Below are 140,623 nucleotides of genomic sequence, written 5' to 3' on the forward strand. Positions count from 1 at the left end.
TGTTGTTTCTAAATGATGCATGAATGAGAGGGTGAATGTTGTAATGTCCCTATATGACGTGTGAATGAGAGGGTGAATGGTTGCACGTCTCCATATAATGTGTGAATGAATGAGCGAACGGTTGTATTGTTGTTTCTAAATGATGCATGAATGGGAGGGTGAATGTTGGTATGTCTCTATATGATGTGAATAAAATGGTGAATAACGTCTGTATATGACCTGTAAATGAGAGGGTGAACAGTTGTATGCATGAATGAGAGGGTGAATGTTTTAACGTAATAATGATGGGATACACAGTGTTGACGATGAATGAATGAATGAATGAATGAATGTGAGACTAAAGGTCAAACAAACAAAATGACCAGGATCAATTATTCAAATAAGGTATTTAGACATTTGCAAAAGAACATCCCAACATCCTCTAGCATCAGAGGACAGTGCATAGCGTTAGCATTAGCATTCCTCTTTGATTCAAATCAAAGTGCAGTGATGAATCTTAAAAAATAAAAAAGGAAAAATAGACGAGAGATCAATCTGAAACTTGTGATTAATTGAAAAGCGTCCAGCGGTTGTTTCCCCGATTCCCCCGCGGCCGCCAGGTGACTCCGCCGGCGCCGCCGCTCCCGTGAACGGCGATCAAACGGCTCCGCAAGTATCGACGGGATCGGAGCGTGTTCTCCGGCCTCGACCCCGGAGCCCCGATGAGTCACGGGGCCGATGACTCACCCCGGCCCCTCCGGCCTCCTCGTCCCGGTGAAGGTTTTCCCCGTGAGTCAGCGCTCCACATTGAACGTTTTTCCACCAGACTTTTCAGATTTTGGTTCGCGCGCCGATGATATTCTGACAAGTTGGTTTTGCCTCCTTCTCCTGACTCATCGTCTTCCTCCCGGGCGCTTCGAACCCGGTAATCCCGATTTAAATACTTCCCTGTCTGTGTGTTTACGGTGGAGTTTTGGCTGCAGTCGAAGAGGGCGAGGTCGCAGGAGCGCCGGCGTCGGCTGCAAAAATAAGATTGACGAGTCACTCGGCGGCGGCGGCGGCGGGTGAAAGACGGACGAGGAATTTACAAGAAGTGAAATAACCTGTTTAGTTATTCAGTTCATATTTAGTTATGTTTACTTATGCATTTATTCTGTAGTTGCTTTTATTTCCTTATAAACCTACCTTGATTTACTTTGAATTACCTTTATATGTTCATTTATTATTTAGCTGCAATATTTACTTATTCATTTATCATTCATTATTTACTTACTAGTATTTTTATGTATTCATTTGCCATTATTTCTGTAGCCTTTTTTCACTTGTTTATTTAACAGTATTTAATTATTGACCAGTATTTACTTATTTACCTCTATTTACTTCTCATTCATTTATTATTTAGTTAACAATAACTAAATGTATAATTTATAAACGTTTATTCATTTGCCATTTATGTATTTGCCACTATTTGTGTATTTATTTTCCTATTTATTCATATATTTATTTCACTGTCATTGATTTTACATTTAATTATTCACAAACATTTATATATTTTACCAGTAGTGTGCAGTATTTATTTTTCATTGATTTACCAGTATTTATATATTTACCAAGCTCTATTTATTTACCTTTATTTATGTAGTTATTTTGATTTGCCATTATTTTTTAGTTACTTATGTCTTCATTTTTCATTTATTTATTGATTTACCAGAATTATTTACTTCTAAAACTCCAGTGTTGTTCTGTCGAACAGGAAGTGGCCAATGAAAGAGCTGTTATTTTTACTTCTCAGCCTGTAATCCGTGTGTGTGTGTGTGTGTGTGTGTGTGTGTGTGGTGTGGGGGCATGTTTGTTTGAGGATTAAAATTATGTTCCCGCTAATCTGACTTGGATCGTACCATTGTGGTTCTTTGTGGGGGGGGCTAATTATTTATTTCACATTAAAAACATTTAAAAATGTAATCAAAATAATGAAAGTGTGAATGGCCGACCCCTGTGATTGACAGCTAATCCGTCCAGGTTAAACCCCGCCTCCCAGCCGGCTCCGCCCCTTCATTAGCCGTTGCGCGCTAACATGTGGGAAACGTTAAAAACTAAAAGGGTTTCAGAAATATTTAGACCGCCATTTTTGTAGTTTTTGGTGCAAACACGCTGTCGGGGTGAAGAGGCTTGCAGAGCTGCAGGTAAATATGACGGACATGTAAACGCCAGCTACTGGCTGGACCCTGACGGACATTTACGGCCCCCTCGTCTGATTGGTCGGCAGAAGGAAGAGGAGGAGCTTCCAGATGATGTCATCAATCCACGTGGACGGACGCCACGGCTGTTCAAGCCCTAAAGCGCCGCCTTCCTGTGCTGGGGGTGAGTTACCTTTCCTCGCAGGGCCGCACGCGTTTTCACAAGCCGCCATTTTTCCAGAGCGCGGCGGCGGCGGCGCCCCCTCCCTACTTAAGCCCCGCCCCCTCCTTAAGCCCCGCCCCTCGCCACGAACCCATCGTAGACGTTCCACATGCTGCTTTTATTAAAGCTAATTAGACTTCCTGGGGTAAGAACGGGGTGTTTGTCAGGGTGGGGAGGCTCAGGCCAAGCACCCAACACACACACACACACACACACACACACACACACACACACACACACACACAGTCATCACCCCATTCATCCCCCCGCACCTTCCCCCTCTTTTTCCGCCGCTCAGCCCCAGTCAGCCGCCTCTCTTGAAAAGGCCTCAAGGAGGAGAGGTCAGCGGGTGCAGGAATGCCACGGCGCACTGCGTGTCCGTACGTGCACGTGTGTGTGTGTGTGTGTGTGTCCGTGTGTCCGTGCAGGCCCTCTATAGTCTGTAATTGAATTCTCCTCGTGTTGGGTGCGTCGGGGGTGAGCGCGAGATGTCGACGGTAGAAGCTTTTCACACACTGAGTGGGGGATGAAAGTGTGTGTGCGTGTGTGTGTGTGTGTGTGTGTGTGTGTGTGTGTGTGTGTGTGTGTGTGTGGGTACAGGGGGGTGCTCTGCTGCACTGAAGCCCCCCCCCCCCCCTTGAAACCCCAGTGTTTCCAGAAAAACACCTCCTGGAGGCTCCTGCGTCTCTGAGTATGAATACCTTCTGGGGGATTAACGATGGGATTGTCAAAATGTGCCTCCGAAAACAGGGCCCTGACAGACACACACACACACACACACACACACACACACACACACACGATTCTCGACCTGCCGTTGAGCTCCTCTTCATCTCAACTCAGCGGACTGATCTTCAATCCAAGTCAGGCTTCAGACGAATCCCTGAAGGAAGTAGGCTTGGGATGTTTGGGGAGCCCCCCCCCCCCCCAGGAGGTAGATGGACTCACGACACACACACACACACACACACACACACACACACACACACACACACACACACACACACACACACACACATACACACACATACATCTCATTTGCAGAACTGAAGATACGCCATTGAAAAAAAGGAAAGCCTGTTCAAACGCTGTCCGGTTTGCTTTGAATGATCTGTTCTACAACGTGACTCACTCACTTCTTCTTCTCCTTTGAGCTTCTCCCTTCAGGGTCGTCACAGCGAATCCACCTTCTCCATCTCACCCTGTTCTCTGGATCCTCCTCTCTCACACCAACTACCTTCATATCCTCTCTCACGAAGTCCATCCATCTTCTCTTGGTTCTTCCTCTAGACCTCCAATTCCAGCATCCGTCTACCAATAGATTCACTCTCCCTCCTCCATCCATGACCCAACATCTCTGACCTTCTCTCCAAAACATCTAACATGTGCTGTTCCTCTGATGGACTCATTCCTGATCCTCTCCATCCTGGTCACTCCCAAAGAGAACCTCAACATCTTCATCTCTGCAACCTCTAGTTCTGCCTGCTGTCTTTTGGTCATTGGAACAGTTTCTAGTCCAAACATCATCGCTGGTCTCACCACTGTCTTGTCCACCTTTCCTTTTATTCTGGCTGATGTTCTTCTATCCCTTCGTACCCCTGACACTTTTCTCCACCCATTTCAACCTGCTTGGACTCGTCTCTTCACCTCTTTTCCACACTCTCCTACGCTCTGGACTGTTGACCCCAAGTACCTGAGATCCTCCAGCTTCTTGATCTCCACTCCCTGTAGCCTCATTGTTCCACCCGAGTTCCTCTCATTCACACACATATATTCTGTCTTGCTGCGACTAACTTTCATTCCTCTCCTTTCCAGAGCATACCTCCACCTCTCTAGATGTTCCTCTACCTGTTGTCTGCTCTCACTACAGATCACAATGTCATCTGCAAACATCATGGTCCATGGGGATTCCTGTCTAACCTCATCTGTCAGCCTGTCCATCACCATTGGGAACAAGAAGGGGTTCAGAGCTGATCCCTGATGGAGTCCCACCTCCACCTTGAACTTCTCTGTTACCACTACAGCACACCGTACCAGTGTCTCACAGCGAGCATACAAGTCCTGTATGCTCACTGAATGAACCCTGGTCTTCCTCTAGACGTCTAATTCCAGCATCCGTCTACCAATAGATTGACTCTCCCTCCTCTGCACATGACCCACCATCTCTGACCTTCTCACCAAAACATCTACCTCAGGGGTCGGGAACCTTTTTGACTGGGAGAGCCATAAAAGCCAAATATTTCTTGATATGTTTCATCGAGAGCCATATAGTATTTTTAACCCACAAAAAAATGAAATACGTCTTACTTTTAATGCGACCTCTGTGCCGCTTTATATTTGACCGTTTCATCGATGCAATTTTATCATAGCATGTTAAACGTACCGCGGATCCAAATGCAAATTCCTCTGTCTGCACGGTAATTATCGTCTTTTTTTTTCTTTGTCGCCATCTTTTCCGTTACGAGGGTTGATGCGGATAAAGTAGTTGGATATTTGATCAAATTAATTTCTTCACCTTTACAACGACCCAGACGCGCTCGGAAGCCAACGGTTCCCGACCCGACCGACAGGCGACCCGTGAAATTTATCTTCAAAACTAATTTCTGTTTACTTTAAGTATCCAGATAGTCATCGAAGTACCGGCTCAGTGAAGCCGAAAAGGAGTAATTTGTGTATTAGAAAGTGAAAGTGAAGTACTTGAAGTATTCTCAGCCGCGCCGTGAACACATGAATAACTCCAACACGCAGCAATGAAAGTGTTAACACACCTGTGGAGTGTGTGTATGTGTGTGTGTGTGTGTGTGTGTGTGCGCATCTTCTCACTTCCTCTTCTGTCCTGCTTTCATTTTCTCTTTTCCTCGTTTCCAACGGCAACAGGCAGACTCTGGGTTCCTCTCAAAGCTGCCAGTTCTTTAAACTTATTGGAGTTATTTTACTTTATCTTTGTTCCTTTGATATTTACTTTAATTTTTTTCACAGATGTACTATTATTATGACTTCTTATATTATTATTATTACTATTATTATTATTATGATTACCATTATTGTTGTTGTTGGTATTATTTCTATTATTATCATTATCATTATTATCGTTATTATTATTATTGTTTTGTTTTGGAGATTATACATCATATTATATGTATCATATATCATAAATATCTATATCATATTGAGACATAAAACATTTTTTGCAAGCATCTTTTGCAACAACCATTCAAGGTTTTTACCGCTTGACAAAAATAAATATTTTCAAAAAGTCCCCAAAACACACACACACACACACACACACACACTGTAAATCTTTTGACACTTGTTTTTTTCCACTTCATACAGTTTCTAAAAATGTGTTTTTTTTCCACCCCTTTTATGACTTTTATGTTGTGGATTTTTCTCCTCAAGTTCATTCTTTCTTTCAATGTTATTTTCTTGTCTGCACATTTTTACTGGTTAAAAACCCAAGCAGTATTTTTGCAACGTAATAAATGGAGGTTATTGACGCAGTGAGAGAGGATACAGAAAAGGGTTAGATGGAGAAGGTTCATTCGCTGTGGAGAAAAGCCCAAAGGAACAAAGTACTACATTATAAATGTGATTTTTTTTAATCATTATTATAAATATGTAATTAACTATTTTATAATTATTTTTATTAATTATTTATTGGATATATATGTATTTAAATAAAGGTGTTTGGGGTATCGATCACACATCTATCATTATTATTGTTATTATTATTATTTAACATTATTATTATTATTATTACCGGAATTTCCGCGACTTTTTCCACATGTTTGAACTCTGCGGCTTAATCGACAATTTATGGATTTTATTGGGGTGAAGGAGCTTCAGACCTCATCACTTCCAATCATGAAATTATCGTGAAATTCTGAGACCATTCAATTCTGACACCGAAGACGACGCTAGAAAATGGATGGATGGACTTTTTCTTGTGTTATTTATTATTCGTCTTTTTCATCAGAAAAAAGACATTTCCATCACGTATTTGTAGATGTTACTTCTATGTATTTAACTGCTATGTATGTATTTTAAAAGTTTAAGAATGCTTCTGTGTAAATATCTCATGTTACAACGTGGACTCCTGCAGTTTATAGACGAGTGCAGCCTAATTATGTACGTATAGATTTATTAAGTTATTTCAAGCCGGTGCGGCTTATATTCAGGTGCGCTCAATAATAAGGAAAATACAGTATTATTATTTTTACTGGTAGTGTTCTATTTGATCTTCTTTTTATCATTATTATTAGTAGTGGTAGTAGTAGTAGATGTAGTAGTAGTATTTTTATTGTTATATTTGTTTTAAGAAGTTGGGACACAAGTATTAGTGTTGTTGTTTTTATTACGTGTAGTAGAAGTAGTGGTGGTTATGGTAATTGATGGAATAGTCGTGTTGGAATTATTGTGTTGTGTTTTCTGTTATACTATAGTACATAGCATAGTACTCTTAGAGTAGTGTTCACTGTGTTGTTTTAGTTGTCAGTAGTAGTAGAAGTAGTTGTATTTTTGTTATTATTATTATTATCAGTAGAGGTTGTAGAAGTAGAAGCATTGCTGTTGTTACTTGTATAACTCTTAGAGTCGTAATGATAATAATAATTCAGATAAGATGATTTATTCCTCACAAGGAGAAATTCGGGTGTCACGGCCGCACCGGGCAAAGGACAAGTATCAAGACATTTCAAAATAACAATAAAAACCAATATTGACATTAAAAGGACTGAGACAACAACAATCAAGGGATAAATTATTATTATTATCAATCGTAGTAGTGGGAGAAGTAGTTGTTTTCTTGTCATTATTATCCGAGGTATCATTATTATTATTATTTTGATTATCATGGTGATCAGTTACTGGGAGTTTTCAGTCAGTGAATAGTTCGATCAAACTAAAATAAACCAAACCATTAGTTAAGACAATTCATATTTCATTAAATTTCTTATTCTTCCTCCTTTCTACTATAATCTATTACTGTTATGTTTTTTACTTGAAACTCAACAACAGTTTCCTTTGGGATTAATAAAGTTGTTCTCATTAACATTTAACGATCAACTAACAGAAAGCGTCCCCTCCGCACAGTGGGCGTGGCCTCAGAGCTCCTCCCTCCCCCAAACGGGGCGTGGCCTCAACCGGTGGGCGTGACCTCCGAGCTCCTCCCGGGTGGGCGTGGCCTCAACCGTTGGGCGTGGTCTCGTAGCCCCTCCCCTGAGTTGGGGCGTGGCCTCCACCCCGCCACAGCGCAGCGAAGCGCGCCTGCGCACATTCCACGGTGCGGGCGCGCGCACGCCGCGATGTTGTGAATGAGGGGACGGAGTGACGTCATCGGGCGAATGTCAACAATGTAGCGGCGGAGGGGGGGGGGGGGGAGACACGCACGACGCGCGCACACGCGTGCAGCAAGATCGAGAGAGAGAGAGAGAGAGAGAGAGAGAGTACACACACACTCCGATCTCACACACACACACACACACATACACACACACACACACACATACACACACACACACACACACAAACACGCCGCGGCGGCGACAGCGGATCGTACGAATCTCGGCCGTGCTGTTTCCGCGGCAACCGGGCCGGAGCGGACCGGAGACACCGGAGGGAGGGAAGCGACGGCCGCCGGCGGGGAACCATGTGAGAGAGAACCGGACAAAAGGGCCGGGATCGTCGCGGGAAACGACGGGAAAAGGTAAGCGCAAAAAAAAAACTCCCGCCGTGCGTGTGGACTCCCCACGTCCACGGGTGCAAAGTTGCACGGCGTGTCGCGGGTCGTGGGAGAGAAAGGAGAAGGTGGAGGCGCGCAAACTTAGAAGAGAGTGAGAAAAGAGGTGGAGAAGCTGCAGATACGAAAGGGTGTGAACTCGCAACTCTGGTACCACATCCTGTTTTGTGCTCGACCCACGGAGTCCGAAACACGCCGCGCACTCCACGGTATGCGCGTGTTTGCGTGCACCGAGTGGGTGGAAGGGTGGAGGGGGGGGTCAAGCAAAAAATAATGAAAATGTGTTTTTTTTTTTTGTTTTTTTTTTAATGTCACTTGCACCCGTCCACGCATATCCGCCATTATTATTATTATTTCTATTATTATTATTATTATTATTATTATTATTATTATCAGTAGTAGTAATTGTTTTTGACACTTCCGGTCTGTGTAACACGAGGTTTGACGGGATTAGACGTTTCACGGTCATCGCCACCCCACTCCCACACACACACACCCGTGATAAACGTTAAAAAGCAAAAAAAAAATCGTGTGTGTATGTGTGTGTGTGTGTGTGTGTGTGTGTTGTCATGTGACTGGCTACACCCCCCCCCCCCCCAGTGTGACGATGCAGCGTGGTGAATCCACACACATACACACACACGAAAAGATGTGACGTGTGATATTGTAGTTCTGGTGTGTTTTCAGTGTGTGTGTGTGTGTGTGTGTGTGTGTAACCCCCCCCTCCCCTTTTTACTATCCAAACACGCCGAAGTCACGTGATTCCACGCCAAGTAGTTAACCCGCCATGATTGTTGTTTATCAGCGACGTAAAAGTGCGTGTGCGCTATTGTTTGTTTGACGGCCACGTGTGTGTGTGTGCGTGTGTGTGCGCGCGTGCATGAATGTGTGTGTGTGTGTGTGGAGGTGATACAGCAATTTGACATCCGCAGCCTCTTTGTTTGCTGATGCGGTGCGAGGGGGAGGGGGGGGGGGTAATGCGGGAGGTGTGCGTGCGAGTGCGTGCGTATGTGCGTGTGGTGGTGGGGGGGGGGGGGGCAACCCGCATCCTCCGCATGGTCCTGCGCACAATATCACGCACGTAGCCTTTTGTTCTGTACAGTAGGCTAAACCCCCGCGGTGACTCAGTCCGGATTAGACGCCTCCTCATCCAATCCGCTCCTCCATCCCATAATCTGAGCGATCAATGAGCTGCGGCTTCCATCCGGGTCCTTTGTCCTCCCGCTGCTTCCCGCGTGTCACGCCGGCCGCCGCACACTGATTGGCTTCTTGTGTAACCTCGGCTTTCTTTCTTCTCCACAAAGGAGACGTCGTCCGATGATCTCCGGTCGGTCGGTCGGTCGTTAATCCCGATCACACTTGTCAAGTTTCACCCGGATTTGGGATTCAAACCCACCCGTCGGCGTGGAGACGGACCTCCACGCTCGGACCGACCGTGGATCCTTGAAAACCCTGCTAGAAGGTCTGCAGAAGGTCTGCAGAAGGTCTGCAGCCCCCAAAGGGCAGCGTCGCAACCCAACCAACAACCTAGCGGATGGAGGGACGACGTGATTTATAAACTGATTCATCGCAGCTTCTTTGGATGGATTGATAGATTGATAGATTGATAGGCCGGGTGATTGATAGATCGGATCCATCTGTGGATGGATGGATGGATGGATGGAAAACAGATACATAGCAAGATAGTTGGGTGGCCTGATAGATAGATAGATAGATGGATAGATGGATAGATAGATAGATAGATAGATAGATAGATAGATAGATAGATAGATAGATAGATAGATAGATAGATAGATGGTTGTGTGCCCTTATGGATAGATGGATGGATGGATAACTGGAAAACAGATGGAAAGATAGTTGGGTGGCCTGATGGATCGACAGATGGAAAAATAGATTGATATATGGATGGATTATGATGGATTGGTGGATGGATGGAAAAACAAATGGGTAGATGATGGATAGGACATGTCCTCCATTCATGTAGTTCTTTTACACCTTGTGGTGTCAATTATCTTCACACACACACACACACTTGCCATGCAAGGCACTAACCAGGACACAGGGAGCAACAAGGAGCTCAGGGGGTCAGTGCTTTGCCCAAGGACACTTGGGCACGTAAGCCGGAGTAGCCACAATGCAAAGTCAATACGTCGTGCGGAGTTCCATCAGAATGCCCTTACTTGCTACATCGCTGAGACAAAGACGCTAGCAAAGTCTGTTCCCAGTGTCGCTGTTCCTTTCAGACGTGCTCCGTGGTGACGTGAACGTAGACTAGGAGTATCTAGAACCTCTGTGAAACCTCTAGAACCTCTCAAGGAAATCCCTGGTTCGAATGTCCCCCCCAAAAAAATGGAGCCACTGGAGTTCCGGTTTCACTGTCGGTTGATGGTTCACCAAAGTGTGCGCGAGGTTCGATCATGCTTTTCACTGAACGTCGAGTTTGTTTCTCTAATCGTGCCGGACGAGTGAAGCCCCACCCCCCAAAAAAACCCCAAAAGCTTCTCCAAAGATGTAGTACCCAGTTCCCTTCCCTCAAGTTTCTCTTTCTGACCCATCATTTGAGCGTGAGCATGGGCAGTTTTGCTCAGAAGCTCTACTACTATTTGCAGTTACAAGGAATCTGCTAAAAATTGCTGAGTCAGTCGCCATTATTAACATTGCAGAGTGTGCACATATGCAGACGACGTCATCATTTTCTGTGGTAATATCTTTTTTCGGCGATGTGTTCCCATCCAGTTCTGCTTCTGGGAAAGAACCTGCGAGAAGTTTGCGAGTAGTAAAAGAATCGCTCTGGTCTCCCTTGCGGTCTCCAGAGCGGAGGGGGGGGTTTATCGCTTTGAGAGGTAATATTTGCAAAAATAAAATAAAATAGTGCACAGATTATAACCAAGTGTTTGACCAGAAAGTGTTGGACTTTGTCACAGGAGAGCTTTCAGCTTTTGCAGCTTGTTTTTTTTTTTTAATCTGCTTGTCGCGTAGAATTCAGGAGGCAACTTCATTTTCAACTTTGCTAGCACTTAGCTAGCATTTAGCATGCTCTTGAAGGGCTGCTAGCCCGGGGACGCGGACGCCTATCCGAACCCGCAACCCCGGCTTTTTCTTGACAGACGGCCTCCCGGTGTTTCAACGGCGGGAAGAAAAGCGAAAAAGAGAAAGGGGGGGGGGCGGGGAGAAGACAAAAAAAAAAAAAAAAAGGAAAAGAAAACATGTTCCCATAGCGCGGCCCACGTCAGCACAAAGGCATGCCGGCCTGGGCCGCTGCCAGCATGAGGTGTAGATGGAACAGCGCTGCTGCTGCTGCCAGGAATCTAAGATCCTGAACTTTACACCGAGCACCACCTCCCCTCCTCCCGCGCTTAGCTGGCAATGTTGTAATCCCCCCCTCCTTCCCGCCGCCGCCGCCGCCGCCGCCGCGTTCCCCCGGTTGTGTCATGGCCGCCCGCCGCCCCTCTTCCTCACCCGTCCTCGGCTGCGACGTGCACCGGCGTGGTCGCCCTCCCGTGTGAAATCAGCCTGCATTAGCCCGGCGGAGCCTGCGGTCGCCGAGTCAATGCTCGCCTGTGTGCGTTATTTCGCAGCTCACACACACACACACACACACACTTGCCCGCGAGAAGCTCGCCGGCTCCCAAACAAAACCCCCAGGCAGGAAAAAAAAAAAAAAAGTCTGGATATTCTTGTCTGGCGTTGAGAAACAGTAAATCACCCCCCCTATCCTGTTTTGCCTGCCGCCACCTCAAGGAAAGGAGCTTCACCCCTGTGAACTCTCATCTAATACTCTTTATCCGCCGCCGCCGCCGCCGACCAGCAGTTTAGCGCCGCGCAAAACATACTGAGCTAATGAAATCATGTACATCTGGTCCTAATCGCTTCGGAGTTAAATCGCGTTCCTGAGCGGCATCCAGTGAACGAAGGGGAAAAATGGAAGCTGGTGTTGGTTTTGCGTTGTGACCTTGGAGGCGCTGACGACCACGCCGGGGAAAAAGGGCAAGTCCCCGGAAGGCGCTAGGTGCGGCTAGCCTACCGATTAGCTTCTACGACGTGACAGTTCGATTTTTTTTTTTTTTTTTTTTTTTTTTTTGTTTGAACGACTCCACTTTGCCGTCAGCCGATCGGGGAAAGGTCCGCAACGTTGACGAACGTAGTACGCCTTCCCTTTCTTTTCTTTCGTGCAATGGTATGCTGCGTTAGCAGCAGAGATGCTAACACGGCTGTGCCGATACCGCCCCCGAAGACCCTTCGCTTTTTTAAACAGGGAGATTTTAAAAAAGTCATCGGTGTTGTTTTTGCGCCGAAGTGTCATGAACTTGGAGGTGTCGCCATGACGACCCCGCCGGGAATAGGGGGCCGGTCCCCGGGAGTCGCTTGGGACAGCTAGCCTCCCGATTAGCTCCTACGGTGTGACAGTTTGATCTTTTTTTTTTTTTTTTTTTTTTTTGAAACGACTCACTTTGTCGTAAGACGATCGTGAAAAGGCGACGCAGACAAACCTAACACACCGTCCCTTCGTGATTTTTTTTTTTCTTTTATGCGCGCTAGCAGCGTGTTAGCGGCAGAGATGCTAATGACCGGCTGTGCCGTCACCCCAAAAAAAAACCCTCTGCTTTTCTAAACAGGGAGATTTTAAAGAAGTCATTGGTGTTGTTTTTGCGCTGAAGTGTTGTGAACTTGAAGGCGCGGTGTCGCCATGACGACCACACTGGGAAAAAGGGACCAGTCCCAGGAAGATGCTAGGGACAGCTAGCCTCCCGATTAGCTTTGATCTTTTTTTTTTTTTGAAACAACTCACTTTGTCGTAAGACGATCGTGAAAAGGCGACGCAGACGAACGTAACACTCCGTCCCTTCGTGATTTTTCTTTTTCTTTTATGTGTGTTAGCAGCGTGTTAGCGGCAGAGATGCTAATGAACGGCTGTGCCGTCACTCCCCCCGAAAAAACCTTCTGCTTTTCTAAACAGGGAGATTTTAAAGAGGTCATTGGTGTTGGTTTTGTGCCGAGTCGTCATGAACTTGGAGGTGTGGTCGTCATGGCGACGCCACACCGGGAAAAGGGGACCAGTCCCAGGAAGACGCTAGGGACGGCTAGCTTCCCGATTAGCAACACTTTTTTAAACGACTCCACTTTGTCATTGGAGACAAAAGCTTGAAGCATACGAACATAACACACCGTCCTTTCCTGATTTTAATTTTCCTTTCAAAAAAACCACTCTGCTTTTGTTTAGATGCACTATTTCAAATTTGTCATCGGTGTTAAAAATTCATTTGTACGCATATTTTCTCCACATATATATATATATTTAGGAGGTTTCACAAGGCATCCGCCTCACTTCCACAACAGAAGGAGAACCGTGAAACCTTCCTTCCTCTTCAAAGATCCCGACCGTGGAGCCGAGGCTTCGGTCGGTTGACGTTCCGGCCGGGGCGGGCGGGCGGGCGGGCGGGCGGAGGCGGAACGGAGGCGATGGCGTGGATGTTCTCGAACGGCGGCCTCCTAACCAGGATGCTTGACTTAAAGAGCGGCGTAAACGTTTTCCTCCCGCGTAGGACGGCGAACACGGGGGCCGATCAAACGGAGCCGGCTGCCGTCATCGGGGCCCGGCGGCGCTTTGCTAAGCAGGATGAGAACCAATTTGCACCCCCTCTTCCTCCTCCTCCCCCTCCACTCTTTCCCTCCGGTGAGATGAAAAGCCAGCGTTTCTGCAATTCATCTAAGCGGCTGCTGCAGGAGCTGCAAACATCTCACGCCCCCCCACCGCCGCCGCCGCCGCCGCTGTTTCACTAGAAACCCGTCAGAAGTGTTTCACCCCGAGTATTGAAATCTCATTTTTGATCTTTATTAGCATTATTATTATTATTATTCTCGAAAGAACCGTTCGCCAAGATGGTTTTCTTAACAAAACCTAATTGGCCATTTTTCCTCAGTCTTTCTGCCGAACTATTCTCATCATTCTCATTATTTAAGGATTTTTCTTGTTTTTTAATTGCCATTCCACCCCCGGATGGATAGAAATTAGTTTCCGGTTGACAGACGTTAGCAGCAAAGCAGGCTAAAAATAACAGATGTATTCCCAGGCACTGTTTATACATAATATAAGTGATGAGGCATGATGTACTGCCAAGTAATCAATGTAGTACAGTAGTTTGGCGTGTGCATTATTGTTATTATTTTTATTTTTATTATAATGTTATTTTTATTTATAATTTCATTTTATTATCCTATTTATTTTAAATTTCATTTTATTTATACTTTCATTATTGATTTTTTATTTATATGATTAATTTTATTATTTTTATTATAATGTTATTTTTATTTATATTCTTATTTTATTATCCTTTTAATTTTATCTATACTTTTATTTTCAATTTATTTTTCTAATTTCTATTATTAATTTTATTTTTTTCATTTTTAATTACATTTTTATTTTATTATCCTTTTTATTTTTTATTCCTTACTTTTGTTATGAATTAATTTTTCTTATTTCTATGACTAATTGTATTATTTTTATTTTTTTATGCTGTTGGTCCAGTCAAATTGTCCAAAATATTTTTTTATTTAATGTTAATATTACTTTATTATTAGGATGGAGCGTGATGTTTAGCAAACGAGAGCAGGTTGAGGAACATCTGGGAAGGTGGAGTCATTAAGCAGGAAGACGGAGGATCGGTGAGGCTGCGGAGGGTCGGAGATGAAGAAGGTGGAGGATTTTAAACGCGGAGATGATGGTTTGGTGTGGAGACACTGAGGAGAAGATGTGGAGGTTCCTGTTGGAGAGGATCAGGAGGGACGGTAGATGTTCTGGAGATAAAGTCACCCTGAGACGGTTTGGACGTGGATAGAAGATGGTTTGAAAAGATGCTGAAGGTGAAGGAGAGAAGGTTCATGGATGGTTAGATGGAGGCAGCTGATTGGCTGTGGAGGGAGCAGCGCGGGAGTAGAAGTGCTTGTCAATCAAACCAAAAGCAGGAAGTGAAAAACAGCGAGACAGGAAGTGTTGCTACGTCACGTTTCCAACGCGTCGCTCAGAAGTCGCACGTCCACCAGTGCGCCGCCGCTTGCTTTGACCTTTGACCCTCTGTCCTGAATGACAAGCAGGCCACGACGAGGCCAGTCACCCACGGCGACGGCAGGTGCAAACAACAACAAACTCTCACACACACACACACACACACACACACCAGTTAGTAGCATTCAAGGTTATTGAGGCTCAAAGCTCATGCACCCAGGTGTGTGTGTGTGTGTGTGTGTGTGTGTGTGTGTGTGTGTGATCAATGTCCAACTACCAATTTAATGGTTTGCCGCTTCTTTTTTTTTCTCTTCTTTCTGACCAAATAGTAACATAAAAAGAAAAAGCAGGATAAAAAAATAGGGATGTATCTTCCTGCAGGAGGTTAGCGTAGCGTAGCATTGCAGAGAAACCACCTGGATTTTTCATTCCCTGCTAAAACTGAAAGCTGAATTTTTCATTTCTAGCTCTTTGAGCGCAGAGCGGGGGGTCTTAGAGGATGGGGGGGGGGTCTCCGCCTCGCCGCCCGCCGCTACCAAAATGGCGGCGCGGCGGCTAAAACCCAGCATGACAGCGCTGCATCGGCGCAGGAAGTGGCCACGTTACTGCAATTCCACACCCAGCACCCCCTCCCACACACACACACACACACACACACCGCCAAAACACCTGTGTTGATCTCGCAGGACGGCCCCCGGCTCCTCGACTCCTTACAGCTGCACTTTTAACCAAACGGCGCCCATCTTTTACATTCATCCGCGTCGACGTCGTGGAGTTTAAAAAAAAAAAAAAAAAAGCGGGGGCTTCCACCCAGCTGATTGGCCGGTTACCAACATCGGGGTCACGTGACCCTCCCCAGGTGATCGGAGCGCCGGATCCTCGCTCGCCGGCGTGGGAGAGGAAGATTTCAGAAGCAGAATCGATCTGGTTTCCATATTAGCGGTCGCCGCCGCCGCCGCGGCAGCACTGAAACGCGATCATCAACCCCCCTCCCCTCCTCTTCATCAGCATTCAAGCGCCCCGGACGTGCACGTCATCTCCTACCTCCGCCGTCCTGTCGAGGAAGAAGAGGAGGAGGAGGAGGAGGAAGGAGAGTTTTACACCAGAAGCCTCAAGACACTATTTATAGGCTTCTGAGAAACTGTATTCCAACCTCAACCCCGTCATTAGCATCACTATAAGTAATGCTACCGCTCGCAGAGTAGTAGTAGTAGTAGGAGCAGTAGTTGTAATAGTGGTAAAAATAATAATAACAATAATTAAAGTATTCTTCATCTTTCTTACACAGAGTGGAGAAAAAGTTGCAAATGATCAACTGAGCGTCAGAAAGAGGAGCAGCTGAAATATGAATATATTCCAAATAAATGTGTTAAAAAAAGGAAATGAATGGTTGTTGTACTATTTACAACTACTAGCAGTAGTACTTCTTATTTCTTCTTATGCAAATTTCAGGGATTAAGGAACGGGGAAGTGAGTTGTTTCCGACAGAAGGAGAAGAACTCTCCTCCAAAACAATCGATGCTTTTGAAGCCAAGTTGCCCAAAAGTGAGGCCATTTTTGTTTGGGGCAGATTTACTGCTGGCATGCTGTTTTCAAGTTTTGTGCGTGTGTGTGTGTGTGTGTGTGCGTGCGTGTACATAAAAAAAATTATCACTTTTTTTTCTGTGGTACAGAAAAAAAAAGTGATAATTTCTGAAAGTGAACATTTGCATTTTTAATTGCAACAGCTTTTTTTTATTAAAACTAATTTATAAATGCAAAGAAATATTTATATATATATGCATGTTATTTCCTGCAAATATTATTGATTTTGTATATCTATATCTTATATATCTAAAAAATATCCTTCATATTTTGTGTATTGATGTATTTCTCACCAATATTAGCAGTTATCAAGCATTTTCTGTAACTTAGTTTAATTTAAATTTAATGTCAATGTGTATAAATATATATAAATCATGTGAGTTTGCAGACATATTTATTTATGAATGTTAATTTATAACACATGCTACTTTCATTATATATTATCATATAAATATGAATACATATATATATATATTAATCTACATTTACTATGCAGACGTACTTCTTCAAAATATTAGCTTTGATAAAAAAAAAAATCTGTGACATTTGCAATTGAAATAAAAAAAAAGTCAATTCACTATAAAAAAAAATTTAACACCTCACCCACGCACACACACACACACACACTTCTACATATGTATATGTATATATATATATATGACGCTGACATTCACCGTGAACAAAAGGGCGTCAAATATGAGGATGTGACCTCTGATTTCACAGGAAGTGGCACACAACAGCATTCTTCTGCCGCTGCGGGTGTGTGTGTGTGTTTGTGCGTGTGTGTGTGTGCAGTATTGGGGGCGGTTCTCGAAACTAGTGCCTTTTCTTCATTAGCGGTTATATTTAGAAAGGCGTCCTGTCAGGCTGCGTCCCCCGACCCGACGCACAGATTGACTTTCACTCTGGCTCCGCCCACAAAGGGGCCCCGTTCCGCTCCGGGGCCGCTCAAGTCAAGCGGAAACGGGTGTTTTATTTTTATTTTATTTTTTTAAAGTTCCGCGTCCCCTTAAACACCAACCAACGCTGAAAACGTGCCCAAGTCGCACGTTTTGTAGTTGGTTTTTTTTTTCCCCTTAAATGAATCCAATATGGCCGTCACAGGGCGGTCCAGACCGCAGCAGCCGCCTCCCGTTTACACAAAAAAGTATTGAAATAACCTTTTTTAAACATTATTAGTATTCTCGGGTGAAGCCATTGCTGTTACGGTTTTCTCACCTATTTTTCTCACCAATTTATCACTATTCCATTCGCGAATGCATCAAAATAAGTCTCTGGTTGGCAGCCGCTAGCAGCAAAGCAAGCTAAAAATAAAATACAAATAAGTATAAAATGCATGCAAAATTGTGTGTGTGCAGTAAGATGTTTATTATTATTAATTTTATTATTTATTTTAGATTTATTATTAATTTTATTATTTATTTGATCATATTATGGTTTCATTTAATCTTATTCTCATTATTAATTTTATTGTCTTATTCCTTTTTTTAATTTATTTTTTATAAAATAAATTTTAATTCCTTAGCATCTGGACAAATTGTTCAAAAAAAAATCAAGTTTTCTTGAGAGGTTGTAATATAATAATATTTATTTGTATTTATATTTCCGCGCTGCTCAGTCAAACTGGAGTGTGATGTTTCGTAAACGACATCGAAATCAGCTGTGTGTGTGTGTGTGTGTGTGTGTGTATGTGTATGTGTGTGTTTGTTTGTGTGTATGTGTGTGTGTGTAAGCCATGGTTCTTCAAAATCTCTTAAACAGGTGATAATGGCCCCGTCAACATGGTTCACACACTGCGGGGCCGCGGCGCCGCTCTCCACCAATTAGGGGCTTTTAACGGGCGCCTGCAGGCCCTCTGGCTCCGCCCCCTTTTGGACCGTACCATTTTTGAATCTACGCATGACTCAGCAGCTGCAGGAGTTAATGGGCCTGACAGTCAATAAGAGTTTTGCGTGTTCTCCTGGAGCGAACACACACACACACACACACACACACACACACACACACACACACACACAGGGAAGCGACAGGCAGTCGGGCGGGTCGAACCCCGGAGGGACGCCGCCTTGTTTTCACAGCAAACAGCTTTAATTTGATATGGTGCATATCAGTAGATGTGTGTGTTTGTGTGTGTGTTTGTGTGTGTGTGTGTGTGTGTGTGTGTGTGTGGCTCTTGGGACCACACAGACAGTGCTGTATTTACTAACAAATAAATACCCTGCCATACTTCAGAGAGTCGGACGTGATGTTGCACAGGAGCCGCCGTTGCCGCGGCGAACGCCACGGCAACCGCAGCGCCTCGGGCCAAACTTTCAGCAGCCATTTTTTTTTTCCTGCTGGATTCTGGGAAATAACAATTGTTTTGAAATATATATCTCGAGTGACGCTCGGGAGCAAGACGGGAAGATCACACACACACACACACACACACACACACACACACGTATATATATTATATGCACGTCAGTGAAAGGAGAAAACAAAGCTGACAGCTTCATCCGAGGTGTGTGCGCATGTTGTGTGTGTGTGTGTGTGTGTGTGTGTGTGTGTGTGTGTGTGTGTGTGTGTGTGTGTGTGTGTGTGTGTGTTTGTGTCAAGCAGGTTTTTCTTGCACTGAGATGCTATTTTTACCGAGACAGGTGTGTTTTTGTGTTAGTGTGTTAGTGTGTTAGTGTGTGTGTGTGTGTGTGTGTGTGTGTGTGTGAGAGAGCGATAACATCACTATTGAATTCAATTATCATTGGAAAAAACATTTTATCCTCAGAATTGTGAATTGTTTCTTTTAAAGTAAAGGAAGCCTGAGGTGACGTCAGCTGACGTCCCGGCGACGTCATCGGGAAACGATGTCATTGGTAGATTTTGTCGCCATGGAAACGGTTAAAGGGAGACTTTCCATACATGCAGAGGAGTCACAAAGTGTTCTCCTGATGATGCGATCTGTTATGTACATCATGAATAGAGACGCAGGGTTGAGGGGGTGGGAGCCAATCACAGGTGGCGTCCGGGCAGGAGGCGGGGCTTAATGTGGACGGGTCACCTGTCAATCACAGGGGACGTGCACAGAGACGTGCAACCGTTCATTCACACCCGCGGATGATTTTGAGTCTTCAATGAAGCTGCTGATGGAGATAAGATGGAGATAAGATAATAAAGATATCTTGATGATAATAATAATAAAGATAAGATAAGAAGTTCTTTATTGATCCCCATCAGGGAAATTCTCACAGAAGCGTAACAGTGGCAAAATCCATAAATATGAGTATTAATTTAGATACAGGACAATTAAAAGATAGCAAATGACATCCACAAATAGTGTGAATAACAAGAATGGACAATAAGGCAATAACAGTGACACAAATAAACAGGATGTGAGTGGAGTGACAACAAGAAGGATTAGATTTAAAAAAAAGGGACATCAGCAAAAATAGATAAAAATTGAAAAGTTACACCAACAAGGATTAAATTCTTTAAAAGAGGCAACAACAAGGATAAAAAAATTTAAGAAAGTGACACGAGCAAAGATATTTTTTTTAAAAAGTGACACCAACAAGGATTTAAAAAAATATAAAAAGCAACAAAAAACAAAAATAACATTTAAAAAAGCTACACCAATAAGGATAAAAAAAAAATAAAAAAGTGACACCAACAAGGATATTTTTTTGGAAAAAAGGGACATCAGCAAGAATAGAAAAAAATTTGAAAAGTGACACCAACAAGAGTAAAAAACTTTCAAAAGTGACATCAACAAGGTTAAAAATGTAAAAAAACAGTGACACCAACGAGGATACAAATTTTTAAAATGACAAAAAACAAAAAGAAAATGAAAAAAGTGACACCATCAAGGATAAGAAATTAAAAAAACTGACACAAACAAAGATAAAATAAAAAAGGTGACACTAAGACTGATTTTATTTTTTTTTAAAAAGGGACATCAGCAAGAATAGAAAAAAATTGAAAAGTGACAACAGCAAGGATGTTTTTTTTTTAAATTACACCAAGGATTAAAAAAAAAATTAAAAAGTGCCAAAAAACAAAAATAAAAAAAGTGACACCAACAAGGATAAAAAAAAAATTCAAAAAGTCACACAAACAAAGATAAAATAAAAAAAAGTGACACAAACAAGGATAATTTTTTTGAAAAAAGAGACACCAACAAGGAAGAAAATATTTAAAAAGTGGCGCAAAGATAAAATAAAAAAAAATCACGACACCAACGGGATGCAATAAAAAAAAATGACACCAATAAGGATAAAATAACAAATTAAAAAAAAAAAAATCAGAACCTGAGGTGTGAATGAGTGAGGTTGTGTTCGCACTGATGCACTTTTTGTTTGGTAATTCTTGTGAGGAAGACAAAGAACGTAGCGGAACATGGACGGTCTGGTTCGTGATGTGGCGTTTTCCTCCGGCCGGCGCCGCCGTGTCACTTCCTGCCGTCGTCTGTTTCGCGTCTCTATTCTCACTTACGTCATGAAATCGTGATTAGCGAAGATTATAAGCGACGGGCCGTCGGCGTCCGTCTGACGGTGAGAAAAAAATAAATGTAATAAAAAAAAAAAAAAGTTGTAATAAACTGCTTATTACACAGTAATTACACATGTAATAAATTAGTTTTACCGGATTAAAAATGACAATTTTAAAAGCAAATAAAACTAAAAGAAAACACCCCTCGCTCCATTTCCTGGCAATAAATTACAACCTTCAGATTTAAAAGTCCGCCGTTAAGTCAGGGGGGCTGCCGATGAAGGGGTTACCGCAATCTAAAAGTGTGTGTGTGTGTGTGTTGATGTAGAAGAATGACTAGAGGAGGGTCTGTTTTTACACACACACACACACACACACACCTGCCAATCATCTCTCGAGCCGGCACCCCTCCTCTGAGTGACATCCAGCGTGACGGCGGGTAATCATTGATCGCCGATCGCAGTTCTGCGGGTGATGAAGCAAACGGCGGTAAGTAGCCCGAACGTCACGCGTTACGTTTTTATTTTTATTTTTTTAGTCCGGTTGCCGTGGTAGCGGGCGGCGCCGGCGGTCGCCTGTCGTTTAGATTTCTAACCCTCGCGGTTCTTTTACCTTCAATCCATCACTTTCCCGCCGATCCTCAGTCGGCGTCCTCGTGTTTAAAGGTAAACGGAGCCGTAATGGCCTCCTGCCCGCCGCCATGTTGGTCCCGGCGAGGGGTCACGAGGGGTCGCGACCACCCCCCCCCCCCCCCCCCCCCTCGCCGCTGGAACCCCTCGCTCGCCTTTTCCATTTGTAACTAACAGTTGCAAAGGAAATCAAGCTTCCTTCTCTGACTTCCTTTGCAGATGTTCAGAGCCGCCGCTTTAGCGTTAGCGGTTCGTCGTCATGGAGATTTAACGTCAAATGGAAACGACAAACGCGCTCCTGCTTTTTCTTTCTTTGTTTTACAAACTCCCGGGGATAAGATGCCTGTTGTGGTTTTTTAAATTTAAAAACAAAGAAATAATCATCGTTTTTTTTTTTTTTTTTCTTTGTTTTTGAGATGCAGGAGGAGGGGGCGGGGCTTGGACGGGCCAGTTAGCCTGTTAGCCTAGCTTGTTAGCTTAGCCCCTCAGACCACGGACCTCGTGGAAGGTTGTGTTTGAATTTTTGTTTTATGATTTAAAAGTGTTTTTACTATTTATTCTATTTTATTTTCTTATTCATTTTTTTTATAAATTGGAGAAATTTTGTTTTTCGGATTTCGAAACGAGACGAGCTTTCGCTGCGATTTCAGTCAAAGCGGGATTTTCGATGCCGATTTTGGTAAAAGTCGAATTTTGTTTCCGATTTTGGTTTAAGTTCAATTTTTAGGGAGAAGATTTTGGTCAAAGTCTTCTTTTTGATTTTTCGAAAACGGACATATTTTGTTTGTGTTTTCGGTTTAAGTCCAACTTTTCTCAGTAAATTTGGTTTTGGTTGAACTTTTGTCTCAGATCACGGTAAAAGTCAAACTCAAGCTTTTATCATTGATGATTTTCAAAAATCGAACCTTTGTTTCCAGATGTTGATAAAAGTTGAACTTTTTTCTGGGTTTTGATAAAAGTCCGACTTTTCTTCGAGATTTTGATAAAGTCGAACTTTTCTTGCGGCTTTGGGTAAAAGCTTCCGACGTTGGTAAAAAGTAAAAGTCGTGCTGGTGTTTGGGAACATTTGTTTTAGCTTTGAAAACGAGTCCAGCTTTTGCAAATTTAAAAGCGAAACTTTTGCTCAGAATTTTAGCTTTTGATTCGGAGTGAAACTTGAACTTTTGATTCATAAAGAGACGGACTTTTGTCTTTTTATTTACGGTAAAAGTAAAACTTTCATTCGTGTTTTTGGTAACAGTAGAACTTTTGTTTTGGACTTTTTGGAAAAAAAAAGGAAAGTTTTTGTCAAACTCTTGTGATTTCGATAAAAGTTAAGCTTTTATGATTGATGTTTTTTTTTTTTTTTTTTGCAATGTCTCACGACTTTTTTCCTGGAAGTTGATAAAAGTCGAACTTTTGCTGTGAATTTGATGAAAGTTGAAGTCTCGTTCAAAATCAACCAGATTTTGGTTGGAGGTGAATTTTTGTGGGCGATTTTGGTCAAATTTGAGCAATTGTTTTTTGGAGAGACAAACTTTTGTTTGTATTTTCGTTAAAAGCCAAACTTTTATTCGTGATTTTGTTCTTTGTTGAACTTTTGTTTTTGAACGCTGTAGAAGATAAATGTTTGTTTCAGATCACGGGATTCGAATAATTTGTGAATTTGATATAAAAAGAAGCCGAGCTTTTGTTATTGATGATTTTCAAAAATCTAAGTTTTTTTCCAGACCTTTTTTTCTGGAAGTTGATAAAAGTCGAACTTTCGCTTTGAATTTGATGAAAGTTGAATTCTTGTTCTGGGTTTTGGTAAAAGTCCAACTTTATTTCTGGGTTTTGGTCGAAGTCAAATAATTTGTGATTTTTTTCTTCTTTTTTTTTTTTTTTTTTTTTTTTTTTGCAAAATGGGAACGTTTGATGAGAATGTTGGTAAAAGTCGAACTTCTGTTTAAATTTTTTCACAAAAATCAAACAAAAAATCAAATCTCATCTGGACCCTAAAAAAGTATCAGAAGGAAACAAAAAAAAAAAATGCAGGATTTTGCAAAAAAAAAAAAAAAAAAAAAAAACAGGGCCTTCTCTGTCAACAGAGAAGGCTCCAGAAAGGGCAGCGCCACCTCGTGTCGACTCCCGAACCCTTTTTTTTTTTTTTTTTTTTTTTCTCGGAAGAAAGAAGTCGTGCGAACCGGCGACCTCCTCACCCGGGCTACCAGTTGCCGGGGTTTGAACGAGGCCTCTCCGAAACCATCCGCCGCCGCCTCCCATGATGCACCTCCCGCCCGGCGCAGGCCGGCGGAGGCGGTGAAAGGGGCCATTGTTCCCGCCGCTCTCAGGCATGTTGCGTGCACGTCGGACGCACGGTGGGAGAAAGCAAACCCATTATACCCCGGAATGTCTTTGAGTCCGTCCACGCCGGGGCCGACGTGGGCCGCCGACGAACGGCCTTGTTTACAACCGGCGGACAAAGACATCAGAGAAGTTCTGCGAGATCTTCTTCTGGACCGTCAGCGGAAAGATGAAGCCCCGCCCCCAAAAATATAATCGTTTTCGGGTTCACTTCCTGCAGCCTCTTTCGCAAACATACGTATTGTCACAGCTTCTGTACTCTGTGTGTGTGTGTGTGTGTGTGTGTCCTGGCCAGCCGGGCCGACAAAACCGGGTCAAACCCGGGTCAGGGGAAGCGCAGCGGGATCTGGCGGACACTCCGGTCCGGCGTTTTGGTCCCGGAGTGCTGAGTCATGGTGCGTGCACGTTGAGGTTTGTGCACGTGTGCCAGTCTGGGCATTCCGGGTTCCGGAGGAAAGTTCTAGACCCGAGGAAACAACCGAAACGTCGGGAAAAAGTCGTGGATTCATTTGGTCAAAGTCGAATTTTGTGTTGCGGATTTGGGTTCAAGTCGGACTTTTGATGAAAGTCGGGCTTTTGTTCAAGATTTGGGTTGAAGTCGAATTATTGTTGTGTGTTTTGGTAAAAATCAGACTTTTTTTTCAGGTTGTGGTGCAAGAAGTAAGATTTAAGTGTAATTTTGTGTTTGTGACTTTTGGTAAAAGTCGGATTTTATAATCTGGATTTCAGTTAAAGTTGAACTTTTGTGAAAAGTCTGGCTTTGATTCTGAGTTTGGTAAAAGCAAGACTTGTTTTTCAGATTCTGGTGTAACAACTACTTTTCTGCTGGAATTCAGCAAAAGTACGATTTGTGTTTGTAACTTTGATAAAAAGTCCTAGATTTGGGTAAAAGTCAGACTCTTGTTTTTCAGATTGGACTAAACGCTCCGGGTTTCAATAAAAGACAACATTCTTGTTTACATTTTTGGTAAAAGTCTTATTTCTTTTGGTCAAAAGCCAAATTTGTTCTGGAGTTCGGTTAAAGTCGAACCTTTATCTAATTCCGTTGAAATCAACGTTTGTTCTGGATTTGGCTGAAAGTCGGACTTTTGCTTTTCAGATTTCGGTCAAGGTTCAACTTTTGTTCTGGATTTCAGTAAAAGTCGAGCTTTTGTTTTGGATTTTGGTAAAAGTCTGTGAAACTACCAAAAGTGAAACTTTTGGTAAAAGTTTGACTTTTTTTTTCTGAGTTTGGTAAAAGTCGAATTTGTCCTGGACTTCTGTGAAAGTGAAACTTTTGGTAGAAGTCCAACTTTGTGTTCCGGCTTCTGGTACCACTCTAGATTTTGCTCTGCATTTCGGTCAAAGTCAAACTTTTTTACTTCAGATTTTGGTTGAAGTCGAGCTTTTTTGCACAAATTGACGTCATGGCGAACAAGGACCCACGCTAAAAAGCGCAAAATTAATGATCTGTATGCGTGTCCATTGTGCTTGGTGTGTATCCAGATCGGTATGCTCGACCCTTGACGGTATCTCCGGGTTTTGGGCTTTCTGTCCCGGAGTCCCAGTGGCCACAAAAATAAGTTCCCGTCCTTTTTTTTTCATTTTTTCCGGAATGGGTTCGTCGGGTCGGGTCAGTGAAACCCTTCCCAGTCCGTCGGCGCCGCGTCTATTTTTAGCGGCGAGCCGTATCTTGTGTCTCCGTTTGCCATTTCGCTCGTTGGCCTAGCGAAGAGGAGGAAGGGGGGAGTTTCAGGATGCTCTCGGGTGGCACCGGGGCGAGGGAGATCCGCTCCCGTGACAGTTGATCTTCCGCCGCTCGCTCGGCGATACCCCGCTAGCCCGTCGCTAACCTGTTGCAGAAGGGGGGGGAGGGGTTCGAAAACCCCGCTCCTCCTCTTCATCGGGCGGAGCGGCCCCACGCTGCTACCAGGCGCTTTCACTGCATCTGTACTTGTGGTCTCTGATGGGATCCAGATGGCGGCGTGGAACACCCGTGCAGATCTCATGAGTTCCCCATATGGCGGGGAGCGTGGGGGGGGGGGGTATTTAAAGGGGCCTCGTACTCATTCGCCGGACTTGCGCGTTATCATTTGCTCGGAAGGCTACGTGTCACCGGCGGCCGGGGTCGGCCCGGCGCCGTGGGCCAGGAGCCAGATAACGCCACATCCATCATCGGCGGGACGCTGCGCTCGGGTTCGAACGCCACACGTGACGGATGGCTTTTCCTCGGCGCTTCAGAAGTAGCGTCAAACTCAAATCCCTCAGGAGGTACCATCATCTCCTCTTCTCAGAGGGGGGCGGAACATGTATGCTTTTGGTATGGTCTAGCGTTTTAAGCTAGTTTTAAATTGAATCATGCATTTATTAGAGTTAACATGGGTCCACAGATGGGTATAAATCATATCAGATACTGCCTGAGTAGATGTTGTACAAGCTAGCGCGCTAGCACAAATGCTAGCAGATAGTAGATTCCTGTTAAAGATATGTTCAGTTTCCCAGCTGGGGGAAAAAAATAAAGCTAAATGCTAACATCATCTGAAAAGCGTGGTGGGGATAAAACTGCACCCATTACGGTTTCCTTTTGCTGAGATGAGCTAATTGTACCGGACAATCCGGTTGGCTTGGCTAGAAAACGGTAGCACGGTAGCGACGCCTGTCGTTGTATTTACGCCCAGGGGCCGTCGGGGTGCGAACGCCGGCTCCAAACACCGGCGAAGAAGAAAAATGAGAGGAATCTCCAGATTGCTTTTTTTTTTTTTTTTTTCGTCCAAAGCGGACGAGCTGCCAGGAGCAGACGCTCGGAAAAAAACTTCATCTTCTCGTCCGCCGCTCTTTGTTTGCCTCTCCGGCCGGCGGGAATGCGTGAGGGGTTGGGAGCTTGTGGGGGGGGGGGGTTTACAGAAGGGCCGAAAAGTCGGAATTCCTTCCTCGCTCCGCTTTTTTCCCGCCGTTTCCTCGCCTTCCCTCTTTTATTTATAGCCGGCAATACGAGCCCGGTTTAAGGCGGCGCTCCGACCCCGACCCCCCTTCCCCTTCCCCCTGAAGGCCCGGGGTTTTGTCGAGTCATGTGAGATCATGTACACAGAAACACAGGGGGGGGGAGGGGCCGCGGGGGTAAATGAGGCGGACGGAGTTGAGGTCAGGGGCAATAGAGGGTGGAGGGGGGGGGGGGGGGGCCTGCTGGAAGGCAGTAGAGCCGCCCCGCTACTAGTCTTGTATAAGGTAATGTCTAGCGAGGACGGCGGGGTGGGACGTGTGCACAGATTTATTTTAAAACACCGCCGGTGGTTCCGGGAGGGCGGGAGGGGGGGCGGGCTGGGGGTCAGCCTGGTCCCGCGACCCGCCGGCGTGTTTGGTGGACAAACCTTCTCCAGGAAGGTTAAAAAACAAAACAACAACAACAGCAACTTCGGCAACGACTCCCCCTCCGAGCCGCTGAGACGAGGCAAGTTTTCTGCGTGACTTTGACCTTTTGAACGTGCATGATCAGACTGGCGTGCGTTTGCATCACCCGGGTGGTGTTTGCACTTGCCCCCCCACCAACCCCCCTTCCACCCCTTGCAACCCCCCCCCCCCCCCCCCCCCCCTCCAGTGGCTGCTCCTCCAGGCAGATGCATGGTTTTGATGCCGCGTCGCTGCAGAGACGTCTGGCTTTAACATGTCAGTCTGGTATTTAGCGGCGCGGCGGCGCAAGTCGCCCCTGATTGACAACCAGGGTCGACGCCGCGCAGTTTACAGTGTCCAAACACCTCCAACACCCATCTCACGCCTGCACAGTGTGTGTGTGTGTGTGTGTGTGTGTACAGCCAGGTTAAGCGTTGTGTTTGTGTTTGCGCTCTTGTTGATCAGGCGCCAAACAAAACTGGGGTCGCGCTGCGGTAGGAGGAGGCGCTTCCTGCGCCGCGCCTCTTTGCGTAACGCGCCTCTTTGAAGAGATTTTTCGAAGGCTGTGATTGGTCGGTGAAGTTGTTGCGGCGAGCCGTCGGATGCCGCGCACGCTCGCACCAAAGAGGGTGTCCGTGCATTAGCCGGTTGCTTCTAGCTAGCAAGGAAAGCACTTGCTAATGTAGCCGTCGATCTCTGCGCGAACTGCGATGCTAATGCTAACCGCTAAAAACAACTCGATGCGAACCTCAGCTCCCGCCTTGAACCTCCGCGCGCTCGTAGCGTAGCTTGTGACCCCTCCGGTTAGCTAACCGCTACGCCACGTAGCAGGGAATCCTCCGCTGTGTGTGGTGATGATGGACAACCACCGCATTTGTGCAGATCCTTTTTCACCGATATTCCAAAGAAATCAATCAGATAATTGATTAGCAACCCCCCCCCGACACACACACACACACACACACACACACACACACAGTTTTCCCTCTCCCCGGGGTGTTGTGCGATCATCGTTTCTCAGGATGCCGCTTTCTTCTGAGGCGGCGGTGCATGAACATTCCTGCGTTGTTGTCATGGCCGTCGCCTGAAAGGATGCTTCTGGAAGAAAGTGTAGGAAGTGTTTTTGTGTTTTGTGGAGTGTTTCGGAGGAGGCGGGGTTTGGTTCTCGCCAAAAACCATGGGAAAAATCTGCCGACGCGAGCGGACAAAGGCGGGGGATTTATGTTCACCTGCCTTCTGACACCGAGCGCCTGGAAAGTCACTGGAAGTCGGGCTGTTTTTTAGTTTTTTTTTTCTTTCCCGGCCGCGGATTTGAGCTGCCCGTCTCCATGGAAACCATTATGCGGGGCAACCCGGCGGCGAATCCCCCCCCCCCCCCCCTCCGGAATATATTAGGAGCTGCCGTCGACAGCTCTCCCCTCGCCATTGTCCCGGATAGACTTTGCTTCTCTTTTTGCGAAATGCGTTAAAATTAGATGAATAAAAAACAGTTTTATGGGATTTTCAGGAAAGCGCTTAAATTTAAGGGGTTTTGCAGATTTCTAGGGCGGTGATTGATTTTTAGGGGGTGCGCTCAATTGATTTTTCCATGATTTTTGAAGGCTCTATTAACACCGAGCATTTAATTACCTATTTATATTCTCTAAATATCTCTCTACGCAGATGACTCATTCATTCCCAGTTTCAATATTTCAGTTTCTTCTTCATTTTCTTTAAATACAAAATATTCTGGAAAATATTCGGAAATATTCTGAAGGGGATTTTTCTTTTCAATATAACTTTTACTTATTACTGAGTAATTTTTAAGCTTAAAATTGTACATTTTTATACATTTTATTATCATGATAGAGTTGATTATTCTTAAAAAATCAAGTTACATTGAAAGATTTCATGATTTCACATTTTATACCCCAAAAATAATCAGACTGGTGTAAAAATGCATCGATAAATTTATTCATTAGGATTCAGAATGTATCTTACGTGAAGAAAAATTAAGAAACAAAAAAAAAAGCCTTTAAATTTTAAAATGCTTGGAAATTGAATACAAAAAAAATAAGAAAAAGTGAAATGAAATCATAAGCAATGAAATAAGATACATTTTAAATGTAATGGCAGAATATTGTTAAGATAATCATACAAAAACAAGCTTCCTGAGTGCCCCCCCTACACACACACACACACACACACACACACACACACACACACACACACACACACACACACACACACACACCACCACCAATCTGGCGGAGGTGATTAGCAAAAAGCCGATGCAGATGGCGCCACGGCCGGATTCCGCTTCAGGGTTGTAGTAATGTAGTAATGTGCAGCCGGCGGCCATGTTTTTCCCGCCTTGTGTGTGTGTGTGGGGTGCACATATTTGACGTGAGCGAGTGTGTGAGGGATCTGCCGGGGTGACTCATCCGCCGCGGCAAACTGTTTGACCGGGACTCAGGATGTTTTTGTTAGACGCCAGGGAAGGGCGGGGGAGGTCTCGGACCTTCCCCTCTTCATCTGCAGAAAAACATGCTAAAGAGTGAATGAGCCCCACACACACACACACACACACACACACTCCGAGCTGAGCGCTGGCAGCGGGGGCTGGAAACGTTGACACACGGAGGGGTGGAGGGGGTGAGCAGACCCCAGAAACCCCAGGAATCCCCCCGAGAAGATGCTGGAAGGGGGTGGAGATGGCGGAGCAAGAGGGGGCGGAGCCTCGGAATGCGCTGGAAGGAGTCATTTATTTACTAGCTGAACTCGGTGAACCCTCCCTGACTCAGCCACCACCCCCCCCCCCACACACACACACACACACACACACACGCTCCTCCATGTTTTGTTCTTCAACCTATACCGCCCCCAACACCGCCACCTCTGTGGAGACAGACTCTCACTGTCATGGCCGCCGTCGTCCCCCGTGGATCTGATCCGACCCCCCGCCCCCTCCTCCGGCCGACCCCCGTGACCTCCGCCCTCCTCCTCTTCCCCCCCCACCCTTCCTCCGCTCACAGCTGCAGACGCTGGCTAGCTTTTCCGTCCCGCTGGTAAACACACTCGGCGCCCCCTGCAGGCCGGAGGCCGGGAAACAAACGTCCGGCCCGAACCGTTAGCATCGGGAGACGACGTTTTGTTTTTTTTATGTTAGCGCCGCGTTGGTCATTAGCTCTTTCGTCTGCATGTACCTTCCTGTGCATCGTGTATTTGCAGTCCCTATGTCCTCTATTGTAAGTCGCTTTGGATAAAAGCGTCTGCCAAATGCAATGTAATGTAATGTAATGTGATAAAAACAAACTTTCGCTCGTGTCCAGTTGACGCACAAAAATTAGCTAATTTATACCCGACTCACTCATTCACGCTTTATAAAAAGACAAACGTTCACCCTCTCATTTGCAGGAGACGATGTTCCTCTAGGAAACTCATCTGTGTGTTTTATTATGTGTGTGTGTGTGTGTGTGTGTGTGTGCACGACACCTCCTCCCAAAATATGTCTCTCCTTGTTAGCAGCCTGAAAGAGGGAAAAAAAAGTGCAAGCAAACCATTGGCTGGAATCCCCATGACATTAATTTATTCCCCTTTTTTTCTAATTGCAACACACACACACACACACACACACACACACAGAGGCGGGGGGTTGTTTTTGACTCAGCTTCCTCATTCCTGCAGAGTTAGAACACGAGAAGTCGCCCCTCGCAAATGCAGAAAGCTGCAAGAAGCCGTCTTCGATCCCAACTTTCTCCTCGGCCGTGCTGCGTTCAGGGTCGGCTGGGAAATTTCTGCTTCGGGCGTCTGAACGTGTGTTCCTTTTATTTCCTCCCGTTGTCATGGAGACAAACACACACACACGCACACTCTTTCACTTGACATGTAGACATGCAAACATTCACCCTGTCACCCTTCCTATTGCCTGAAACTTGGAATTTGACCTTTGACCTCTGCGCTGCCCTCTAGTTGTTGCATTGCTCGCTAACCACCAAGCTAGCCGCGCACGGGATGTCAGCGGGTGACGTTTGACCACGACCAAAACGAGCGCCTGTTCACGTAGCGAACGTTAGCGTCGGAAACCCGAACCGCCGGCCTGCACTTCCCCCGGCGGCCACTAGGGGGTCAGTTTTTCCGCCCGCCGCCGTTCTGTCTCCTCCTGTCGAGGAAAAGCGGTTTAAGGGAAAAAAAAAATCCCCGATCTGGCGCCACAATGACTTTTTGGAAAGAATAAGAAAAAGTTTTAAAGGATGATCCCGGTGTTAAGACTCGGCGCCCCCTAAGATGCTTAGCAGCGGCGGCATGTAGCGCCGCCACCGTCTTAGCCGCTCGCTAATCCTTTGTGATGCGGTTATTTGCGCGAACAAACGCCACGCGTAGTCATAAACGCGCTCATAGCGTTACGATAAGAGCCATTATGGTTCTTAATCCAGTACGTTTAAATAAAAATATCTTAATTCTCATCGCATTTGTTGATTATAATATCTGTTGTGTCGATATATAGCAATAGACGTCCAGTTTGTGTTCAGTCCGTCGCCTGTCTGTCGCTAACTTTAGCTCGTGAACGCCATCACAGTTGGTTTTTATCATCGCGGTGCGGAACAAGCAGACGGGTGTAATTTCAGGATAACGAAGTAAATGTAATCCTTTTTTTTTTTTTTTTTTTTTTTTTTTAATTTCTTATTTTTATTCATTATTTATAATATGGTGATATTTTTGCCGTCATTATTTGTTGTCGGAAACGATGCCACTTGTAGCATCTTATATATAAATAGAAGTAACCGTAACATAGATTTATTTATCACAAATTAATTTGTGTCTATTAAGTCATTTGGATTTTTTATTCATTCAGTCATGACTATTTTAAACCTTATTTGCTTCTACTTTTTCTTAGGGATTGACTTGTTTTTTTTAATTAATTCACCCATCAGATTATTCATTCATCATTTGCAATTACTGATTTCTTTGTGATTTTATTTTTAAAATATATTTAACTGCTTTTTAGAATTTATTCATAGATTCATTTACATATGTATTTGTTTTTATTTGTTAACTTTTTTTTTTTTTTTTTATTCATTCCTTTTTTTAAGCTGATTGCAGTCATAACTATTTAACTCCTTATTCCCTTCCCCTTTTTCATATGGATTGACTTATCTTTTAATCAATTCACCCATTAACTATTTCATTAATCATTTTTAATTATTGATTTACAGGTAATTTTATTTTTGAAACATATCAGACTAATTTTGTTAGAATTTATTCATGCATTCATTTACATATGAACTTATTTATATTTTTCAATATTTATTTATGTTTTTATTTCTGTTTTGAAAATGCACTCATTTTTTCAAATTATTTGTACATTTCATACACGATTTTTTAGATTTTTTTTTTTTTAAGATATAAATATTGGACTATTTTGTATATTATTTTTGTATATATTTTATGTAGAGACCCGCCGCCGGCTGAGTGAAGTCGGCCGAGGTGAAGTATGAGGCAGCAGTTTATCCGTGCAGATAGCGTCTCCAGGAAGCGTCCCTACGTGCGGCGGCGGTGGCGTTGTGGGGGGGGGGGGGGAACGTTAAAACGCAGAGTTCCTGTCAGACATCTGTTTCCATCTCTCAGCTCGGGCTCGTCCTCGGCGGTTTAACTGCCCTTCCCCTTTCGAAGACGGAGGAGGCGAAATGATAAATAAATAAAATTGCGATGACGCACCTGCAGCCACCCGTCAGCAGAAAAACATAGTAGATCCTCCAGATAGGATCAGGAAAGACAAGTTCTGGGGTCGTAAATAATTCACCAGGTGTATATTTAAGCAGACGGGGCGCCGTTACTTCCAATCCTCAGTAGACGAACGCTCAACTGTAAAATACCAGTTTGGGTTTTTGGTTATTTAAAAAAAAAAAAAAACTTTCCGTCTGCAGACGAAGGGATGGAATTAACCGCTATAACTGCCGCGCGGAGCGGAAACAACCAGGATGGGGGCGGAAACAGCGGCGTTGGTTAGCTTAAAGGTGTTACGCTAGCTCCTCCGACTTCGAGGGTGTTTACTCGCTATCGTGCTAACGGGGTTAGCTTGACGGCGCGCTAGCCGGCTCTGCTAGCGAACTTGTAGTACAATCGTCGAAAGGCCATCAAGTCGGTGAAAAATTGAGGATTTTTGGATTTTGCGAGGAGTGAGACCTCGTCTCGTCCGCGGGGATTGTTTTCCGCCGAGTGTTTGTTTTTCCATCATTCACCGAACCGCTCCGCGGGCTTCCCTACACACACACACACACACACACACACACACACACACACGAGGTGTATTTTTAGCCCTCGGTGAGATACTGTGACCCGCCAGGGCCGATTACCTTCCTACTACACCCTGCGTGGCGCGACATCCGAGCCCGCCGGTGACGCACCTGCGCTCTCACCTGGACGGCGAGCGAGGAAAAAGCGGCGCTTCGGTTTCCACGGCGACGCTCGGGGGCGGAGCTGAGGCTCACGGGTGCGAGGTGTAGGGGTCAGGTGAGGTTTCAAAACAACGCGTGGCGCGGAAATGTCGTTTCCCGCGCGTCTTTTTCCAGAAAGTGCTTTTTCACGGAGTGAGCGGAGAGGATCTTTGGAGGTGGTTCTCGGTGGAGATGGTTCTCCTTCCACTTCCTGGTTCTCCTGGGTTCTCAACATGTTCTCCTGCATGGTTTCCCTCTAGGTTCTCCATCTTCCTCCATCAGTCATCAGTTTTGTTGAAGCGGTCAGTGACGCTGTGATTGACAGGTGACTGTGATTGACAGGCAACCCTGTGATTGACAGGTGACTCTGTGATTGACAGGTGGTCAGGTGCAGGTTAAGCCCCGCCTCCTCCTGACACTTTGCTGATTCGCCAAGTGGAAGAATTGGAAAAAGGTGAATTTCGATTGTGAAAAGTCTGTTTGGTTCATGAATGTGGTAAAGCTTCCCTTTGAAACAATGAGCTGTGGTCCTCTCTTCTGCTTCATCTTCTTCTCCTTCTTCTTCTTCTTCTCCTCCTTCTTCTTCTTCATCTCCCTCTCCTTCTTCTTCTGCTTCTTCTTCATTTTCTTCATCTTCTCCTCTTTCTCCTCCATCATCTTCTCCATCTTCATCTCCTTCATCTTCTCCTTCTTCTTCTTCTCCTCTGTCAGAGTTTTGGAGGCCCATGTTGATCTCCACCTCCAGCTCCCCTGATCCCACTCTCTGAGAAACATGTCAGCAACTTGTCTGGTTGCCTCCGTTTGTCTCGTGTCCGTTTGGGACGGACGGATTCTTCTAGAGGAGAAGGAAGGAAGGAAGGAAGGAAGGAAGGAAGGAAGGAAGGAAGGAAGGAAGGAAGGAAGGAAGATAGGATGAGGAAGGAAGGAAGGAAGGATGAGGAAGGAAGGAAGCGAGATAGGATGAGTATGGAAGGAAGGAAGCAAGATAGGATGAGGAAGGAAGGAAGGAAGCAAGATAGGATGAGGAAGGAAGGAAGGAAGGAAGGAAGGAAGGAAGATAGGATGAGGAAGGAAGGAAGGAAGGAAGGATGAGGAAGGAAGATAGGATGAGGAAGGAAGGAAGATAGGATGAGGAAGGAAGGAAGGAAGGAAGATAGGATGAGGAAGGAAGGAAGGAAGGAAGATAGGAAGGAAGGAAGGAAGGAAGGAAGGATGGAGGGGGTTTGTTGTTGCTCTGGCGCCTCAGGCTGAGATCAGACTAATCAATGTGGCGCTGAGTTGTATGACATCAATATCGAGCACAAAGCCCTGCGATCCTCTTCCCTCTTCCCTCCACGCCGCCGCCGCCGCCGCCGCTCCCAGGAGGTTGAAAGGCTCTCATTGACGCCTCGCCGCCGCCGCCGTGGATGGCTCACCTGGTCGATGGCAGTTAAACCCAACACCCGCACTCTTTCCTTCCACAAAGGCTTGTGATATAAATCAAGATGGAGTCGAGGGGGCGGGGCTTCTGCGGCGAGGAGAGGTCACTCCAATGGCGAGCGGCGGTTTGATTGACGGCTTCGGAGAACGAGAGAAGGAACAGCAATCCTTTGTTTGTCTGTCTCACTCCATCACTCTGATTCATCTCATGACCCTGGATGACCCTCTCATATCACACACACACACACACACACACACACGCACACGCATATATATATATATGCGTGTGTGTATGTATATATATATGTATATATATGTGTGTATGTATATATATGTATGTGTATATTGTATACACTTTACATGTGTATATATGTATATGTACGTATATACATATGTATTATATATTATATATATATACATATATATGTATATTTTATATATGTACACATTATATATATACTATATATAATATATATAGTGTATATTTACCATATATCATATATATAATGCATATGTATATACATACATATATGCGTATATATATAGATCTATATATATGTATACATACATACATATATATACATATATATGTGCGTACATATATATATATATATATATATATATATATGCACGTATATATATGTGTGTATATATATATATATATATATATATATATATATAAGCCGGACTGAGATGATTGGGTCAGAGGAGGGAAAGTGAATATATTGGTAGACGGATGCTGGAATTGGAGCTGCCAGGCAAGAGGTGTTGAGGAAGACCAAAGGGAAGGTTTATGGACGTAGTGAGAGATGACATGAAGGTAGTTGGTGTGAGAGAGGAGGATATGGAGATCAGGGTTTGATGGAGAAGGTGGATTTGCTGTGGAGACCCCTGAAGGGAAAAGCCTGAAGGAAAAGAAGAATTTGTCACAGGGGTGCAGGACATGTATGACCGGGACAAAGTGATGACTGAGATGGTTTGGGCATGAACACTCCTCAGTTCATTTCCAAACCATGGTGAAGATCTGGGTAGAAGGTGGAGCTGCCAGGCAGGAGGTCTAGAGGAAGACCAAAGAGAAGATTTATGGATGTCATGGCAGTGGATATGAAGGTAGTTGGCGTGAGAGAGGAGGTGACTAGAGTTAGATGGAGAAGGTTGAGATAACACAGTCAAGTCAGATTTTATTTAGCGTTGTCCCATCTTTCCATGTCCAACCCTGGCAAAGGAACCTTGCAAGAACCCTCATGGAGAACCCCAAGTGCAGGACCGACCTCACAGAATCCAACAGGAACCTGAACATGCAACTTCCTGTATAAATGACCAACCAGAAACATGAGCCGCACGCTAATATTCATCCATTCGTCAATGATAAATAAGCAGGACCGTGTAATTACATGTTTATGATACGGCGCCGCCACCGCCGCACGTGTTTCGTGTGTCGGCTCACCTGAGGAAACCCCGCAGGTGTTCACCCGCCTTTGGTTGTTCCAAGACACACAATAATATCTCCGAACTGGCGGAACATTTTCTGAGTCATTGCCGTCTTCCTCCGTATCGTGACTCAGAGGAAGAGGTTGGAAGGAAAAAGAAGAAGATGAAGTTTCAGATGTGTGTGTGTGTGTGTGTGTGTGTGTGTGTGAAGTAGACGCGGCGGGTGGAAGGACGGATTTGACAAACAATCAGATGTAGACTAATGATAATGGAAAGGCTAATTAATAGCATAGCAACAGCTAGCTTGCAGGTAAACTTGCTCAGCTGGAAAAAATGTAGTTTTATTTTATTTTTTTTAAATTGAATTGTTTTGGTGCTACTGGTGGCTTAAAACAACTGTGTGTGTGTGTGTGTGTGTGTGTGTGTGTGTGTGTGTGTGTGTGTGTGTGTGTAAGGACAAGCGAAATGCAACGCTAGATTCGCTCTGTGATCCGATTACCAGCCCCATTTATTGAATTTCTATTGGAAGCTTGGTTGCCGTGGAAACGTGCCAGATTATAATCCTCCAAGTACTACTATAGAGGGTGAACGATTAAAGTAGTACTTTAAGTAAAGTAGTACTAGTACTAAAGTAGTACTAGTATCCTATGTCGTGGTATGAAATATCCCCACAAATACAGCTAGTTAGCGGCTAGTTAGCTGCATTAGCAGTAATACAAAGTATTACAGTACTGAACGTACTCCAAGTACTAAATGAAGTTGTAGGCATAACCAGTGATGAGTATCTAATGTAGTACTTCTTCAACTTTTGTTTTCCTGCTGTGTAAAAATACTAGCGCACAGTATGCTGTTTGTGTGCTAACAGCTAACAGCTAATAAGACAAGTGCATGTGTTTTTAGCATTTTTATATTAGCATCTCAGGGCTAATATAAAGATGCCATGAGAGGACATCAACCCAAGTGTGGCTGCAAAGTTTATCATCCTAAAAGAAGCTGAAATGGGAAGTTAGTCACTAAAATATATGTATTTTTCTTGTATATTCAAATATTTATTTTAAATAAACTCCCTTTAGAAACGCCCACCCCCCCAATACCGTGTGCACTATTGTGTCTGAGCCCCTGGCTGTTCTGTTTACGTGGGAATGAGGAAGTGAAATTGAGCCAAAAATGCCTCACCGCCCACCCACCCGCCCACACACACACACACACACACACACACACACACACACACACCTACAGCCTGCATCCCTAGCTGTGTGTTAGTCGCGTTGTTTTGCTGGGTGTTAGCTGCTCTCCCCTAGCGTTTGTTGTTGTTGTGATGAGCAGCCAATCAGCTGCTGAGCCTTATGGATAGCGAATGAGAATGGATGTATGTGTCTGTATCTGGCCCTGTGATTGGTCCAGGGTTGCCCAATGAGAGCCGGGATGGTCTCCTGGATTTAGGAAAAACGTTTCGCAAAAAGTGCCATATTTGATGAGCCATTCACATTAAATGCAAATTAATTATTTCATGACATTTTTTTATTGTAATGTCTTAACATAGAACAAAAATCTACATTTTTTTTACCCAAATCACTCAAATTTGAATACCACATAAAATGAGGAAATGCTTGTTTGGGTAAAAAAGTAAACATCTTTAGGTTCATTTGAAACATTACATATTATTCACTATTAAATGATGAACTTCTAAACACGTGAACAGGAAATAACAGTGATATTATTTGGAAGAACAAAGTTTTGCAACGTTGTTGTTGTTGTTACAAAAGGAGAAATTCTGTTTTTCATGATTCCAATGTTAGACTCAGATCAAAAATACGAAACAGACCAAAATAAATCTTATTATTGATTTTCTGACAGAGGCTGCGGGCCGGTGTAAATTTGAAGAAAAGACACTTTTGACAATGGACGTTCCCGATGTAAAGGATGAATGAGTGAATGTATAGAATCGAGCTGATAACCGTCACGATGCTGATTTTTTTCAGTTCGGTTCCGGCATGATGAGTCGGTTCACGCGACTAAAAGCTAAAAAAGCAGCCTGGATGAAAATACTCTTTGATATCTAATACCATTGCAGCCACGTTACCCCTATAATAATAATAATAATAATAATAATACATAAGATTTGTACAGCGCTTTTCATGGTCCTCAAAGACGCTTTAAGTATTCCTTCAGCCCGACGGGTGTACTTATACTTATTGTATTTTGCACGCAAAAGGCGCAGCGCGTTATAAGGCGTGTGATAAAACATACAAGGTCAGTTAGCACAACAAAAATTCATACGGCAGATTTTTGAGAAAATTTTAAGTGCCCCTTATCTTGCGAAAATGCGGTATACACGTGTGCGTCGGCCTGAATTCGCCGGTCGAACTGGATGACTTTGCCAGAGCTATCGAGCGTCGATGGACGCCTGTACATTAGGACATATTGAGCCGCGAGCCGGCCCATGTATAGGGAAGTGGAACGGACCACTAGAAGGGGGGCTGGGACACACACACACACACACACACACACACACACACCTACATCTGACACGTGGTGAAACCGCAGCCATTCATCAACGGCTGGAAAATAAATCACCCGCCGCCACATCGCATCCGCGCTCGCGCCTCCCGCTGTCGTCCATTCGTCCGCAGTTAACGTCATGGGCTTTTACCCCCTCGCCGCCCCCGCGCTCTGCTGGAGGTGTGTTAAACTCGCCGCTGATTTACTGCGCGGCCAAACAAACGCCGCCGGCGGCAGGAAGTGATGGCGTTATTTACATCCGGATGCTAGCGAGGCTGATAAACGCGCAGCCGCGCCGGAAAGCTAACCCTATCGCCCTTCGCTAGCCCGCTACCCGCTAACGGGGATTATCGGACGGCTGAGTCGTTTTGCTAAATAAGATAATGCCGCGTGTTTTTCAGGAAGCGCATGGTTGGTTAGCGCTTCCGCCTCGCCGACAGAAGGTCCCCGGTTCCTCCCAACGTCCAAACACATGGAGGAGCGCCGATATTGTCCAGACGCGTGAATGAGAGGCCGTCCCCGTGATTGACGGGTGACCGCTTCATGCTAAACGCTAGATTAATCGCACAGTAGCTCGGTGTTAAACAAACAGAAAAACAAACGGCGCGTTGGGAGGATTTCGCCCTTTTTCCCGCTACTTTCAAAAAATGGTTAGCTTCCTGCTATCGCTCTGTGTTTATATATCCAGACGGTTTACTTACACATGTACATGCGCATGATTCGGTGATTTTCATCCCCCGATTTTGTCAATTTTGTCAATTACGCACTCCACCACGGCAGACTTTCCCGTCCCGTCATCACACCGTCGGGGTCGGACGTCCGCAGCTTCCCCCCCCAGGCCGCTAGGAATCCATCGAAGGATTAGCCGGCTAAAAATAGCGCCTTACGACGCGGGGCCTCGGAGCGCCGTCTGAACCATAAACAAACAAATAGCAGCTCCCTCCTCGCTCCCTCCGCTCCCCGGCCGGCCCGTCTGCCGGCCGCCAGCCTTGTAATTTGCGGCGTGTCGAGAGGTCGACGTCGGTCAGGAAACGGCGGCAGGATAAAGGAGGGCCATTTGGGCCCGTTTGGAGCTTAGAGGAGGGGGGAGGAGGGCGGCGGCGAGCGGCGGCTGTGCGGCCGCGCCTTCCAAGAAACGGAAAAGCCGGCCTCCTCCCGCAGACTATCGTCTAACGTGTCATTTCGACCAACGCCGTCTCTCGGACGCAAATAGCAGCGGCTTGCGTCGGCGTTTTCTCCTCGCCAGTGGTTCCCCGGGTCTGAGCCTGGGAGGATGGCGGGCGGCGAGCGCCACGCCAGGCACGGCGTGGACCTCGGAGGGGGCGGGGTTTACTTCAGATGGCTTCCTCCTGGCAGCCAGAAGGTCCATGGAGTCTCCATGTTCTTCGCTCAGGGAGCGAATGTTTGTTTTTCTAGACGTGACGCGTCAACGGTTGTATGTTGCGAGACCACGTGTCAAACGCACGGCTCGCGGGCCGAATGTGGCACGCCATGGCGTTTTCTGTGGCCCAAGACATCTTCGAATAAATAAATCAATCTTACCGATCACGTGACCCGCCAAGTGATCCCGCCGTTATATATTATATATACATATATCTATCTTACATATCTTACATATTTGTGTATTTATGCAAGTCTGTTTGCCGCTATTAGTTTTTGTTGTTTTTGAGCCGCTCACAAGTGTTGGTTGTACTTGTTTTGTTGTTCTACCCCTTTTCGTTGTGAAGGTTTTGAGCAAAATTAATGTCATAACTAGTTTCAGATGATATTTTTCTTTATTTTGCTTGGATAGTTTGATCATTGATTGATGGAGTCAAGGGTTTCTTCACCCGGCGATTTAAAAGATTCATGTTTTTTTTTTTTTTTTTTACATCTATGCAAATGGATGTGTAACATTTTGGATTTGAACAAGTGTTTAATTCAGAGTTATATAATATACAGTTTATTTTACTTCTGAAGGCAACCATTGGTGAAAATGAGTTTGACACCCCTGATTGGTGGACAGGTCCAGGGTCGCCTCGCGCCCAATCACAGCGGCCCGACCGATAGATAATGAATAAATGTTAATCCATGTTTATTCCAGTGTATTCAGCGAGGGGGTTTAGCGTCACGAGAGGTGTTTTCCTTCCTGTCGGATCCTTTCGAGATGAACTGGTGATCTTCTCCGGAGCCCGTGAGGTGCCTTCAGGCTCCAGGGTTCCTGAGGTCCGACATGCAGAACCAGCTGTGAGGGAGCCGGGAAAGTCAAAGCGAAAGTGAATTTATTTTTGAACGAAGCGAAGTGATACCATATTAAAATGTCGTGCTTTTTTTTTTTTTTTGACATTGAACGCCTCCTTAACCTCCGTCTGCCCGCGATGGCTGCAGGGAAACTTTCCCTAATCTGACCCACTTGCACTTATAATAAATCATTTGCATTTTTATTCTTTCCCTTCAGATGGTTTAATGAATCATCGAGAGAGATCAAAAAAGAAAAACCCGAGTTGCCGTTTTACTGTGGGTTCAAATGCACTGCGTTAGCGTGTTAGCGTGTTAGCATCTTAGCATCTTAGCAGGTTGACTTCCCCCGAGCAGGTGAGCGCTTCCAGGAGAGGGTGAATTGTTGTTTGTTTTTCTATGACGAGTGAATGATTTGATGCTCTCATATGACATTTGAATGAATTTTAATTTTAAAATATTTATGACGTGAATGAAAAAGTGAATGACGGTCAAACTCGACATGAAGTGAGAGGGTGAATGTTATAAGAATTTATATACATTTAAATGAGTGTAAACAGTTATATCCTTTCCTTATAACCTTTTACCTTTTCTTATACCCTTATATGACATTTGAATGCAAATGACAGAGTGAATTTTAATTTTAAAATGTTTATGACGTGAGTGAATGATGGTAAATCTCAACATGAAGTGAAATGATAAATGATATATTTTTTCCTTTTGATATTTAAATAATAGTGTAAATAGTTATGTCCTTTCCTCATGTAATGAGTGAATTTTCTTTGACCCTTATAACATTTGAATCTGTGTGTGAATGTTGTATAAATTTATAGGATGTGTGTGTGAGAGGGTGAATGGCCTTATACCTGTATATGACACTTGAATGTGAATGAATTAGTTAATTTTGTAGGATATTTTTTCACGTGTGAATGAAAGGGTGAATGTTATGTGTCCTTAAAATGATGTGAAAGGGAGGGTGGGGTTTGTTTACATGTCTATTATTTGTGTGTGTGTGTGTGTGTGTGTGTGTGTGTGTGTGCGCTCCTCATCCTCAGCTGTGTCTGCTCTTCCCTCGGCCTTCGATCAGTCGTTTCCGGCCCTGATGGAAAAATCAATCAGGCTGTCTTGCTGCGAAGTTGCGCTGCGGTTGCGGCCATGCGTGTGTGTGTGTGTGTGTGTGTGTGTGTGTGTGTGTGTGTGTGTGTATACATCTCACACCCGCTGTTCTTTCACCTTGAACCGCCCGCCGCTCAGCGTTTTTTTTAATCAAGTGGTAATCAATAGTCTCGGAGATAAATATTGATTCCTGGAGAGGCCTGGGAGGAGGAGCTCCAGTAGTTACCGGGTTCTCCATGTTCTTCTGATTCGTCAATAATGTTTGGATGTCTCTTTCTGTGACTGTGTGATTGATTGATCGGCAGCTGATCGCTCCGTGTTGATCTCGCCCGTGATTGGCTGGCGGGAACTTGCGAAAAATACAAATGAAAAAAAAAAGTCACCGATTCACGCCGTGTCAACAAAAACCAAACCGAGCGTCGGGTTTTCCCTCTGCAACCGAACCGTCTTATTTAATTTTTTTTTTTGGGGGGGGGGGGGGGTCCCAAGAACTATTTTTCAGAAATCAACTCAGGTGTCACAAAAATTTAAAGAAAAACACAACCACAAAATTTCCAATTTTTCACCAACCGCCTGTTATTACAACCCCCGGGGGTGTTATTACTGTGTTATTACTACGTGTAATTACACTTTTTTTAGGTAAAAGCTGGATATGGCCTTAAAAGGCCGTCACGGCTGTTGTTTCGATACTTTGATATGCAGACAAGGATCCCCCCCCCCCCTTCCCCCAAAACCTCGGGGCGCCAACTCATTAGAAGCACTTTCTCTTCCAGGGTTGACTCACTGAAAGTTTCTAAAAGACACCAAACCGCACCAGCCGCCATCACGTCTGCGAGGGAAAAAAAAAGAAAAGTAAAAAAAATCCTAACCTTTGGTGCCGCGTCATGGTGCCGCATTTCGTTTCGGCGGCGCCGAGCTTACGCCCACATGGCGCCCAGGCTGACCTTTCAGGATAACGCCGTTTTTAATCCTCAATAGATCAGAAAACAAACAAATGTCAACAGATGATAATGGAAAGGCTAATTCATAGCTTAGCAACAGCGAGCTTGCAGGTAAACTTGCTCTGTTGGACATTTTTTATAAAATACTGTCCAACACCTGCTGATAGTTGACCTTGTGATTGACAGCTGACCTTATGATTGACAGCTGACCTTGTGATTGACAGCTGACCCTTGATTGACAGCTGACCCTGTGATTGACAGCTGACCCTGTGATTGACAGCTGACGCGGGAAACAGATACTCATCGCTTTAAAAACTCTCACTATGAAAAGATATGATGTCCTGACATGTGTTGGTGCTGCCGGTGGCTTAAAATGACTATGTGTGTGTGTTCGTGTGTGTGTGTGTGTGTGTGCGTGTGTGTGTGTGTGTGTGTGTGTGTTTGACCTCGCATCACTTCCCAGATTAGCTCTGCCAGTGGATTCATGTAACCCGCCGCCGCCGTTCTCTGAATGGGTAACATGAACGACCCCTACACACACACTCACACACACACACGCACACACACACACACACACACACACACACACACACATACACACACCAAACTGACAGCGCCGGCTGTTCAGCACCATCTCGATGTCGAAAAAAGTAGCTTGATTTGATTGACAGGCAGGGGGGCGGGGCTTCAGGTCCATGTTCTCCACAGGGTTCCTCAGGGTTCTCCAGGTTCCGCCGACAGGTTGAACACATGCAGGAGGTCAACATTGTATGACCTTATATGGGATGTGAATGTTGTACTACCTTATATGGTATGTGAATGAAAGGGTGAATGGTTGTATGACCTTATATGGTACGTGAATGAAAGGGTGAATGGTTGTATGACCTTATATGGCACGTGAATGAAAGGGTGAATGGTTGTATGAACTTATATGGTATGTGAATGGTTGTATGACCTTATATGGCACGTGAATGAAAGGGTGAATGGTTGTATGACCTTATATGGCACGTGAATGAAAGGGTGAATGGTTGTATGACCTTATATGGCACGTGAATGAAAGGGTGAATGATTGTATGATTTATATGGTACGTGAATGAAAGGGTGAATGGTTGTATGACCTTATATGGTGGGTGAAGGAGGTTGTTAATGGTCGCACGTGTGAATAAGTGACTGAATGATGGAACTCTGTCGCAATGAATAATAAGCAACGCAGTGGAATTTGGTCGACCTTTAAGGGTTGACTCCAGTTTAAGGCACTTTTTCGTCTCAGCGGAAGTGGAGTGTGTGTTGGATGGAGTGTTTCACCCTCTCACCCGCTAACCCCCGTCCGCTAACCCCCGTCCGCTAACCCCCGGCTCTGCAGCTTCTGATCTGGAAACGTATAGCTCCCTGTAGCGCCCGCTGCGTGTTCTTCAAGCTCGGCGCCAGCGCCGTGTGGAAAATTGCCTCGGTTTGCCGTATCAACAAACTCGCACCCTGCGGCCCACACACACACACACACACACACACACACACACACACACACATACACGCACACACGAGCACGCCTTTTGAAGGCTCTGACGTGGGCGCTACCTCTGTGTCAACTCTTTTTCCTGTGGCGAGACTTTCCACTTACGTTGTTTTTTTTTTTCTTCTTCTTCTTCTCCTCCTTCTTTCCGTCACCGTTCTCCCGTCAAATTCCGATCCCACCCTTCCACTCGGAGGGTTTCCCGCCGATTCTTAGCGTTTCACACCCCACCTCCCTCAGCCCTATTAATAATGCAAAGCGTAATCCGGTCGTTCACGTGTGCGGCTCCACATCCTGTCAATCACGGAGGCTAATTAGCACAAGAGTCGCTACGGGTTTCCTAATCCGACCCGTCAGAACCCCAGCGCCCCCCCCCACAACACCCCCGCCCTCTTCTTTCGGGGGTTTCGACTTCCATTATGACTCCCTTTCCTTCATATTAATCCGTATTTGCGGCGGCGTAGCGGTTAGCGCTTCCACCCTCGCAGCAAGGAGGTCCCCGGTTCGATTACGACGACGGGGGGGGGGGGCCTTATGTGTGGAGTCTCCAAGCTTCCCACATCTGCGTGGGGTTCCCCAGGTTCCTCACACACTCCAAAAACAGTCAGGAGGTTCCTCAAACACCCCAAAATGTCGGTAGATGTGAATGAACGGTTGCATGTCTCTATATGGAGCTCTGTGATTGGTCCGGGTGAACTCCGCCTTTCGCCCAATCGCGTTACGGATTAGCTCCATCCCCTGCAACCCTGATGTGAGATAAGCGGTTGAGATTATGATTGAATGAATGCATGTGTGTGTGCAAACTGATTGGCCCTTCCGGTCACATGACCGACAATCAACGCAGTGGTGTATCTATATCCCGCAGGGGGCGGAGCTACGTCTGCAGGCCGACCAATAGGGGAAAACGGTTGGGCTCATCGTTCCTCACGCAGTCCGAAAACAGTCAAAAACGTCGCAGCCGAGGAAACTTTGTGTGTAGAAAAGATGAATCGGTCGGCCGCCGCGAGCGAATCACGCGAGCGAATCACTCGGCGGGGCGGTCCAAACCGAACAGACAAATCGGCGTTAATGTCACCCGGAGAGTTTGGCGGCGGGGGCGGCGGGGGCGGCGAGGCGGCGAGGCGAGGAGGGGGATCCAGACATGTGAAACAGCTCGGTCTATAGATAACCTCTGTGTTTCTGTCACATGTGCGGCCCGTTACCATATAAGACGGCAATATGACTCACCGCCGCTCTGACCTACTCTGTGGGAAGTCATGATTCATGCAGGCTGCATCTGAGTAGCCACGGCCCAAAAATACTCCGGCATGCCAGCGCACACACACACACACACACACAAACAAACACACACGCATACCTCACTTGCTCAGTCATACTCACACCCCCCCTCCCCCCCCTACACACACACACACACACACACACACACACATACGGGTAGGCTCCAGCGCGGCGGCTGACAGTGAGAGACGTTTGCGAGTCGTCAGGATGGACGGGATGACCGGATCTTTCTGAGGTAACGCCGCGTCACATGACCGCGTTGGAGTTTAAATGGTGTGTCGGAGTGTGCGTGTGTGTGTGTGTGTGTGTGTGCAGTCACCCCTCAGTTGTGCACGTGCGCCTGTTTGCGGGACTCGGTTCGGTTACTTCCTGGATCTCTGGATCAGAGGAGGCTCCGGGGTCATTTCTGATTGGCTGGGAGGCGGAGCCAACATAACATTTCAGTCGGACCTTTGTTTTTTTTCTGGAGTCCTAATTCGATTGGCCGCGCCGCCATCTTTGACGCCGGTGCAGATAACGATATGGGCCGACGAGGCCGGTCGAGTGGCGACGCAGACGCCGCCGTGTCGGGCGCTACCATTCGTCACCGCGGGGGTGGTGAACGGTCCCCCCGCCTTTGCATGTTCTGGAATTGGAAGCACATGACCCGGACATGTGTGATCAAACATGGCCGACAAACAGAACGCCATTATGTCTCCGCATTCCTGAGCGTGTAATCGGGGGGGGGAGGGGTCAACGCCATCGATACCGGCGACCCCGACGACCTCCTGCCGCCGGCGAGGAACTGCAACGTTTGCGCTCATGAACAGACGCCCGCTAGCTAGCTACGAGCTAGTGCATTGGCGCGGGATCTGAGAGAAAGTTAGCATTTAGCCTGCGCTAATTTAGATTTTTGCTAGATAGCTCCAACTTGTTCAGGGGGGCGGAGTCTGATGAAAGCGAGCAATTAGCCTGCGCTAATTTAGATTTTCGCTAGCTAGCTACGAGCTAGTGCAGGGGCGCGGGGTCTGAGAGAAAGCTAGCAATTAGCCTGCGCTAATTTAGATTTTTGCTAGCTAGCTACGACTAGCTCAGGGGCGCAGGGTCTGATAAAAGCTAGCAAGTAGCCTGAGCAAATTTAGATTGTCAATTGATCCGTTTTAATCACTCCACAAATACACACGCACACACACACACACACACACGTGGGCTAATGATCTATTAGCCGCTTTCTGATGATCTCAGCAGTTCTTCCAGGCTGCTGCTTCCCGACCACCCGCTGTGATTTGCTGCGCGAGCAGGTTCGTCCGGGTCGACGCTCCCGAACGGCGCTTCAGCATCCAGTAAAACAAAAAAAAAACAAAAAGAAAAAAAATTAGTGGACTTCAAACATGGCCGCCCACCTGCTGGGGAACCTTCGTTTTTCTGCCGCCAGTAGACAAATTACTTTTAAACCGACGTCCGTTTGCATGTAAACGGTCGACATAGTTGTTGATGATTTGTCAACGAAAAGAGAAAATCAAGGATTGATTTCAAAAGCAGAAAGAAATTAGGAGGTTAAGAAAAAAACAATTTAAAGGTTGAGAAATCTGATCAATTTAATGGAAAAAGGATGCAATGTGAGGAGGATGCTAAAAAAATGCTAACAGTAGCAAACACGACAAATAAATGAATTTAATTAGAAAGAAATCAGCAAGATATGCGTTTGAAATGCAGACAGAAATCGAGAGCATTTTTTTGAATTTGTGAATTATAACAAAAATACAGAATAAATCAATAAATGGAAAGATGATAAAATTAACCTTATTTTTCATGTCAAAAGAAAAAAAAGACACAAATTATGTGAAATTTATAATTAATTTTACAATCGAAATTAGAGCAAAACTAGGAGAAAAAAAAATTGTGCATCATAAAATAAAACCAAGAATTAATACAATTACAATCGCGGTGAGACCCAGTCCTGTCATCGCCATGGTAACATGGACCTGGACCCAGACGTAGAACTGTCAATCAAATCCCTCATTTGGTGAATTCCTGCCAATATCCTTATCATATTTTTCTAATTTTAGTTTTTCTTCCATTCACTACTTTACGATCAAATTTTTTGAAAATCATATTTTTTTCAGATTTTTTCTTGGAATATTTGCCAATTTTCTGAGATACAAAAATTTTGGAGATATTTTTTTTTTATTTAAAAAAAAAGATATCCAGGCCATCGGAACTCACTTCTATCAATTGGTGGAAAATTAGCTGCGCTAACAGAGAACGAGGGATTTCACTTCTTTATGTGTGAATGAATGAGTGAATCACTTTTACGTCTCTATCAGACTTGTGAATGAGAGGGCGAATGGTTGCATGTCTCAATATCTGGCCCTGTGATTGGTCCAGGGTCACCCTGCCTCTCGTCCAATGGCAGCAGAGACTCCAGCATCCCCATAGCGCAGGATTAGCATTATGGATAATGAATGAATGAATAGGAATTACTCATTCAGATTATAAAATGACAAATATAAAATGTTGTTTGTTTTTCGTCCGGCGGCTTGGCAACGTGACGCCGCGACCACAGGTTGGCGTGACGCGCTGCAGTGCGCGTTCGAGCAGGAAGTACCTGCGGCGTCACGCTCCTACGCTCGCCACACAGCTAGCGGCGGCAGTGGCGGGGTTTGCTCTCGATAGCGCCGCGGCGCTAACCCCGTTAGCATCTCCCGGCCCGGGCCTCGTGGCAGGAAGAGAGAGAGAGAGGAAGGAAGAAAGAAAGAAAGAAAGAAAACCTTCTGCCTCCATCAGCAGTTCTAATCAGGTTTCCGCCACAACCTGCTACTTTGCGGCGCGTAGCGGTGTTTGTGTGTTAGCGCCGCTAACCGTCCGATGCTAGGCGGAGGGAGGGAGGGAGGTAGAGAACGCAAGGGTCGCCCCGGACCGCATCTGGAAACGTTATTCCTGGAAAACGGGGGTCGAGATGATGGGCGAAAATATGCGCGCTAACAGCATATGTGTGTGTGTGTGTGTGTGTGTTCTGGAGTTCTGCAGATGTTCCAGTGTTTGACAGCCAGCCGCTCTGACAGGTACCGAGCATTTGTGCTGAGATGTCAACAAGCTGCAACCTGATTGGACGTCAGATTTTCCGCACAAAAAAAAAAAACCCGCTGATTGATTTGCAGTTTACTTGGGGGGGTTGGAAATAGGTCATGAGCGCGTAACACACACACACACACACATACACACATATACACACACACCCCGCTCAAAGATATGATTAGTGTTTAAGCGCTGACTGCTCCTTTACCGCTAAACCCCTGAAGGGGCTGATGAGTCCAGCGACGCCGGATCGTCCAATCAGAAGTGGCGTGAGGGCGGGCGGACGGGTTTGGCCACGCCCCCTCATGAAAGATGGTTTACGATCTACTTGTGATGCAGATACATAGACGGAAAATACTCGCCCACCGCAAGCCTATCAAATAAAAGACGTTTGCATTAAATCTCTCCTGTCTGAGTGTGTGTGTGTGTGTGTGTGTGTGTGTGTGCGTGCGTGCGTGCGTGCGTGGTTAGCAGTGTGCTACTATTGAAACCCCGCTCACTTTATCGCGAAAAGCCAATCAGATTGCAACGTTTTTGGATTATGTCCCATTTTTGTCACTAAAAGTCTTTGTGTGTGTGTGTGTGTGTGTGTGTGTGTGGTTAGCAGTCTACTAGCGCAGCTTCCCTCTGCATGTATAAAAATACATATATAGATAGATAGATAGATAGATATCCTTGTCTTCCTTAAGCCCCGCCTCCTTTTTTCAACAAGCCAATCAAATACAAGTTTCTGAAGCGGAATCCCTGTTGTCACCAAAAGTGTGTGTCCGTGTGTGTGTACGCGTGTGTGTAGATGTGTGTATCCGTGTGTGTGGTTAGCGGTCTACTAGTGCTGCTTCCCTCTGCAGATTTTCATCTCGCTGCTCCTCAAGCCCCGCCCACTTTTTGATCAGCCAATCAAATGCAAGGTTTTTAAGTTAGAGCTCCCGTCAGCAAGTCTTTGGTGCATGAGAGCGTGCATTTTTGCGTGCGTGTGTGTGTGTGTGTGTGTGTGTGTGTGTGTGTGTGTGTGTGTGTGTGTATCAGCGTGTGTGGTTAGCGGTCTCCAAGTGCTACTATTCAAGCCCCGCCTCCTTTTTCCCAACGAGCCAATCAAGTGCGAGGTTCTCACATCAAATCCCTGTTATCGAGTGTTTTGTGTGGTTGTCTGCATCTGTGTGTGTGTGTGTGTGTGTGTGTGTGTGTGTGTGTGTGTGTGTTTGTGTGTGTGTGTGTCTTGCTCCACTTCAAGCTCCATCCATTTTTTTTAAAAACCGAACAAATGCAAGATTTTTATGTAAAAGTTGTTCAGTTTAGTCGTGTGTGTGTGTGTGTGTGTGTATGTGTGTTGGCGTGTGTGTGTGTGGGTGGGGGTGTGTGTGTGTGTGCCAAAACACGTCACGCCTTTCAGTTCCGTTTCATGTTTCCTGATTTTAGATTTAAATCTTTTTTTTCTTGTTTACAATCTATTTTTCTTACATTCTGCGATTGGAAAAAAATTAATTGATCATCCAGAAATCCATAATCAGTACCTCGATCGGTTCGGGTCCGACCATATTTCTAATCATTTTGAAATTTGATTTCACGGGCCGCAAATTAACCGCCAACTCGTCATGCGACCATCCAGGGAATCCTCAGAAAAATTAATGTTTATTGATTTATTGATCTTCAGGGAATAAACGGCTGATCGGGACGTTCAACTTTCGCTCATGTTTTTGGAAAATCCTGTCTCCTTCGAGGCTCGACACAAAAAAAAAAGCATCTCCAAGTGAGACGATTGAACTCAGAGTTGTGAGAAAGTAATAATAACATAGTAAAAACACAGTAATAGCGTAGTAATAACATAGTAATAACAATAACGCTATATTTATTTTACACTCGGAGGAGAAAGATGGCCACCGTGACTGATTTATGACCTCTTCTAGGAGGCAGGTTAAATTAATGAATGAATCTTTAGATTTAAAAATGAAAGGAGCTCCTTGTGAAAACGTCCAGGAGCTTCATCACGAGATCCCTGAGGCGTCCAGACCTCCGACTGTCCGTTTTTAAACATCTCAGTTCATTTTCTTTTAAATTTAATAGATTTAAAAATCATCACCCTGCACCTTGTCACCCCCTCCTCCGCCCTCGTGACCGTTCATTTCATTTCCTACCAATTTTCTGATTAGCGCTCAGTCGCGGGTCGGGGGGGCGAGTGTGTCGTGGACTGAAGGGGTAAAAAGAGTTCACAAAGTTTGGTTTAAATGAATAAATGACCGCCTTTATGATAAAACAACTGTATGTTTCTTTAGTCGATGTCTCACGTTACCGTGCATCAAGCAAGACGGCCGTGTAAAAAGCCAGCAAATTTATTTCTTAAAAATGAACGTCTGTATGATGAATGAATGATAAAATAATGTGTCAAATTTATTTTTTAAAAATGAACGTCTGTATGATGATTGAATTATAAAATGTTATGTCAAATTTATTTTTTTGAAAATGAATGTCTGTATGATGAATGAATGATAAAATATTATGTCAAATTAATTTTTTCAAAAATTAACGTCTGTACGATGAATGAATTATAAAATATTATGTCAAGTTTATTTTTTGAAAAATGAACGTCTGTATGATGAATGAATGATAAAATAATATGTCAAATTGATTTTTTAAAAATGAACGTCTGTATGGTGATTGAATTATAAGATATTTTGTCAAAGTTATTTTTTAGAAATTAACGTCTGTATGATGAATGAATGATAAAATATGTCAAATTTATTTAAAAAAAATGAACGTCTGTATGATAAATGAATGATAAAATATTATGCCACATTTATTTTTTAAAAATTAATTTAAAAGTTCATAAAGTTATGTTTTGAAAATGATTGAATGAATGTGTTGCTGCAGTCCAGGAATCTTCCATGTCTGCTGAGCGGAGGGGGGGGGTTATGTAAAAAGTTATGTTTGAAAAACAAACAAACAAATAAATGAATGAATACTTGTGTGACAAAACATATCACTGAAGTCCAGCTTTCACTTCCGCATACACGTGCACGGGCGTGGGCGGGGTCACAACCCCCGCGACCTCTGACCCCGCTCCCCCCCCCGCATATCCCCACATTTGGTCCGACCCGGGAGTTTAAACCGCGAGCAGCTTCCCGCCGACTTTTCCTCTGTTTTTTTTTTTTAAACGTCCACACGTGCATGCGTGTATCAAACCCCTGTTCCTGCATGTGTGTGTGTGTGTGTGTGTGTGTGTGAGGGCTTAGTAAGCGCAGCCGTCACTCAGGCCTGCATATGTGGAATCATGACGCTGATGTCAGCCCGGCGGTACGCGCTGGACGGCAACCTAAACCCCTCCGCTGTGCTTGTGTCTCCAGGGCGTGAGCGGTATGTCCGTGGATGAGAAGCCCGAAGCCCCCATGTACGTTTATGAGTCCACGGTCCATTGTACCAACATCCTCCTCTGCCTCAACGACCAGCGGAAGCAGGACATCCTGTGCGATGTGACCGTCCTGGTGGAAGGCAAGGAGTTCCGCGGGCACCGCGCCGTGCTCGCCGCCTGCAGCGAGTACTTCCTGCAGGCGCTGGTGGGCCCGGCGGAGAATGGCCTGGTGGTCAGCCTGCCTGAGGAGGTACGTCCGCCGCTAATGCCGGGGGTTATTTAGCTTGAAGAATAAAGAAAAGCATACCGGGCTATTCCCTTGCTAACGCTAACTCACGTTTCGCGGTTATGTCGGCGTCTCCCGAGTGTTTTTACGTGAAACGTTTCTTGCACGAACGGGTTTGTTTACATTCGCCACGTACTGCCCTGTGCTACATTAGCTTTCTTTGGTTTGCGTTGTTTTGTTTATTTGAACTCTTTGCCCTTCGTTTTGGCTCTCAGGCATGAGTCTTTTTATTTTCTCACTTGAACTTGTTTTTATGACCTTGATTATGATTTCACCTCTGTGTTAGCATTGGCGAATGGCAGCATGTGACTCGAGCTTAGCATCTCACCTGATGGGCCAGTGGATTAGCATGTTAGCAGGACAGAACCCATTCAAGCGGCAGCTGTTTCCATGGCGATGGGTCCTTTCCCCCCCTTGCTAAGGTGCTCCTCAAAGATGCTAGCTTGTGGGCTAAGCGTTTTTACGTGAAACGTTTCTTGCACGTCGTCACGCGGCGCCGCACGAGGAAAGGCTTTGTTTTCATTCGCCACGTACTGCCCTGTGCTACATTAGCTTTCTTTGGTTTGCGTTGTTTCATTTATTTGAACTCTTTGCCCTTGGTTTTGTCTCCCAGGCATGAGTCTTTTTATTCATTTCTCATTTGAACTTGTTTTTTACGACCTTGATTATGATTTCACCTCTGTGTTCACATTGGCGAGTGGCAGCATGTGACTCGAGCTTAGCATCTCACCTGATGGGCCAGTGGATTAGCACGTTAGCATAACAGAACCCATTCAAGTGTCAGCTGTTTCCATGGCGATGGGTCCTTTCCCCCCCCCTTGCTCAGATGCTCCCCAAAGATGCTAGCTTGTGGGCTAAGCGTCTGGAGCTTGACAGGTGTCTCCCTTTCCCTGTCACTTCCTGAATTTCAAGTCAAGCAGTTGAGGGGGTGAAGGGGGCGGGGCTTATGGCATCCTGGGCAGGTGATTGGGCCCTCCATCAGAAGTGACATTAATCGAGGTTACACGCTTATTGCTCGCTATGCTAATCAAGCTACTCGAATCGTGCTAATCGCGTCCATTATGCTAACGCTCTGCTTTTGTATCGCCTCAACTTGGCAAGCTAAGAGACAGCTGCGGTTGCCATGGCGATCCAACCATCTTTCTCGTGGATGCGGTTGCCGTGACGCCGCCTCACGTTCGTCGCGATCAGGGATGTCAGGCCTTTAATTTGACGCATCGCGCGCGCGGTGTCGCCTTTACCGAGCGTCGTTTGCCTAATTAGCGCCCGTCAGCCGCGGCGCAGCTAGCGCTTTTCCCCACGCCGGATCTACGCCCAACGTGACCCCGATAAAAGCGCCCCCTTCTGACGCAGAAAACGGGGCGCGCAGCGACACGGCTGTCACTGAAGAAGAAGAAGAAGAAGAAGAAGATGAAGAAGAGGAAGGAAGTCGGATTGTCGTCTCATGTAGAAAGAGCATCGCGGCTTTATTTTTTCCCTTTTTCCTTCCTTTTCCTTCTTAACTCAAAGCCCTGTGGCGTCGAGCTGCTCCCCCCCTTCCATCACTCCTCCTGCACATGAATCATTCATGAGTTATTTTTTTTCATCCCCTCTCTCAGGTGTGAGATGGAGGTGTGGAAAAGTAACATCTTCTTGACAGCTAGAAGTGGGGGGAGAAGACGTTGAGAGAGAAGAGTCTTACAAAGCTCATCGTTCCTCTCGTCTACTCGGACCGTTCCTGTGTCCGTCTTTGCTGAGGAGGAACTTTCGCTTTTTCTTTTTGTTTCTTCTTGGCGTTCCTCTCGCCCGACTTGCTGAGGAAGTCGCTGCTCCTCGTGCACCTCTGGGGTTCCTCCCTGCACCTCCTTCAGGAGAAGATCTCTGCCTGCACCTCCTTCCAGCAGACCGACTCCCAGAATTGTTGCTTTTGTGACGCTAGCAGCCCACGATACGCCGACTCAACAACTCATAATATTATCTACATATATATACATACAGTGGACCCTCGCTACTTTGCTTTTTTTCCGCAATTTATCGTTTTTTTTGCAGTGTTTGAACTTTTTTTTTTCCATATTCTAGCCTAACCGTACTTGGTATGCTATTGGCTGATGTTCCGTTCCTCATGTTGATTGGTTCATGGAGAAAAGTAGCTGATCTCCTTGTCGGTTGTCCCCAGCATACATGTCCTGGTCCACTTCACTGCCGTTCACGTAAGCGTGAATACTGTCCACTTTGTGCTGTTTAGTTTGTGAAAGTGTCTCTATTTTTTTTGCGATACCACCACGCTTTACAATGCCTGCTAAACGCCAAGCAAAAGTGTTTAGTGTTCTGTATGGGCGTGGGAAGCGTTAATACAGTCGATGGTGGGTTGCAGGAGGTTCATAAAGGTTTGTTGAGCGTTAATATATCTGTAAATACCATCAAAATGATCACATCTCCACTTCTTCTTCTTCGTCCTTGGGCTTTCCCCTCAGGGGTCACCACAGCGAATCAACCCACTCCATCTAACCCTATTCTTGGTATCCTCCTCTCTCACGCCGGCTACTCTTCTCTCACTACCTCCATAAATCCTCTCTTTGGTCTTCGTCTGGACCTCCTGCCTTGCAGCTCCACCTTCAGCAACCTTCAACCCAGATCTTCACCACGGTTTGGACATGAACAGAGGAGTGTCCATGTCCAAACCATCTCAGCCATTACTTTGTCTCTGTCATACATGTCCTGCACCCCATGACAAATTCTTCTTTTCCTTAGGACTTTTCCCTACCAGTACATTCACTCTTTCTCCTCCGTCCATGACCAAATCATCTCTGACCTTCTCTCCAAAACATCTACCATGTGCCGTCCCTCTGATGGACTCATTCCTGGTCCCCTCCATCCTGGTCGCTCCCAAAGAGAACCTCAACATCTTCATCTCTGCGACCTCTAGTTCTGCCTCCTGTCTTTTGGTAATTTTTTCTAGACCATACAGCATCACTGGTCTCACCACTGTCTTGTACACCTTTCCTTTTATTCTGGCTGATAGTCCTCCATCTTCTAACCTCTTGATCACCACTCCCTGTAGCCTCACCGTTCCACCCGGGTTCCTCTCATTCACACACATATATTCAGTCTTCCTGAGATTAACCTTCATTCCCCTCCTTTCCAGAGCATACCTCCACCTCTCTAGATGTTCCTCCACCTGATCCCTGCTCTCACTACAGATCACAATGCCATCTGCAAACATCCGTCTCTACTTTGGGGTCTTGGAACATAACTCCCGCGAAAAGTGAAGGTCCACTGTATATTTTTTATGTATTTTCACTATGACTATAAGCAATATATTTTATTGTTTTACACGCCATGAGTTTGTTTTATCTAAATTTAATATAGCTCTTCTTCTTATTTAGCCTTTTGCTAATAGTGTGTGCTACAATCGTGTAGCGCAGGATTTTCCCTTCGCATTTCCGCGGTCAGTGAACGACGGCATGCTGCCTTGCGTCCCGAAGCATTCGCCCCTTTTACGGGGACGGCGGCGAGGGGTTTGGGGGAAGAGGGGGTTCAGCTAACTGCTGCCAACTCTGTACTGCGTCACATCGTAGTGGCAGCTTTAAGCTAACGTGCCGTGTCTGGCTTCAGTGTGACAAAGGCCACATTGGAAAGGCATGGAACAGGGGGTTGGAAGAAGAGGAGGAGGAGGTGGGGGTTGAGATGAAGACCACCTCCCCCGCCTCTCAAGGCCCTCGCCGCCCCCGGAGTAGCCGCGGCAGGCGCGGGTGACATCATCTATATCTAATGTGATTGTATGCTCATAAGGGGGGGAGGGCAAGAAGAAGCAGAAGAAGAAGGAGGAGGAGGCAGCTTCATCAAGGGCCTTTGTGAGCATCACATCATGGGGAGGAGTGGAGTCGGGACAATCCCGCTCTATCCTGGCGGCGCTGGCCTCCCGTCCGGCCCCTCAAGGAGGAAGGATCCGCGGCAAAGCGGGGTCACGTTGAGCGCCGCCACTCGTGTTTCTCCGCGTCATGTTTCCCCGGGAGTCGCCGAACAAAAGGGGGGATTCATAAGAACAGCCGCGGCGCAAGGAGGAACCGCAGGGAGGAGGAGTTGCGTTGGAGGAAGCAGGGAAGGATGGTGGTGGTGGGGTTCTTCTGGAGAGAGGCAGGCGTCATCTAGAGAAAAGTTGGCCCAGGGAGTTGATGGTTGGAGGATGTTGGTGCCGATACCCATCGTCCTTTGCAGGCGGTGGGTCGCAGGAAGGTACCGGGGCCATCCCCAAACCCCCCTCTTCCTCAAGTTCACATTTGCATTCCAATGAATGAATCTGCTGCTCGTTTGCATTTCCTTCTCTTCCTCCAGGGGTTGCCGCTTCAATTTAACTCTTTTCTTTGCATCCTTTTCTCGCACACCGACTCACTTCCCGTCCCTTTCTCGCTCCACCCGTACATCAACACTTTGTTCGGACTCTTATTCTGAAGATACGGGCCGTAATGGCGAACAGTTGCCTTATTGATGAGGCTTAGAAGAAGTGGAAAATTGAGTTTGTCCTCACGGTGGTCACGTCCCCCCCGCGGCGGGAAGAGGGGTATTAAATTTTCTGCCCGTTAAATCCAGAGATTTCCGTGAAGAGAGTACCTCCAAATGAGTCCGGAAAAGGATACGCAATCCCGTCAACTTACATTCAAACGTCATCACGGCACAAGCCTTGTTCCAGTATGGAGTCGTACTCCTCACCAAAGTCCACATCCCCAATGCCCCCAATGATAGATGACTCCGATTCTGGCTCCGCTGATGGTCGGTATTGACTCCACCTCAGTCGGCACGTCAAGAGGTCGACTCCGCTTACTTCAGCGGGGTTTTGAGGAGGTCCTTGTGGAGGCCCTTGAAGCACCAAAGTGCAGCTTCAGGCCCTGATGATAGCTCAGGAAAGAGGACTTCTTTGGGAAGTCACGCATCCAGGACAGGTGAAATAGTGGCTTCAAGACTTTTTTTTTTTTTTGTCGTAGCCTCAACCGATGAATGGCAAATTGTGGTGAAATAGCAGAATTTCACAAGCATACCGCAAAGAAGCCAGAATGGAACTCATCGCGCATTGAATCATTGCCGACCCGAACTATGATGATCAGCTCGACTCCATATCCAACTTCGGGTGTTGCTATGACAATGTTTACTTTTCGGAAATGTGCCTGGATTCTTTTCCTCTTCCACGCTCATTTGAAGCTACTCCCTTGTACTCGCCTCTGTTTTCCATATATATGTCATTTCTGCTGCAGTCTTTACTCTCGAAAGGACACGATGGAGTTTGTTTGCCTTTGACGGCTCCCTCTATGTATCGCTATTCCTGTCGGGGCCAAACCCACAGCTCTGACATAGTTGAGGTACATCTGAACTCATTTTTGAACGTATTCATTTTCTCCCCGCAGTTTCGCCTGCGCTTCGGCATCTGTGACACGTAGCATACCTGACCGTCGAGTCTGTTCGGATGATCTCGGGGGTCGACGAGACGCCGATCCAGATCAAACCGCTGATGGGGGCTAATCTGTGGGGCCCTTCATCGGGACTCCCATCACACGTGCAGCCTGGCGGACAGATGGCAGGGGAACAGGAGCCAGGAATAGAGCCCTTCAAGATGAGGGGGGCAGGGCGCTAGAAGGCGAAGCTGCAGAGAGGGGAGCGCTGGCGCTAATTCCAACCCCCCTCCTCCCTCCAGCAGGGGGTCTCTGTTTACCAGCACCAGGATACGTCTCAACCCATAATCTGAAGTAGGGAGATGCTGGTGTCTTTGTCTAAGAGGAGCATCATTAGCCTTTAGCTTCCTCACTGGGGCGCAAAAGGGCTGCGTCCGACAGGCGCGGAAGAACCGAACTTGAGCTTAATTCTGCCCGTCACGTATAAATCTCATTCGAATTGAAACCCTCTTACGATGGTCTGGTCGGAGCGAAGCCACCCAAACAGTATCTCAGACGCGGCAGAGGGTTGGGTCATGTCCTCCACGGCGTCTGGCCCACGCCGTAAGCCGTCCCAGCGAGCGGATTAGGACGTACACTATCAGATTTAATCCACTGTCGAGGGAGGGTGCCGGGGGTCTGCTTACCCAGGGATGTCAGGGCTGCCTCTGCTGTCGCTGAGAAAGACGCTTTCCTTATGTTTCCGAATGGGTTCGGTGCGCTGTGGAGCGGCGCCACTTTTCCCTGCGCTAACACTTTCCGCAACCCGCCGCTGACCTTTGAATCGGCGCTAATCGGCCAATTTACCGGGCCGTCGTACTTTCGCTTGACACCAGAGCTCAAATGTGGAGTAGCAGGCCAACGCTGACTTGTGATGCTGATTTGACCATATTAGCTGTTTCATGCTAGCATGCGCAGAGGATGTAGGGGCAACGCAAACAACTCCTCAATCCAGGTTCAAATTTTTCACGCTCTGAAATCACTCTGATAATATCTCCCATAATATTTGCTACTGCGCAACCCATGCTAAGGGGTTACGATTTTGCAAGGATGCTAATGTCATTGACCAGATGTCAAGCTAACATCGGGCGCTTCCGTCGCAACGTGTTACCATTATTGACCTGTGAGTCCCAATAGCTACCCAACACGCGAGGGCTAGCTAGATGTAACTCACTGACTGGCATGATAGCTAACGCTAGCCATAGACAAATGATCTTGTCGGAATCATGCTGGAGGCAGAACATCAATGATACCCGAGGTCCTCCTCCGACGCAGTGTTAAACACACACCAATTGAAAGACCGTGACCAATTGTGTGTGTGTGTGTGTGTTTGTGTGTTTTGCTGCACATTTGAAAACTATGAAATCACTTGGAGACACGCGGTCACGTCCCTGCGGCGCATTAGCGGACGGGATTGTGTGAAGTTTCCACGCCGACACCAGTCGGGATAAAAGGCCCCTGCACAGAAGCTGGTTAGCGGTTTAGCCCGCCGGATGCTAACCGCCACTCTTACGGTTTATTTTTCACGGGTGGCGGGGGACGTTCCGCTCCATTTAGCGTAAAAGGAAAAGTTGTGACAAGCTATTTAATGGAGTCGCCGAGTGAGACGGTAATTAGCCGTCAACGCTAGCGATTTGATGCTAACACCCCCTGGCTGGAGTATCACGTTACTGCAAGATGCAGGTAAAGCGAAGGGAAACTTGCCTTGCTCCTGCAGGTGAGGTGGTTCTTTGGCCCTTGGAAGGGGTGCTAAGGCTACAACCCACCTGCTACATCAGGACCCGGGATGTGCATTAGCATTAGCGGCCTCATTAGCATGCGCCGCCGCACCAGAATCCACAGAAGAGCGCTTGAATAAAGTAGGTGAAAAGATGGATGGACTCGTTGTGGTCCGGCCATCGATGGTTTTGGATCGCTTTATCAAGCGATGACAACACTGAGAGCCACATTGCGGCCAATGACGGCAGAGGGGAGGGGTCACATGACCGCAAGGGGTTGGGGGCGGGGCTTAACCAGGATCTGCCCTGCTGATGAATCCATCCGATCTCCAGTGTTTCGAACGGCAGAAATGAATGCCGAGAACGTCGTGGCAGGTATCATGATGAGGATAAACTGCAAAACTGCAACAACCCCCCTCCGTGGCTATATATTACCACACACACACACACACACACACACACACACACACACACCTTCATTAGGTGTGGGGCGAGTAAAGACACACTCCCGCCGGCGGCAGCTGCTGAGACCAGCTGAAAATAGATCCCTGGTTCGCTCAGCACTTTTCCTCCTGCAGCCCCGCTGTGTGTGTGTGTGTGTGTGTGTGTGTGTGTGTGTGTGTGTGTGTGTGTGTGTGTGTGTGTGTGTGTGTGTGTGTGTGTGTGTGTGAGAAGGGCGTTACCTGAGGGTGAGTTTGCTCGCGTCGGGATCAGATCAGATCAGACCCTCAGCTCCCTTGAGAGAACCTGGACAGTTCACCTGTCAATCACAGGGGACACCTGTCAATCACAGGATCACCTGTCAATCACAGGATCACCTGTCAATCACAGGATCACCTGTCAATCAAAATGCCACATAGTGTTGACTCCAGTAGAGTCTCCAGTGGACCCACTGACCATTTCCTGTATCACCATTTTTCTTTTCATAATCGCAGCAGAATTAGATTAAACTAGTTAATAAAGATCTTGATCAGGTCCTGCACCTCCTGGTTTCCAGGTGTGGAGATCCTGAAGAAGCTCCTCAGAGAACCATCGCCACTCATTATTGACAAAAATAAAACCCCCTAATAGCTCCTCCGGTTGATGCTTGCAAGGTGACTCTTGGAGGACGTCTCCAACCTAGGTGGTGGAGAAGGTGGAGGCTCCTCATTGACCTTCCTGGTTGGAACTGCAGGTGCTGGCAGGCTGCAGGGGGGCTGGAGGCGGGCGGTGGACGTGGATGTAGATGTAGGAATCAAAATCGATGACGGCGTCTCGGGAGCGTTTAATGGTGATGCCAGCGATAAAACGACGGCGGGCGGCGATGCAGAGCGGCGCCCCAGTTCATCATCGCACCGTTTACGGCCCAGAAGGCGGTGTTCACATTGGGTGGGTTCATTACAGAGGCCACACGTGTGTGTGTGTGTGAGTGTGTGTGTGTGTGCGTGTGTGAGTGTGTGCGCGCAAGCTAATGTTCTGGAGCTGCAAAGGCGTATGTGCTGCGCTCATCAGTCGAGAGGATAGCCTTCCCCCTCCCCCCAATCTGTCACACTGGAGCACGTACTCCCACCCACCCATTTAATACCCTCACACACACTCACACACACACACACCATCCCCCCTCACGGATATGGAGTCAGCAGCTTCTTGCTAACAATGACTGATGCTCATGGAGGGCTCGGATGGTTGGGCACTGCAGAGATGGAGGTACTACACGTACCATACCCTGCAGTGGAGTACAGAGTAGTACTGCGAGTACTTCGGGTACCGGGGTGGGATAGGAGGAGGCTCTACTGACGGTGAAGGGGTCACGTAGAACGTTCCACGGTGGTTCAAGGAAGATACAGTGATTGGAAGGGACTCTGGGTGGAGCTCCTTCCTTGCAGCAAGGTGTCCAGCTCATCTTCTTCCGCCTGGTTTCCCTCCAGGTTCTCTTGAGAGGAACGAGAGGTTGGACGGTTGGACGTCTCCGTATGACCCTTCCAGTGTAAACCACACCTCTCGCCCCAAGCAGTCATTCAGGTTCAAAGGGATGGCGCTGTTGAGGGAACAGCAGGAAAACCTTCAGCTCCGTGTTCCATCAACCAGAGCAGAGACTGGATCTCAATCCACCCCCCCAAAAAAAAAGATCTCATTGCAATATTTATGCAGAAACTTGTTTTCTTTTGGTTCCCCGAGTTCCTTCTTGCCCCCCTTCGGTCCACTAACACCCCATTGTGCGACACGTTGGTCTTATCACGCCTTCAGAGGGAATCCCCGCAACATCTCATCGCAATATTTATGCAGAAACTTGTTTTCTTGTGGTTCCCCGAGTTCCTTCTTGCCCCCCTTCGGTCCACTAACACCCCATTGTGCGACACGTTGGGTCTTATCACGCCTTCAGAGGGAATCCTCGCAACATCTCATCGCAATATTTATGCAGAAACTTGTTTTCTTGTGGTTCTCCGAGTTCCTTCTTGCCCCCCTTCGGTCCACTAACACCCCATTGTGCGACACGTTGGTCTTATCACGCCTTCAGAGGGAATCCCCGCAACATCTCATCGCAATATTTATGCAGAAACTTGTTTTCTTGTGGTTCCCCGAGTTCCTTCTTGCCCCCCTTCGGTCCACTAACACCCCATTGTGCGACACGTTGGGTCTTATCACGCCTTCAGAGGGAATCCTCGCAACATCTCATCGCAATATTTATGCAGAAACTTGTTTTCTTGTGGTTCTCCGAGTTCCTTCTTGCCCCCCTTCGGTCCACTAACACCCCATTGTGCGACACGTTGGTCTTATCACGCCTTCAGAGGGAATCCTTGCAACATCTCATCGCAATATTTATGCAGAAACTTGTTTTCTTGTGGTTCCCCGAGTCCCTTCTTGCCCCCCTTCGGTCCACCAACACCCCATTGTGCGACACGTTGGTCTTATCACGCCTTCAGAGGGAATCCCCGCAACATCTCATCGTAATATTTATGCAGAAACTTGTTTTCTTGTGGTTCTCCAAGTTCCTTCTTGCCCCCCTTCGGTCCACTAACACCCCATTGTGCGACACGTTGGTCTTATCACGCCTTCAGAGGGAATCCTCGCAACATCTCATCGCAATATTTATGCAGAAACTTGTTTTCTTGTGGTTCCCCGAGTTCCTTCTTGCCCCCCTTCGGTCCACTAACACCCCATTGTGCGACACGTTGGTCTTATCACGCCTTCAGAGGGAATCCTCGCAACATCTCATCGCAATATTTATGCAGAAACTTGTTTTCTTGTGGTTCCCCGAGTTCCTTCTTGCCCCCCTTCGGTCCACTAACACCCCATTGTGCGACACGTTGCTTCTTATCACGCCTTCAGAGGGAATCCGCTTCTAATTGCCTTCTGGAGTCTTTGGGGGCTTTGATTTGAAGGGGCGGGGGTTGAGTTTTGGCAACCGAAAGCGGCGGCGAGAACAGCCCCCCCCTCCTTCACCTCCCCGTTGGCGCTGAGTGTCAACAACAGCAGAGGGGAGCCTTCTGCAGGCTCAGGAGTTTACCTAATTATCTGGCATTAAGTCTAAATGGAGGGCTTCCCTCTATCATCCCTCGCCACATGGCCACGGCGGGGGGCGGAGGAGGAGGCGGGGTCGGACGGTGGCGAGGAGGGCGGGGGAGGGATTAGCCTGCGTCTTACAAACCATTAGGCTTTGCAGGCACTTGACCCGAGGACGCGGAGCGGCGGCGCAGGACGCCAGGCGGCAGGGTCACGGCCCGGCGGCGGCGGTAAACAAGTGGCCGACTCCGGGTTGGAACGGTGGAGGCGGTGCGGAGAGAAATAAACACTAGAAACTGCGAAAAGGGAAGAAATCAGGGCTGAAAACAAGAAGCACTTTTTTTTTTTTTTTTTTTAAATCAAATAGTTGAATTTATCTGAGGATTTATTTGGTCACAATTCTGTTTATTTCTTAATTGAATCTATTGATTCATTTATTTTATTATTCTATTTAGCAATTTTTAAATGTATTCATTTATTTATTTTTTTAACTTTTGAACATCTTTATTTACTTACTTTTATATTTTATTTATTAAGTATCTTTATATCAATCTTTTCTTTCATTCTCTCTGTTTATTTATTTTTCTATCAATGTATTTATGTATGTTTTTTTAGTTTTTATTAATTTATCTATCTATCCATTCATTCATTTTTTTAATCTTTTTATTTCTGTCTTGATATATTTACCCATCCACTTATTTTTTATCTATCCATCTATTTATCTTATCTTTTCAGTAATTCTTTTCTCCATCCATTTATTTATGTTTAGTTATTTACTTATTCATTTATTTATCTATCAATATTTTATTTACCAGTATATTTATTAATTCGTTTTTATATATGTTTTTATTTGTTTATCTATCTATCTATTTATGTATTCTTTCATTCATTCATTTATTTAGTTTTCCTTATTTTATTATAGAATTTATTTATTTACCACTGATATTTATCTATTCATTTCTTTTTATTTTTGTATTGATTTATCCACCCATCTGTGTACCATCCATTCACTCAATCGTTCCTTCATTCGTTTATTTATTTTGCATTTATTTATATTTTCTTTTATTCAGCTTACGGTGCGACGCTTCCCCTCCTCTGCGATAAATCAACCCCGATAAACAGGAACGGGACGGACGTCCTACGTTGGAGTGGGGGGGGTCGGGGGTCGGGGGTCAGGGGTCGCGGGTCGGGCCGCATGGCGTGCAGGCGGCGGGAACAAGGCCCGACAACGGTTCTTATTCAGCGCCGCATAGAAAGTCCAGCGCCGACCCGCTGAAACAGATTAGCTGGTACTTTGCTGTGTTTGTTTACGGCGGTAGGAGCTGTCGGGTTGTCTCAGCACACTCCGGGGGCCGCGAACAATGGCGGCGCTGATGCTAATGCTGGCAATTTCCCTGTTTTTTTGCAGGTCACTGCCAGGGGATTCGCCCCATTGTTGCAGTTTGCCTACACGGCTAAGCTGTTACTCAGCAGAGAAAACATCCAGGAGGTCATCCGCTGTGCCGAATTCCTGCGCATGCACAACCTAGAGGACTCTTGCTTCCGCTTCCTGGAGGCCCAGCTGCGCAGCGAGGAGGACGGGCTGTCGCGTTGCCAGAAGAAGGCGGCGGCGGCGGCGGAGGCGGCGGAGGCCGACCACTCGGAGGACGAGAGCATGCAGCCGGAAGCCGAGAGGCCCGCCTCCCCGAGGGCGCAGCGCTGCGCCGACACCCTGGCCTCCTTCCGGCGCCCCGAAGACGACCGCCTCGTGGACGCCGTCCCCGGCGGCTTCGCGGACGGCCGTCTGGACTTCGACCGCCACCGGGGGTCGGACCTGCCGCGGTGCCCCAAGTACAGGAAGTACCAGTGGGCCTGCAACAAGCACAATAACGACACCTCCTCAGACACCAGTACCTCAGGTTTCCCAAGCACATTTAAGGAGAGCGGCGCGGGCGGCGCGGCGCCGGGCCGAGAGCGTCCGCCGCTAGCGCAGATCAAGGTGGAGCCGCAAGCGGAGGAAGAAGCCGCGTCGCTGTGCCTGTCGGGGGACGAGCGGGACGTCAGGGATCAGGACGGCGCCGTGGCCATGGAGATGGACGGCCCGGCGTCGGCGGAGAGGAGCAAGAGGAGCAAGTCCCCCCCCTGCCTCCGAGCCTTCTTCAAGACGGCGGCGGACCTTCCCGATCTGCCCGACGCGTCGCAGCAGCTACTCGCCAACAGACTGGTCTGCCCCCAGGACAAAGGAAACTCTCAGGGAGATCACAAAAAAGACTTCAGGCCTTTCCCTGGGGAGCTGGGCCTGTCCGTTACGTCCCCGAAGGAGGTGGACGGGTTCCCCGCCGGATTGTCCCTCAAGTCCGCCTCCTGCGACGGCGTCTGCAAGCAGGAGTCGGAGCTGGACCGCCGCAGCGTCATATTTTCCTCAGGGGCCTGCAACCGTCTGGGAACCCCGGCGCATTCCTACCCCGGCGGCAACTCCTTGGAGGCGGAGCTCTCCGAGCACATGGCGAAAGGCATGTGGGCCGGAGCCAGCCAGTCCCTCCCCGCCTCCCAGAACTATTCCCCGAGCGCCGCCTCCTCCGAGTCCCAGCTTCCGTGCCGCCCGCGGCCCAACACCAGCTGCCCAGTGCCAATCAAAGTGTGCCCGCGCTCGCCGCCGTGCGAGACTCGCACCCGGACGTCCAGCTCCTGCTCCTCGTACTCCTACGCCGAGGACGGCAGCGGGGGCTCCCCCTGCAGCCTGCCCCAGTTCGAGTTCTCCTCCTCGCCGTGCTCCAACGTGGTGCGCTGCCTCAACGCCGACCAGCAGGAGCAGAGCGTCGGCGCCGACGCCCTCTTCGGCCCCGTGCGGCCCAAGATCAAGTGCGAGCAGTCGTACGGCACCAACTCCAGCGACGAGTCCGGTTCCTTCTCCGAGGGCGACAGCGAGTCGTGCCATGTGCAGGAGCGCGGCCCGGAGGTGAGCATACCGTACCGTAAGCTAATGATATCACGCTGGCCCCGCCCCCTACAGGTCCCCCGCTAGTAGCCATTAGCTATCGAGACTGAGACATCCCCTCTCTCTGGGATTCGCTGGATTTGCTAGCGTAGCGTAGCATAACATGGTGTAGCGAGCTCTCCACACGGACCAGTTCTGGTTCTCACAGGTTATAAATACATGTCCAGTACGCCCAGTATTTTAGGGCAGTCAAGGAACAAATAACACCAATACCACTAAATACTACAGTACTACAAAGTATGGGTACCAATTCAGTACCTTTAGAGGAACTGCGCAAGGTGTGGGTATTGGAACTGTAATACTCACCCTGCAGAAGCTGGAAGGCAAAGGTATGCCACTTAGTACGAGGTACCTCTATTTAGTACCCAAATGAAGTATTTTCAAGGTACTACAGTCAGTGAAGAAAGGAGTAACCAGATAATACTTTGAAAGTACTAGGTATGACTTGGATATATTGAAGTACTCAGGTGGTACAAGCGTGTACTATTCAGAGACAAGGGTAAGTATTACTAGAAGTTACATTTACCAGGAATAAGAAAGTGTTTGTACTCCAAGTATGTTTAAGTACTGCAAGCAATACCTTTCCCTTATTCCTGCGGTCATTTTACTACGTGGTACACTCACCGTAGTACTATAAGTACTTCTGTTCGGAGTCAGACGGCGGGATCACCCACGTGTCAGAAAAAGGCCGCCAACTCCCCCCTCCACCCGATCATCCCGCCGTAATCCGACAAGGCGCCGCCGCCGAGACGCTAACTGCAGCGGGGGGCGGAGCTTATCCCACCCAGGCGACGCTACGAGCAGATGTAGCGTAACGCACGTCTAAAAGCGTCGGATCAATTACTCCGCTTTGTTTATTCCCATTTGCTTCACTGTCACTAAATACCAAGAGCTGCGATTGACTCCCAACCCGAGCTCGACCCCGTGACCTCCCGGGCTGGCGCTCGCCGGCTGCCATTTGCAGGCGGTGCAGACGGGGGTTGCCATGGCGATTGTATTTGCGGATCGCGCTAGCGCTAGCGGGGGTCGGGAGGGGGTTGGGAGGGGGGCGGAAAGAGCTCCGGGGCCGACCGACGAGGACGGCGAGATGAAGCGCCACGGCGGTAATGTGTGATTATTACCTCCGGAACGGCGAACGCCGTCCCCGTCAGATTTACGAGCCTTTAAAGAGCCGCCGAGCGCCGCCGCGTGTTACGGCGCGCGATTGATTTATGGATCCGGGCGCTCGGCTTCCCCTCCACCGCCCCTAGATGATGTGGAGACGTTACACCTGCTTCTTCTCTGACTGACGCGCCGCCATTGGTGGCCATTTTTTTATTTTACTTTTTTTTTACAATCGCCGTGGTTACGGAGGGACGCGCTCGCTAGCAACGGCTAGTGCCCGACGACGGAAGTCCAGCCCTATTTTCTGATGGGTCGCAAAGAAAACAAGACGGACGGTCGTCCCCTCTGCTAAACCAAGCTTAATAACGTTAGCTTAGCAGGCAAGCTTACTAACCATAACAAGCATGCCCCGTTCACAGATGCCGCTCTGTGATTGGGCGTCTTAGAGGCCTTGCTTGACTCACCTCTGCAGCTTCACTCCGGTCACTTCCTCCTTCCTCCCACTCGCTCTCGGATCGATATGTGCGCCGGTGCAGCCGGACGATAGACTGGAGCGAAAATCGACGCCCTCGCCAAGGTCGGGAGCCTCCGCGATGCGCACACACACACACACACACACACACACACACACACACACACGTGCGCAAGCGTCAAGGGGATAACACAGGAAAGTGAAACCAGACCAAAACAAATAGTGCGGCGGCGCAGGGGTTAGCATGCCCACCTCCAGATGCTCCCTGGTTGGATTCCATTTGTCTGCCTGGGGTTCCTCAGGGTTCTCCAGGTTTCTTAAGTCCAAAGAACCTCCAGGAGGTTCAATGGAGACCCTGAATTGCCCAGACACGTGAATGACAGGCTGACTGGTTGTATTGGTCCAAAGGTGACAGAAAAGACAGGACAGAATACCTGATGTACTCAGAAGGTACCACATCAGGATGCTTGTCCTCTCATGACTCCATAAGGGGAAAAACGAGTGAGTACTGCGAGCATTTTGCGAGAAGTGGCTAATGATATTAAGCTAACGTAAACAAAGTACCCTAAGAAGTCCCCTTAGTTCCCTTTGAAAGGATTTTGTCTTTCATTTAAGTCCAAAGAGAACGGAATGAATGAATGGATGAATGGATGAACACAGCTCTTCTATATTTAGCGAGGACGGCGTGTCCAAGCTAGCGAGGCCGACAAAGACCGTCCTTCTTTCCGCCCTCGGACTTCCTCCTGACGCCGCCGCGTTCTAATTCCGTCCGTCCGGACATTTGTACCCGGAGGCTAATGAGCTAATGAGGTCGGGTGGCTCCGCATTACCCGGGTCATTCACCCCCCCACCACCACCGCCGCCACCTACTACCCTTGGGGGGGGGGCAGGTCCTTGAGAGGCGTTTAGCATCTAAGCTAACTTAAGGGCGACCGTCTTTGTAACCGAACATTCCTGGTTAGATTCCCGGCTCCTCCTCGTGTGTCAAAGTGTCGTTGAACCCCGAACCGCTCCCCTGGCAGCCGACGGCTCAGAGAATGAATTTCCCCACAGCGATAGGATAAATTATATTGTAAATTATTATACAGAAAGAAGATAGTTAGATATCTATCCATCCATCTGTTTATCCATCTAGCGATCTAGCTAGCTATCTATCTATTATCTATCTAGCTATATATCCATCTAGCTAGCTAGCTAGCTATGCATCTCGCTATCTATCCATCTAGCTATCTATCCAGCTATCCAGCTATTTAGCTATCTATCTATCATCTAGCTGTATATCCATCTAGCTATCTATCTAGCTATCTAGCTATCTAGCCAGCTCTCATCTATCTATCAAGCTAGCTATCATCTATCTATCTAACTATATATCCATCTATCTCTCTAGCTATCTAGCTAGCTATCATCTTTCTATCTAGCTATCTATCCATCTAGCTAGCTAGCTAGCTAACTAGATATTCTTCTATCTATCTATCTATCTATCTATCTATCTATCTATCTATCTATCTATCTATATGTCTTTCTATCTATCTAGCAAGCTATCTAGCTAGCTATCCATGCTCAGCCCGAGCCAGATGATAGTTTAGCCTAGCATAACATGTGTGTGTGTGTGTGCGTGTGTGTTCATGCATGTGTGTGTGTGTGTGTGTGTGTGTGTGTGTGTGTGTGTGTGTACGTGTGGGCGGACCTTCTAGTGCTATCATACTCTGAGCTCATACCAAAGCGCAACCTAACGTATTAGCCTAGCGCTCCCAAGCTAAATATATCCGTGTGGAGGTGGAGTGTCTCCACAATGTCGTACCCTCTCCTCGGTTCGACCTGAGATCCCAAAAACAAGAATCGTGTCTTCTCGACCTCCACCCAACCCCCGCCTCCATCTCACCGTGTGAGGACGCCGCCGATCATTTATTCATGCGTCTGCGCGAAGGCGTCGGAGTGCGCAGGGTGGGGGGGGTTGAAGGGCGGAGATGGAGGTGGAGGTGGGGCTGCTTCGGCTTCCCCCAGAAGAAGGTAGCCGGACTCCTCCAGGAGGTTGACATCTCAACCCGGAGCGATTTCAACTCCTACCCTGAGCGTCCGCCCACCCCTAAACCCCCGAACGCTAGCTGGAGCGCTAGCTGGAGCTAGCTGGAGCGCTAGCTCTGCAGCCGTAGCGCCCGAAGGCCTCCGGGGAGCCGGGCCAGGTACCTCCACCGCTCCTCCCTCCACCTCCTTTGTTCTCCAGGCTGAAAGCTTCAGCGCAGAGAAGAAGATGGAGGCTCTCCGTTGTTTTTCCCCCCGCTGGATTCTTTGTTATGAAGCCACGGCTCCGACCGTTGATTCGCTTATCGCCAGGGTCGGCGCCGCCCGAAGGGTCCGCGGCGCCGCTCAATATGACGCGGGTTGATGTGATTATCAAGAAGGCGCTTCCTCGACGGCGTTCCTTCCCCCGTTTTCACCTGACGAGGAACTCAAGCTGCCATGCTGGCGGTTCTCCAGGACGCCAAGCGCAGATGGAGAGGAACAAGAAGAAGAAGAAGAAGAAGAAGAAGAAGAGGAAGGGTCTTCCTCCATCACCTTTTCCCCTCCTGGTTCACGCCGCCGAGCAGATCACTGGCGCCGCCTTGTGGTCGGAGGGCGCAGGCGTCAGTCGCTGGAGACGTAAAACAACGCAATGTTGCTCCATCAAGCAACGCTGATTCATTTTGACTTGTTTTAAGGACATTATATCAACGTTGGATCAGCCTGGAGTGTTTTTACACTTTCATTCAGAGTGTGATTGTCTCATAACAGCTACACTGTGCAATATTTCATCTCATCTCATAACAGCGACACGACAATGTTCCCTTCTATCATACTATTGTGCACTCCTTACCTCACTTGTTACTAAGACACTTATAGTTTTATCACTGCTTATTTAGACACTTTATAGTTTCACTGAGACACTTTATAGTTTATTTTTATTTCTAATTCTGCCTTTCTTTTATTATTTATTACTTTTATATTTTCTGTAACTCTGGCACAGCAATTTCCTTCGGGATTAATAAAGTTGTTCTTATTCTTATTCTTATTGCAAATCCAGACCTCCGTGGTTTTTAAGACATTTGATGTCCATGGATCATTTTGGTGTGATGTTGTTGTCAGCACATTCAACTATCTAAAGAACAAAGTATTTCGTAAGAATATTTCATTCATTCAGATGATAGGATGTGTTATTTTAGTGTTGCCTTTATTTTCTGAGTGGTTTCTATATATGTGAAAGTAAATACATATGTGAAAAAATATACCAGGGGATACTGGGAAATTATCATTATTATTATTATTATTATTATTACTATCATTATTATTATTATTATTATTATCATCATCATCATCATCATTATTCTTATTATTATCATTATTATTATTATTATTATTATTATTACTGTAAGTAGTAGTAGTAGTAGTATTGTTATTATTTTTTTTTCATTATTATTATTATTATTATTATCATCATTATCATCATCATCATCATCATCATCATCGTCATTATTATTATTATTACTATCATTATTATTATTATTATTATCATCGTCGTCATCATTATCATTATTATTATTATTATTATTATAAGTAGTAGTAGTAGTAGTATTGTTATTATTATTTTTTCATTATTATTATTAATATTTTTATTGTTATTACAGTATCAATAAATATGGGTATAAATATAAATAAAAGGACAATTAAAAGATAGAAGGATAAGAATTGACAACAGAATGGAAAAAAAAATCTTGAAACTAAGTTTAAAAATCCAGACATAAAATAAAGAAAGGAAAAAAATTAATTACAATGAAAAAGTGATTGCAAATCTTTTTAAACGGCCTGCTTTCAAATTCTGCTCTGCTGCTTTTGTGATTATTTTGAAATTATTTTTTTAATTTCTTTTCACTTTCTTTTTTTTATTTGTTATTTTGCACATTCCCAAAGTCCCAAAGTGTGTGTGTGTGTGTGTGTGTGTGTGTGTGGGTGTATGAGAAAATGGTCCCTACAGTACATTTGCACATAAACATGATTGACATGTATCCCATTGATTGACAGCTGACCGAGTGATTGACAGGTGACCAAGTGATTGACAGGTGACCCATCCAGGACAAGAAATAATGTTTTTCTTTTTATTCCACGTTCCTTGACGCTCCAAATGAAAACCATTCATTCGTTCATTCAATAACCGTCGTCCCCTTCCGTCTCCACCAGGTGAAGCTGCCTTTCCCCGTCGATCAAATCACGAATCTTCCACGGAACGACTTCCAGATGTTGGTGAAAATGCACAAACTGACCTCGGAGCAGCTGGAGTTCATCCACGACGTGCGGCGCCGCAGCAAGAACCGCATCGCGGCGCAGCGCTGCCGCAAGAGGAAGCTGGACTGCATCCTCAACCTGGAGTGCGAGATCCGGAAGCTGGTGAGTCGTTCGCTCCCGAGCCGGCGGAAAGAGACGCTCGTTTCTGAACGCCCGTTTGACCGGCAGCTCCGTTCAAATGGCGGCGGGAAAAGGCGGGAGAAAAGCGCGGCCGCGGACGAGTCGTCGGTCGATTCCGATCGAAAGGAACTCGAAGTACCGACAAGAAAGAACTGGGAAATCCCACCGTCAGCGAACTGCTCATATTTCATGAATCAATCAATCAATTTTTATTTTTCATGCAATTTAACTAGACAATAAATAACCAGGTAAATGGACAATAAATAGATAATATGTTAATAAATTAATTCTTAGTACGTGAATAAATAAATGATAGATAATAAATAAAAAATAAATTGTTTTAAATAAAAAATGAACGGATAAATAAATAAACACGACGCACTTTTAAGGTCTACATTTATTATTATAAATAATCACAGGAAGTGGGCGGGATGGAATATTAGCTCTCAGATGGAGCCGCTCAGCTCCGTCAGCACTTTCACACACACACACATACACACACACACACACACACACACACACACACACTCACTCACACATACATAAAGAGCCTGTTGGTTGCCATGGTGACGGGATGTAGGAGTGCAAGTGACATGTCAGGCTGAATTGCGAGTCGTCGTTTCTTAGCCTCCGGAAGTAAACAGGGACGGCAATGTGTGAAGACGCACACACACACACACACACACACACGCGCGCGTGCGGTTGTTTTTCACCCCACCCTCATATAACTTTGGTCTCTTCCTTTCAATATCAAACTTAAATTTTTTAATTCACACTGCATAATTTCACTTTATCATTCGTCTTCAAATTGATCTGCGACTTAATTTTGGAATCAAACCATAATTATAAGGAATAATTAAAAAATAAACCATCCGGGATGTTTGTGTGTGTTTTGTGCACGTAACTGCCCGCAAATGTGAAGTCACCGCTCCATTTAACATCTAAACCAGGATTTTTCCTATTAATCTTACATTTTATGAGATTTTATGAATGCCAGCCCCAAACCGCACACACACACACACACACACACACACACACACGTGCACATGCACACACATTCACGGGCGCTGTGACGAACCACTTCTTGCGTGGAAACCGTGAACTTTGTCTCCATCTGGTGGCCAAACGGTGTAAACGCAGCTCCTTTTTGGTCACCGCTGCAAAACAAAAATGCTTTTATTCCCGTTTTTAACGCATTTTATCGCGCGAAACCCGGAAAAAAATCATGCAAAAATAAACACATCTTCGACTTTTTGCATCTCATGTGAGTAATAAAGAAAAAATAAAGCCCCTTTGGTGGCGATCAGTCGCGGTTAATTGACTTTTACCGTGTTTTCACGACCATAAGGCGCGCCGCACTAAAAGGCGCAGTCTCAGTTATGTGTGCCATTACTGTATTTAACACACATATAAGGCGCGCCTGATTATAAGGCGCAGGTTTTATATATAATCCACGCCCACACTTTAAAGTTCTCATGGTGTCCTCTACTACGTCCGCCTTACAACAACACACACACACACACACAAGCATACAAGTGTGTGTATTTAAAAACAGAGCGGGAGCTAAACTAAGTTTGGTATTCACATTTTCTTACCGGTAATCATCATCAATCGAACCCATGGAAGTCCTCATCCTCTGTTTCTGATTTGAACAGCTGCGCTAAATCTCCATCAAACAGCTTCACTTTCTTCACTGTCAAAGTCACTTTCCGTGCCATGCGGCTCCTCGGAAATGATGCACAGTTGATGAACAGTTCCAGCAGACATGTAAGCCCCAACATCTACAATCCATTCGCAAATTTTGGCGTAACTCCCCCGGCGCTGCCTTCCACTCTTAGTGAAACTTTGGTCTCCAAGAAGACTTTTGGTACCCCGTTGTGCGTCTCGCTACCGTGCTGGTCCACTTCTTCTACACAGTGACTCACCGGGATGTCAAAAGTGAGCGGCACCTTGTCCATGTTAGCGATGTGGCTGGATGTGTTTGTCGGCCATGTTTTCAGGGTTGTTAAAACAACGATGTTCTGCATAACGCACATACCTGTTCTTTTATATACAATCAACTCCCACACTTCCCCCATAGCGTTCTCATGGTGTCTCTACTACATCCGCCTTACAACAACAACACACACAGGACGCGCCGCACATTTTGAAGAAAATCTAAGACTTTTATGTGCGCCTTATAGTCGTGAAAGTATGATAACCTTTTCCACAGGCTAAACGTCGCACGCTTGGTTAACTTTTCTGAATTAAATCATTCCCTTCGAGGTCCCTCCGCTCCGAGGATCCACAATTCAACCATCAATAATGGTCCTGCTTGCCCGGCTAACGCTGTAACGCTAACCCCTTCTTTTCCCGGCGTGCAGGTGTGCGAGAAGGAGAAGCTGCTGACGGAGAGGAACCAGCTGAAGGCCTGCATGGGCGAGCTGTGGGAGAACTTCTCCTGCCTGTCCCAGGAGGTTTGCCGCGACGTGCAGCTGAGCCCCGAGCAGGTCCAGTCCCTGCACCACTACTGCCCCGTGCTTCGGCCCGCCGCCGACCCCAAGCCCCGCCCCCCGACCACCAGCATCGACCTCACCGCCGCCCGCTCCGGCTCGGCCACGCCGGAGCCCGACTTCCGCGGCTCCCCCGGCCCGTCGGAGGGCGACGCCGACTCGGCCGTCAGGAACGGGGCGGACGGGGAGACGGACCCCGGCTCGGGCGCCGGCTCCCCGCCGGGTCGGCCCAACCAGACGGTGACGGTCGACTTCTGCCAGGAAATGACCGACAAATGTACAACGGACGAGCAGCCGAGGACGGACTGTACCAAGTAGAGACCTCCCCCCCCCCCCCCCTTTTCCCCTTCCTTCTCCGCCCCCTTCCCGCCCTCTCTACTTCCTTCTCTTATTTTTTTTTATTTTATTTTATTCTTTTTTTAAAAAAAAACGGTTATTTAATTTCACTCTCCTGACAAAACCCTCGCTCAGGGTTGTTGACACGGTCGGCCTCTGCCAGTGTTCACTGAAAAAAAAAAAAAAAAAAAAAAAACAAGCTTTGTTTGTATTTATGTTTCGCGAAGTCGGCGCGTGCGTATGTGTGTGTGTGTGTGTGTGTGTCGGATGGTTGACACTAAAGTTGTCTTAACAGCAGCAATACTGTTCTCCAGGTATTCCACTCCACAGAGTGGGAACGTCTCACCAAACGAACCCTTACGATGGTGCTAAACTCCTCCTCCTCCTCCCAGCAGCTCTTCTTCTTCAAAACCCTTCGGTTTTTTTACGTCGTCACGGCAACTCCAACTCAGGAAACCCCCCCCCTCCCCTCCCCTCCCCACTTCAAAAAAAAAAAAAAAAAAAAGAGAGAGAAAAAGCGCAAAGGACACAAACACAAACAAACAAACGAAAGTGAAAAACAAAAAAAAAAAAAAAAAAAAAAAAAGGAGGGAATCGTCTGAATGTTCGACCCGATTTGGCGGGAAAAGGAGGAGGAGGAAGTTGCAAAACCTCGATATGCAAAAAAAAAAAAATAAGAAAAAAAATAAGAAAAGCGTCCGTTCGGGAGAGACTTTATGAATGAAAACATTCCTCCTCCTCCTCGTCCTCTTCTGCGTCGTCGTCGTCATGGCGACGGCGGCCATTTTTAACCCCGGGTTTCATTTCTACTTCCTTACTGGGTGTTCTTCTACTCAGGAAAAAACACACACACACACACTCACTCACACACACACACACACACACGCCGGGGGCTGAGTTCGCGGGAGGGGGGTGGATCTCCCGCAGCTCACGTGTGATTGGCCAGGAGTCGGAAGTGGGCGTGGCTTAAGGCAGAGGCGTTCGGATGGAAGTATGAAGACGGTGCGACATCTCGCGAGGCGTTTGAGGACGCGGGAATTCTGGACGACAAGGAGCTTCTACCTCATTCTGATTGGCCGGGACCTCCTTGGCCCCGCCCACTTGCTGACCGGAGGTGAACCCAGAAAATACGCCAAAAAACGCCATGTGGGCGGGGCTTGCGAGCGACTTCCTGCGAGCTTCTCGCTTCTCGCAGAGGAAGTAGACGCCTTAGCCCCGCCCCCGCCGCGCTAATGCTTTCTTTCTATTCGGATAAACCGAGCCGAGAGACGTAGCCTTTGTGCTAATCCTCCGAGCTCCTGCCGCTAACGTTTGCACCGCTAAGAGAGGCCACAGGAACGAGTTAGCAAACACCCAGGTGGCTAACAGGCATTAGCGAAGAAGCTCTTCCTTCAAATTGAATAAATAGCGGGCTAATTCGCAACCCGTTTGCTAGTTTCTCGAAATTACACAAGCGTCCGCCTCCGAGCGTGTTAGCGGACCGTCGCTACACGGCTTCAAGTTAGCCAGAAGGGCTCTAGCCTCAACGTCCACCGCCTCCGGTTGCCCCCCCCCCCGACTTTTTTTTTTTTTTTTTTTTTTTTTTTAAACAAGAAATCTCATTTCTTAGAAGCAAAGATATTCGTACCGATTCCGGGTTTTACCCGAAGAGAAAAACGACAGCGACCCCTTCATATCGAGCACTTTGTTTGCTAACCTCAACCCCCCGACGCGCTCAAAGCCGATTAGCACTTCCCTCATCTTTGGAGCACTTAGCGTCTCGTTTCGTCGTTTGAGCCGAGCACGGCCTCCTGGTATTTGTAGTTCTTTTGGAACCGGCGTAAGCTAACGTTACCGATAGCGCTTTCCCTTGTGACCCCTTATGCATGCTGCCTATCGCTACGAGCATAGTTCCTTTGGTTAGCCCCGCCCCCGACCCACCCTGACTCCGCCCACCGCCGCGCCAGTGGCTCTTTCCAAGCTCCAATCCGAAAAAAAAAACATTAACGAAAAAAAAAACTTGTCACAAAGGCAACAGGAAGTGGACGGCAATAATAAAACGAAACGTGGCGAATCCGTTAATGTTTTGCACGCGATTCCCGTCGTTTTTTTTCCCCCAAAATGAGGGTCTGTTACCATGGTAACGGGTGACGGACAGGTCCCTGCTCATGATTACAACATAAGGATCTCTGAATTCCAGTGAAAAATACATACAAAACACAGTAAAAAGTACTACATCTGATACTTCTACCCGAGGATAAGTGGCAGGGAAGTACTTACAAGTATTTGTACACCGGCGTTTATTTTTTGTAAATATTTGAACTTCGGATTGGAGCTTTTAAGGTTTATTAAACTCCCGACCCTCTGCCTATTTGTAAATTCTTAGATGTAGTTTAAGGTCAGCTTTTTGCCTGTTCAGCTGCAGTCGCCGTGGCAACTTTGAGTGTATTAAAAAATTTAAAAAAAAAAAGCGTGAGGGGAAAAAGAAGCCTTTTAAAAGAAAAAAAAATAAAGGTCCCTCCCTGTTTTGTAGATGGACGTAGACCCGCACACTCACACACATACACACACTCACACACACACACACACACACACACACACACACACACACACACACACACATGCACGAGGCGTTCGGGGCCCTCCGGCTCCTCCGCGGGAGTTTTGTAATTATATAAATATATATTAATTTTCGCTTGAGCTTGAATTGATGTTGCATCAGAGACCGTGTGTTTATTTTGTCCTTTATTTTCGGGGGTGACGTCATGATAGTTCACTTTGGCGCCCTCTAGTGGCCACGGCTGGAACTGCACACAGACGGGGAGGGGGGGCGGTGACTTCACAAAAAAATATATATATATTTTTTAAAAAAGATTTTAAATCTTGCAATTCATGTGGAATGAGAAGGAAAATACTGACGACTTCAAGGATTTTTTGGGATTTCATTTTATTAATCATCGGATTCAAGCCTTTCACACACATTCGAAGAAGCAATATCCCCATTTTCCCGAGGAAAAAGTTTTCATTATGTCATATAAATATGTTGTTATTGTTCTTTTTTGAACCAAATTATAACCAGGAATACTAATAAATCTCTGATTATGATCGATTAAAATCGGCCAGCAGCAAAATTAAATGTAATTAAATTACATTTTTTAATCAAACGGGAGGAAATTTTCCCCATGAAGCCAGAAAACTAAATGCTCTGTAATTATTTAGTTTTATAATAATATTATACACACATTTTCTTAAGATTTCTTCTTATTATTATAATTGGAAAAAAAATTAACTTCAACATTTTTTTCTTAAAATGTGTGTAAAAGGCAGGAATAAACATCGCGAACCTCCAACCTCAAAACTTAAACCAGCAGCATCTTCTTCGCCCCTCCTCGCGGTTGGATTCTTGCTTTTATTTAATTTTGTTTTATTTTTGTTGTATCACAGTGTTTCCACTCAGGGTTTTTTGTTCACAACTGCAGCAGCCGGTCGAGCGGCGACCGGAGGCTCGACCTCTATTATTATTATTATTATTTTTATGATTATTTTCTAAATCACAAGTGTCTTCTTACGCATCTCCTGAACAAACTCGATGGCGCCAGAGCACAGACCGGCGTGTCCTTGCTTCCTTGGGAGAGAGAAGCCTGAGCTTTTTATTTTAATTTTTTTTTATTTTTTTTGTATTTTAATTTTTTTTTTATATATATTTTTTATTTTATTTATTTTTTATTTTTCTAACTTTACGTGTACCTGTGCAAACCGAACGCTCTTATTACCTCTTTTTTTTTTTTTTTTTTTTTTTTTTTTTAATTCCAACACTTCCTCATCGGCTCCGCCCTCCTCCGCTCCACCACCTGGTTGCTGCTCTCAAAAAAAAAAAGAAAAAAAAATTAAAAAAAAAAAAAAAAAAAAACACTGGCTCTCCAACTCCAAAGTTTGAAGAAGAAAATAAAAATAAAAAAAATAAATAAAAAACATGCCTTTTCTCGCAGACGGCTCCGGGTGAAGGGAGTGGGTGGAGTAAGAAATAAAAAAAAAAAAAAAAAAAAAGAAGGAAGGGCCCGGCGTGGGGGCCGACACCCGACGATGTTTACAAGCCACTGCCACCTCCGCCCACCCCCTCACACACACACACACACACACTCTCACACACAAGTGCACCTCCGATATGCCTTAGAACTTGCAGAGGCCATAACTCACACTCGGTGAAGTGAGCGTATGCAGGGGCCCGGGGCCCCCACCTCCACCTCCACCTCCACCTCCACCTCCACCTCCACCTCCAGTCACCACACTTATCTACCTGTGAAATCCTTCATACCTCTCATTGGTCGATGACTGTATCAGCAAAACCGCATCAGGTGTTTTTTTTCTACGTGTGTGTGTGTGTGTGTGTGTGTGCGTGTGTGTTTTTTTTATTTTATTATATATATTTTTTTTTTTTACACGGATTCTGCGGACGCCGCGAGCCGCAACCCTTTTTTTTTTTTTTTTTTCCCCTCCTTCCCCTCGACCCCCCCCTTCCCTTCCTCGCATCTCCCGTCGTTTGACCGTTTTGTGTTAATATCCGTCAGTTTGGAAAATAGCTGTTATTCGCTTACTCTCTACTACGACTTCTTCTTTCTTTATGGTTTTTAAACAACCCTGATTAACGAATTAATTTGACTTACTAGCCTTTGTAAATACGGTATCGTGGAAGCCCCGCCTTCGTTCATTTCAGCTGATAGTGTTTCTATAAACCAGCCCTTTCCTTTCTTTCTGTTGTCTAGACACCATTTCTCTTTATGAAATAAAGAAACAAACATATCAAAACCCGCCGTCCTCCTCCACCTTCTCCTCCACCTTCTCCTCCGGTGTCTTTTTACACCCCTAGGCACGTTGCTGTAGCGACGGCATCCACGATGACTTCACTCAAGTCTGTCTGGGTTCTTCCCACATTCTCCATCTTCCTCCACAGAGTTCCTCGGAGGCGAACTTATCCGAATGCGCCCTTTTTGATTGACAGGCGACCCGTCCGGGCCAAACCCCGCCCCTCAGCCGAGGCCGGCCGTGATTGGCTGCAGCGCGGCCACGTGTGCAGGATCGAACAGAAGAAACAACCAATGAATGCTCACCGTGGTTGTTCTCCTCCTTCCATGATCTGCAACGCTTCGGACATTCGAACCGAGAGGCGGCGCTTGACGCTGACGGGTTACCTGTCAATCACAGGGTCACCTGTCAATCACAGGGTCATCTGTCAATCACAGGGCCACCTGTCAATCACAGGGTCATCTGTCAATCACAGGGTCACCTGTCAATCACAGGGTCACCTGTCAATCACAGGGTCACCTGTCAATCACAGGGCCACCTGTCAATCACAGGGTCATCTGTCAATCACAGGGTCACCTGTCAATCACAGGGCCACCTGTCAATCACAGGGCCACCTGTCAATCACAGGGTCATCTGTCAATCACAGGGCCACCTGTCAATCACAGGGTTACCTGTCAATCATACCGACCCCTCCAGAGAACGTGGAGAGAACCAAGTAAGGAGAGAACCCTCCGGAAACTAACCGGGAACTACGGAAGCGCGAAGGGATCGTAATTCAGATTAAAATGCATTGGTGGAATATGTTTTCATTTTCAGGATGTGTCACTATATTTTGACTCACGACTCTTCTTGCAAGAAGGCTGCGTTCGTTCTCATTGGAAAAGAAAAAAAAATCAAATTTTAATTTGGATTGGTGCAAAAGATTGACATCAGAGGACGATCTTCTTCTTCTTCTTCTTCTTCTTCGTGGCTTGCTTGGGCTTTAGAATACAGCGCGCTCAGCTGTTTAGCTGCTTGCTGATCGCTAACACGTGTCAGAAAGGCACTCTCTCCCTTCCAGACAATTTGTGAACCTAGCAAATACTCTGTGCTAACAGATCAGCGATGTTGCCCAAGCTAGCCTCTTCTCAGACCTTCAACAACCGCCAGGCCATTAGCATCCCTTTCCATGCCATCGGAACATACCGCGATACGGTAGAGTTGTCCTCAATTCTATCTGGTTCTGTAATTGTATGATTTGGGTGATAGCGTCAGGGAGTGCCATGCTAACAGGCGTCGGCGATCAGCTAGCAGGTAAACAGCCGAGTGCGAGCCATATTCTAGTGCTAAACAAGCCACGACCAAGAAGATCAATTCCGTAATTGATAAAGTTGCATGATATCGGTATCAAGGGTGTTGCCCAAGCTAACCTCTACTCAGTTCCAAACAGCTCTTCTATGTCCTTCACTTTGAGGCCGTGAAACCAATTCCTTACGGTAGCATGGAAGGGAATGCTAATGGCACCAGGCACCACCGCATACAGTTGTTGAAGGACCGAGAAAAGGCTAGCTAAGGCAACATCGTAGATAACGTTGTCTGTTAGCGCAGATTATTAAGCCAAGCTCTCTATAAGTTGCTCAGGTCTGTCTCGGCCATCCGATTCAGAAGTTGTCTTCAATTCTGCCTGGTTCCGTACTTGTATGATTTGCGTGACAGTGTTAGGGAGCGTCATGCTAACGAGCATCAGCGATAAGCTAGCAGGTAAACAACCGAGTGCCTGCCGTATCTAGCGGACAAACAAGCCATGATGAAGAAGATCGGCCTCTGACGTCACTCTTGTGCTGCTTGGGATTACAAATCCAAATATTGATCCCTTTTTTGTGCATCGGGACATGAAAATGAAATTCGGACCGCTTATTGCTCGTGTTAGTTAAGTCAAAATATGCTGCCAAATTCTAAAAATGAAAGAACGCTGAAATGCTAAAGTGTTTTAATTTGAATTATGATCCATAGGGAACCTCCATGCTGTTAAAACTTCTATATAGAAATTGGTTTGTATCTAACCACGGTCAGCTGATGAACATCTGCCCTCTCATCCATCGCTTCTGGACGACATCGCTTCTTCTCCATCCCAGAGCTGGAGGCCGGCCTCAGAAGAGTCATACGACACCTGGACCCGCCCACTCCAGGGGGTGGAGGTTGGGTCGGGTGGTTCGTTAACGCCTTAAGGTGCGACTCGTTAGGTTCACCTGGGAGTCTTCGACGAGCCACGTGAGCTGGCTAGGGGTCATCCTGAGAACTGGACCTCAGGAGGCCGGAAGGCTGAGAAGAAGTGCGCCTCCTCTTGTCGGCCAGCGGCGCTCACAGCTGGACAAAGATGGCCGCCTACGTCTGTTTGCGACCACCCTGCTCCACCCGGCATACAGGTCAGCGCAACTCTTCGCGAACCGCGTTCTCGTCCGGTTAATCGGTTCCTCGGGGAGTACAAGTCTGCTCCTCCGGGTATGCTCGGGCCTACAAGGGACTGTTTGTGCGACTACCCATTTCGGGTCGTCCTCCGGTGACCCTTTGTTTCATTTCCAGAGCAGCAGTTGCTCTGCTCTTTGCACATCTTGGAAGGATCCATTTCAGTAATCCTTTACCACTTGGGTCTTACCCAGGTGTTGCTGTAAGTTTTTGATATTTTCCGTGTGACTGTGGCGAGGAGTTTGGTGGTAATGGATGCTAAAAATTGCTCCGTAACCATAAACTTCATCATTATCTGCTGGTTGTTAAAAAAATAATGTACCTTTGACACTTCAACTCAGTAGTTCTGTACTCTTATGAGTATTTTGGATGATTGCAGTAATTCTCAGTGTACTTCCCCTCCTGTGATGAAGCTTTTATTTTGTTTATACATCCCTTGAGTGGTGGATGATCGCCATTTGTTGACGTGTTTGTCCCCTAATTGAATTTACTCTGTGGCATCTGAGCTTCTGCAGGACAAGACTCAATCCCAACATCCGCAGATGGTACCTCCTGATCTTGTCTGGGGTGGTTCTCAGTAATCCAGGTCATGGTGAAATCTTCTCGTCTTGGCAACTGGACTTGAATTTCTTCACTCGAAGACGTTCCACCCCTGAGGCCTCCTCAGGTCATCACCTCCTAAACCTTGATCTTATTGGTTTCTTCTCAGAATTACATACAATCGAATCTACAGGGTTTGACACAAACAAAGACTTTATGGGACATGCTAACGGCACTAACAAGTTCTTATTGGGTCGTCGTCCACAAGAATCAAACCCACAGAAGCGCAACATGCTAGCCTGGCTAGCGCTGCTTCTTCTTGCCTGTAGCTTCCTCTTTCTCTTCTTGCTTTGTGTGACAAGTAGTCACAGAAGGAGCAGCAAGTCCACCATCACCTCCATTGTTTTTGCGTTTGAAGACTGTAGCAAATGCTAGTCGGGCTAGACGTTAGCTCCCGCCTCGTGGGAGGTGTTGGCGGTCGCCCCGCCCTCTACACCCGAGGTCCCGGTGTGATTTGGTTCAATTGAAGAAACTCGGAAAGTTTTTCAGACATAAAGTTTTTATTCCAGAGGACAAACACGTGGGGGCATTTTGCTTGCAGAGTTAATTCTAGCTGAAACTGGAGCTGGAACCGAAACAAAGACGAAAACATGCCGAAGGAACAAGAAGGGAATTTTGGGGAGGTCGTTTGGGCTCTAAGTGTCCGCCACGGTTCGGCCGCTAAGCCGGCCACGACCGCCACCAGGTGCTTTGGTTCTAGTCCAAATCCCAACATCAGAATATAAACATCCACCCAAAGTTCAGCTTTTTACATGATTTGCTTTTAGGACGGTCTCGCTGAAGATTGGAGACGCCGTCTTGACAAATTGGCAAAGGCCAAACGGCATTTAGAGATAAAGAAGAGCGACAAAGTCCACCTCGCTGTCGCTGCAATGTCATCATTCCTCTCAGATTCCCACGACGCTTCGCTAGCATGCTGTGTGGGCGGGGCCTCAGAGGACTTCCCCAGAAGTTCTACACCTGGGTTTCTCAGATTGGATGGCGACTAACCATCTGAAGCTCAACCTTGACAAGACTGAGCTGCTCTTTCTCCCGGGGAAAGGTTGTCCACATAGAGACCTGGCCATCATTATCGAGAACACTGTGGTCGTCTAGGACCACAACGGCGAGAAACCTGGGTGTGGTCCTGGACAACCAACTGTCCTTCTCAGCGAACGTCGCACGTTCCTTCAGATTCCTCCTTCACAACATCAGGAAGATTCGCAGATTCCTCACAGAGGATGCGGCGCAGATACTCATCCAGGCTCTAGTCCTCTCTCGTTTGGCACTACTGCAACTCCCTCCTTGCTGGTGACCATCAGGCCTCTGGAGCTTCTTCAGAGAGCGGCAGCCCACCTGGTCCCAAATTCTCCCACACACTCCCCTTCTTATGTTCCTTCACCGGCTCCCGGTAGCCGCCCGCATCAACTTCAAGACCCTGATGCTCGCCTACCGTTAAGCTACATGTCCCTACCCGTCCCCTCCGATCTGCCACCTCCGGGCGACCGTCCGCCCCATCACTCAGAGCCTCCGATCCAACCAGGCTCGGCTCCTCGGTGGTGGAACGAACTCCCGGAAAAGGTCAGAACAGCGGGGTCGCTGCCCATCTTCCGCCGTGAGCTGAAAGCATACCTCTTCACCAAGCACTACCCTGCTAATCGCGCTCAGCCCCCACCCCAAAAAAAGAAAAACAAAGAAATGAATGTATGTATGTATATGGTTTTGAGATGGCTATTTGGCAGAGTGGTGACTTCTGAATAACGACTACTGGTACTTTGGATCTTCGGTTATTGAATTGCACTTTTTGTAAGTCGCTTTGGATAAAAGTGTCTGCTAAATGACTGTCATGTAATGTAATGGGTTCACGTTTTTGAACTTGAAGTCCAGGGCCAGGTTGATGTTAGCTGCATTAATGGAGCAGAGGGATAACGTTAGCTTGACTAGCTTATCGTGCTAACAGCTATCCACTGAGTTTGTAAGTCTCAGTGCAAGGCAGAAAAAAATTTCTTTGGTCTGTAGGGGGCACAAGAACCCCACCTTTCTTGTTGCCTCGGCGTCAGAAGGACATTGGTCAGGGGTCACGATCTCCGCGGCCATATTTGTAGTCCGACGCTGTCGTGCGATATCCCAGCATTGCGACATTCTTAACAAAGGCGACGTTCTAATACATTTTGGATTCTAAAACATTTTGTTGCGCTCGAGAAGAACAGACGTTTTGGCCGGAGGAGGGGAAGGGTAACGTTAGCATACAAGCGCTGGATCCGTCAGATGTTCTCGTCTTTGGGTTCTCCTTGCTAACGAAAGCTAAACCTTGAATCCGAAGAGCCCTTTCTTTTCTGTTCGCGCTTTGACCTGAAAGGAATTCTGAACCACGGATGAAGAACACGGAAGTCGTTGGACTAGCGGAGAGGTTATTGCCTGGAGAAGGTGAACTGTGAGTCTTGATGGCGGTGGCGAAAGTGAAGCAGGAAACAGAACTGGACTCGCTCCCTTTTCTGCTACCAGCGCCGGAGGGAGGATCTACTTTTTCATGATGGACGACAGCTCCAGAATCATGCTCTGAAACACAGAAAATGTCCACATTTCTTTTTTGTCCTCTGGTAATTCATGACAACCGAAGGGATAAAAGTAGATGTTAAACAAGAAATGCGTTATCCAAGACTTTCTTTCAACGTTTACTGGATGTCAAACCATCTCGACTTCTAGAGCGCTTTCACACCCTGGGGGTTCAAAGAACAGATAGTATGACCCGTTCAGATGCTAATGGCTGCAGAGCTGCGCTAACCAGACCATCAGGAGCATCTAGGGGTTCAACGTCAACATGCTTCCACCGACCTTCTGCTTTTAGGGGTGTATGTTCTACCAACTAACGTGGTTAGCACTTCCTTCCAACAGCAAGAAGGTCCATGGTTGGATGCCATTCTGTGCGGAGTCCACATGTTCTCCTGCCTGGGGGCCCTCCAGGTTCACTGGAGACCCTAAATTGCCCAGATGTGCTAACCTGAGGCTCAGGAGTTGTATGTCTGGACCGCTGCAGAGCTAACCCTTCCCCTCGCCCAGTGAAAGCTGCGACGTGGGCAGTACTTCCTGTGAAACAGGTCATTTTGCAAGGAGACCGCTTGAGGCGTTAGCCAAAGCCGTCCTCCAAGCTAGCAACCAAGGAAAAGTATAACTGTGGTTCTACTTGGAGAACATTTTGTTTGTGAAATGTACACACTTTGTTTTAGAAGGTTTGGGATGCAACCTTGATGCGCAGATCATACAAGAGTACATTTTTGTAACCGAGCCAGTTGCAAACATGAGGCCCCCCACCAGCGCCGGACTAGTCTACGGGTCGGGGGGCCCAAATGGTTCGCAGAGTGGCTGAGGTCAAAGGCCGCTTGCTATTCTGGGGAGTCAAATTAAAAAAAGGATACTGCCATCAAGAGTTGGGTCGAAATATCGGGAATCCGAGCTGCTCGCTATCAGGATTATTGATTGACTCCCTGATCCGCCCCCCCCCCCGATCTATCATTGGTGATATTCAGTGTGACTGGTTGTTCTCACCATGGACATCCTCCTCCCACCGGCAGGGGCCGGCGGCGTCATCGCCGGGCTCTCGCCTTGGGTAAGATGAGGGGCCTCGGTGTCCGTTCCGTCCAGGGACTCGGGGCTGTCCGAGGCCGAGGCCAACATGCCCTCCGACAGCCCCCGGGACATGAAGCTGCACTTCCTGGCGGTGGGGTAGTGCTCGCTCTCCGGGGAATCGCTCATGTCGCTCAACTCCTTGCAGGCGCTCACTCGGCTCTGCTTTCTGGGCGGGTTCCTCAGGGCGGCGGGGATCTCCATGTGGCCGGCCATGAGGGACGGTCGGGGCTCGCCGTACGCCGGCTTGCCGGAGCCGTGGGGGGCGTTTGATTCGTCGCTGCTGCTCGACGGCTTCCTGTGGTCCAGAGTGTGTCGCCTCTCTGCCGTCCCCAGATGCTGCAGGCTCTGGATGTCGACCTGGACCTGCTGCTGGGTGGAGCTGCAAGAAGGCCTCTGAGCGTCTCGGGCCAGATTCGGCAGCTCCCCTTGCATTTCGGGTACCCGCGAGTACGCCACGTGCGAGAGGTGCATCAACCTCTGCGGCGACGAATCGGCGAGGACGCAAACTTGCTGCGCCATGGAGTTCTTCTTCGACCGACACGTGCTCTCGTCGTCACCGTACATGTACCCGTACAAGCTCTGCTTGATCTTCTTCACGCCCAGGTGGAAGATCTCCAGGAGGTTGAGGAACAAAGAGACGCCGGCGATGACCAGCATGAAAACCATGAAAATGTTCTTCTCCGTCGGTCGGGAAACGAAACAGTCCACGCTGTTGGGGCAAGGCAACCTCTCACATTTGTAGAGAGGGGAGAGTCCGATGCCGTAGAGAGCGCACTGGCCGATAATGAAGCCCACCTCCACCACGGAACGGGTCAAGATATGGAAAACGTACGTCCGGAGCAAGGAGCCTCGAAGGGGAGCCTTCCTCACCTTCTTCTGCTCGTCCAGTTTCCTGAGCTCCCGCTCGATTCTCTTCTGGTCCTCCTGGATGTGCTCGCTCCCCTCCAGCTCGGCTTTCAGGCATACCTTCTTCCTGTGCCTCTCCTTCTCCAGGCTCCTCAGCCGGTACAGAGCGTGCCCCATGTAGACCAGAGACGGCGAGGACACGAAGATGATCTGCAGGACCCAGTAGCGGATGAGGGAGATGGGGAACGCCTGGTCGTAGCAGACCGTCTTGCAACCGGGTTGCTCCGTGTTGCAGACGAACTCGCTCTGCTCGTCATCCCAGACGTCCTCGGCCGCCACGCCGAGCACCAGCATCCGGAAAATGAAAAGGATGGTGAGCCAGATCTTGCCCACGATGGTGGAGTGGATGTGCACCTCCTCTAAAATGCTCCCAAGAAGGTTCCAATCCCCCATCTCATGTCACATTATTTGCTGCCGGTGAAGACGGGGGGCGGGGGGGGGGGACAAGCGCCGGCAGGTGGGTCAGCACGGTTCTTCAGGCCGGTTCCAAAAGGAGCGGGAGTCCAAAAATCGGTCGTACTTTCGCTTTTCCAGGGTTCTTGAGTCGCGCGCTGCAGTGCAAAGCTGGACACGGGGTCGCATTTGTCTTCAGACCCCGCAGGACCGGATCAGGCTTTGCCAGTTGCCCGACACCGTTTGGCCGCTGCAGAGAGAACTAGGACTTCGGTTCGCGGCCATCGATCCGTCACGTGACCCGGCCATGCCCCGAGGTTAGTTTCAGCCCGCCACTTTTACCAGGACAACACACTGGCAGGCGTCAATACGCGGTCACGCAGAATGTGATTCCTTGCTGGACATGTCATCTAAACAGTTTACTCAGGGCGAGCTTCCCGAGGCTTACCAAGGGAAAGGGATTGTTAAGAGTTGGTTGTTTTTGCTCGGGTACCAGGCATCCAGGGTGACCCCCCTTAGGTTCTCCATGACGGGGGGAACTGAACAAAGCTCATCAGCCAACCCAGTGTGACTTCACTGACTCCCAAAGACGTCAAGTGATGTTATCGATCCAGAACCAAGCATTGGCTACTTCTCCACGTTTGGACAGTGACGATAATCCCCCAAAAACCTCCACCTGCTTACCAGCATCAGGCCCAACGTTTCCCCTTCAAGTGGTTTGGACCAAACTACATCCCCACATTTTGAGGGGTCTGCAGAACCTGCGTTGACAAACTCCTCTGCAGAGCCGGCTGGTTGTTTTCTAGAAACCTTTGTGTGACAGTTGATCAAACAGGGACAATGACCGAAGACAGGATGCAGAGCTGGAGGTCACAGAGATGAAGATGCTAAGGTACTCTTTGAGAAAGACCAGGATGGATAGGATCAGGAATGAGTCCATCAGAGGGATGGCACGTTAGATGTTTTGGAGAGAAGGTCAGAGAAGCCAGACTGAGATGGTTGGGTCATGGACAGAGAATATACTGGTAGACGGAGGCTGGCATTGGAGATCCAGAAGAAGACCAAAGAGAAGATTTATGGACATATTGAGATATGAAGGTTGTTGGTATGAGAAAGTAGGATACAGAGGTTGGATGGAGAAGGCTGGCTCTCTGTGGTGACCCCTGAAGGGAAAAGAAGAAGTGTGACAGTGGATCTGCTGGATAAAAAGGTGATTAGTCCACCTCAGTGCCTTCAAACCCTCTGGTTACTTTCACTTTTTTTTCCCCCCTGTGACAAACATTTCCGTCGGGCATTCGTGTTCGGGTACGCTTCTGGGTTCCACGTAACTTTTCCAGATGTTTCTGTAGCCCTTCCTGGCGGTGTGATGGCGTGGTTTGGATTGCAAAGGAGTTGAATAAGGCAGCGCGGTGGTGCAGTGGTTTGTGTTCCTGTTTCGCAGCAAGAAGGTTCCTGGTTGGAATTCAACAGGGGGCTTCCTGCATGGGGTTCCTCCAGGTTCCTCACGCAGTCCAAAAAGATGCAAGAGGTTCATTGGAGACTCTTAAACTAGGGACCTTATTAAGACTCAAGTACAGTTATCAACTCACATCTCCAGACGAGCTTTGAGAGGTTCAAGTCTTAGCATCACCTTTGACCGAAGACTTTGGGTCTCACATCTCAAGACTTTGCAACGATTTTGAAAGGACTCGTGGAAAACTGCCGGATTCGATTTGGGATTTTTTTTTCCCTGAGGGAGAATCAGAAGGCACAAGGGGTAGCATAGCAACCTAGAGGAGATGAACATCTGCCAGGTTTTGTTGGAGTTCATCTATCGGTTGTTGAGTCAGTCGTTACGGTGACGTAACGGTAAGGCTCGCGCCGATACCAAACACGTTTGATGGCGTCCAGGCAAAGACTTAAGACTACCAGCTTACCCTTAATGACTGAGATGATGGTAGTGCGCTGCAACTCTAAGATTACCTTTGGACTCGTAAGATTTCCTCACGCCTGTCGGTTTTAAGTCCGCGACTGGGAAATGGTGCAGCGTAAGCCCGGCATAAGGCGTCCAGATATGTAAACAAAAGGGCGAATGGTTGTCGGCATGTTCTCTTTGGGTTCTCCATCTGCCGGTGGCCTCGTAGCTCCGAGGTTGTGTTTGATTGCAGTGGCAGACCGGGTTCTTGGTCTGCGGAGTCGCATTCTACCCACGCTTGCTTGGGTTCTCCACCTTTTATTAAAAACTCAGAGGGTTCACTGATGACTAGATTGTCCGTAGGTGTGAATTTAAGGGTGAATTTCTGGATGGCGCCATGATTGACAGCTGACCAGTCCAGGTTAAACCCTTCCCTTTCCTCCAGACTGTTGGAAGTTAGCAAGAGGTCACTCGACGTCAGCCGTTCTGCAGGCATACAGTTGAATAATAATAATACATGGGTTTTCTATGGCGCTTTTCATGATACTCAAAGACGCTTTACAAGTGAGAGACAGATGAAACAGTACCAACACACAGTTGTTGGGCAAGGCTGAGTGGGGGTGAGGGAACAATACATGTCAATATAAAGAGGGAAAACACAAGATTAGGAGGGAGAAAAATGTAGGTGATTTGGTGGCACTGGGAAAGAAGTCTCAGGAGTTGGTTTGGAAAATATGGGTTTTGAGGTTTTGTTTGAAGGATGGCAGTGAACTGGACTCTTGGATGGCTTGGAGGAGGGAGTTCCAGAGGATGGGGGCGGCGATGGCGAAGGCTCTGTCCCCCAGAGGTGCGGTACTTGGACTTGGTGAGGAGGTTTGCATCTGTAGGAGATCGGTGATATATGGGGGGCGAGGTTGTTGAGGGCTTTGTAGATGGTGAGGAGAACCTTGAAGTGAATGCGTTGTTTGATGGGCAGCCAGTGAAGTGATGTGTTCTCTGGAAGGGGAGCGGGTAAGTAGTCCGGCAGCAGAGTTTTGGACATATCGCAGTTTTTGAAGAGCATCGGAGGGGAGGCCATATAAGATACTATACCAGTAGTCGAGTCTGGAGGTGATGAACGCATGGATTAGCGTTTCAGCAGCAGAGGGTGAAAGAGTGGGTCAGATGACGTGGTTTATGTGTAGCTTGAAAGAGTGCAGGGTCCATGTAGATCCCTAGGTTACGTACCAGGGGGTGACAGTGACCATCAATGGAGTGTAAAGTTGTGACAGGTATTGAGGATGGATTTTGGGGCAAATATGATAATTTCTGTTTTATTGCTGTTGAATTTGGGGAAATTGTGGCTCGTCCAGGTTTTTATGTCTGTGATGCAGGAAAGGATTTCTGGAGTGATCGTTGATACGTTAGCTGGAAGGTCGGTTGGTGATTATCTTCTTATTCTACATCCCGCCCCCATGTTCGTATCCCCATGCGACAAATACAAAACAAACAGTTGTAAATAAATAAAACTTTATTTTCATTCAAGAATCATGAGCAACACTGACAATATAGACCTTTGTGTTGCCGTTGTGATCCATCAGCAACCGGAGTCGGAGTAAACACCGCTCAAGCTAACGGGTAAACAACTCTGTAAACGTCTTCACCTGCAAACCAACCAAGCCCCGCCCACCCAGAACACTTCATCCGAAATGTCTCTCACGGGGGCTTTATTTGTTTATAAAAACCACCAAACCAATCACACGCTATTTTTGAGGCTTTCAACCCAGAAGCCTCTTGTGCTTTTCCAGTGATGTGCTGCTAAGGTTTAAAAGCGTCCAAGAAAAAGAGGTGGTTGAGAAAGTGTTCCGGCGAAACACGAGTTCTGAGGTTCTTGGACTTTGTCACTATGGATTCAGCAACTGAAACGCGTTTCCGTCGTCAAGAGGAGGCTTGACGGTTACTTGTTACCGCATTTAACTCTTGTTAGCTCCTTTCAGACTTTCACAGGTAGATCTTACAACCCGGACGTGATCTCAGCTTGTGCCGCTGGACCTCTTGGAGGTTTGTAGGTCCTGGGAGTTTGATTGACAGGATGCGAAACGTCAAACAGACGAGGTTTCATCGGGGGGTTCGATAGCCTTCGCTTGGGAGAGCATACCGTTCCTGTACCTGCTAGAATTACGAGGCCAGGTACTTTAGCATCATGACTCCAGGAAGTATTTAATGTGAGAATTAGCACATGTACATATGAATGTCCACTTTGTGCCTCTTGATGAGGGAAGGCCCCTTTTAGCTCCGTATGGTCCAAAAATACAAATTAGCGAGTTAATTAATTGCCCAAAAAAACATTGGCTTACTCCTTCAAATGCAACCCACACAAATGAAGTCAAAAATAAATATTCTAAAAACACAAATAGATTGACTTTGCATGAGTGATTTCGTAGGACAAAAGTAATGAGTACTCTTTAAGAACCTCACAGAAAAAGCCACAGAAGTACACTTTCAGCCAGGCTGTAATATGTACTTGTGCGTGTATATGAATGTGAAGAGTACTTCCATTTCTAGAGCAGAGTACCTTCATGGACCTTTTCTAGACTATTTTTCTTCGCCGTCTCCTGAGAATCTTATGTTCTCCAAGAGCGAGAATCCAGAGGTCTACTCTGAGGACTCAACCGTTTGGCATTGCACCTTCCTCTTCTTCCTCTGGGGTCACATGAACAGCTCATACACCTGCCTCGAGGCTCCGGTATCTCCGAGCCATCTAGTAGAGGGAACTCAGCGGGGAACAACGCATCTATCAGCCGTCCATCTTGCCCTGCTTCTTAAAGAGCTTCATCAGCTGGTTGAACCTGTGCGCAATCTGAGGGTGAAGGAAAAAGGAAGGTCATCTGAAGGGTCACTTCTTGCGTTGGCACACTTCCGTCCCCCCGACCACCCACAGCAGCACTCACTTGTCCTGATGGCTTTTCCAGCTTCTCTGCCAGGGCGGTGAAGGTTTCCCTTGAAGCACCGTTGGCCTTCAACCCCATGAGAATGGCCCGATCCTCGTCTCTGGAAAAGGTAGAACCCATTTGTTAAGGAACATTGGTCACCCGGACTCATCTAGATGAGATTCTAAGCCCGGAGGGCTTCCCTTCATTGTTCCCTTCATTGTTTGTTTATGTGCCCAGAGTCACAAATGGCCACTGTACTCTTGTGCTCCTTTTTCTGGTGCAGACTTTCATCGGTTCTGCCAATGTCCACTAACACCAATCACAAAGGCTCTCTGGGGTGCTTTGTTTGGCAACCCAGGAAAAAGAGGCTTCCGGTCAACCGCTTTTTTAAGCAATACTATTTGTACAAGTTAATGTGAAAAGAATTTGGGAGTTGATCTTGACCCAAGACGAGAGAGACGGAATCCTGAAGTGATCCACTGACCTGGTCCAGGCGATCACCACCGCGCCTTTCTTCTTGACCACATTCATGGCTGACAGGCTGTTCGGCGAAAGAGATGACGACTCCTCGGCCCAATCGTCCTCTTCCTTTCTGGACCGCTTGGCCTTTGAGCGTTCCCGGTGCCTCTTCAGTTTGCGCTTCTTTCCGCGATCCCTTTTGCGTTTTTTCGGAGTCCCGCTCACATCCATGGCGGTGGTGAGGCCCCTGTCAGACTCTGGCACTTCCATGTCGTCTCTCGGCGACTCGGATACGTTCGATGGCGACACTCGATCTGCTGTGAAGGCCTCGGCGGGCTCAGTGTTGTTTTGTGTCGGGTTTTTTGAAGGGCTGAGGCTTTTCTCTGAGGGATCATGTAGACCTGGAATGATTGCCTGGTGTTGTAGAGTTTGGCCTGACATCCCATCAGATACAAATGGGACTCCTTCAGAGGACGCTGACTCCACATCGGGCAAAGTTCTGTTTGCAGGGGGTCTTTGGGGTGACTGGTGAGGTTTCTCGGACTCATGTCTGGAGGTACCCTCGCGGGGTGGCGTGCTTTCGTAGTATGCTTGTTTGTTTACAGTTAAGCTCCCATTTTCACTCTGGCACGACCCAGAACATTCGGCGAGGGTGAGGACACTCGGTTCTGCGCTGACAGCTGTGTGGCAACTGGCGTGTTTGAGCGACTTGTTGGACTCCACAGTGCTTTCCCGACTTGCCGCATCGTCATTATCGCCCATCAGAGTTTGAGTTAAGCTCGACTCCACGGCCCGGGGAACGTCTGCCTTTGTGGCCGCTTGACGGATCTTCAGGATGAAATGGTCATTGGACCTTTCCATTATCAGCGCCTGCACAGGCAAGTCGGGCTTAAAGACGAAAGCTTGGCCGGGCGCTTGCGAGGCCACGCTGCTGTTGGACCCCATACTGGAGTTGTCCGTGTCCAGGGAAAGGTGAATGTCCTGCTCCGTGGCGTCCTCCCCGTCCAGCAAAGCGTCCTCGCTTATGTGAGCGCTGATGACGCTCTCCGGCGTGGACAGGACGCTCATGGTCGACGGCTGCAGGAAACTCAGGTGACTGTCCGATTTCAGGGGCGACGGTATGGTGAGGGACACGGCCAGGTCTTCGGCGAGAAGGGAATAACTCCTCCGCAGGGAAGCGCTGGACTGCGGCACCGATTGACTCTCCGACGGTACTTCTAAAAGGCAGCTCTCATCAAACAGAGCTGGACAGATCCGGATCTGGTCTCTTGACGGAGACGATATCTTGCGAGGTGAGATGCTGGTCCAGGTGGCGATAAGTTTGGAGGGGGAGTCAAATTTACCTGGGGAGAACATTTTTGAGGGGGTAGCAAACTTGGTCGGGGTGGCGATGCTGAGGAGTCTTTCCCTGTCCTTCTTTGGCGTACCGATGGACCAGGCGGTGCTGTCTCCAGTAATGCCGCTGGTCTCCAGCAGGTCAGATCCTTGCAGGAGGCACTTGAAAATTTCCCCCATCTGGGAGTCCCTCACCAGGTTGAAGGTCAAGCTGGAGGCCTGCTGCTCCGTGAGGATTTCAAAGTCCGTCTTGTCCAGCAGAGAGCTGCTTTGGGAGAAGACCACAGAGGTGATGCCGTTCTTCTCTGGGGAGAAAGGCTTTTTAGGTGAAGAGAAGTCGGCCTTGGAGTCAGCATTCGAGGCGTGCAAGCCCAAATGGCCTTTTTCTTCGTGGGTTATTCTTATATCTTTGCCTCTGCTTCCGAGGCCTGTTCTTAAAGGCACGACCGCACAGGGCTTCACACATTTCAGGCTGCTCGGAGAAGGTTTCGCGTCCTTCTGCTGAGTCTGAAATTTCTTTGCCGGAGGCAATCGTGATACTTTCTCACTCGCGCTCGGCTTCTTGCCCTCGGCGGCTCTTGTTGGCTTGCAAGAGCTCTTCAGTGTGAAGTGAATGTCCTTGAACAGGTAGTCAACCTGAGCGTGCACAAAGTCCCACAGCTTTTGCTTCAGGTCGACGGCCTGCTGCTCAAAAATGCGTTTCACGATTCCGTTGTTTGCTACTTTGCTGAACACCGACCCGATGAGCGTCTTCAGTTTTGTCTTCAGCTCTTCGGCCTGGCTGCAAATTTTACCAAAATGGGCGCCGTCCACAAACTCCAAAAAAGACTCCCGGAAATTCTCCATCATCCCAAAGAAGCTCTTCTTGGGGAAAGTTTTGTGAAGCTTCATGTACTTCTTTCGTATTTCGGAGCGAACCAGCTTGAATGTTTCCATGACTTCATCTACCGATGAGAAAGGAACCTTGGTCGACGCGGGGCAAACGGTTTTAAATCGACTCCTGTTGCCTGGACTCCCCGACGAGCCACCGGATCCTTCAGATGTTTCTTTGGAGGCTCTTTCTTCCGATTTCTTACTCAAAACCGTCTTCGGGAAGGCCTTTTTCCTCACCGAACGCACCAGTCGCTCCCTCTTGGTGGCCAACATCGGCGAATTCCCAGATGCCTCGTCCGTTTCGCTGAGGATCTCCCCTTCTTCCAGCTCGGTTTCTGAAAGGCTCGATGCTAAGTCAGACAGTTTGTCCACCAAATCCAGAGCGTCGTGCTTTAACGGAGAGCCAGGATACTTGTTTTCTTTGTTTACGTCTAATTTCTTCGAGTTGGTATCGGCAGCTGCCGCTGGAAACTCTGGACAAGACAAGACAGAGAAAGTATATTAACATTTCCTTCCTCTTGCGGTGACTTCTCGCTCTCTGAAACTGCATTTCTTCTTTGTATTTAAGGAGTCAAGATGAAGGTTTTGGAAACAGCGGGATGTCGCTCTCATTCCAACTAACCAAAGACTCGACTTCTCAGGTTTGATATTATTTCTCTTTCCGACAATGGCTTTAGCTCTTAACGGCTGCAGATACATTTGCTGTTACTGTGTTTCCAGAGCTCTCGCAGAAAACCGGAGTATCTTCAGAGCAATAGTTTTGGGAAAGCCTTAATTTTGGACCTCCCTACAAGGGGGGCCACAACCAACCCCTTCTCTTCATCCACTAACTTCCCAATCTCTTTCCCTCCATCCCTAAAATCTATCAGTCTGACTTTTTTCTCCAGAATCTACCATGTTCTGTCCCACTGATGGACTCCTTCCCGATCCTCTCCATCCCAAAGGGAACCTTCACATCTTCATCTCTGCCTCCTGTCTTCTCCAAACCAGACATCATGGCTGATCTCACCTCTGTTTTCTACACCTTTTCTGGGGTCAACTTTTCTCCACCCGTTCCAACCTGCTTGAACCAGTTTCTTCACCTCTTCTACGCATTCTCCATTGCTCTGGACTGTGGACAGCACTTCAAATCCTGCACCTTCTTTATCCCCACTCCCTGTAGCCTTGACATTCCACTTGTGTCCCTCTCATTCACAAGCACAAGTACTCTGGTCCTGCCGCTAGTAGCCTTCATACCTTTCCAGAAGTTTCCCCTCTGCTCCCTGCGCTCACAAAATTCCACAATGTCCTCTGCAAACATCGAAGTCCATGGTGATTCCTGTCACCAAAATTTTATTTCAGATATTGTAACTGTGGACTGTGACGAGCTAGTATGATTGGGACTCGAGTGAAAGGTCCAGGGTGAATTTAGTCCCCTGCGAGCTGCCCTCTTGTTAGTTTCCAATCTGTTGGCCTGGGTTTGCCCTGCCTGCCCGGGGCGACTCTCCTGCTGTCGAGCACTCCGGGTTCCGTGACCAAGCCGGCTGTCTGATAGGACGAGCAATCGGTTTGTGACCCGCATCAAAAAAAACAAAACAAACCGATCCCTTTGTTCCAGACAGATGTTTCCTTTTTTTTTTTTTTTTTTTTTTTTTTGCCTTCGATCTTACCGCTGACCCCGGAAATCTGGTTACCTCTTACTTCCTCAATCAATACAATGTATTTCCTTTTATTTGGAAAAGTTATGCCGCCGGAAAGAAGGTAATTTGACTGAAAAGACACTGGAACCGTAGACTGTAAGAGGCACCGAGCTAGTTGGCAATTTAACCTCGGCAAAGCGCCACCACAGATAAGTGTAGCCTGAGTTGCTATCTTTAAAAGTGGTATTCCAGTACAATGGAGCCAAAACAAAAACCAGGACTACCAATTACAAGAGCCACTTTACCTTTCTGGAGGCTTTTGACATGGCTGGGTTTGCCTTGAGGGTGGAGGTGACCTCTCTTGCCGATCCGTATGGGGCTCCTCAGGGGACTGATTGCGTCGGGGATGTGCTTCAGGCTGCTGAGGGTGCGTAACATGGAGTCCTCGTCATGAAGCATCGGCGCAGATCTGGAGGGCTCTGCGTTACTCTTTGGGCTCTTCATCGGGCTGAAGCTCTTCTTTGGCGTGAAAAGGAAGTCCTTGAACTTCTCCGGCGGCGCTTTTTCCTCTGTGGTACTGCTGACCTTTGACACTGCGATGCAGCCGGTGGTGGAACTCGGGTCGGTGGCGTTGCCGCTACTGTCATCGTCGTCGTCGTTCGTTTGCGTCAACACGTAAATGGCCTCGGGTAAACTCAGCCCTTCCTGTGGCAGAGAGTCCAGGCTTATCGTGCTGGACACGGCTTCTGCATCCCGAACGCTGTCCTGTGAGCAACAAGCGTCTTCCGGGAACGTGGAACTGGACAACGAAGGCTGTTCCTCACAGGAAACATCGGGGGAAGGTTGCCGACTTGGAGGTTCGGTCTTCCCATTGACGTCACGTGCAGCAGGTGACAAAGTCGTGTTGTCCGAAGAGACGCTCTGCTGCGCCGCCGCCTCCGAGTCCAACTCCATGGATTCAGCGACTGCAAGAACATGACCAGTGCCTCTTTCTCCATTGCTTGTATGCGCTCCCTGAATGCATCCAGATGTCGGAGCAGCATCTCGTCCTTTGTCGGTGGTTACCTCTGATATGTTCCTTTCCTTGCAGATCAGGTCGTCGTTTGATACGGATAGAGAATTAACCTCTGAAGCCTCTGGCGAGGGCTGCACAGCCATTTCCGCCACATCTCGACTTTGGCTTGGCGGCAAGGCAGTTTGGACGGGCACGTTCTCAGGCCGGTGTTTCGGAGTCACTGGTGGATCGCCCTTGCTCCCGTCCCGGCCTCGAGCCTCTTCCTCATCACCGTTCTTCTTGCACAGCACCACCGAGCTTTCCCCAAAACCAGTAGCCTGCTCTTTGTCGTTCCCCATGTCGGTATCGAAGTCGTTGCCGTCGACTTCATCGATGACACACATGTCTTCTATGTTGGGCTGGGTTTCCCGACTGTCGGCCTCGGTCTCGGGTGGCTCTTCCTCTCCAGCTCCGTCGCCAGGGCGGCAGCAGTCTGGTAATGTTGGCTTCTTCACCGGTGAGATGGTTAAATTCAGGGTTTCCATGAAACACAGTTTTCTGTTGGGGCTGTTTTCCTCCACAAAGACTTTGTTTGTGTTTGTTCCCTCTGAAGATCTTTTTGGCCCGTCCTGCGTAAGTTCTTTACCGTGGATATCGGGCTTTTCAATGCACGAGTCTCTTGATGCCCGCTTTTCATCATCGGCGCTCCTCTTGCACTTCCGAGGTACTTCATCTTCTCGTCGACTCTCCTCCTTCCGCTGGTGACCCTTCGGTGGTTCTTTTGGAGAATCGCAGCGGCGTTCAGCATGCTGACTGGACGACGACCTTTTCCTTTCTTTGAGGTCCGAATGCCTGTGTCCGATACCCGAACCGCCCTGACCCTCGCCAGTTTTGGTTTTTCTGTGAGGTCGACCGTGGTCGTCTCTGGAGCCGCGAGAGGCGCCGCGTTCCAAGTAGGACGCGGTAACTTCGGGTTTACTCGGCCTCCTATCTCGGCAACTTTCCTTTGCCTCAGAGGAACCTGAAATCTCTGTCTCTGGCAAGGGAGATTTACTCCGCTCTGGTCTGTGGTGCCCGTCAGCATTCTGGTAGCTCCTGCTTTTGTGGGACCTGGATTCATGTCTCCGGCCGGTGTTTTTGTCCGATTTGTGATGCTTGTTTTTCTCAAGGACATAGGAGTCTCTACTGGGGTCCGAGCCGGTTCTCCTCCTCCTATCGGACGATTCGGATTTCCGTTGCCCTTGATATTTGTCCTCTCTGTGCTTTGACTTGTGCTTGTCCAGCTCACTGTGTCGGGTTGACGAACTCACGCCAGATTTGCTGACAACGGGCTCCGACGTCTGCTTGTCCGCTGCTCGATCTCCACTCGAGGAACTTCTTGGGTGACCCTGAGAGGAGGATTTTGAAGTCCTGGTCTCGCCGGAACCGCCAGACTGGTTGCACGAGCCGTCGTTTCCTCTGGAGGATGGCTCCTTGTGATGTTCTGCTCTTGAGGACAACAGGGGAGTTGGAGGAGCAGGTAGGAGACTGGATGTTGGTAGGGAAGGAGGTGGAAGCGAGGATTGGGGTGGTGGAGCAGGAGGTAGACTGGATGGAGGTGGTGTTGGTGGAGGAAGAAGAGTAGGCCGGCTCACTGTGCCTCCTGTGTCGGTATGACCGGAGGCACCGGGATCCCGCTGATTATTGACGTGGGGGAAATGATGATGACCTTTCTGTGACCTGTGAGCCAGAAACAAAGCACTGATCAAATTCCCCAACAGCAAATCGGGAGAAGAGTTCAAAAGAGTTCGCCTGGGAGTGGTGGCTACGAACGACAGAATTACCACTGATCCAAAACCATGACTGGCTGAAGAAGGGATATATGCCACAATGGGACTACCGTGACTTACCGCTGGTTCAGCCGCTGAATCTCAGCGTCTTTCCGCGTCACTTCTTGCCTCGCTGTGCGCAAGAGGGCGGAGATGTTCTTCTTGAGGCGGTGGTTCTCTGTGTTTAGACCCGTGTTCTGTTGTAAGGAGAAGGACAACTTGGGAGTTCATTTCTGTCATTCTCAAAGGCCTCTGGTCATCGATAACAACACGGACGACAGAAGAAGCGAACTGAATTTGTGAGTTTGCACGAGCGAGATGTTCAGGGATCACGGTTCGGTTCCATTAGACACGAACCTGCAGCTCCATCAGCTCCAGTCTCCGTCGCAGCTCCTTGATCTGGTTCTGTGCCGCCAGAAACCGGGACTTCAGCTGCCGGCGGAGGGAAACACATGGTTTGAAACAGAACATGTAGATCGCAGGGGAAAGAGAAGTGATTATCTGCCCTCACCGGAGGTTTGGACACCAAAATTACCAACTTGGGATTATCGTATTTTGCAGATCATAAGGCGCGACGCACGATAAAACATACGATACATATAAAGTGAAACAAAATGGTAAGTTTAGTCGAACTTCAAGTTATTCGCTGGTTCAATAACCCACTCTCCAATTTTTGTCCTCCCACAGTGGCCACCTCTTTGTTCTTTTTCAGTTCATCTGCTTGCTTCCTCCACTTCCGTACCATTGATTCATTCATGTTGAATTATTTGGCACCGCTCTATTATCTCTTAACAGCTGCCATTTTGGGGGGTCCTCAGTAATATTCTGTTGAAGCACAGTACGTGCCAGTATCACAAAAAGTGTCGGAGGTAAGCGTACTACGTACTGTTCTCTGATTGGTTTATGGTTGCCAGCGATAGCGGACACCTGAAGCTCGTGTCAGGCATTGACACATTGATTGAGGCATCTTTGTCGCTTACCAAAGTTGTACTAAAACTTTTTGACAGATGTTTGGGCGCCGTGTACCACAGAAAATTGGTTGGAGGTCAGTAAGCACAACAAGAATTCATACATAAGGCGCGCTGGATTATAAGGCGCACGGCTAATTTTTGAGAACATTTAGGGGTTTTAAGTGCACCTTATAGTGCGAAAAATACAGGATTGCTGAATCTCTATGATGAGAATGAATGGTTGTATGACTGTAAATGAGATGGACCAAAGTGAAGCAGTGAGGCTACAGGGAGCGGACATCAAGAAGGTGGAGGATTTTTAGTACTTAGTGTCGACAGTCCGGAGCAACAGAAAGTGTGGACAAGAGGGGAAGAAATGAGTTCAAGCAGGTTGGAATGGCTGGAGAACACTGTCAGATGTGAGAAGACTATCAGCCAGAATGAAAGGAAAGGTAGACAAGAAGGTGGTGAGACCAGAGATGCTCCAGGCAGGAAGACAGGATGCAGAGATGAAGGTGTTGAGGTACTCTTTGGGAGTGACCAGGATGGAGAGGACCAGGAATGAGTCCATCAGAGGGACGGTACATGTTAAGATGTTTTGGAGAGAAGGTCAGAGAAGCCAGACTGAGATGTTTGGGTCATGGACGGAGGAGGGATAGTCAATATATTGGTAGACAGATGCTGGAATTGGAGGTCTAGAGGAAGACCAAAGAGAAGATTTATGGACGTTGTGAGAGAGGATCCAGAGAATAGGGTTAGATGGAGAAGGTTGATTTGCTTCAGCAACCCCTGAAGGGAAAAGAAGAATTTGTCACAGGGGTGCAGGACATGTATGACCAAGACAAAGTGATGACTGAGATGGTTTGGACGTGAACACTCCTCTGTTCATGTCCAAACCGTGGTGAAGATCTGGATAGAAGGTTGCTGAAGGTGGAGCTGCCAGGCAGGAGGTCTGGAGGAAGACCAAAGAGAAGATTTATGGACGTTGTGAGAGAGGATGTAAAGTTGGTTGGTGTCAGAGAAGAGGATCCAGAGAATAGGGTTAGATGGAGGAGGCCAATGCCCATGTGCTTTCTGGAACTGGAAACCTTCTCAGCCGTCGTTGTTATTTCGTTGTTTTTCAGAACGAATGCATCCAACCCACTCATCTCCTCCTCAACATTCCCACGGTGGCTCCTTTGGTGATGAAGGGGAATAAGGAGAAACACCTCCAACCTCCTACATTCGTCCCATGGTTGAGATACCGCCAGGCTAACTGGCTAGCACATTGAATTCAATGTGAACTGACCTCGGCGTAGGAGGACTCCCTGCTCCGCTGCTCCTCCGTCACTATCTCTTCATAGAGGTCCATGGACTCCTGCAGCCGGGCGGGGTCGGAGGGGGACTTCCCTGGAAACGCACAAGATGTCGGTTCTTTTCGCTGCCGTTTGTCCAAAGACTAGAACGCTAAACGCGTTGCTAGTGGCCGCAACTCACCCGCGGCGCCGACAATGTCAGCATCCAGGCCGTCGTAGATGTCCACCGAGTCCTCGTTGGTACCAGGGACCAGGACTGTGGATTTAAGAGATAAGCATTCGTCTAAGTTATAAAAACTGTCCAATGAGGTCCATTAGCATGATAACTTTTCCGTCACAACTTGTTAAAGCATTCGAAGCGGGACATACGGGCAGATGCCTCCTTGCGGTCGGTGTTCTCCATGCTTCTGAAGTTCTCTGCACTCCCGATCTATCCCCGAAGTACCTGACGGGGATCGAGAAAGAGACAATCAGTACCAAGTAAGAAAAACAGCTCCCTATCAAAATAGTCTGAAGACTCCATTACTATCTTGCAAAATTAGAACTCTTCGATCTGTGTACAATGTCCTACAGTAGTCATAAAATTGCAAAGAAACTACACGATCCCGCATCAAATGGACACTCTAACATAAATAACAGTTTTGTCAAAATTATCCACGCTTCTCCATCTCCCGGCAACACGATAACAACAAAAACACACACTCCGGCTTAAAAACCATTGCTGTGAAACGCGCAGGGATTCATCTTGGCGTGTTAAAGCTCTTTGTACGGAAGCCGGCGATTCGATAAGTAGAATGCGCCTTCTTTTTAAGCTGATTTTCTTCAAAAGCAACATTTGACGTTCTTTTTAAATACATAATCTGTTACTGATACACATATTCTTTCACTCTTTTTTTCAAGTTTAGTTACACCATTTTATGTGTTGTAAATTAGCAAGCTAGGCTAGTTTGGGTTACTTGTCCTATTGTGAAGTGAATGACTCTCTCGAGTAGCATGCTAGCGGCGGCGGTGTGCGGGATGCTAACCTGGAGGCTCCACGTCGGCGGGACGTGCACAGAAAGGACGCGACAAACGACAGTAGCATAACCCGGGGAGGGGTTTTCTTACTCGCCTCGGGTGTCCTGTTGTTGACAACTAGAATGTCGCGCCAATACTCCCTCGCACAGGAAGTAACGACATTTTCCCGCGGAACGTCGCCGCCTTGTAGCCGCAGCCGCGCCAAGCTAGGCGCTTCGCTGCTTCTTGCAATTCAAACAAAACCAAGCCAAAGTCGTCAAATCCCGTATCGATCGCCCGACGCCGGTCGCTTCACCCCCGTCGGAGGGTCGCGTAATCCGACGGTCGCGACGTGTGGAGCGGAGTGTCAGGCGGAAACGGAGAGGAAGATGCGGCCGAGCAGCAAAGCGGAAAGCCCGGTAGGAGGAGGAGAGAAAGGCGGCGGACTGGCGTCATCTGCTTGTGACGTCATCATTCCGCGACACCGGAGGAGGGTTTTTTTTTTTTCTTTATCGAACTCATCAAGTATAAACAAACAAAATGTAACAGGCTAATGAAATCATTAATACACTCATTTTGTATACAATCAATTCAGTGTAAGAGTAAGCAAGATAAATGTATATTTTGAGAAAAAAAAGTGGCAAGGGGAATACAATATGTATTTAGCTCAAGTGAATATCATTCATAAAACGGGATAGTTTTTTGATTTTCCATCTGTTAAAAACTATTTTGGATTCTGTAAAAACACTATAAAAAGATGGTAAAATTGAGGGGACACTTTTGCATTCTGTTTTTGTGTATGAAGAACTTGGCCAAACCTAAAATAACATTGATATAAAGTTAATCTCTCTCGTTTCCTGAAAGTAAACCAAATGTTATATCGTCTCTCGAGAAAGACATTGGTGATGATGGAATTTTTTCTTTAATCCATTTTTGAGTTTTAGCCCAAAAACTGAACTTTTTCACATGAGAAAAATATATGATCTGTGGTTTCAATATTGTCTTCACAAAATGTACAACCATTATCTTCAATATGAAAGCGTAACCTCAATAATTCTTTAAATGGGTCTTTAAATTAGCTCATTGTTTTGCACATTTTGCTCCATCTGTTGATATTTGTTTTTTTTCGTACCAACTCAAATAAACCAAATCACTCGAGTGAGCGACTCAGCCCAATCTGAATTATTTTATTTATTTATTTATTTTTTTTTTTATTCAAACAGTATAAACAAATATACATATGTACAAATAAACATGGCAAGGTTGAATCGAATGGCAATTAAACAACCGAGGATGAGGGAGCAAAGGACATAAGGACATTCGTTCTGTATGTTATCAGAAGTTAACAGTGTTAAAGGTTTGTGAGAAATGTTTAATGCCAGACAAAAAATAAAAATAAATTAAAAGCAAATAATTAATTAAATAGATAGATAAATAGAATAAAAAAATACATTAATTTAAAAAAAAAAACTTGCAAGGGGAATATAACATACATTTGAATTGGTGGTTCACAAGAAATCTCAGACATTAAACTGTATTTTTTTTTGGTTTTTGGATTTTCCCATAAGTTTTAAGGATTTTTTATATAATTATAAATTATATATAATTTATAAAGAACGTAAAATTGGGGGAACACTTTTGCATTTCGAACGGGGGGCGTCTTGTTTACCGTACCAAATGTTACCATGCGCTTCCGGACATCTGACCAATCGCGGCCCGTGGAACCTTTTAAAGGGGGGGGTAAATGAAGGGGGCGGGGCTTATCCAGGAAAAGCAGTGGGTGGCTGCGCGAGGACCCGGAAGTACTTCGTCTTCCCCTTCACATGTGGACAGCGTTTTTTTTTTCTCTCTTCTTAACCCCCCTCTCTCTCTCTAAGAACACAGAAATTTACACGCGTGGACCCAGATATCGGAAGAGGTTAAAAAAAAAAAAAAAAAGAAAAGAAAGAAATCACGCGAGATGAGCCACGCTCCCGGCCGCATACCGGGATTTGAGCTAGCAGATAGCTTCCCCCTCCACAACACCTCCTGAAGACCTCCTGAAGACCTGCACCTCCACCGGGATGGAGAACCTGGAGCTCAGCCTGTCATCGCTGGGAACCATCGCCAGACATGTCGACAGGGGCCACGCCGGACTCGGCCAGTATCTGTCCAAGCAGGTGAGTCTGACCCCCCACCACCACCCCCACCCCACTCCACGCGTGGCGTGGATTTTCCACGCGTGGCTTGGATTTCCCACCCCGGTCTCCCGGCGCTTGTCATAACCGTTTATTTACACGTGGAGATCGAAAGAAAAGTTGCACCCTTTCTCTCTCTCTCTCTTGGTCGCTTAATAATCGATAAATCCAGGTGTTCGATCTTATTTTTTTTTCTTTTCCAAACGTGGTGGAGACGTGAAGGCCTCTGAAAATAGGAACAGATATTATTTATAATGATAATAATATTTATTTATTTATATATAATAATATGTTGTTTTTTTTTTCATTTTAATATTTCACCTTACAGATAATTAGATTAATTCAAAGTCAAAAAGTTGAATTCAGCGTTCTTGTCAATTTCTGCAGATGAATGCAGATGTTCCTCACAATCCCACGGTGACATGAAATTGATAAAAATAAAATAAACTTTATTAATCTCCATAGGGGAAATTCCTCTGCCACGGCAGCTGAAAAAGTAAAATAGATATGAATGTAAATATAGATAGAGAGAGAGAGAAGATAGCAAGACATCCACAAATAAATAGACAGCAACGACAACATCAGGGATAATAATGGACAACATAAAGTGAAAAATACACGATCACAACTAAACAACAATACAAATAGGGACATTAGTAATGATAAGAATTAAAATGTATAAACAAAAGTAGGCAGGATAATAAATAATAACTAATGGAGTGCAAATTAAAGAGCACAATTATATAAAACTGTAAGGTATAGAGTGCACGCAGATAGAAACTACTGGTGAGGTGAACAGATGACAGATATTCAACTGCATTATTATTATTATTGTTATTATTATAGCATTGGTATTCAGGGAAAACATCAGTGTGACGGTAAAACATCTGTTTAATGAACAATGACCTTTGACCCCCGAAATCACACAGAAAATAAGCATTAACATGAACGTTTATGACTCGCGACATTATTATTATTATTATTATTATTATTATTATTACGTACGTTGTCAACTTCTCACCAGCTAAATATACTGCTCAAAAAAATAAAGGGAACACTTGAACAACACAATGTAACTCCAAGTCAATCCCACTTGTGTGAAATCATAGTGTCCACTCAGGAAGCAACACAGATTCATTTGGACTTGTTTTAAGGACATTACATCAAAGTTGGATCAGCCTGGAGTTTGTTTTTACACTTTAATTTGGAGTGTGATTCCTAATCCAGACCTCCATGGGTTGATACAATTGATTTCCATGGATCATTTTTGTGTGATTTTGTCGTCAGCACATTCAACTGTGTAAAGAGCAAAGTATTTCATAAGAATATTTCATTCATTTAGATCTAGGATGTGTTTTTTAAGTGTTCCCTTTATTTTTTTGAGCAGTGTATCCATCCATCTTCTACTGTTTATCTGGTGTCGGGCCTCCGTGTCTCCTGTTGGGGCTCCTGAGGGGATGAGGACATCGCTGATGTCCTTCTCCTGTTCCGTCCTTCCCTCGCTTGTAAACAAAACCCGGAGATACCTGAACTTGTGCACTTTGGGCAGGACCTTCTCCCCCGACCCGCTGAGATCTTCAGGCTATCAAAGATTTGTGGAACGAGGTCCAGACATACGACTATGAACCAATTCACCCGATTGAGAGGAGCACCGTCCGACATCTGGATGGTTCCTCTTGCGTGTCTTGATAAACTCCGCCCCTTTTTGGAGGTCAGGTTCCGCCAGGCGATGCACAGATGATGATCTCCTCCTCCTCTGCAGATCTGGACCCAGCAGGACCGGCAGTGTATCCTGGACCACCTGGCCCAGTTGCTGCTGGAGAAGGACTACACGCTTCTCATCGCGCGCCACCTGCGCCCGCTGGTCCTGGACCTGCTGGAGCGCAACGCCGAGAGGGTGAAGGCCGGCGGCAGGATCAACCACGACCTCCACGAGCGGCTGTGCGTCGCCCTCAGCCGCCTTCTGTCTGTTAGCCCTGATGCGCAGATGTAAGCTAACCGCCGGGGTCAAAGGTCGCGGGCGGAGAAGTTCCGGATCATCGCGTTCACTCACAGGATCTTCTAATTATGTCCAACTCCAAGGTTTGCGTCCCGCTACTTCAACGACGCCCCCGCCGTCTTCCAGCGGCTCTTCTTCACCAGCGAGGAGTCGGCGGCGGTGCAGTACGGCCCGCGCAGGATGAAGCTGCGCGATCTGATGGGCGCCACGCTGCGTTTCCTGCAGAGCGACTGCGCCGCGTTCAGGCTGCTTTGGGACTGGAGCCCCTGCGTGTCCCAGCTGCTCACCAGCGACGTGGCGGTCCGAGGGTACGGAACGTATTTTCCCTAAACAATAAGTTGTACCAGTTAAAAAATGCATAATGAAGAAGAAAAAAACATATCGTCACCCTCTTAAAATAATCGTCCCAAAGAGACATTTGGACCCGGTTTCCTCGGGAAAGAAAACACCGGGAGCCGCGATTACTTTTTAAACGTTTAAAATTAAGGTACCGCTGTATATATTGCTTTTTATTACCTTTACACTTTGTATAAACAAGTGTGTTGCTTCTGAAATTCACAAAGTATGACAGAGAAAATTTAATTTTATTTATTTAATGAACTCATTTTGAGTTTTGGGCTTTCAGAGCGTGTAGCGGAGCCTTGAGCCGAATTTTAAAAATAAATCCGGAAAAAAAATCACTGTGTCAGTAAACAAGAAAAAATAAATATTTGCAAAATATCTTCATAAATATTTATTTTACCTGGTTTATGGGACTTCTGCTCCTGAACTTCTGCGCACAACATCTGCACATCGGCACTTTACCGGCTTCCGCGAGTGTGACGTTATTTTGAGTGGCAAAAAATAATAAATATCATTTTATTCAACATTTCAAGATCACAATAATCTTCCAACTTAGAACTAAAAGTAAAAAAAAAAAAAAGGAATGAACACAAATGAAATACACTTCAATTAAATATTTATAATTTAGTTTCCCAAGCCGCTCGGAGCCGCAGTGTAAAGATTAAAGAGCCGCAGGTTTCCGACCCCTGGTTTAAGTCATTGTTTTACAAAAATGTTTTTTTTTTCCTCAATCATCTCCTCATGATGCCGACCACCTCTGGAAGGTTGCCTACGTCCTCAGTTAAACAGATTGTGCCATTCTACCCCTTTAGTAGAAATTGCCTATGTCAAGAGTGTGTCAAGTGATTCCGTTTTTTGTTTTTCCTGAAAAATCTGAAACAATGACTAAGGCGATTATTTTAAGAGGGTGACGATATATAAGTCTCTCTTTCAGTATGGGAGGGAGGGGGGGCTTTATCAGCATCTCAGAAGATGCTGATGTTCTCTTTGGGAGTGACCAGGATGGAGAGGGTCAGGAATGAGTCCATCAGAGGGACGGCACATGCGAAATATTTTGTCGAGAAGGTCAGAGAAGCCAGGCTGAAATGGTTGGGTCATGGACAGAGAAGGGTAGTGAATCTATTGGTAGACAGATGCTGGAATTGGAGATCTAGAGGAAGACCAAAGAGAAGATTTATGGACGTTGTGAGAGAGGATCCAGAGAATAGGGTTAGATGGAGAAGGTTGATTTGCTTCAGCAACCCCTGAAGGGAAATGAAGAATTTGTCACAGGGGTGCAGGACATGTATGACCAAGACAAAGTGATGACTGAGATGGTTTGGACGTGAACACTCCTCTGTTCATGTCCAAACCGTGGTGAAGATCTGGATAGAAGGTTGCTGAAGGTGGAGCTGCCAGGCAGGAGGTCTGGAGGAAGACCAAAGAGAAGATTTATAGATGTTGTGAGAGAGGAGGATACCAAGAATAGGGTTAGATGGAGAAAGTGGATTCGCTGTTACATATTTTTAGACACGTGTCAAACTCAAGGCCGCAGAAAAAATGTGGCCCGTCATGTCATTTCACGTGGCCTGCAAGAACATCTTAAAAGGTCTGATTGTCTTAAAATAAGTCAAACATTTAAAAATGATCCCTAAATGTCCAGGAAGAGAAAAGTTGATGCAGATGGAAGGCTGCTTCAAGAGAGACGGGAAGGCCATTACATGTTAGTGCTTCAAGGAGAAAAAGCTGTACCTCTTGTTACATGTTAAATGTTACATGTAACATTTTGGAATTGAATGAGTAACAATATTAGTGTTCTGTAACATTAAGGAGTAGTTACATTTATTTTACATTACTTTAAGTTACATTTATACTGTCACATAAAATGAGCCACATTTGGCCCGCGGGCCTCGAGTTTGACACATGTGCTGTAGGGGTAACAGAGAAGTTCAAGGTGGAGGTGGGACTCCATCAGGGATCAGCTCTGAACCCCTTCTTGTTCGCAATGGTGATGGACAGGCTGACAGATGAGGTTAGACAGGAATCTCCATGGACCATGATATTTGCAGATGACATTGTGATCTGTAGTGAGAGCAGGGAACAGGTCAAGGAACATCTAGAGAGGTGGAGGTATGCTCTGGAAAGGAGAGGAATGAAAGTTAGTCGCAGCAAGACAGAATATATGTGTGTGAACGAGAGGAACTCGGGTGGAACGGTGAGGCTACAGGGAGTGGAGATCAAGAAGGTGGAGGATCTCAGGTACTTGGGGTCAACAGTCCAGAGCGTAGGAGAGTGTGGGGAGGAGGTGAAGAGATGGTCCAAGCAGGTTGGAATGGGTGGAGAAAAGTGTCAGGGGTACCAAGAGATAGAAGAACATCAGCCAGAATAAAAGGAAAGGTGTACAAGACAGTGGTGAGACCAGCGATGATGTTTGGACTAGAAACTGTTCCAATGACCAAAAGACAGCAGGCAGAACTAGAGGTTGCAGAGATGAAGATGTTGAGGTTCTCTTTGGGAGTGACCAGGATGGAGAGGATCAGGAATGAGTCCATCAGAGGAACAGCACATGTTAGATGTTTTGGAGAGAAGGTCAGAGAAGCCAGACTGAGATGGTTGGGTCATGGACAGAGAAGAGATAGAGAATATATTGGTAGACGGATGCTGGAGTTGGAGCTGCCAGGCAAGAGGTCTGGAGGAAGACCAAAGAGAAGGTTTATGGACGTAGTGAGAGAAGATATGAAGGTAGTTGGTGTGAGAGAGGAGGATCCAGAGAATAGGGTTAGATGGAGAAAGTGGACTCGCTGTGGCGACACCTGAAGGGAAAAGCCGAAAGAAGAAGAAGAAGAATCTAGATGATATTCACATGTCCAGACAATTTAGGGTCTGCTGGTTGGAGTGCTCGGTAAATGTGTGTGTTTGTGTGTGTGACAGGTACACGGCCCACTGCCTGGCGTTGGTCTCTCACATGACCGACAACCAGAAGACCATATTCCTGAGGAAGGTCCTGACCGGGGACGAGATCCTGCACATCAAAATCAAGTAGGGGACTGTTTCGTTATCGGTGTTTGGTGAAATTTGCACAAAATGCCGGAATGAATACGATTGTTTGCAGATGACACTGTGATGTACAGCAAGGGCAGGGCACAGGTGGAGGAACATCTAGAGAGGTGTGAAGGTTAGCCGCAGCGAGATGGAATACATGTGGAGATGAAGAAGGCGGAAGAGCAATGGAGTGGGTGGCAAAGAGAAGACCAGAAGCAGAGATTAGGAAGTGGAGGTTCCTCTTTGGGAGTGAAGAGGATGGAGATGATCTGGAACAAGTCCATCAGAGGGGCAGCAGATGTTCAGAGTGTACTCGTGTTCCTCCTGCTCAGGGCCTTGGAGGAAGCCCAGCAGCTGGAGGTGGAGCGAGCGCTGGTCCTGGCCAACCAGGGCACGGCTATGTGGCGCCAGGAGAAGCCCAGCAAGTTCACCCGGGGTCAGGTGGTGTCGGAAGACCTGTGTCAGAACGTGACGGCGGTCTGCGGCGTGGTCCTGCCCAGGGTCGCCGCTCGACAAGCCGAACAGGTGAGGGGACGCAAATACCGCGGGGTTCTTCTCCTGGAGAACCCTGGGTTCTGATCACGAGCTTCCCTCGCAGACCTACCAGAAGGACACGGTCCTGGTGGACTCCACCTGCCGTAACCTGCGGAGGCTGGCGCTGGCCGTGGCCTCCCAGAAGCCCCTGCTGCTGGAGGGACCCATCGGCTGCGGCAAGACCGCTCTGGTGGAGTTCATGGCCGCCGCCACGGGGCACGCCAGCACCGCCGAGATCCTCAAGGTGCAGTTGGGCGACCAGACCGACAGCAAGGTGAGAGCGACGGTTGCGGCACGGTGGTGGCGGCGGCGGCGGCAAGCTAGCATTTGACGGCGTTTGTGTGACAGATGCTGCTAGGGATGTACCGCTGCACGGACATACCGGGGAAGTTCGTATGGCAGCCGGGGTCGCTGACCCAGGCCGTGTCCAAGGGCTTGTGGATCCTGCTGGAGGACATCGACCACGCGCCGCTGGACGTGGTGAGTTGGTACCGCCGGCTTGGCGCTCAATGCTAACACCGTTCCATGCTAACACCGCTTGTATCTCAGATCTCCGTGCTGCTGCCCCTGATGGAGAACAAGAAGCTGATGATCCCAGGAAGGGAGGACTGCATCGACATAGCGCCAGGGTTCCAGTTCTTCGCCACCAGAAGGTAAAATGTCGGCGTGGACAGGCTAACTGCTAATTCCTGCTCGTCTTCACAACAGTCATTCGTTCATGCCGCTTAGCGCTCACTTGGAGTCACCGTCCCAGCTGTCATTGACACCTGACAAAGTAGGGTCTCCAATGAACCTCCTGCATGGGTTTGGGCTGCGGGAGGAACCTGGGGAACCCTGAGGAACCCCACGCAGACACGGGGAGAACATGGAGACTCCACACAGAAAGGCCCCCCAGTGGGAGTCCAACCAGGGACCTTCTGGTTGCTAACTGCTAATTTCAAAACACGACGGGCTCCATGCGCCCGCTAGCGGTCGTAGCTAGAACTACACACAGTATCACATACGAACGTGCAGATAAATGTTGGGCTGCACTCGCTGTGCGTTTCCATGACGACCTCTTTTCTCTTCTGCGTCACAAAGGTTGACCCTCAGCGGCGGCCACTGGCACCGACCTCAGGGTTCTCACGCCACCCTGCTGGACAAGTACTGGACCAAGGTGCACGTGGGACACATGACCAGAGAAGAGCTGAGGAAGGTAGGTCTGACGGCGAAGGTAGAACCTCGCTGTCGCCGCCGTGCTCTTACGCCTGCCGCCCTCGCAGGTGGTCATCGGCAGGTATCCCCGACTGGCGGCGGTGGCAGAGCGCCTTCTGGACATCTACTGCCAGCTGACCGGGGAGAACCACTCGGAGTCGGACGCGCTGACCGTCCCAGACGACGACGGCGGCGGCGGCGGCGTTGGTGGCGATCAGAGGACGTGTGACGGCGGAGCCTCTCAGCTGGAAGGCAGAGCGCTGTCGCTAAGGTGGGTTAGCACGACACGAGTTAGCCTACCAGTACCCCTGCGAGCACCTCCCAACCAGCCACCATTTAAATGTTCTTGACACCATGACCTTCTATAGGTTCTCCTCTTAGAACATATCTGCTACCCCCGCCCGCCCGCCCGCCCGCCCGCCCGCCCGCCCCTGTTCCATAGCGGCCGTCTCCATGACTTTAATTAGCTTTCCACCAGCTGCAGCCGTGCGCCATCGATTGGCTATTGATTGGTCCGTCCCCTGGCCTTAAGTTGCCCGACCCTGCTGGTCACCGCGGGGTGTTGCAAGTCGCCCCCGCCCGCCCGCCCGCCCGCCCGCCCGCCCGGATATCCGGGGCCGTTCACCCCAGACGGGTTCTTTCCTCGGGGTATTCGGGGCGTGGGTGTCCAGAGGAACCCGGCTGTGAATCAAGAAGATGAGGAGTTCCTGCTCTTTAGTGCTCAGCTGGTCAGCGAGGCTTTAGCCTTTAGCCCAAACGGCTAACTAAGGGGCGAGCTAGAGGTTCCTTGTTCCACCGTCATTCACCAACATCTCAAGACATTTGACCATCAGGGCTGGTTTTGGACTGTGAGAGGAAGATGGAGGACTTGTTTCCTCATCTAACCACCTCCTCCTCTCTGTCCAACCTCCCAGGGACCTTCTCAAATGGTGCGAGCGAATCAGCGACAACTTTGACCACACCTCCCTGGACACCACCCAACATGTCTTCCAAGAGGTAGGTGTTGTCCACCCGGTCGCGCCGCCAGAACGCAGGAATACCACGAACACGATGCGTTTCCCTCCTGCAGGCGCTGGACTGCTTCGCCGCCATGCTGCCTCGACCCGAGAGGCGGCGGCGGGTCGCCGAGGTCATCGGAAGCAAGCTCAACATCTACAAGGAGAAGGTGCGCCTTCCCGTCCGATGCGTCGACGACCAACACGCAGAAACACTTCTTCTTCTTTCGGCTTTTCCCTTCAGGTGTCGCCACAGCGAGTCCACCTTCTCCATCTCACCCTGTTCTCTGGATCCTCCTCTCTCACACCAACTACCTTCATATCTTCTCTCACGACGTCCATAAATCTTCTCTTTGGTCTTCCTCCAGACCTCTTGCCTGGCAGCTCCAATTCCAGCATCCGTCTACCAATATATTCACTCTCCCTCCTCTGTCCATGACCCAACATCTCTGACCTTCTCTCCAAAACATCTACCATGTGCTGTTCCTCTGATGGACTCATTCCTGATCCTCTCCATCCTGGTCACTCCCAAAGAGAACCTCAACATCTTCATCTCTGCAACCTCTAGTTCTGCCTGCTGTCTTTTGATCATTGGAACAGTTTCTAGTCCAAACATCATCTCTGGTCTCACCACTGTCTTGTCCACCTTTCCTTTTATTCTGGCTGATGTTCTTCTATCTCTTGGTACCCCTGACACTTTTCTCCACCCAATCCAACCTGCTTGGACTCGTCTCTTCACCTCCTCTCCACACTCTCCTACGCTCTGGACTGTTGACCCCAAGTACCTGAAATCCTCCAGCTTCTTGATCTCCACTCCCTGTAGCCTCACCGTTCCACCCGAGTTCCTCTCGTTCACACACAAATATTCTGTCTTGCTGCGACTAACTTTCATTCCTCTCCTTTCCAGAGCATACCTCCACCTCTCTAGATGTTCCTCCACCCGTTCCCTGCTCTCACTACAGATCACAATGTCCAACACGCACAAACACACAACGCGATATTTGTTTGTTTTGTTTGTTTCCGCAGGCGGTCTACGTCTGCCACATATACCAGCCGGCCATCTCGCTGACGGAGCTGGAGGTCTCGGTGGGCCGGGTCACCCTGGTTCGGAAGCAGGCGGAAGTCGTGCAGCTCAGCGCGTAAGTGGGACATCACCCTCCGCCGCCTCTTTGACCCCGGTTCATAAGTTCTGTGCATCAGCCGAAGGACCAAATGGACCCCCCGTTGGTAAATTGAATAAACATCGCATCGATCCCGGGGACATTATGGTTCCAAAGCCGTCTAATGGCCTCGCTCACCCGAACCCCCCTCCTCTTCCTCCTCCTCCCCGCCGCACATCCACATCGATGCTTTTTCCAAAAGCCGATACGATCCGGCGGCGGAACTTTGGGCTGAAAACGAAGTCCCGTAACTTCCCGAGACGCTCGGAATTTTTCCTCTGGACAAACTACGTACGTTTACGTCGCCCCGTATGTTTTCAAGAAGGTCTGGTTCCATTAGATCAGGGGGCGGCTTGGGAAAATAAATTATAAATATTTCATTAAAGTGTATTTCATTTGTGTTAATTCCCTTTTATAACTTTAAGTTCTAAGTTGGAAGATTATTGTGATCTTGAAATATTAGATAAAATTATATTTATTATTTTTCGACGCTCAAAATAACGTCACACTCGCGGAAGCCGGTAAAGTGCAGATGTTGTGCGCAGAAGTTCAGGAGCAGAAGTCCCATAAACCAGGTAAAATAAATATTTATGAAGATATTTTGCAAATATTTATTTTTTTATTGTTTACTGACACAGTGATTTTTTTTCCAGATTTATTTTTAAAATTCAGGTCAAGGCTCCGCTACACGCTCTGAAAGCTCAAAATGAGTTCATTACATAAATAAAATTTAATTTTCTCTGTCATACTTTGTGAATTTCAGAAGCAACACACTTGTTTATACAAAGTGTAAAGGTAATAAAAAGCAATATATACAGCGGTACCTTTGTTTTACACGTCAAAAAGTAATTGCGGCTCCCGGTGTTTTCTTTTCCGAGGAAACCGGGTCCAAATGGCTCTTTGGGTGTTAAAGGTCGCCGACTCCTGGTTTAGACGATGGACGTTGAAATTTCGCGCGATGAATATCTACGAAAATGAGAGGAAGCCGGCTTTGTTTACTTTGGCCATATTGGATTGTGCTACAACAGCTGTCTTTCGTTTGTTTTTTTTTGGAAGCTTGAGTATGGCTCTCAAGCATAAAGTCATTTAAATTTGTTTTTTTTAAGGAAACGTTCATCTCGGTCTTCTTCCTGGGCACTAAAACCGTTAAAGTCGTCTTCTTCCACGTCGGAACTGAACAGTCTCAGAATTTCGTGGTCTTCATTGGTCCGATGTGACGAGGCTAAATGTTTTAGCGGCGTGAATCCCCCCCCCAAAAAAACATAAAGTAGCCACATTGTTGTTTAAGCAGCAGTTTTCAAAAAAATGTGGCAAAAGTATTAGAATTAGGGAATTAGGGTACGCGAGTTCCAAAATCTCGTGTCTCACCGTACGAACGTAATTCCGACCTAAGTTGAGGACCCGCTGTATTCAAAGGTAAATAATCAGGATTTTGACCACATGCCGAGCACATTCTCTTTTAGTAGTTGGTATTTCCCAGGAAGCGATGGACGAGTCACCTGGGCACTCGGAAAGGAAACTCCCCGAAGGAGCATTGCTGAAAATAACTTCCGACCCCAACCTTCCCAAAAAATTTAGTTCCCTAAAGATTATCTGAAGCTGTTGAGAAGTTAGCGGAACTATAGCTGGCCTACCTGTGGAGCGTCTTGGGTTTTAGAAAAAAAAGAAAGACCCGGGGAGGACCTTCGAGTATCAAAATGCTCCCGTGACTCCAGTAGGCTCAAAATTCAGAGGCGGGGAGGAACCGGGAGGGCGCCAGGTGGGACGTCGGAGTTGATTGAACTCAAAAATAATCATTGCAAAAAAATGACCCCTAAGAAGTCACTTGAAAGAAGTAGCCTACCAAAAAAGTCTTGCTAATTGAATGACAAGCGGCTAGCTTTGGCTTGGTGTCTGGTCCACCCGCAGGGAGAACCAGACGTTCGCCACCACGCGAGCCTCGGCGGTGCTTCTGGAGCAGCTGGCCGTCTGCGTCTCCAAGGGGGAGCCGGTCCTTCTGGTCGGGGAAACGGGGACCGGGAAGACCTCCACCGTGCAGCACCTGGCCCGGGTCACAGGTGGGTGCCGGCTAAACGGGGCACGGGAAGCTAGGTGGCGGTGCATACTTGAGCTTCTCAAGTATGTATGCTTCTCTACTTGTTTGCTTCTCAAAGGGCACAAGCTGAAAGTGGTGAATATGAACCAGCAGAGCGACACGGCGGACCTTCTCGGAGGGTGAGTCCACATCGGAACTTCTTCAGAGAACCAACCGTCTCACACCAGCTACCTTCATATCCTCTTCCATGAACCTTAGTCTACATCAGAACCTCAAATGTGCCTGTTCAAATTGACCCTTTCAAGGCTGGTTGCACTTGGGGGATCTAAAATCCAGGTTCCAGTGAAGGTATCAGGAGGTTCTCAATCATCTAGATCAGACCTTCTGGATTATTTTCTGTAACGCCCAACCCCAGGAAGAAGAGAACATTTCCGCAACTATAAATAGTATAATTTGTCTATAAATTTGTTATACCTGTACCTTTGCACAGCATTAAAGAGAAGAAAATAGAAAGAAATATAGATCAACTTGAAACAAAGAATACAAACATTTATTAACATAACAGTGATCGCTAGTTTACTGAAGTAGCTTTTACAAAGAGATGATTGTTGCTAATATTCGGCACGTTTTTGTTGAAAAAGCCTAAAAGGGATTTGATGTTTTTAAGTTATTCTTTCATTTATTCGGCTTCATTTTGCCCGCCGACAACACTTTTAGACAGCGGTCTTTCCTCGTCTCCCGCCGTAGTGACAGTGAAGCTCAGCGCTACGTATGCTTCGTCATGTTCCCTCTTCTTAGCTTTCGTTTGTGTCATTATCGCCGTCTCACTGCCTTTCTTATCATCCCTGTTGAATATTTTTCCATGGTATCTTCTGAGGGTTTGTTCACTGCACTTCATATTTCCTGATCTGTGCTGTGTGTGCACGTACTTGGTGCAAAAAAAAACCAAAATAAACTGCACCATTGAGCTAATGCTACACTAGCTCAATGCTAACATGATCCCTCGGGTCAAACACCCCCCCCCCAGGTCCTAGATGGTTGAGAACCTTCACAGACTCAAGATGTTGACCTGTGATTGGCAGGTGACCCGTCCACCCGCTATGGGTTCTTAGCGCTCTTTTTACCATTTTCCCAGATTCGCTGACGGGTTTAAATAAAATCCAGAGTATGATGTCATTGCCCGGCACTTTTAAACGGGATTTGAAACCCCTGCTTTTGGAGGCGCCACCTTGGCGTCTGAACACCTCACTGACATTCACAGAATAGATCTAACGCTAGTAGCTAACGTTAGCGCTAGTTCCGTGGCACCATCAGCCTTTTGGACGTTCTTGTGGGTTCGCTGTGTGGAGGGACACCGAGCCATACCGGGGAACATATTTGGAACGCCGAGCCCAGCGGATGTTCATCTCACCGGTGTGATGTGGTGCAGGTACAAGCCCGTGGACCACAAGCAGATCCTGCTCCCGCTGCGCGAAGCTTTCGAGGAGCTCTTCTCCCAGACCTACTCCAGGAAGCAGAACCTGACCTTCCTCGGCCACGTGCAGACTTGTTTCCGGGAGAAACGCTGGCAGGACCTGCTCAAACTCATGGACCACGTCTGCAAGTCGGCGCTCACCAAGGAGCTGCAGGAGAAGTCCAACGGTACTGCAGCGGAGACGGCGACTCCCAGGTCCCGGCTAGCTTGGTGCCGACTAAAACCACCTCTGGTGTTCTTTTGCAGCCGCCTTGCTGCAGGAGCAATGGGAGGTCCTTGCGGGGAAACTGAGCCAGACCCAGCAGCAGATCAGGGCCTGCGAGGCGGCCATGGTTTTCGCTTTCGTGGAGGTAGACACCGACCGTCCAGAAGGTGTCTTCACCTTTTGACGGCACTTAGCTCTCGCGTTCCTCCCTCTAGGGAACGTTAGCCCAGGCGGTCAAGAGCGGCCATTGGATCCTGCTGGACGAGATCAATCTGGCGGCAGCGGAGACCCTGGAGTGTCTAAGTGGGCTCCTGGAGGGCACTGCTGGGTCACTGGTACTGCTGGACCGTGGAGACACTGGTGAGGAGGAGGAGGAGGAGGTGGTTTCATGCTATGCTAGCCATAGCCTGTTTTAGACCCTTGTGCTAGCGGTTGCGCGTTTGTTTTTGCAGAGCCTTTGCGCCGCCACCCAGACTTCCGGCTCTTTGCCTGCATGAATCCGGCTACCGACGTGGGCAAGAGGAACCTGCCCCTTGGCCTCAGGAACAGGTCAGAAGGATGATGGAGCCACCACCGAGTTGCCGTCTCCTGAAAGTACTCGAACTGTTGCATGAAACCGTGCGTGTCTTTGGCAGGTTCACCGAGTTGTACGTGGAAGAACTGCAGAAAGAGGCAGAACTTCGGATCCTGGTTTCGGACTACCTCAGATGCCTGAACCCGCCGAGGAGCGTCATCAGCGGCATCATAAGGTCAGCGCACACACACACACACATGCATCTAGAGTGTGACCATTGAGCTCTGGAGGTAATCTTTTGGTAAGTTCCTAGGACAGAACCTCAGTGGATGAAAATGTCCAATCTGTTTACGTCCCTGTTCAAACCCGGATCGTTTTCGCGCCCAGTTTTTACCTGGCGGCGAGGAAGGAGGCAGCCTCGCACCTGGCGGACGGCACAGGCCACCGACCCCACTACAGCCTGCGGACCCTCTGCCGGGCCCTCAGGTATGCGGCGGCGAACCCCTGCAACAGCGTACAGCGCTCCCTCTACGAGGTAGGATCACCTTGGATCACCTTGGTTCGTTGTGTTGACATGTAGGCTAAGCTAAGGGTTGCGCTTTCCTCAGGGATTCTGCCTGAGCTTCCTCACGCAGCTGGACAGGAGCTCCCATCCTCTGGTCCAGAAGCTGGTGTGTCAGCACATCCTGGCCGGGAACGTGCAGTGTCTCCGACAAGTAGGAACCCCCGTCCTCCTCCTCTTCCGTTTGCTTTTCTTGGTTTGTTTTGTCCCTCTGTACAAGATGGCCGACAGTTTCATGTGGCACGCTGGCCCTGGCTAGCATTTTCGGTTTATTTTTTTCGTCGCTAGCGCTAATTTCCTGTAACTATCTCACCACTGAGGTCAAGAGGTTGACCTGCAGCCTGGATGCTACGCATACATGCAGGTAGCATTCGTGGATCAGGGCTGAAATTAGCTGTCAGTGTTAGCATCAACTCCATCAATATTAGCATTCTCTGGTTGCATAGCAATACACAGGGGCTAATAGTTTTGACTTGGACTTAGCAAACCAAAAAAATGCTGTCCTATTGTGCTGTCATACTTTTACTAGCATGCGCAGTCGCTTATTAAGAGTAACAAAAATATTTTAACACGTCTTATTTAGATGTTACCAGATAGCCATAATCTTCGAATTTAAAGTTACACTTCAAAAACAAACCAACTACAATTAAATACTTTTTAATCTACTACTCGTTAATGATTTTCAAAAGAGGGTGCCAACCCGTGGGATAGCTAGTTAGCAACATAGTGACGGGAAGTCAGGCGCAAAAGCTCCATCGACGTTCAAAGTGAAAGTCGGAGATGTAAGCACCATATTCACCTTGTGCCTCCGTAGTTTTCAAGAATTCTGGTTTCATTGGGCCAAAAAAAAAAAAAAAAATCATGACGTTCCTAGCGTCATTTAACCATCACAGTAAAACAACGTCCTTCAAGTTGAATGGAGAAAATCCGCCCTCTGGAACCACCATGGGCGGCTGCATCCCCCTTGACGTCCCATCCGTCCGTCCTGCAGGCCATCCCGGCTCCCGCCGGTCGCCCCTGTGTGGAGATGGAGGGCTACTGGATCCCCCGGGGTGAGATGGAACCAGCCACCGACCAAAGCTACATCCTCACCGCCTCCGTCAAGCTCAACCTCCGTGATCTGGCCAGGGTGGTGTCGGCAGGGTAGGTGAACTCGTCACGGAGCCAGCGGAAGGAAACAAAAGGCTAAATTGCTAGCCTAATTTTAGCTGCTAATAGCTTAAAAAACTCTATTTACTTGTTTATTACCTTTAAACGACTTAGCTCTGTCCCCGTCATCCAGACAAGCTAGCAACAATTGATGGTCCTTTCAGGTTAATGAGTTCCCGCTCCACCTCAGGTGAGCCAATGACAAATCAATAACCGACCCACTGCCCACACAGGACCCACCCGGTGCTCATCCAGGGCGAGACGTCTGTGGGCAAGACCAGCCTGATCCGCTGGCTGGCCGCCGCCACGGGCAACCAGTGCGTGAGGATCAACAACCACGAGCATACCGACATCCAGGAGTACATTGGCTGCTACTCCTCAGATGACCGGGGCAGGCTGGTGTTCAAGGAGGGTACGCAAGGAGTCCGCAAGCCGCAAGGGCCAACTGAGATGTGCACTAAGTAGCGCTCTCAAAGTAGTTGGTTAGACAATGGAAGAAATTTGCAGCTACGCTTATTTGAGAAGATGAAGAAGACGTCCGTCTGACCTCCTTGTTCTGCAGGCGTCCTGATTGACGCCATGAGGAAGGGCTACTGGATCATCCTGGACGAGCTCAACCTGGCGCCCACCGACGTCCTGGAGGCCCTGAACAGGCTGCTGGACGACAACAGGGAGCTGTTTGTGGCCGAAACCCAGGAGGTCATCAGGGCCCATCCCAGGTTCATGCTGTTCGCTACCCAGAACCCCCCTGGTCTCTACGGGGGAAGGAAGGTACTCCATTCTTCTGCCATTCTACACCTGATGGTCACCCAGCTGGATGACGCGGTGACCTCTTACTGACCTTCCCCCAACACCCAACCCCTCAGGTGCTATCCAGGGCTTTCAGGAACCGCTTCGTGGAGCTTCACTTCGACGAACTGCCCAGCCAGGAGCTGGAGACCATCCTCCACCAGCGGTGCAGCCTGCCTCCATCCTACTGCTCCAGGCTGGTCAAGATCATGCAGGACCTTCAGGTGAAATTTCTATGGAGTAAATACATACGGTTTGTGACAACACGATGGTCTAGGAGTTGGGAGTCAAGATACTCTGTTCCCCAGTAGTTCCTCAAGCTCAACACTTAGTTGGATCACCCTTGTAAATGCCGCTTATCTGGATTTTAGCCATTACTGATTCTGAATGTTCCATTCCAAAGTGTCCTAAGCTAGCAATGCTCCACTGTCCCCAACTAGCCTTGCCCATTGTCCTCAACTAGTACTACTTGAGCTTCGACACACCCCATTATTCTGAACGTGATCTTTTCCCTAGTCCTTCCGCAGGGGTTCCTCCGTGTTTGCCGGGAAACACGGCTTCATCACTCTCAGAGATCTGTTCCGCTGGGCCGACCGCTACCGCCTGGAGGACCAGACCGAAACCTCCAAGGACTGGCTCCAGCATCTGGCCGAGGACGGTGAGGTTCCTCATCTGACCTCCGCCGAGCTCCACGGAAAACCTTCCCTCCGACTCATCGAAGCCCCTCTGGTCTTCATCAGGGTACATGCTGCTGGCAGGACGCGTTCGGAAGCCGGAGGAGGAGGCCACCGTCCTGTCCATCCTGGAGAAGCACTTCAAGAGGACGGTGAACCCGGAAAGCCTGTTCTCCCAGAAACAGGTCACCAGCCAGTTCAGTGAGTAACGAGTCAGTCCAGGTTCTTGTTCCTTTTGGTCTCCAAAGATGTAGAACAGACTTGGACCAGCATACGAACCAGCTGGTCTCAGCACTTCATGATTGGTCAAACCAACTGTGGACACCTAGCAACTGCGTCCAGGAGAGACGCAATTTTGTTTGAGGGTAAACAAACATGGCTGACAAATAGCTAGCTGTCATACTAGTCAACGCAGCTATCTGCTCTTTCATCTGTTACCAAAGTCCTCTTGGGCTTCGTTGGCCCTCCGTCTCTGATTCTGTTTTGATATTCCCACGTCAGCCACTCCTGATGCTACTTCCTTCGTAAACTATTTGTTACACATGCTTGTAGTCGGGTCAGTGATCACTTTCTAAAAATTGAAAGATCCTACCCTCGACCGAAGTAGGATTGAGTCTATACCCCTCATACATTAACATTTTCTGTGCCGACTAGCCATGTCCACTACCTCTGCCGAGTCATGCCAGCTGTCATCAACTAGTCATGCCCATTGGCCCCAAGCTGGCCTGCCCATAACGTCCAACTTAGCACGACCATTGTCCTCACCTACTTATGCCATGTCCCATTGTCCCCTACCAGCCATGCCTCTACTGCCCCAAATAGCCATGCTCCATTGTCCCTAACTAGCCTTGCCTATTGTCCTCAACTAGCCATGCTCTGTTGTCTCCAACTAGCGACACCCATTGTCCTAAGCTAGCAATGCTCCACTGTCAGCCAACCAGCCTTGCCCATTGTCCCCAACTAGCCATGCTCTGTTGTCCCCAACTAGCGACACTCATTGTTCTAAGCTAGCAATGCTCCACTGTCCTCAACTAGCAATGCTCCACTGTCCCCAACTAGCCTTGCCCATTGTCCTCAACTAGTACTAACCTGAGCTGATTCTGCCCAGCTGTGAATCCTGGGTAAACAGGGAAAAAAAAAGCCCTGTGGCATGTCCTAAAGCTTAACTAGGTCCTCCTCAGACATCGTAATGTGAAAGAAAAAGCAGCAGTGATGGTTTTGGAAACCATTCATTTGCCTCTCCAGTCTTGGAAGCAGCTCCAGGAACCAGAGCAACAAGGAGAACCGGTGGAGAACAAGTGTCTCAGTTCCCCCTGTTTCGGCAGGTCCCTTCATCGACAGTATCGCAGGAGTCCCGGAGGAGTTCCGCCACGTGGTGTGGACGCACGGCATGAGGCGGCTGGCCGTGCTAGTGGGACGGGCGCTTCGCTTCGGGGAGTCGGTGCTGCTGGTGGGGGACACCGGGTACGTGAACCTCCTGTCCGGTTCAACACGTGGAGGTTTTATGTCCAATCCGGCTGAGCTCTTCTACCTCGCTCCCTTCACCCAGATGCGGAAAGACGACCATCTGCCAGCTGTTCGCCGCTCTGGTCGGCCAGAAGTTCTTCTCGGTCAACTGCCACCTGCACATGGAGACGTCCGACTTCCTAGGGGGCTTGCGTCCCGTCCGTCACTCCCACCAGGTGCCGCTCAGGGTTTCAACCACAGCTTCTTTCTGCCGGTATCGTGTTGTGATACATGGAGCTGAAGTGTGATCCTCCCCAAACCCCAGGGCGACGGCGAGGACAGCAGGTTGTTCGAGTGGCACGACGGCCCCCTGGTGCTCGCCATGAGGGAGGGCGGAGTTTTCCTCATGGATGAGATCTCGCTCGCGGATGACTCCGTGCTGGAGAGGCTAAACAGGTAGATACAAACACACATGAACAATCTGGGCTTCCACACTTGGAAGCGTTTCGAGATATCATGGGTCCGTTCCTCCAGTTGCCGATGATGGTTAAAGCTCCTCTACCATGTCACCATTTACCCATCGATAGCCCATTTGGCTCTGTAGGAACTTTTTAAAGTTCCGAGAACCATTTCAGGAACAAGGCGCATTCGGGCAGCAGTCCACCCGAGGACCACGGACCTTCAGCTCCTAGAACCATGCTAGCTCCTATTCCGAGTTACGGCCTTTTTACGATTCCATAGAAGCGCATGAGATGCAGGTGTTTGGTGATCTGTGGAAGTCATAAGCCACGTCCATTACGGCATACATCTCGAAAGCCGCGGCAGCTTCCACTTCTATCTTCTTCTTCTTCTTCATCTGTGGTTTGTTTTTGGAGTGTGGAGCTTCAGTCGCACCTCGCGAAAAAGGTTCCCCTTTAGGAGGCTACTTCCTGTAACCAAATTTGAACCAGACAGTTCTTAGAATCGAGTCCCGTCACCTTTTGCTCTGTTGGCGGTGATTCGATGAGTAGAATCCCAGACCTTCAGGGTAAAGGGCAGATCCACCTGTGCTCAGCGTCCTGGAGACGGAGAAGTCGCTGGTTCTGGCAGAGCGAGGCAGCGGGGACGACGACGACGTGGAGCTGATCAGGGCTGCCGCCGGGTTCCGCCTGGTGGCCACCATGAATCCCGGGGGAGACTTCGGCAAGAAGGAGGTCCGTTATTTCCCCCCCCACCTGTTTCCACACTCCAGATGATCGTGGAGTCCTCATCTGACTGGATTTTTGTTTTTATTCCAGCTATCTCCTGCCCTCAGGAACCGCTTCACCGAGATCTGGTGCCCTCAGAGCAACAGCCGCGCCGACCTGATCCAGATCATCCAGCACAACCTTCGCTCGGGCCTCTCGTTGGACGGTAAGGATCTAGGGGCGATTTAGATCAGGGGCCCGCCTGTGGAATAAATGTACAATTTGAAAAAATACAAAAAAAATCATATATAAAGTACTTTTTTTTTTAAATAAAAATGCAGTTCCCATATGGTCTGCTAGCGTTGCACTGTTTTAGTCAGTGTTAGCAACATGGTACAACACCATGTGACTCACAACTTACAGCAGCTTCTGGAAAATAGTATTTTTACTTTTTGTCAGAAATTTACCTGCTTTTCCGTTTGACCCAACACCCTCATGAGTAAGATTAAAAAAAAAGAAGAGGTTTTCCAAGAAATACGGACCACTTCCTGTTTGTTCAGGGTTAATAAGATACTTGTATGCTTGGTTTGGATGCTTGGAAGATTTTTCTGGTCCGGCCCCTTTGACTCCAAATGATTTTGGTTCGAGGGCCACATACCGTATTTTTCGGACTATAAGTCGCAGTTTTTTTTCATAGTTTGTGTGAAATTATTGAGCTCTCTTGTTCTGATGTGGCTACCTGCGACTTCCGTACCTATGAAAATGGATCATTTCAACATTCGTGCTAACTTTTAAAAACAACTGAGAAGGGCTGAACAAAAATGGCACCGAAAAGACAATCCTATTCTGCAGGTTACAAGTTGGAAGGAGTGAAATATGCAGCCGAAAACGCCGATCGAGCGGCAGAGAGAAAGTTTGAAACTAGTGAGAAACTTGCAAGGGACTGGAGAAAAGCGGAGGTTACTCTTACTGAAATGAAGGAAAGTAAAAAAGCTAATCGCGTGCTAAAAGCTAGCTGGCCACGGCTAGAGGAACGACATGGAGAGGCTTGTCAACAGGACAGTTGCGTCTTCACACCAGGTAGTTGCCAAGGAGATGAATAGAAATGACTTTTCGGCGGACCTTCCTGGTGTTACCGCTTCATGCAACGCCATCGCCTCTCTGTCAGAACAAGGACGCCGTCCTGTCGGGATCCAGAAAGGCTGGAATAATTGGAACCGCAAGTGACGATGACTCTGAATTAGCAACGTACCGCTAGAAGAGGAAGCGGCGCGTTGTTTACCTTCTGAGTCGGCGGAGTTGTTCAGAAGTGACATCGAAGAAGAAGATTTCGTTGGATTTAGGGATTAAGAGTGACACAGATTGTTTGGTTGTAGCATGCTATCGCTATTTGAATGACTCTTACCGTAATATGTTACGTTAGCATAGCCTAGCGGGCACGTTCTCAGTTGGTTGTTGATGCGTCAAGATGAAATGTCTATTCTTGGCTTTGGATTTTATCAAATAAATATCCCCCAAAACATGCGACTTATACTCCAGTGCGACTTATATATGTTTTTTCCGTTCTTTATTATGCATTTTTGGCTTGTGCGACTTGCGCTCCGGAGAGACGTTTAGTCCGAAAAATACGGTACCAGGCTGTATGTGGCCTCCCAAACCAAAATCAGTGGAGGCACTTCCATCCACCTCTTGCAGGAGGTTGGTTGTTTAAGAACTTTGCTCCGGCTTCACCTCAGGGGGCGACGTGGCGGAGCTGATGCTGGACTTCATCGAGTGGCTGACGCACCAGGACTTCGGCCGGCGCTGCATCCTGAGCGTCCGCGACGTCCTGTCCTGGGTGAACTTCCTCAATGCTGTGTGCGAGCGCGACGAAGACGGCTTCATGACCATGGGCGCCATGGAGGACGAGGACGAGGCGGAGTGGGATCTCCGGTTGGACACCGTCACGGCCTTCATCCACGCCGCCTGCCTGGTCTACATCGACGGCATCGGCTCTGGTGAGCCACCCCTTAGTCTTGTTGATCTGTCAAAGAGAAACAAGAGCTCTTTGCCCTGACACCCGGTCCCTTGCAGGTACCACCGTCGCATGTGCCGATGGCGCCATGGCGGCACGCCGCCTCTGCCTGGGCTTCCTTCAACAGCGACTGAGCAGGATGACCAACCTGGACCAGGAGATGCTGGATGCCCTGAGGGTCTATGACACCAGTCTACCGCGGGAGCCGCAATGGGGGGAGGACTTCTTCGGAATCGACCCGTTCTACATCGCCCTTGGTAAGTGCGTGTCGGGGAGGTGGAAGTGCGTATCTCCTCAAGAACAACTTTATTTATCCCGAAGGAAATTGTTGTGCCAGAGTTTCAAGCAACAGTAATAGATAAAAGTAGGAAAGAGGGAGAATAAGAAGGTGTCAAGTACAAAGATTTGAAGATTCCCTTCGGCTGAAGGAAGAGGAATCAAAAAGTCTGATAGTCGCAGGTAGGAAAGACCTCCTGTGGTGTTCAGTGGAGCTCCTTGGTGGTTTCAGTCTACGACTGAAAGAGCTCTGACAGGACGTCAGTGTCCATGCAGGAGGTGATGGACGTTGTCCATGATGCTGAGGAGCATCTCTGACACCTGCACCACAGACTCCAGCTCCACTCCCAGGACAGATCCAGCTCTCCTGATGAGCTTGTTGAGTCTTTTAGCATCAGCTGTCTTGATCCTGCTGCCCCAGCACACAACAGCTAGAAGATGGCGCTGGACACCACCGAGTGGTAGAACATCTGCAGCATGGTCCTGCAGACGTTGAAAGATCTGAGCCTCCTGAGGAAGGAAGAACATACGGCTCTGACCCTTCTTAAAGATGGCGTTGGTGTTCAAAGTCCAGTCCAGTTTATTGTCCAAGTGGACACCCAGGCACTAGTAGGTGTCCACAATGTCCACTTCTGTACCCCTGATGGTGACCGGATTCCTGTGGGTCCTTTGTTTCCTGAAATCCACCACTAGCAGTTCGCAAGTAGCCCCATTTGTTTCAACGGTATCCTGCCGCGATTCCACGGGCAGATGAGTGTCCTCTTCTGACCAGATCTTCTCCGCTGCACCCCCAGGACCTCAGACCGAGAGCCGCAACCTGCCCGACTACGCGATCGCCGCGGGCACCACCGCTGTCAATGCCCAGCGGATCCTGCGGGCACTGAAGCTGCAGCGACCCGTTCTTCTGGAGGGGTCGCCCGGTGTCGGGAAGACCAGCCTGGTGTCCGCACTGGCAAAGGCGTCTGGGAACCACCTGGTCAGGATCAACCTATCGGAGCAGACGGTAAGCCTCGACCTCGCGGATGAAGCTCAGGGGTTTTTGAAGGCCTCGGGCTGATGATGATGATGCCGGTTCTTCTCCAGGATGTTACCGACCTGTTCGGCACCGATCTCCCCGTGGAGGGAGGGAAGGGCGGGGAGTTCGCATGGCGAGACGGCCCCCTTCTGGCAGCTCTAAAGGCGGGCCATTGGGTCGTCCTGGACGAGGTAGTTCCTGCGCCTCATTCTGGTTTTTAACCCTTCAGTCCTAAGAAAGGAGATCTGAATCGCCCTGTTGCCTCCACCCACAGCTGAACCTGGCCTCCCAGTCGGTGCTGGAGGGCCTGAATGCCTGCTTTGATCACCGGGCAGAGGTCTACATCCCCGAGCTCGGTATGAGCTTCCAGGTTCAACAAGACAAGACCAAGATCTTCGGCTGCCAGAACCCTTTCACGCAGGGCGGGGGCCGCAAGGGACTGCCCAAGTCCTTCCTCAACAGATTCACCCAGGTGACGGAGCAGAGGCTCACATTTGAACCTCCACAAAATGCTGCTGATGGAAATTATATAGCAGAATGACGATGGCAATGAATGAAGCTAATGTTAGCATTAGCAGTCAGCTTTTGTCGTTTTCCCAAATTTGTCGGTGAACATATCAAAACCCAAACTGTGACGGCATGGCTTGGCCCTTTGAACAAGCGTTTTTATTGGCGATCGGTACGTCTACAAGCTCGAGTTGATCTTGAAGGTGCCCTGGTTCAACTGGGTTCTCCCTCTCTCAGTCCAACAACTGTTAGCAGGTTCTTTGATGAGAACTTGAAGGGCCTCTTTGTCACCCTTGAATTCTTCTGCCCCTTTGCAGGTTTTTGTGGACCAGCTCACCAGCAAAGACCTGGAATTCATCGGGGACTCCATCTTCCCCAGCATCGACAAGGAGATCATTGCCAAAATGGTGGATTTCAGCAACAGGGTAGGGTTCTCTTCCTCTTTGTCCCAACCGATGGCCAACCGAACATCTGATGTGAACATCTGGTTCCTCTGCAGCTGGTCCAGGAGGTTTGTACAGAGCGGCGATGGGGTCAGAAAGGAAGCCCCTGGGAGTTCAACCTACGCGACATGTTCCGCTGGTGTCAGCTGATGCAGGCCGACCAGTCGCCGGGCTTCTTCAACCCGGGTCAGCACGTGGCCCTGGTGTATGCCGACAGGATGAGGACGGAGGCCGACAAGGCCCAGGTGAGCATCTCCACCCCTGCTATGTCCACCGAGTGACCACAATTTTGATGGACCACTCGGGCGATGATGCCTTTCGACTTTTGTACCCGATCGTTTTGGGGAAAATACCCAACTGCGTCTTCTTCGCCCATACGTCCCTCCTCTTGACTGCAAACTCTACCAGAAGGGGTTTCCATACTGGCCGACTCACATCCCGAGTCTGTTCCCTTCTCCCATCCAGGTGCTGGCCGTGTTCAGGAAGGTGTTCGGGGAGGACTTTGAGCTGTACACTGGCTCCAGACGCTTCCACATCACCCCGCTCAACCTGCAGGTTTGTCCGTAGACAAACTCCTCTTGGTCAACTGACAAATCAGTCCAGTCCCTGTAACTTTGCCCCTCCCCCATGGGCATGTCCGGCCCCTACAGGTGGGGTTCTCCGTCCTGCAGCGCAGTGGTGGTGCCCCTGTGGCTTTGGACCCCCCGCTATCCATCACGCACCAGGCCCTGCGACCTCTGGAGTCCCTGATGAAGTGCGTGGAGATGGGTTGGATGACCATACTTGTGGGGCCCACGGGCAGTGGAAAGACCAGCCTGGTGAGGCTGCTGTCCTTGCTGACGGGGCACCGCTTACGGGTCATGGCCATGAACAGCGCCATGGACACCACAGAGCTACTAGGGGGCTTCGAGCAGGTCAGCCAGCCATCCGGGTAAGTCCTAACCCCCCGACATCAATGAGCACTACCGGCACTCTGCGCTCTCTTTCCCCAGGTGGATATCATGCGTCCGTGGCAGCAAGTGCTGGAAAGTGTGGACTACATGGTCGCCATGGTTATAAGGCGTGGCCTGATGTCTCTGGACATGGGTATCCAGGACACGGAGTTTCTGCTGCAGACATGGGGCTTGTTTTGCCACTGGCTGAAGGAGGAGGGGCTGCAGAGGTCCGGCGGTACCGTCAACTCAGAGGCCCTCAACAAACTGGAGGTCATCATCCTCCTGCTGCAGAAACTCAACACCAAGCTCAAAGTCTTCACTGGTAACCCCTTTAGATGACCCGAATAATGGCCCCAAGGAACCAACCAATCAACCCTGTGCTAAGAAGGCACATGTGTTTTTTCCCCTCACCCAGACATGTCCAAGCTGCAAATGGACTTCACGCAGCTGAAGGAGCGCCTGGCCCAGCTAGAAGACGGCTGGACCAACGGAGGCTTTGAGTGGCTGGACGGCATGCTGGTCCAGGCCCTTCAGGCGGGAGATTGGCTGCTCATGGACAACGTCAACTTCTGCAGGTCAGCAACAGTCAACGTTCTTGGTCATGTCAAACCGCCGTAGCCTTTGACGGTAGCCTTTGATCATTTTTTTTGGAGAAAGTGAACGTGAGCTAATTTTGTGCCCAGCGCCTCCGTCCTGGATCGCCTCAATGCCCTGCTGGAGCCGGGTGGATCCCTCACCATCAACGAACGTGGTGTCATTGATGGGAAGACGCCCAAAGTCACCCCCCATCCGAACTTCAGGTTAGCGCTCCAGATCCAGACATGTCCACTTTTTGGTCATTGGGGGTATCTTCGCTCAAGTGATGGACCCCTCGCAGGTTGTTCCTGACCATGGACCCCGTGCACGGCGAGCTCTCCAGAGCCATGAGGAACAGAGGGGTGGAGATTTACATCCCCGGAGAACACGAGGGGGTCTGCTGGGACACTCAAGACCTGAAGACCCTGCTTCACACCGCCGGGGTCACTGGGGACTGCGTGTGCGACCTTCTGATTAATATCCACAAAAGCATCAAATCAGCTATCTGGGGTGAGCATCGGCAACCTTGAACCGTCGGTCTCCTCTAGTGTTTAGATTTGATAGAACCCCTCTGGTCTCCTGTCCGTCAGATTCCCCTGCTTCTGCGGTGGCCTCCCTCCTCCACGCCGCGACCCTACTGTCCTGCCAGCTTCAGAGAGGGGTAGATTTGCCCAGTGCACTGCAACACGCCTGCGGAGAGGCCTACTGCCTCAGCCAGCGCAGCCCCGCCAGCCAAAGGGTACCTGCCACGTTATTTCTCCTGTCCTGTTGCTATTCCTCAGTGGGTGTCCCACAGGGGTCTATCTCAGTGCCACTCTTGTTTTAAACCATTGTCAAAGTAAGCAGGGTGTTTGTGTATGTTTGAAGCTTAAGTCCATTCAGTTGTGTTTACCCTCTAGACTATCCTTATAGGTGGTATCTCTGTGATACTTGGAGGGTACTTCTGTCGGTTTGATCCGAATGTATGCTCACACTCAAAGAGTTCGGCTCGCAGAGATCACCGCACAAGTGTGAGGTCTTGATTCACATGGGATTGATGGCGAACCTTGACGAGTGTCCATGGTAGAGCAGTCGTATCCCAAAATTCTGAGCTTGGCATCATCAACTGAAAAATAGTAGTCTTTTAAAGCTTGGATTCACCTTGGGTATTGTCATTGACATTCTGAAAAGTCGCCGCCAGATGCCACTACATCAGGAACTCTAATCTTTCCCCAACCCAGCAAGCCCAGCAGGTGATTGAGCAGCACCTGGCCATCTTGGACACGGAGGACTGGGGCAGCGGCCTGCTGTGCGCCGGCGTTTGGCCCGACGGCTTCCCTTCGGCGCTGCTCTCCACGGAGGACTCCTGTTTCTCCGCCGTCCTCCGTGACGGACAGGTCCTTTTGTTTTGCCTCAACACCCTCAGCCTGCAGGGCAAACGGTAAGAGGGGCCACTCACAGGTTCTACCTACGTCAAGCCACTCTTGTTGGTCAGGAACCTCAGAAGTTCAGTGAGATTTACTTAGCATGTGTGATAGGTCCATTATGGATCTTATGGGAGCTGCTGTGTGTGTGTACAGCTTTACCTCCACAACATCGGTGCTACTAAACCACAAGCATACAAGTTAGGGCCCCTGTCATGGGGCTGCATGCTAACTGCAAATTAGCTGCGAGCCACGTCCATGCAGGCTGGGTGAGAGGAAGCTCTGCCCAAAAAACAACTTACTTCCGACCGTACCCATTCTGGGTGGACTCCACCTTGTGAGTAACCATACCCACAAACTATGCTTGCACAGGAATCGTCCGCTCAGCCTGAGCGACCTGCAGAGAATGTCCCAGAGCAGCGGCGTCCACGAAGGCCTGGTGTTCTCTGGAGGGGTGTCGGACCTGGAGGGCGGAGACGCTCTACGGCTGCTTCCCACCGCCGTCAGACTGGTGACAGAGCGAGCCTCTCACGGGGACTGGACGCTACGTAGCAGCTGGCTCTCCCACCTCGGGAAAAGCTACAAGTTCGCCCCTGGTCCGTATCTCCGAAACGCTATCATTCCAGACAGAGCAGGTCTAAGGCGCTCTTCACCTGTGGTTCTCACTCCTCCCAGATGCAGCTCTGGTCCAAGTGGAGGCCGGGAACCGGGCGCTGAAGGCCATGTTTGCGGGCAAACTCGCTGCCAAGGGGAAGTCCCTGGTGGAGCTGCTCCAGCCGCACAGCATCGGTGACCACAAGTCCAGATTCGCGTTTCGGTTCACCAGGATCGTTACTGCTGTGATGAAGGAGTTGAGTTCAACACCAACTTCTGGTTTTGTCCCCCAATCAGATGAATACAGGATCCTGGTAGACATGCGCTGGAACAAGCAGTACCTGGACATCCTGGCCAACAAGTGCAACTTCGAGGATGAGGAGCGATATATGGAGTTTCTGGATGCATTGAACACGGTGGCCAACAGGTTGGAGATTGTCCTCACCTGTGGGCCTTGAATCAAAGAGTAGATGTTTTCCTTCCAAACGGCATCATGGTTTCTCTCGCAGGATCGTTCTGATGATGGACAGGGAGGAGAGGTCTGTCATGTGCACCTGTGCCATCAACATGTCGGCTCAGAACTGCGCGCTGAGAATTGCCACGGCCTTCAGCAAAGGTAAGCCCAGTTCCTGGCCAAAGAAACTATACAAGTCATGTTCCCTGACGGGCAGTGATCGTCACAAGATAGCCGCCAAGTCGTGTTGCCCTGGTATCCTCCAGAATGGACGTCAGTCAGCAAGTGTTTCTCCCCAGGCATGGTGGACGTGGGCCACCTTCCCCATCCTGTCCTCATGCACCTGAGGAACTTCTTTGATCTGTGGGACTCGTTCACGCTTCAGGCTGTACAGAGCGAGCAGCCCTACATCTCGGACCACATCATGTTTGAGGTCAGAACTCCGTCGCAGCAACTCTGAGCCCTTTGTCAATCCGCCTTGTTTTGGGAAAAGCAGCAAGAATTAAAGTTGGTGGTGCTCCTCTTGTGCTAATAGCACCACAGCTACTGCTATGAGTTGTCCTTCTTCTTCTTTGGACTCGCCTCTATCCTACCCTCTACTCTCACACCAACTGACTTCCTGTCCCCTTGCCCTCCATCCATGAACCACCTCTCTGGCCTTCCTCTCGGTCTGGCAGCTCCAACCTCAGCACCCTTCCACCCAGATCTTCACGGTTCATCCTCTGTACATGTCCAAACCTTCTCAGTGTGGCTACCTTACTTACCTGCAGGCTAGCAGTGCTCCGTAATTGACTAACATCTGTGTAGCTGCTCCTGTTCCAACGCTCTGTGTTGTATTCAAACTCAGTGGACTATTAGTGTTCCAAGTGTGACGTAGGCTGAGGAGATCCACGGCCATCATCTCACGCACCTTTCCTGTGGCCCCTTCGTCCCTCTTCAGATCCTGCAGCTGTTGCAGTGGCGCGACCGTTTCTGGGATGTGTGCAGCCTGCTGCCGGCAGACACCCACGGCATCTCCGTCCTCTCCCTGCACTGGCAGTGGGTGCAGAAACATCTCATCCTCCGACTTCCCCAGCTCCTGCTGGGAGACGCTAACATCAACTTTGAGTAAGGCTTGCAATTTATCTGTGGTTGCACAGAGTTGCACAAACCACACAATATGGTGGCCAAACAACAACAGGATGTACATGATCAGGGATCGACAGGCCGCTGATCTTCTGTGTTTGGTTCCTCACCAGGCGGTACCAGGAGCTGCAGTCCGTCTCTGGAGCCATCCAGGCTGTCCTGTCCCCTCCGGTATGCCTTGCCTCGGCCCTGAAAGGCATCCAGAAAACTCTAGGGAAAGCCCTTCCCTTCAAGGTGCGTGAACGCTGATCAGACCTCATCTCATACTTCAGCATGAACTTCCGCCTTGTCAACACCCGTCACCTGAAAGAGCGAGTCGGCCAATCAGATTCCTGTGCACAGTAAACCCTTGTTTCTCGCGGGGGGTTACGTTCCAAAAAGAACCGGTGATCGGCAAAATCCGTGAAGTAGAAACCTTTATTTATTTTTTTTTACGATTATTATACAATTAAATACTCTGTTATACATTGAAAGGAAAGAACAAACCATTTTACAGGCTCAATCATTTGTTTCACAAATAAAAGTCCTGTACTTTAGAAACTTTTTTTTCAACAAATAACTTCTGAACTGTCAAATAATAATTTTAATCATCAATGTGAACAAAAGGCTTCAAATTGCGGAGATTAGCTCCGCCCACCGCGACCCGAGTCATTGGATTAAACGGGAGAAAATTAAAAATGATTCTGAAAAAAATTGCGGACAGTTGCAACCCTTTTTGCATCCTTATTAAAACTTATCGCCGCCGTCGTCCTTATGTTTTTTTCTTCCTTCTTTACGGAACGAACGGAAGATTCATTCATTCCGTAATGCCGACCTACAGCCGCATAGCTTTTAGCTTCCCTTAGCATGTCCAGAAGTTTAGCTTTATCTGCCATAGATAGCATCTTCCGCTGCCTTTTGGGCCCTTTTGTCGCTCCAGAGCGTTTTGTCAACATGATGGGTTTTAGAGAAACTCGAAATTGCGAGAGAATTTGCACGTACGTCATGTAAATTTGTCAAGCTGTTTTACGTACGTGTACATATTAAACTGCGACGTTATTGACGCACAGGTAGAGAAGAAGCGGAGTGACTTTTTAGCCAATCAGAATGCAGAACACAAGGCACGATGCAAATCCGGGAAGTAGCGAAACCGTAAAAGTAAACCGCGTTATAGCGAGGGATCGATGTACTGTGAATGGTGCGCACCTAGCGAGCACATAGCTAGCTTGCTTTTTTTGTAAACATAAACACATCCAAAGCTATAGAGCTAATACCTGTTCCAATTAGCACAGCAAAGTCTTTGAATCACCCAACGACTCTGATCAAGATGCTAATATGGCTTTTCACATAGCGAGGCTATGTTAGCCGCTAGTGTTAGCCTGAGGTTTGCGGTTCGATTAGTGTCAGGTTAATGTTGAGGCCTCTAGATGCTCTGATACATTTTCTTGTTGGGAGACAGTGATGCTAAGGAAACAAGTGTTGCTTTAGCATTTAGCTAACTGCCGACATCAACTGTGAGATCACTCCCGCTCAGCGTTGCATGGTTTGTGTCCCTTTTCGGGAAAAAGGCGCTACCCCAGGAAGCATTCATAGCGCTCCAACCATCCCATGCAGCTACTATTTCCATCTTCTCTGCCCTAAATCCCCAACCGCACTGCTATTTAGCTGTTTTTGACTCCTACGTAGCTTCATGAATGTTACTGGTCTCCTATCTCCTCTAACATCCCTCAGTTGGAGTCAGTGGCCGAGTGTGCGTCCCAGCTCCGGCTCTTGTGCAGGGCCCTGGATGTGAGCGACCTTCGGCCGGACCGTAGCTCGGAGCCCTGGAGGGGGGAGCTGGTTCGTCTTCGGGGTGCCGCCCTGGGCCTGGACATGAAGGAGAGTCTCCTGGAGGCTTGCGGCCTCGTGCTGCTCGCCAACAACCAGCCGGATCCACAGAAGTCTGGTGAGCTCCTGTCTGAGGAACGCCTTCTTTGGGGAATGTTAGCGGTCGCAGAGCTTCTACATTGTTATCGAAGGACCAGTCTGTGAATTGTAACTAAACCCGCACATCTACTTACCCTGAAGGCTTGATGAAGAGGTTGGTGTCCAGCGTGGAACAGCAGCAGCGCCAAATGAACTCCAAAGGGCTTCTGCAAGTTTGTGCGGCGCCGGACGGGGACGAGCCCGGCGACAAAGTGCTCCTGGCCAGGGAGGAGCTGCAGCAGGTGTGCCGCCGGGTCCAGCTCTGGCCCCTGATGGAGGAACTGGCCGTGCTCAACCAGCTTCGCCTCAGTGCGGACCTGCTGCTGCTGGCTCTTTGTCAAGGGTACGACTCGTACACTCCGGCAAAGCAAAAACCAAATCCCGGCGGAGGCGAGCAAGGAGGCAGCTCGGTGATCTCTTCCCCGATGGTTTGCAGAGACCAGGAAGCTGAGGACAGCCTACGCCAGGAACTCTCTAGACACCTTCGCTACTGCCTGCAGTCCACGCCTGTGAACGTCAGCCAGCTTCAACCTCTCTGGTTCCTGCTCAGCAGCGAGCGGGTCAGTCGCCGAGCATTCCGTGATTCGATTGACGCGAATTCGTCCGAGTAACCCGATGGTTGCTTCCCCCGCTAGCCAATGGAGGAGCTTCCGTTTGTCTGGTGCGACTTAGTGTCGGAAGCCCTGGCCGCCCTCTGGGCCAACAGCGTGACGTCGAACCCAGACTGCTGGCTGAGGTGGGACCCCCTGAACCCTGAGCCTCAGCCTGCCGTGAGGCAGCACCACGGAGCGGAGAACATGGTACCGACAAGGAAGCTACTCTCGACATCAGCCGATCAATGGAGATGGTAGCCGGTCGGCTTGCTAAAGAACCTTTTTTTGTCTGGTTTCTTTTTTAGGGACCAGCCCTGCTGAGCAAGGCGGTTTGGTCCCGTTGCATTTTGGGAGTTCTCAGCAGCAACGAGTCCGTGAGTCGCTGGGAGCCGTCCGTGAATGCGCTCCTCACCTTCTCCCACGTGACCTTGGGGGAGTGGAAGGAGAGGATCTTGCAGCTCCAGGACGTGTCTGCTGTGTTGTGGGACAACATGGCGTTCCCGGCTCTGGCCGAGTTCCGGTATGCTCCGATTCCGCCAGAGTTTCTGGCTAGTTGTTCCCTTGGCCTCGCTAACCGACACATCCCCCCCTGCAGAGGCACAGACTTCAAGCTCCAGGGTGCGGTCCTGCGGCGGCAGCTGCAGAGTATGGCTGACCTGCTGCCTCCAAGTCTTCAAGAAGGCTACATGGAGAGCTGCGAGTGCCTGGTGGAGGATCCCGACCCGCTCATCGCCGCCCAAGAGATCCAGACCGTCCTCAGGGACTTCCTGCAGTCCAATCTGCTCCCTGACGGTATGCTGGAGGCCTGCATCACCTGCCTGCAGCAGTACGTCCAAAACAAAGTCCAGGGCATCAGCTTGGCCAGGTCTGGAGTGTTCTGGGTCAACATGGGCCTGCTGCACATCAAGGTGTGGACGCCGCAGACCATCTTTGACCCGGCGGTGAAGAGATCCTACAAGCTCAACTACGCCCAGCAGGAGGTCGGTCGCTCTTAAGAGGTTGTCACCAAGCTTTCAACCCCAGGCGGGAACGGTTGTACCGCATTTTGCAGAGCATAAGGCGCACCGCATTCTAAGACGCATGATAAAACATATCGCATACATTGCTTTGTTCCCTCGGAAACGGTTTGGTCTTCGTTACTTGCCGCAGTTCATCTGCTTGTTTCCTTCACTTCCGTACCATTGATTCACGAATGGTGAATTCTTTAGCGGCTGCTCTATTCCCACTGATAGCCTTCGGTTTGAGTTCCCGCTTCGCAAGCATGTATCTTAACAGGTGCCATTTTGGGAGTCTGTTGAAGCACAGTATGTACTGCTTTTGCAAAAAGTGGCAGAGGTAATTGTACTATTCTCTGATTGGTTTATGGTTGCCAGCGATAGCTGGAACTACCTTGAATTCCAGCACGACATAATTAGTTGTCTCATGTTGTTTGATGTTGAAACTCATATTCAACCAAGTACCGACTTCAATACAACATACCTGTGTCAGATAGGGAAACTGAGCAGCTTTGTCACTTACCAAACTCCCGCTAAAACATTATGACAGCGTTTTGAGCGCAGTATAACACATAAAATTGGTCGGAGGTCAGTAAGCACAACAAGAATTCATACATAAGGCCCCGGATTATAAGACGCATGCATGATTTTTGTGAAAACTTAAGAATTTTAAGTGCGCCTTATAGTGCGAACCATACGGTATGTCTATAGGACTTGCAAATGAGAGGGGCAACAGTTGTATGCTTGAAAAGATGCCATTTTATGTCTATAGGACTTGCAAATGAGAGGGGCAACAGTTGTATGCCTGAAAATATGACATTTTATGTCTATAGGACTTGCAAATGAGAGGGGCAACAGTTGTATGCTTGAAAATATGCCATTTTATGTCTATAGGACTTGCAAATGAGAGGGGCAACAGTTGTATGCCTGAAAATATGACATTTTATGTCTATAGGACTTGCAAATGAGAGGGGCAACAGTTGTATGCTTGAAAATATGCCATTTTATGTCTATAGCACTTGCAAATGAGAGGGGCAACAGTTGTATGCCTGAAAATATGACATTTTATGTCTATAGGACTTGCAAATGAGAGGGGCAACAGTTGTATGCTTGAAAATATGACATTTTATGTCTATAGGACTTGCAAATGAGAGGGGCAACAGTTGTATGCTTGAAAATATGACATTTGAGTGACAGGGTGAATGGTTGTTTGACTCTGTGGTCATGTGATCAATTGATCAAGGGTGCATCTTGCGGACTATTGAACTATACTTGCTCGTCTTTCTCCGGCAGCTTGCTCTGCTGCAGGAGGAGTGGCGGGGGCGGAGCCTGTGGTCTCAGCTAGCGACGGGCGCCGAGGTGGAGGAGAGCAGTACCACTGACGGCTTCCAGCACCCCCGGATCAGGTCTGACGCCGCTGCCGATGCCGGGACACGCTCTAGTAGAACGTCCAAGTAGAACGTCGTCGTGATGAACATCCCCATGGCCGCAGGTACCTGTGGATCCGGATGCAGCAGGTGCGGGAGCAGATCGCCGAGCTTTCCAGGAAGCAGGCCTTCCGCCCCGTGGAGCCGCAGTACGGCAAGCTCTTCCAGGAGTTGCAGCACTACCTCTGCAGCGTGGGCCAGGCGTCGGCGGTCCAGGACCTTCTGTCGCATCTACTGAAGGCCCTGCAGGGCACCTCCTCCAGGTCTCGCTCGGCCGCCCAGGGCCTCCTGAAGGAGGAGGCCGTCTGGCAGAGCTCCCAGCAGCGCTTCAGCCAGAGGCTACGTGAGGAGTACCCGCTGTACCCCGATGTGGTCGCCCCGGTGCGCGCCGGTGTCCACCAGTTGCGCCACGGGATGCGGCTGGTGGCGTCCCAGGTGGCCTCCTCCTTCTCGCAGGTGGCGGGGGTTTGCGAGCTGGCGTCCCGCCTCCTTTCCTTCCCTTCGCCGCCCCACAGCCTGCAGCCCCACCTGGACCAGGCCGACTACCTCTGCTCCACGGCGTGCATGGAGGTCCTGCGCGGCCTAGCGAGGACGCTATCGCCGCAGGAGGCGGAGCACGTGGTGCCTCGCCCGGCGACGCTGCTCCTCAACGCCATGCTCTATCTTCAGTGCCACACCCTGTCCACCGGGGGGTTCGGCGAGGAGGCGCGAGGGCTTTTCGGACACATCTGCCAGGTTCGGAAGCATACCCTCTCGTGCAACAACTGTGAAGGTTGTCAGTGCCCGACGTGCTAAACCCCGCCTCCAAACCAGGCTTTGGTGAACGAGTGGGACGAGCAGGAGAGGAAGCGCCGCGAACGTGAGCAGCGGGAGGCTAGCTTGTATCGCGGGCGCAGCCGGCAGCACGGCTCGGGGCTGACCGAGGACGAAGAGGAGGACCGGGAATTTCGGCTTTTGTTCCCGCACTTCGACAAGGTAGGTGGCGCGGCGAATAGCGCACCGCCTGGAGACGCGGACCCGGAGAATCGGACTAGTTGTTGTTAGCCGTCTAGCTAGCCCGAGCTAGCTAACCTCCCCCCGTGTCTCCTGTTCCTCGCCCAGGACTTCGCCGACGTGGCGTCCCAGCCGAGCCTGGAGGGCCCGCCGGACCCCGACCCCGAGGAGGCCCCTTCCCCGGACGACGGCGGCTTCCTGTCCCCCTTCGCCATGAGCGCGGTGGTCCGGATCCACGGCCGCCTGTGTCGCGGGCACGCCCGGGCGGTGTGGTACCAGGGCTCGGCGCCGACGGATCACGCCAGCGAGTTCATCACCGCCCTCGTCTCGTCCTTCCAGATCGCCACCCCTGTTATTTCTCGCTTCTACCACCTGATCGGTCAGTCGCCCCGGTTGCTTTCCTTCCTTGCCGCCACATAAACCTTCATTACATGACATTACATTGCATTTGGCAGACGCTTTTATCCAAAGCGACTTACAATAGAGGACATGAGGACTGCAAATACACTTGCAAATACAAGATGCACAGGAAATATACAGAACAGTAAGCTGGGGTTAATCCATTTATTTATTTTTTTTATTATTTTTTTATTTTTTTGACA

At 48.1% G+C, this 140,623-nt stretch overlaps 4 protein-coding genes across 6 annotated transcripts in view; 2 read left to right on the plus strand and 2 right to left on the minus strand.

The window, feature by feature from the left end:
* Positions 1–7,745: 7,745 nt before the first annotated feature.
* Positions 7,746–75,942, plus strand: bach2b (BACH transcriptional regulator 2b). Of its 2 annotated transcripts, none has more exons than XM_086143322.1 (5): positions 7,746–8,083; positions 52,713–52,967; positions 65,015–66,544; positions 72,372–72,578; positions 74,960–75,942. In XM_086143322.1, the coding sequence occupies exons 2-5, from the start codon at positions 52,725–52,727 to the stop codon at positions 75,404–75,406; spliced, it is 2,427 nt and encodes an 808-aa protein (XP_085999448.1). In that variant the 5' UTR covers positions 7,746–8,083; positions 52,713–52,724; the 3' UTR covers positions 75,407–75,942. The 2 variants fall into 2 exon arrangements, with proteins under 2 accessions (XP_085999448.1, XP_085999449.1); XM_086143323.1 differs by lacking the exon at positions 7,746–8,083 and adding an exon at positions 46,524–46,552.
* Positions 75,943–83,753: 7,811 nt separating this feature from the next.
* Positions 83,754–88,344, minus strand: gja10b (gap junction protein alpha 10 b). Its single transcript, XM_086143339.1, has 2 exons — positions 86,777–88,344; positions 83,754–85,789 (listed from the first exon to the last, which is right to left on the minus strand). The coding sequence occupies exons 1-2, from the start codon at positions 88,154–88,156 to the stop codon at positions 85,751–85,753; spliced, it is 1,419 nt and encodes a 472-aa protein (XP_085999465.1). The 5' UTR covers positions 88,157–88,344; the 3' UTR covers positions 83,754–85,750.
* Positions 88,345–91,548: 3,204 nt separating this feature from the next.
* On the minus strand, positions 91,549–104,428 carry casp8ap2 (caspase 8 associated protein 2). 2 transcript variants are annotated; one of them, XM_086143375.1, is made up of 10 exons: positions 103,403–104,428; positions 102,665–102,740; positions 102,477–102,551; positions 102,289–102,389; positions 100,408–100,482; positions 100,132–100,247; positions 97,554–99,961; positions 93,447–96,102; positions 92,981–93,080; positions 91,549–92,889 (listed from the first exon to the last, which is right to left on the minus strand). In XM_086143375.1, exons 2-10 carry the CDS (start codon positions 102,696–102,698, stop codon positions 92,827–92,829), a joined length of 5,628 nt encoding a protein of 1,875 aa, XP_085999501.1. In that variant the 5' UTR covers positions 102,699–102,740; positions 103,403–104,428; the 3' UTR covers positions 91,549–92,826. The 2 variants fall into 2 exon arrangements, with proteins under 2 accessions (XP_085999501.1, XP_085999500.1); XM_086143374.1 differs by having other exon boundaries at positions 103,321–104,428.
* Positions 104,429–105,115: 687 nt separating this feature from the next.
* Positions 105,116–140,623, plus strand: part of mdn1 (midasin AAA ATPase 1) — a 51,959-nt gene continuing 16,451 nt past the window's right edge. The window contains exons 1-65 of the mRNA XM_086143070.1: positions 105,116–105,450; positions 107,231–107,457; positions 107,551–107,775; positions 110,720–110,827; positions 111,163–111,355; positions 111,429–111,638; positions 111,713–111,844; positions 111,914–112,017; positions 112,445–112,559; positions 112,627–112,829; positions 113,473–113,554; positions 113,628–113,723; positions 114,580–114,692; positions 116,622–116,770; positions 116,867–116,927; positions 118,178–118,389; positions 118,469–118,572; positions 118,643–118,787; positions 118,880–118,976; positions 119,063–119,176; positions 119,329–119,476; positions 119,550–119,657; positions 120,495–120,646; positions 120,886–121,064; positions 121,215–121,423; positions 121,519–121,665; positions 121,958–122,099; positions 122,182–122,316; positions 123,441–123,579; positions 123,665–123,797; positions 123,887–124,017; positions 124,616–124,754; positions 124,839–124,953; positions 126,464–126,724; positions 126,801–126,998; positions 127,812–128,020; positions 128,101–128,223; positions 128,307–128,504; positions 128,857–128,964; positions 129,039–129,227; positions 129,448–129,537; positions 129,633–129,896; positions 129,975–130,239; positions 130,333–130,492; positions 130,601–130,717; positions 130,795–131,003; positions 131,084–131,232; positions 131,714–131,913; positions 132,269–132,492; positions 132,572–132,685; positions 132,788–132,917; positions 133,000–133,106; positions 133,244–133,377; positions 133,885–134,051; positions 134,183–134,303; positions 135,780–135,993; positions 136,116–136,356; positions 136,450–136,573; positions 136,649–136,813; positions 136,912–137,126; positions 137,202–137,586; positions 138,895–139,007; positions 139,094–139,763; positions 139,842–140,003; positions 140,130–140,400. Of these exons, the coding sequence (XP_085999196.1) occupies positions 105,355–105,450; positions 107,231–107,457; positions 107,551–107,775; positions 110,720–110,827; positions 111,163–111,355; positions 111,429–111,638; positions 111,713–111,844; positions 111,914–112,017; positions 112,445–112,559; positions 112,627–112,829; positions 113,473–113,554; positions 113,628–113,723; positions 114,580–114,692; positions 116,622–116,770; positions 116,867–116,927; positions 118,178–118,389; positions 118,469–118,572; positions 118,643–118,787; positions 118,880–118,976; positions 119,063–119,176; positions 119,329–119,476; positions 119,550–119,657; positions 120,495–120,646; positions 120,886–121,064; positions 121,215–121,423; positions 121,519–121,665; positions 121,958–122,099; positions 122,182–122,316; positions 123,441–123,579; positions 123,665–123,797; positions 123,887–124,017; positions 124,616–124,754; positions 124,839–124,953; positions 126,464–126,724; positions 126,801–126,998; positions 127,812–128,020; positions 128,101–128,223; positions 128,307–128,504; positions 128,857–128,964; positions 129,039–129,227; positions 129,448–129,537; positions 129,633–129,896; positions 129,975–130,239; positions 130,333–130,492; positions 130,601–130,717; positions 130,795–131,003; positions 131,084–131,232; positions 131,714–131,913; positions 132,269–132,492; positions 132,572–132,685; positions 132,788–132,917; positions 133,000–133,106; positions 133,244–133,377; positions 133,885–134,051; positions 134,183–134,303; positions 135,780–135,993; positions 136,116–136,356; positions 136,450–136,573; positions 136,649–136,813; positions 136,912–137,126; positions 137,202–137,586; positions 138,895–139,007; positions 139,094–139,763; positions 139,842–140,003; positions 140,130–140,400 (10,960 nt within the window). The 5' untranslated portion in view covers positions 105,116–105,354. The remainder of the gene's footprint in view (positions 105,451–107,230; positions 107,458–107,550; positions 107,776–110,719; positions 110,828–111,162; positions 111,356–111,428; positions 111,639–111,712; positions 111,845–111,913; positions 112,018–112,444; positions 112,560–112,626; positions 112,830–113,472; positions 113,555–113,627; positions 113,724–114,579; positions 114,693–116,621; positions 116,771–116,866; positions 116,928–118,177; positions 118,390–118,468; positions 118,573–118,642; positions 118,788–118,879; positions 118,977–119,062; positions 119,177–119,328; positions 119,477–119,549; positions 119,658–120,494; positions 120,647–120,885; positions 121,065–121,214; positions 121,424–121,518; positions 121,666–121,957; positions 122,100–122,181; positions 122,317–123,440; positions 123,580–123,664; positions 123,798–123,886; positions 124,018–124,615; positions 124,755–124,838; positions 124,954–126,463; positions 126,725–126,800; positions 126,999–127,811; positions 128,021–128,100; positions 128,224–128,306; positions 128,505–128,856; positions 128,965–129,038; positions 129,228–129,447; positions 129,538–129,632; positions 129,897–129,974; positions 130,240–130,332; positions 130,493–130,600; positions 130,718–130,794; positions 131,004–131,083; positions 131,233–131,713; positions 131,914–132,268; positions 132,493–132,571; positions 132,686–132,787; positions 132,918–132,999; positions 133,107–133,243; positions 133,378–133,884; positions 134,052–134,182; positions 134,304–135,779; positions 135,994–136,115; positions 136,357–136,449; positions 136,574–136,648; positions 136,814–136,911; positions 137,127–137,201; positions 137,587–138,894; positions 139,008–139,093; positions 139,764–139,841; positions 140,004–140,129; positions 140,401–140,623) is intronic.

Source organism: Fistularia commersonii, chromosome 36 (genome assembly GCF_037954325.1).
Source record: "Fistularia commersonii isolate RoL2024-O1a breed Wild chromosome 36, RoL_Fcom_v1.0, whole genome shotgun sequence".
NCBI lineage: Eukaryota > Metazoa > Chordata > Actinopteri > Syngnathiformes > Fistulariidae > Fistularia > Fistularia commersonii.

What these genes read in the sequence shown, in the direction of transcription:
- casp8ap2 (XM_086143375.1), bottom strand. Translation starts at nt 102,698, where the DNA reads ATGGAGAACACCGACCGCAAGGAGGCATCTGCCC. An exon ending in GGGAGTCCTCCTACGCCGAG is followed by an intron (nt 100,483 to 102,288) that starts GTCAGTTCACAT and finishes CTCCGCCGGCAG; the next exon opens with CTGAAGTCCCGGTTTCTGGC. An exon ending in TGGAAAAGCCATCAGGACAA is followed by an intron (nt 92,890 to 92,980) that starts GTGAGTGCTGCT and finishes CTTCACCCTCAG; the next exon opens with ATTGCGCACAGGTTCAACCA.
- gja10b (XM_086143339.1), bottom strand. Translation starts at nt 88,156, where the DNA reads ATGGGGGATTGGAACCTTCTTGGGAGCATTTTAGAGGAGGTGCACATC. An exon ending in GTGGGAGGAGGATGTCCATG is followed by an intron (nt 85,790 to 86,776) that starts GTGAGAACAACC and finishes TCTGTGTTTCAG; the next exon opens with AGCATGATTCTGGAGCTGTC.
- bach2b (XM_086143322.1), top strand. Translation starts at nt 52,725, where the DNA reads ATGTCCGTGGATGAGAAGCCCGAAGCCCCCATGTACGTTTATGAGTCC. An exon ending in TGGTCAGCCTGCCTGAGGAG is followed by an intron (nt 52,968 to 65,014) that starts GTACGTCCGCCG and finishes GTTTTTTTGCAG; the next exon opens with GTCACTGCCAGGGGATTCGC. An exon ending in TGCAGGAGCGCGGCCCGGAG is followed by an intron (nt 66,545 to 72,371) that starts GTGAGCATACCG and finishes CGTCTCCACCAG; the next exon opens with GTGAAGCTGCCTTTCCCCGT.